At 29.2% G+C, this 144,179-nt stretch overlaps 10 protein-coding genes, 1 long non-coding RNA gene and 2 pseudogenes across 24 annotated transcripts; 9 read left to right on the forward strand and 4 right to left on the reverse strand.

The window, feature by feature from the left end:
• Nucleotides 1-9,267: 9,267 nt before the first annotated feature.
• On the reverse strand, nt 9,268-13,486 carry LOC114186134 (transcription factor MYB15-like). The gene is made up of 3 exons (XM_028074163.2): nt 13,274-13,486; nt 12,948-13,077; nt 9,268-9,995 (listed from the first exon to the last, which is right to left on the reverse strand). The coding sequence occupies exons 1-3, from the start codon at nt 13,404-13,406 to the stop codon at nt 9,524-9,526; spliced, it is 735 nt and encodes a 244-aa protein (XP_027929964.1). The 5' UTR covers nt 13,407-13,486; the 3' UTR covers nt 9,268-9,523.
• Nucleotides 13,487-32,124: 18,638 nt separating this feature from the next.
• On the forward strand, nt 32,125-39,421 carry LOC146886504 (uncharacterized). Its single transcript, XM_085673477.1, has 3 exons — nt 32,125-32,153; nt 38,605-38,842; nt 38,969-39,421. The coding sequence occupies exons 1-3, from the start codon at nt 32,125-32,127 to the stop codon at nt 39,419-39,421; spliced, it is 720 nt and encodes a 239-aa protein (XP_085529603.1).
• A 2,331-nt stretch (nt 39,422-41,752) lies between these two features.
• Nucleotides 41,753-42,776, forward strand: LOC146886505 (uncharacterized). Its single transcript, XM_085673068.1, has 2 exons — nt 41,753-42,184; nt 42,286-42,776. Exons 1-2 carry the CDS (start codon nt 41,915-41,917, stop codon nt 42,763-42,765), a joined length of 750 nt encoding a protein of 249 aa, XP_085529194.1. The 5' UTR covers nt 41,753-41,914; the 3' UTR covers nt 42,766-42,776.
• A 3,478-nt stretch (nt 42,777-46,254) lies between these two features.
• Nucleotides 46,255-48,890, reverse strand: LOC114183942 (F-box protein At2g05970). Of its 3 annotated transcripts, none has more exons than XM_028071145.2 (3): nt 48,809-48,890; nt 47,256-47,999; nt 46,255-47,117 (listed from the first exon to the last, which is right to left on the reverse strand). In XM_028071145.2, exons 2-3 carry the CDS (start codon nt 47,974-47,976, stop codon nt 46,552-46,554), a joined length of 1,287 nt encoding a protein of 428 aa, XP_027926946.1. In that variant the 5' UTR covers nt 47,977-47,999; nt 48,809-48,890; the 3' UTR covers nt 46,255-46,551. The 3 variants fall into 3 exon arrangements, with proteins under 3 accessions (XP_027926946.1, XP_027926945.1, XP_027926944.1); XM_028071144.2 differs by adding an exon at nt 48,429-48,501 and having other exon boundaries at nt 46,255-47,999; nt 48,809-48,862; XM_028071143.2 differs by having other exon boundaries at nt 46,255-47,999.
• Nucleotides 48,891-49,723: 833 nt separating this feature from the next.
• Nucleotides 49,724-52,356, forward strand: LOC114185135 (G-type lectin S-receptor-like serine/threonine-protein kinase At2g19130 pseudogene; annotated as a pseudogene).
• Nucleotides 52,357-53,990: 1,634 nt separating this feature from the next.
• On the reverse strand, nt 53,991-56,866 carry LOC114185134 (G-type lectin S-receptor-like serine/threonine-protein kinase At2g19130 pseudogene; annotated as a pseudogene).
• Nucleotides 56,867-59,311: 2,445 nt separating this feature from the next.
• Nucleotides 59,312-64,057, forward strand: LOC114185136 (PGR5-like protein 1A, chloroplastic). Of its 9 annotated transcripts, XM_085673027.1 has the most exons (12): nt 59,333-59,555; nt 59,676-59,764; nt 59,844-59,871; nt 60,053-60,171; nt 60,353-60,519; nt 61,173-61,518; nt 61,652-61,751; nt 62,344-62,420; nt 62,602-62,672; nt 63,096-63,437; nt 63,610-63,683; nt 63,819-64,057. In XM_085673027.1, the coding sequence occupies exons 6-12, from the start codon at nt 61,397-61,399 to the stop codon at nt 63,927-63,929; spliced, it is 897 nt and encodes a 298-aa protein (XP_085529153.1). In that variant the 5' UTR covers nt 59,333-59,555; nt 59,676-59,764; nt 59,844-59,871; nt 60,053-60,171; nt 60,353-60,519; nt 61,173-61,396; the 3' UTR covers nt 63,930-64,057. The 9 variants fall into 9 exon arrangements, with proteins under 9 accessions (XP_085529157.1, XP_085529158.1, XP_085529154.1 ...); XM_085673030.1 differs by lacking the exon at nt 59,844-59,871 and having other exon boundaries at nt 59,333-59,764; nt 61,173-61,374; nt 61,483-61,518; XM_085673024.1 differs by lacking the exon at nt 59,844-59,871 and having other exon boundaries at nt 59,660-59,764.
• Nucleotides 64,058-70,408: 6,351 nt separating this feature from the next.
• LOC114185138 (universal stress protein PHOS34) lies at nt 70,409-73,960 on the forward strand. The gene is made up of 3 exons (XM_028072680.2): nt 70,409-71,316; nt 72,953-73,000; nt 73,683-73,960. Exons 1-2 carry the CDS (start codon nt 70,626-70,628, stop codon nt 72,958-72,960), a joined length of 699 nt encoding a protein of 232 aa, XP_027928481.1. The 5' UTR covers nt 70,409-70,625; the 3' UTR covers nt 72,961-73,000; nt 73,683-73,960.
• A 10,773-nt stretch (nt 73,961-84,733) lies between these two features.
• Nucleotides 84,734-86,099, reverse strand: LOC114185139 (uncharacterized). Its single transcript, XM_028072681.2, has 2 exons — nt 85,449-86,099; nt 84,734-85,249 (listed from the first exon to the last, which is right to left on the reverse strand). Exons 1-2 carry the CDS (start codon nt 85,935-85,937, stop codon nt 85,070-85,072), a joined length of 669 nt encoding a protein of 222 aa, XP_027928482.1. The 5' UTR covers nt 85,938-86,099; the 3' UTR covers nt 84,734-85,069.
• Nucleotides 86,100-94,196: 8,097 nt separating this feature from the next.
• On the forward strand, nt 94,197-100,368 carry LOC146886506 (G-type lectin S-receptor-like serine/threonine-protein kinase At4g03230). Of its 2 annotated transcripts, none has more exons than XM_085674126.1 (8): nt 94,197-95,661; nt 95,796-96,257; nt 98,544-98,657; nt 98,751-98,953; nt 99,054-99,264; nt 99,378-99,615; nt 99,719-99,869; nt 99,956-100,368. In XM_085674126.1, exons 1-8 carry the CDS (start codon nt 94,371-94,373, stop codon nt 100,262-100,264), a joined length of 2,979 nt encoding a protein of 992 aa, XP_085530252.1. In that variant the 5' UTR covers nt 94,197-94,370; the 3' UTR covers nt 100,265-100,368. The 2 variants fall into 2 exon arrangements, with proteins under 2 accessions (XP_085530252.1, XP_085530251.1); XM_085674125.1 differs by having other exon boundaries at nt 94,199-95,661; nt 98,742-98,953.
• Nucleotides 100,369-104,137: 3,769 nt separating this feature from the next.
• Nucleotides 104,138-111,587, forward strand: LOC114184726 (G-type lectin S-receptor-like serine/threonine-protein kinase At4g03230). 2 transcript variants are annotated; one of them, XM_085672957.1, is made up of 8 exons: nt 104,138-105,615; nt 105,730-106,194; nt 109,760-109,876; nt 109,971-110,173; nt 110,274-110,484; nt 110,597-110,834; nt 110,938-111,088; nt 111,175-111,587. In XM_085672957.1, the coding sequence occupies exons 1-8, from the start codon at nt 104,337-104,339 to the stop codon at nt 111,481-111,483; spliced, it is 2,973 nt and encodes a 990-aa protein (XP_085529083.1). In that variant the 5' UTR covers nt 104,138-104,336; the 3' UTR covers nt 111,484-111,587. The 2 variants fall into 2 exon arrangements, with proteins under 2 accessions (XP_085529083.1, XP_027927838.2); XM_028072037.2 differs by having other exon boundaries at nt 104,139-105,615; nt 109,962-110,173.
• Nucleotides 111,588-124,549: 12,962 nt separating this feature from the next.
• Nucleotides 124,550-128,901, forward strand: LOC114185133 (G-type lectin S-receptor-like serine/threonine-protein kinase At4g03230). Of its 2 annotated transcripts, none has more exons than XM_028072667.2 (8): nt 124,550-126,067; nt 126,202-126,654; nt 126,956-127,072; nt 127,165-127,367; nt 127,458-127,668; nt 127,781-128,018; nt 128,128-128,278; nt 128,364-128,901. In XM_028072667.2, exons 1-8 carry the CDS (start codon nt 124,777-124,779, stop codon nt 128,664-128,666), a joined length of 2,967 nt encoding a protein of 988 aa, XP_027928468.2. In that variant the 5' UTR covers nt 124,550-124,776; the 3' UTR covers nt 128,667-128,901. The 2 variants fall into 2 exon arrangements, with proteins under 2 accessions (XP_027928468.2, XP_027928469.2); XM_028072668.2 differs by having other exon boundaries at nt 126,959-127,072.
• Nucleotides 128,902-136,055: 7,154 nt separating this feature from the next.
• Nucleotides 136,056-136,416, forward strand: LOC146886507 (uncharacterized). The gene is made up of 2 exons (XR_014995427.1): nt 136,056-136,094; nt 136,180-136,416. It is a non-coding gene; the product is annotated as an uncharacterized LOC146886507 (long non-coding RNA).
• The last annotated feature ends 7,763 nt before the right edge of the window (nt 136,417-144,179 follow it).

The raw sequence follows: 144,179 nt of genomic DNA on the forward strand, positions 1-144,179 counted from the left end.
CTTATTAAACACATTTATTTTATGCTAATGGCGAATTATATACACTGTCATCTATAAGAACATTTTTTTCTCTTAAGCTTAACCATTGCTTTTAGTTATATATCTGACAAAATATTCCAAAATCTATATAAAGTCCACTGATTGTAATTTGAATCCTCTGATTGTAATTTGAAACATACCAAATACAAAATGTTGTGGATCATAAATATTCTAGACCATAAATATCATTAGTAATACCAAAATGGAATCCAATACTCATATCATTAGTAATACCATTTTCATCAGTACAAACTAATTCCCCAGAAATACAATAACTAATTACAGTTTAACTTGAACAAAAACATAACCACAAATACAATTGAAAATGCCCACGACAGTACAAATAAAAGTTGCAGCAATTTCCCAAATGTTTTCTCTTTTTGCAATTTCCTTTTCAACTTCTCGTTTTTCTTAATCAAGTCCAGTATCAATTTCTCCTTTTCCAAACAAACTTCCTCTTCTTCAAATCGTTTTCCGGCGCCAGCTTCAAATTCCGATTCTCTACCTTCACCTTTACATTCCTCTTCATTAACCCATTCAAAATAATTACAATTTGAATTGGACTGCAAAAAAATTGAAACCATTACAACAGCCACCAAAGCAAGGTTGAGTAAAACAAATGCAATTTCTCACTTACCGCCCAATTTCGACATCTCCAAAATAACCTGCCCTTGTTCTTCACAGTACCTGCCTTTAGGAGCAACAATCGTTCCCCACACCCACACACTTTCGATGCTATTTCTGAACATGACATTGAGCTTTGAGAAATTTTCGAACCACTTTTCCTTTGCCTACATTCAATTCCGGAACTACCACTCTTCATCACCTACGTTTCCCCGCACCAAAGTGAACTGCTCAAGCTCCTCACCAACGATCCAATCTCACAATTCAAAATTTAGGGTTCCAAACATTACCCTCAGACCCTAAGACCCCTTTTAAAACACGTGGTTACTGTACCTGAGTGAAAGTGAAAAACGGGATCTTGACGTGGCACTCCGTCTGCCAGCTTTCTAATAAACTTAACGGAGTTAAAAAATGAGGACGAATTTCATGCGTTTCAGAACGTGAGGGACTTAAATAGCGCATCTTTTGAATGAGGGACGAAAACCAAAAATGGTCGATACTTGAGGGACCAAAAACATAATTAACCCTAAATTTTATTACGAAACAATGATATTTATTAGGGATGGCAATTAAGGCTTGGCCCGCGGGTCCGGCCCGCAGGCCCGTAGAAAAAAAACGCGGAGCGGGTCAGGATAGTGAACCCGTAGGCCCGCGTGGGCTCGACCCGCATAGGCCCGCGGTCCGCATGGGCTAGCCCACGCGGGCCGGCCCGCAAGCCGCATAAAATTAAAAAAAAAAACTTGCACTTGTGTATATTAATTATTTCTTTTATGAACTCTTGCATTAACATTTCAAATTTTTGTATAACTAGAAAAGACAAGTATTATGTAATTTTTAATGTGCTAAAATTTAAAGAATACATTGTGTATGTCATAATATGAATATGATGAAAATGTTGAATTATCAATTTATCTTCTAATTCCCCAAAGTCTTTACTTAATTTTGTGAACTTCTTAAAGTTTCCCAATTTTTAAACATTGAAAGTTTTATCATAAAAATTAAAAAAAATTAAAAAAAAAGCGGCCCGGCCCGTGGGCCAAGGAGTATGCGGGGCGGACCAGTATTTTCAGCCCGCATAAAGTATGCGGGGCGGGGCGGGCCAGCCCGTGTTGTGCGGGCCTTATGCGGGCCGGGCCTAAACGGGTCGGGCCGGCCCGCATTGCTACCCCTAATATTTATATGTTAAACATGTATGCAGATATTGAGGTACATGATTATTTGACACTAAAAGGTATATAAGATATTTCTTAATACTTACCACAATGAAATGTCTCATTAATAATCAATTTTAGTGGTCACAAGTTGTTAGTCACTAGTATAATCAATTTAGATATTAATTTACAAAATAAAAAATTATTAGTTATTAAAATAATCACTATATATTATAAATAAAAAATTATAATCGGTTTCTGAAGTTTAGTTACCAAAAAGAAGTGATCACTAAACATAAGCTACTATCGTTTTTCTTGAGAGGATTCACTTACCTGACCTATTATCAGGTTCTGAATTTAACACTAATGAGTCATGACCTCAACTCATTGATAAAATATTGACACCACTCTCAACCCAAAACTTTAAGGTAATGGATTGATGGATCTTTGTCCTTATATGATGCTCCATTTTCTCATTTCTATTAAATGTGAGACTTAGACTCACACTTGGATTTCCAACATTAATGACTTGTGTCTTAACCAACCAATTTTAGGAGAAAAATATGAGTCAAGAGGAATATATTCAAGAAAAAAGTGTGTAAATAATAGACTTAAAATATCATTTATTGACTTATCAATAGAAAATAAAATTAAAATAATTTAAAATGTATCATTTTAATTTTTAAAAAGGTCAAATAACTGTAAAAAAATTAATTAAAAAAAGTTGTCGTCAATTTTTTTCGAACGATTCAAAGTGAGTTATTTTTTTTCAAATTATTAGATTTTAAAAGCTGAAACATTAAAATAATAAATACCTGTTTTAAAAAGTACTTTCGAAGCAGCTTCATTTGGCATATAAATATGTAAATTTTGTTGCAACAAATTTAAAAATTTGAAATCAAGCTTACAAAAATGATAAATACGCTTAAAAAAGGTCATATAGGTCAGCACCAAAATAAGAGCTGGTTTTTCCTGCACCACCTTTTTGTTTTCCTGCACCCCATAAATTTCAATCTTCCGATTTTATCCTTTAGAAATATCTCATTAAAATTCCTAATTTCTCATTCTTTGTTTCTTCTTGCTCAGCTGAATCCCTTGCATCTCCCTCCATCATTTCCTTCGTTCTTCTTTCAAAATTTTAAAATTTTCAATTCAAAATATAATAGTATTTTTCTAGAATGAGTATTTAGGAAGCTTTTGAAATATCTTTCAAATTATTTAATTTAGAATATAAAAATAATTTTCAGATAGAATGTTTGGAAACGTTTCTGAATTCGGAAATACTTTTTGAAATATCCAATATAAAATGTAATTTTTTTTTCAGATTGAATATTTTTGAAGACATTTCAAAAAATACTTTCTAAAGCACTGAAAATAAAAAGAAAAAAGCAATATAATTTTAGTAAGGAATAATTTGGGTATTACAGGTTTTATGGGTGCCGAAAGAAAACTTGGAGTGCAGGAAGAAAATTCCTAAATAAGGTTCGGCTACTTAACCAACGTCTCAAATTCCCGGGTCTGAGAATCACGTCATGGAAAACAATCACCAAAAAAATAGTTGGTAATTTTTTGTAGAAAGTATAATAGTTAATATTACTGCACGTATTAACCGTAATCATAATATCTTAACTTATTATCTAGGTTTTTGTCCTTGTTTTTTTAAAAGGTGTCAAATTAGTTCTTCAATTTTTATTTTTATTTTTCAATTTAGTTTTGATTTTTCTAGAAGTAATTAAAGTTAGTTAATTTTTCACAAACGATGTTACATTAACAAAAAAAACTACAACTGACATTAACTTTAACACAGTTTTTGAAAAACCTAATGGCAAAAATCAAATTAAATCACTTTCAAAAAAATTAACCACAAATTAAAATGTGACACCGACTTTAACACAATTTGTGAAAAAGATTAATGGTAAGAATCAAATTGAATCACTTCCAAAAAAAATTAAGATCAAATTGGGATAAAAAAAATTCAAAAAACCAATTTGACCCTTCTTATAAAAAAATAAGGACCAAAAAAGTAATTTATCCTATTAACTATTATCTTAAGAATTATACAGCCTATATTATATCATCATTATCATCTAAGTATAGTTTTTCATTATCATCTCAATTTGAAGAGGGACCGTAACGTCCCATTTAAATATTTCGCGAAAATAAAGGAAACGTCACACAATAATAGTACTGAAGCGTAGTCCTGGGGTCTTTAACACAACCCCCACAACCTTGGGCACACCACGATGCCAACAGGAAACTAGATACAAGTCTAACAAAAGGGAAAAGAGTAGCACAACGTAAAACAATACATGGGCCATAGCCCTAACGAAAGCCATGCAGAAAAATAAAATCCAGACTTGAGAAAAAACTAAGCAGCGGAATCTCCACTTCCTTACTGACCACGAGAACCTCGCCCATCTGCTCCCATCAATTACATTGATGATCATCGCAAGAAAGAAGAGCCACATACAAGACAACCATACAATAAACAGGGTAAGCTAGAGCCAACAACATTCTCATCATACATTCAAACATAATTTCACCATCCAATATCCATACAACAACCAAACATGTTTTGACCCTTCAATCAATACACTACGACTCGACTCGACTCATCCGGATACGTATAACTTAGTCGGATTCAACGGATGCTTGCATTTGTGGTGGATACCTCTGCTCACCCCTGAGCTGCTCACCCCCGAGCTATGTGTTACAAGTGTTACGATGGATCAATTTTCCCTCACCACAAGGTTAGCCCTTAATGAATTTTAGGCCTCCTGCCACTCTCACCACAGGAGTCAGTCCGATCTAGGTGAGACTAACTGACTCCTCAGAGTGTCAGGATGCAACTTTACCTTGAATCCTTACCTAGTTATACAGATGGGGCACCACCATGGACACCCACTAACAGGGGCCATGGAATTACGTCCCGACCACTGAAGCGCGACCCTGAAAGTCTCACCTAGAGACCCCAAGGAATTATGCACTAACACAAACAAAAATACAATCATACAGTCAAAGAATATTCACCATGCAAAGGTACATTCATTACGTCAACCTTTAAAGTCGTTACCTTTCACATTTCCAGTTCCAATCCATTCAAACTCCTTATAATCCATTCATGCACATAGAATCCAACTCATCTAATTTTTATGCCACATTAATAACACCAATCTCATTTAGTTCACATGCCAAAACTCATACCAAACCCATCATTTGAATTTCATGAATCATGCTACGTATACATCATGCTTCATTATATACATGTCCCTCATCATAACATTCATACCCAACCAAAACAGATCATCCAGAAATAACAAAAATCCCAACACAGCATTGTCTCGCCCAACACCTCGCTCAGGCTGAGGGGCCTCGCTCAGGCGAGACGTGCTCGCTCAGGCGAGCTCCCCCTTCGCCTAGGCGAGGGCTCGAGAAAGGGAGCAGAAACACTCGCGGGATCTCGCTTAGGCGAGACCCCTCTCGCCTGGGCGAGATGCTCGTTCGCTCAAAACTCACAGTGGGTCGCCTGGGCGACCATTCGTGGGAAGAAGGCTTAGGCGAGCCTCTGTTAATCTCGCCTAGGCGAGACCAGCTCGCTTGGGCGAGTTTATCAGTGCCCGCCACTGTTTTCACCTGCAACAGACTCGAAGGCATATCTCAAGCAACAATCCCACCGTATCATACATCCATATCAACAGGCAAACACAAACAATCACCAACCACATAAATTAACAGACTCGCACCAAACAAACAGGAGGGTTCTAGCTTCTCTTACCTAGAAATAAGCTAGTAAAACGACCCGACACGCCCTCGATACCGAACGTACGAGCACAACAGCTCAAGGAACGAAAGAGATGGAGTAGGAAACAACTTCGAACTAGCTTGAAGACGGCAGGAACCTAACCCTAGCAGAACGTATTTTTGGCGCACGGGGAAAGATGACGACTACGTTTCTGAAAGTGAAAGAGAGTGTGGAATTAGGGCAACATGAAAGACTTTTATCCTATGGGCCGACCTTTAGGCCCATTACTGTAGGGCAACCCTTAAAAGGAAGCAGAAAAAAAAGGGGCCTTACAGGGACAAAATGTTCCATTTTAAAAAAAATTAGGACTAAATTGAACAAAAATAATGAATATTAGGACCAAATTTAATATAAAACATTGACTCTGACTCGTGACACAATCAGTGCTGAATTTACACATGGACAATTTTTAAAAAATTAAAAAAAAAACACGAAATGGTATGTGATAGTCATTGTTCATTACCGTTAATTATTTAAACGACGTTAGCAAAAAAAATGATCAAATTAAACAAAATTGACGAAAATTGAGACCTAGTTGAAAAAAAAAAAAAAATAATAATAATAATAATAGGACTAAAATATAAAACTGAACGAAAATTATGATTAAAAAGATATTTTAAGTTTTTTATTTTTATTAAGAAAGTAAGTTTAGATTACCCAAATAAATGGTATCCCTTTGGTAGGATGCTTGACATTGCCATATGAGATAAGGATGTGTATTTTTATTAAAGCAACATGAAACTCAATAAAAAAAATTTGTCAACTGATTTCTGGTGGGAAATTGCAAAACATGTTTGTCGAAGACTAAGATCGTTTAATAACATCACAGAAACCATTTCTGACTCTAAATATTCAATTGTCAAAATCTTTTTTCCCATTGTGAGCTCAATATTGAAATGATGATTGAGTTCAATATTCTAATACAACCATTTCAAATATGACAAAACAAATGATAGAGAAATTTGAAAGTCATCGGAGTGTTATCGAATGAAATTGAAGAATTTAGTTATTAAAACATAATATTTTGTCATCTTCAGATTCATTTTAAATCATTAAAACATGTTTTTCTTTCAATTTTTTATAATCAGCAAACATTAAATATAGAATTGAGAATTCATAAAAAGTTACTAACTAACTATAAATATTAATATATTTAAGTAACTTGCATAAATAGTATGAGTTCTATACTAATACATATCAATACCTCTATGATAATATGAAATCAACTAATGGAAATTTAATATTTGATAACTTGCTATAATTGTATTAGAATAACTAAAATAGATCTTGTAATTTCTCGAAGAGTTTGATATTTTAACCTTTTATTTTTCACTTTGGTCATAAACTTTTTTTTTTATTATTAACAATAAAAAACATATAGATAAAGAAGTACTTAGATTATTCTAACCCTTTTACATATAAAAAATAAAAAACATAAATAAATAAAACTAAAAAATAAAGTAACACTTATAACCTATTAAAAAAAAGATATAACATTATTCTACAAACAAAACATAACATAAACTTAAAAAATTCACTCAAATCATCGTCAACATCCTTTTCCACCACAAGCAATTTAAACCTATAAAAAAAAGTTTCGATTTTTTTTATTAATATTCTAAAATCAAATCATAGTACATTTCACAAACCCTACAAAATTTTAAATTACAATGAACATCATACAATTATAAAAATAGTATTATAGTGAGTCATCTTACACCTCAAATCTAAAATTGAAACAATTATCGGTATCTACCTAACTTTTTTTTTTCCTTCTCTGTATGTATGTAGATTAAACAAAAGTAAAATTATTCAAGGTTACAAAATTAATAGATGTTTTTATTTTTAAGAAATTTTAGTTATATTTAATTGTTTACTATTTAATATAATTTATTTATTTTTATATAATTATTATTTATAAAATTATAATTTGTTCCTTCCTTTGACATTTAATATTTGTTAATATCATTTTTTTATGATTTTTTTTATTTATAAAAATTATAAATTATTTATCTGATATTATAAATTACTTCAAATTGAAAACAATGAAACTCATATTCGTCTCACTCCTTTATCGTCCTTAATTATGAATAAAAAAACTAGAATATAATTACCAAAGTTTCTATATATAGTAGCATATAAACTAGAGAGTAGAAAGTTGTGGCGGATAAGGATGAAACGTACTCTTGTTGGATTGAAGAGAAAGGACAACAAGCCATGGAATACAGAACTCAAAGCTCTTATACATCTCTTTTATTCTCATTAGCTTCATGGCTACAATCACATTTCACAAATCAATGTCTGATTCCCATGCTAACTTCAACTGAATTTTCATTACCATTAAGAAAAGTTAATGTATACTTTAATTGAATCACAAGTTTTAAATATTAGTTTTATTATATTTGATTTTTATATTTAGATCTATAATTCACTTTGTTTTTTATATTTTTTTACTCAATTAAATTTTAATATTTATTAAATATAATTGATTTAATCTTTTAAGTTAAATTGACATTAATTTAGGTTTGAAATGTCAAATGTGTCAAAATATGATTTCATTTCTTATCTTACCGAATCCCTTTGATTTTATTTTTTGTGTTTTTTCTTCTTTTTCTACCTCCTGCGACTTTCAAAACATACATCTAATCCTTTTTATACCTAGTTAACTTTTATCTTATTGATATTTAATAATATCCTTATTCAATATTTGTATAATTATAATTTTTTTTATATTTGACATTGAAAAAATATGTATCTTAAAAAAATGAATCCTGTCACATTTATTATTTATAATATAATATTTCTTTTGTTATGATTTTTAATTTTTTATACAAAAAATTTAATTAATATTTAGAATAATAAACATACATATATATAGTGGTTATAGGATTTGATGAGACAAGAATTTCTTACTCATTAAAAATGTAAATAAATATTTCTTTAAAATAAATTTGAATTTTGTTGAGTTGTTTTATTGTCTTTATACGCTACAGTGTCTGTAAAATATATTTATTGACATTAATGATTTAAAATATATTAAAAAGAATTATAATATACAATAATTTTAATAATTTTAATGTTCAGCCCAAAAAAAAAAAATAGAAAATCTGGACAAATCAACACCCGTCTCATTTAATTTTCTTTCGTACTTCTATCTAACTAATGTAATTTAATCGATACTATTGATTGATCACGTGGATACGGTGCAAAATGTTAAAGGTATTAAATATATGTACTCTTGAAAAATTTTCATTATTTAATATACAAATATTAAATATTTTTAAATAAAATAAAATTTTCTATATAATTTATTTCGCTTATATAATATATAAGACAAAAAGTTGCTAACAAAATGATTTTGACTAGAACAACAAATCACTTAACTTTATTTGTAACAAATTTTAAAATGTGCAATCAATTTTCATGTTACAACATGTATAAACATTCACTTTATAATAGTAACACCATACATTCTTATTATTAATGCTCTAACTTGTATCTACTTTTAGATAAACTACTTTCTCATCAAAGTTTTTTTTTTCTCTCATTAATTTCTTCAAATCACATTAATATTGCAATTATGCATTGAATATTAAATAGATAACTTATCTCATATTACGTTTTCAATTATTTATTTAAGTTACTAATACTTGATAATAAAATTCAACTACAAATTAATAGTTAGAATAATTGTCACCCCTTCCATAATTTAAGATGTTAATAATTCTACAAATTTCTTATCCACATCGCACTTCATGCCACTAGTATTAATTAAGAAACACGAGAGACAACGACAACAGCGTACGTAGCAACCTTGAATTGAATCACTTTATTTTTCTCCGCCTTGAGACGGAAACTTTGATTTTTCAATGTTGGTCTCGTCATTCGTTAACTGTTTAGTATCTCCTCACGCATAGTATTCATTACTGTGACTCCAAAGTTCTATGTCAGAAACAGGGCTGAAGTAATCGGGTTCAGGCACCAAAATATCAGAAGAAAGGCACGATGTGTCAACCATATATGGTTCCAACAAGAAGCTTTCGTTCACAGGCTCTAGTTGGTATGCATCCACAAACGAAAAATCGTCATCCTCAGAAATTGTATCAAACTTTTTTTCTTTGGTACCAGTAGTTATAGAGAGTAGGGACGAGGATGTTGATGTTGATGTTGATGATGATGATGCTGTGCATGAATCGGTGGACTGAGAAGTTGGTGCAGTATTATTGCTAGGGTTTGGTACTTGTTCAGGTTGTGATTGATCCTTTGAGTGGGAAACTTGAGGTTTGAGAGGTTGATATCGTTTCTTGAGATTGGTGTGCCAATAATTCTTTATTTCATTGTCTGTTCTTCCTGGCAACTGAGCAGCTATGGCAGACCATCTGCATTAAGGAAGAAGGGAAATCAGACCTCAATAATCATCATCATCTATTCTAATGAATTAAAGGCTTCTATAACCTATCCTTCCTCTCCATGTTACAAAAATTATGTGTGATTAAAATTTTTAACAAATTTTTGTTCACAATTATTCTTCTAACAAAAATCATATAAACAAGACTTATTTCAAAATATTGTTCATGGAAATTATTTAAATTAGACAAGAATAATAAATTTTTGTTTTTAATTTTCAAATAATGTCATTTTAGGCATGATCATGCATTTTGAGATGTTAAACTGATATTTTAAAGTTCATCAATCATTTATTATTACAAAAAAATTATTAATATAAGCAAATTAATACATATTATGAAAATAATCTAAAGAAATAAAATAAAGTAAAATATTAAACCACTATATACTATTCTCTAAAAATCAAAATTAAATTACCTAACTTATTAACACAATGATCTCATTCACGAGAAACATGATAAATTTTAAATTGTATATGCTTATAAGGATACCAACACCGTATTATCTCCCTTCAAAAACTCTAAGAAACCATTCGTTGTTGATCCAAATAACTATTACAAGTCAAAAAAGAATCACTTTTGTTTTTAATTTGTATTGAAATATTTTTATTTTTCAATCAATATAAAAAACATCTTAGTGTCTCGTAAATAATATCAAGAAAAATGAAAAAAAGAGGAATTATAATAAAAAATATAATACAATAAGAACATAGATTAATACATGGTCTGTATTTTTCAAATTTGGAAGACTAATAAAATCATTTTGATTCCATAATTTATATTCCTTAAAAGATCAACCACAAATTTTAAAAAAAAGAGGGGCAAGAATATTAAAAAATATACCAAAATCTTTGTAAGAGAAGAGTACAATTATTCTAATATTTAAAATAAGAAATGAGAAATAAAATATTTATTGCTTCCACTCATCTCCTGGGTGTCTTTTGTTTGGAAGTAAAGTGCAATTAAAAAGTAATTGGTAGAGAAAAATTGAAAAAAAAATCTCTGTTTAGTAGAAAAATTGACAGAATAACGTATTTCAAATATTTAAATCAGGTCACTGTATACTTTATAAATCAATGAAATTTGGTCCTTCCTTAATGATTTATCCAACTTGGTACATCTAATATGTAGACATTTTGTTTTGTGATAACATCATGACATCAAAATATATTCAGCTTAATTATTACTTTTTTTTTTTTGTTTAGTTATTAACACAAATAGCTTACAAAAATGATATTGTATGACTAGACATTTTCATGACTTTAGAATTCCTTTTCTCGTTAGAGCCATGTCACTTCAATTCCTTTATATCACAATAATTTGTTTTCACTAAAACTAGTACGAGACTAGTGCTTAATCACTGGGCCGTTTTGTACTAAATAATTTTAATAAAAAAATTATTATTTAAATATAGGTGTTTTTTTAATATTTAATTTTAATTTTAATTTTATTGTGTATTCTAGATATAGAACATACTGTAGGTCAATTATGGTTAAGTTAACTTCCTTTTTTAAAATATGTTTTCATGGGATACTTAAAAATAAGGTTTTGTTTCATTTTTTGAATAAAAATATTTAAACGTATAATGTTTTGCATTTAAAAAAATATTTAAACTGTGAGTTAAAATAGATATAGAAATATTTCGATGAATATATAAAAGTTAGTAGCTTTAATAATAATTTCTACATATTGTTACGTTATAAATATATCAAAATTAAATATGAAAAGTGATTTAAAGTTATAATTTAGATTTTCTTAATATAAAATATAGTTTTGGATTTTTTCAATTTTATTATAGGTGTATATTAGTTGCTAGGACTAACTTTAATTAACTAGTAGTAGGACCATAGTCTATTGATTTGAATTCAAAAAGTTGATTTAAATGATTAGGACTCGGATATCAAATTTCCCATGTACTATAATATAGAAATAAACTATAATTAGGTAAAATAAATTATATACAAGTGATTTAACATTAGCTTAATTTCTATTAACATGTCATTTATCTATAAAACTTATATTAATAATTTGTAGCTTAACATTATGATCATTTAGACATTAATTGAGAATTATCTTAGCATAATGCATTTTTGGTACATTAAATATTAATATAATATAATATTACAGAAAACTTCCACTAAATATTGACACTTTATATTTTATTAGCTTCAATTCAAAAATTCTTCCCTAAACCCTAATCCATGACAATCTTTTAAACAGCTTTGCACATTTAAAAATATGACATAAACCTAAATAACTGATTATCGGGTATCAAAACTTCAAGAACTAATTATCTAACATCAATATTGGACCTAATTATTAATATAGCCAACACACGTGGAGAGTTTCTGTTGAATATATAATATCAATTACAGAATTTGAAATTAAATAGATGAGTGGAAAATTCTAAATTTAAAGCTCTTATGAATATTTTGGGCAACGTTTTGTGTGCAAGTTTTCTGTTTTATGTTTTTCACGTTCTCTGTGTAAAACAAGGGTTAATACTCCTGGGACCTTTATATGTATCATTGTCCTATTGCTGAAAAGAAAAGGTTCATATAGTAAGTTAAATGTGACTACTGTGGAAATGTACACGTGATGACAATTTATATTAAAGGAACAACATCTTAAAAATGCATGCAGAGAAGCATTTAATTGGCTGAAACTATAATCAGAGCTTCTTTTCAAGATGTTCTCAAAGTTGTACCGTGAATCCTCAATACACGTAACTCCAACCGTTATAGGGTAATTAAAGTCTGAGTTATGAAGTTGTTGTCGTTTCTTATAGTCCAAAATGGGACCCTCAAAATTTTGACGAGTTTGTGAAAGTAATAGAAACCATATATAAAAATTATATCGTTATTGCAATAATCTTCTGAAAAGAAAACCTGCATTTTATTTACTCCACTTCCCCAATTCATATACCTGTTACCGAGACTTTGGAGAAGTTTGATAATGGTTTCCTCTTCTTCTTTAGTGTAGTTTCCTCTTTTGATATTTGGTCTTAAGTAATTCAGCCACCTTAGCCTGCAACTTTTTCCACACCTCTCAAGACCTGAAAAATGAATCAAGTGACAGCACCAGATTCATTAGGTTTACATAGTCGACATTAATTAGGTTTGTGCAACATTACAGGGAATTTTGTTTGAAATGAAAATTTGATTCACTAGAAAACATATCGTAGTTTCTGATACGATGATGATGATGATGATTGAGAATGAAAAATAAAAGATTTAGAGATTTTGAGGTACCTGCAAACTGGGGGAGTAGGTTCCAATTCCAGTGACCGTATCTGGTAACATAAGCGATCAATTTTTTATCTTCCTCTGGGGTCCATGTTCCTTTCCTAAGGCCACTTTTTTCAGAATTAGTGTTTTTCACCATCTCTATAACTATGTATGATCGATCAGTGAAAATCTGATTGAGAAAAGAGTGATTGAGAAAAGAAGAGAACCAAGCCTGATTTTTCTTTGGCTATATCTCTACCAAAACTTTGCAGATACTGACCTATATATATACCAACGATTCATTCAAAATCAGGGTCCACGTAGATTTGATATCTTTCGAGATGATCACTGTTTTGTGACGTGAGTAATACAATGTTATATGAACCAATTTATACATACAAATTCAAATTTGTTCTCTCTATGCAAATTTATTTCATGTAAAATTTCTATTACACAACATTAAAATATTAATCACATGACTCATAGTTTCAGTTTCAGTTCATCACCATAGATCAGGATCGAAGCGGTGTATACCTGAAAAGAAAATTTTGTACCATGTACATAATTTAAATGCCTTTAAATATGATATCTTTTATAGAAATATAAATTAAACATTTTAACTAAAAATTACAGTACTTAATTTATTATCATAAAAATTAAAAATTGTATTTATGATTATCATAATTCTATCATCTTAGTTAAAAATATATATAAACCGTATTTAACCATCTTTCCTTGATTTGTGCTACTTTTATGGTATGAGAAAAACAAATTTTCGATTGATTAGCAAGTCCATAAATTTTACTGGTGATTATTCTTATTAAAAATTTAAGTGTGAGTCTAAGTTTCATATAATTTAGAAATAAGAAAGTAGAACACTATATAAAGATAAAGATTTATAAACTCATTATGTGGTTAGGCTTAGGTCTTATTGGTGTCTATCTTTCCAGTAAGACTTCCTCAAATTCATATAAAATATTATAATAATACTTTCAATTCAAAACTTTAAAACAATAAATTATGAGTGATCATTTTATTTATATATTATTCATGTTATTTATTTTTAAAATGATAGAGTTTCAACTTACTTGAATTTCTAACTCAAATTGATGTAAAGGAATTACTTTCAGTTTAGTAGTAAAATGTCCTGAAAGAAATGCGATGAGTAATTTCCGAATTCAAAGTTCCATAAATTATTGTCCATTTTTCATGTTCTTATGTCCTTCACTTATTATTAATTTGGGTTAGTGAGCTATAGTTTCCACTTGGAGAAACATGTTTTTACCGACAACGAGATTGCTCCTCTTTTCTTGGAAGGAGCAAGGACGTTTACTTTGTTTCCTAAAAGACAAAGAAAAGCTTCTCCTTAAGCTTATGCCAAGTACCTCAATATCCTTTCTTCACATCTTTCTATTTCCTTCACATAACTTTGTTAACCGTTATAATTAAACCTTTTTATTCTTATAATTGTAACAGATTTTATAAATGTTTTAACGTCCTTTAAATATTATTCTTGTAAACAAAAATACATCTCAAACTAATGTAATTAAATATAACACGTTAGTTAAGGTTATTATTAAGAAAATATCATTATATAAAATAAAATTTGCAAGATATAATTTTAAACTGTATAAAAGAAATTATAAATATATAATTTTTTTATCAGAAAATGTTAATCATTAGTTGTTATTAATCCACAATCTCTAAGTCACGAACTTTTTCTCTTTTTTTTTTCCCTTCCATCTAACTATTCTTTATTTCATCCTAAAGTGTATCTCTCTGGAAAAAATATATTTTTATATTTATTTATACTCCTTTTAGAAATCTGAGATCATAGGTTTCTTAATCTTTGAACATATTAAATGTTAGAGTAGGTAATAATTGATTGCTTAATATAGCCCCACCAGTAAGAATTTAGTGTCACAATTAAACTTTTTTTTTTCTTGGATTCTAATTAAGATAAAGTGTTTGGTATGACGGAAAGCGGGCTCATTATTTTTAGTCAATTTTTTCAACTAAAATAGAAAACTAATTTAAAGTATTAATTTTTTATTATTACATATTATCTAAAAATTATAAGTAATATTTAAGTTAAATTATTAAATTTATAAATAAATCTTTGACTGGAATAATTTAATATATAAATATAATAATTATATTAATTCATCCAACTAAAAATATTGATTAATCAGTTAAAAATTTAAAAAATAGGTATATAATTAAGTATATTTCTTAATATATATATATATATATATATAATAAAGTTTTAAAAAATACTTGTTCGTTAAGACTTTCAACTTGTTTAACTATATGACACAGATCAACTTATTTCGTCGTCCTATCTTTTTGTGGGATGGATGGTCTATTTTGCCATCCTAAGAGGTGTTAATAAGTCAAAACTTTTAAAATTCCAATAACTTAGTTTTGAATTGGGAATGTGTGTTCTTTTGTAGGAAGGGTGATAAATTACTCTAATAATTGAGATGCAATTCATTATTCATCTAACTTATGGTTCACGTGCAAGTTGTTGTGGTATTAATCTAAAGTGAGATTCTTATGTGTGTGACTTATATATATATATATATATATATATATATATATATATATATATATATATATATATATATATATATATATATATATATATATAATATATTATTTAGTTTTTTACTTTTGTAACACCTGAGTTTTATTTTAAGATAAACTCTAAATGAACAAAGAATAAAAAATTTATATTTTTTATTGAATTCAAATTACATATAATCTTGTTGAGGAACTTGCAGTTTAAGGATTTTTATATATTAATCAATTTTAAGGTTTGTGTAAGTGATTTTAATCCGTAATAAATTACTGTATTGTTTTCTTCTTACATTTGGTAGTTGGTTAGGAGGGAATGATGTTGGTGTAAGGTTTAAGCCTTGACTGAACAGCAATATTTTTGTTGTTGTGTTTTAAATGTTACGGGAAGCTTTTGAGCTAGTAAGCATGTTTCATTCAAGTAAGGGGAGTTGTTTGCATTTATTCATTCAATCGATTACTTAAATGTACGAAGAATATATCTTATGGTGTTAGATTGTTTATGTGTGTATAGAGGTTGACAAATGTATAACACTTGTGATTTCTAAAATAAAATTAGTATGTATGGTAATCATAATCCATTTGTAGATTATTTTCACTATAAACGATTATTCAAATGAGATTAAAGTGTTTTGCAATATTGATTTCATTGAAATTTTCTTTGTTTAGTCGAAAGTTGGTGCTTTCAAAACTTGATATCACTAAAGTTGTGGTTCACCGCTCAAGTAATGCCAAAATAGTGTGCAATCACTTGTAAAAAATGTGAATTACTATGTAGATAGATTACGATTATACAAAAAATCGTACTTTATGTTCAAGCGATGGCATTTTTGAAATTATTAATAAACAATAGACTAAATTTAAGTTAAAATTGTAGTTTGTTTCACTATAAACTATGGTAAGTGAACTGTATATTATAGTGAGATAAGCTATGGTTAAATCATCGTTATAAAATCAACTTTGATTATGTCCTTTTTCATTTTGTTTAACAACAGTTGGTTCTGATTTGTAGATTTTATTTTTTTACTTTTAACAATGGTTATAATTTGTAACTATTGTAATTTTCAATTTTTTAATGATGGTTTGAAACTGTCGTGAATTCTGCTGACTTTTGACAACAACTCATATAATAACGATGCAAAAGTCATCTTTATAACTTGAATTTAACTCTCATTAAAAGCAATTTGTACAATAGTGTATACATATCCTCCTTGTTCGCATCTTCATACCTGTTTCGATACATATCCCCACTTTCATCACATCTTCATACTTGTCTCAATACTTAAATTGCTAAATCATCCCATATATTAATCTCTTAGTATTTGGTATCGTATCCTTTTTCTTTTCTTTTACTACACATTTTTCTTCATCTCTTCTAATTGTTTTACTTTATTTATATCCACAAAATTCATTCACATTTATGTGGTACTTTTCCTATTATCACAATCATGATTACACTTTTTTTTTCTTTTTGTGTAATTATATTCAAATGGTGTATTATCAATTTTAGTTAATCAAATGGTGTATTTATCAATTTCTTTTTGTGGGTTGTCATACAAGTATGCAAAGCAGTTTTCTTTTTTTTTTTTATAGAGAAAGTTTGGATGCAGTGGGGTTATGATGATCGATGATTATAAAAAGTAAAAGAGGCTTCCTTTTTGATTTTGCACTTACGTATTTAGTATGAATTATAGGAAGTTTTCAATTGATATCATGATAATATATTACATATAGAAATATGTCTACATGGAAGGAATTAAAGTAATAAAATATTAGTATATTAAGTTAGTTACTGTTGGGTATTATTATATTGTAACATACATAGATTATTACCTAACTTTATATGGATATTATTTATATCTTGATTGATGATATTCTGTTTTGGTTTTTAGGTAATATTTATGATCTAAGGTTTTAACGTTCAAAGATTGTTAGTTATATTTTATAGGAATGAGTTGGATATAAAAGTTACTTGGGTTGAAAATTGGCAGAGTATCTTTTATTTTATTTTAACTGAAATGTTTAACGTTTTTAGATAATTGTTCGTTTTGTGGGTTTCTCTTCTTTTTCTTGTTAATGAGGGGTTCTTTTTGTAAGAATTGTGAATTTAAGATAAAAAGGAAGGGTCCTGTGATTGGAGTGAGAGGCTTGGTGTCGTGTTAAATTCCTTATTATGGTTGGCATTTAATAAATTTCTATTTATACTTTGTAAGTTTGGCAACTTCAGGGAAAGCTTTAAGTAGCGAAAATGTTTTCTTCGTATTGTATGTTAAACTTCCAAGTTGGAATAGATACATGGAATTAACTATATTCTCGATAATTAAAATACTTAACGTATTTAATGTGGCTTAGTTTCGTAACTTATCCTTCTCTTTATTTACTCGGCGGTAGAATAATCATAAATTTTGAATTTTGGAACTTGTGGCGCCGACGGCATGTTAAGACTGTTAGGCAGTGTATAGTACAATTTCGCTTGGTGGCGCTTAGACAGCGCCAGGTAATAGTGCAGGGGCAAGGGTCCATTGCAGATGGATTTGCATGGATGAGTTTGATGGCTTGGTCAGGGATATGCTGGATTAGTTACGAGCGGGGAGGTTCGTAACGGAGATTTGAGATGTGTGATTGATCAGGCGGGGAGGTCCGTATCTGTTGTACTCTTGTGTGGGGATACGAGCGGGGAGGTTTGTATGTTCCGTGCTCACACTTGAGGCTACTATGAGCGGGGAGGCTCATAGTAGGTGTTCACGCATGTTGGACTACGAACGGGCAGGTTCGTAGAGTTGGACTACGGGCGGGGAGGTCCGTAGAGTTGGACCACGAGCGGGTAGGTTCGTGGGAGCATGATAATCCCTAAGGACCAAGGTGTTGAATGGATCTTTCTCATATAGGTTATGAGATTGGGGTATAATGTTATAAAAATGTCAATAAACTAAAATTGACTAAGTTAGATTGGGTGAGGGTCAATTCTTATTATCTTATTATTTGTATAATTTTTCTTTCTCAGCTCACCCTTGCTTGTTTGTGTGTTTGTGTTTGGCGATGATCACGTGACTTGTTACGTGGGAGCAGACGTGAATTCAGGTGATCATGCTGATGCTTAGCAAGAGCGGGGCTACCGATGAGGGATTTTCTTTATGCTATGCTTTCCTACCTTTTGTAATAGACATTATGATGTTTTATCCATTATGAACTTGTAATAAAGATGAGACAGTACGAATGGATTATAGCGAGACAAGTTTGAAATTTCCCGCGTTTGAGAATTTATTGTAATGTTTGATTTTCTTAAAGTATATTTTGTGAAAAATCAGTTTTATCTAGTAATATCCATCTGGGGTGTTACAATTACACTTTTTTTTTTATTTTTGTGTAATTATATTCAAATAGTGTATTATCAATTTCAGTTAATCAAATGGTTTTTAGTACTAACATTTGATTATTTATACTGCTTTTAATTTTTTTTTACATGAGAATGTTTGACTTTCTCTATTTCAATTATTTAATCTTGGAAACCCTTCATTTACTAGGTGAATTTAAAAAGGGCTTATTTTTAATCATTTTGATCTTTAATTTTGTTTCATTTGTAAAAATTTTTGTTTTACTCAAATAATTTTTATTATCTTTCAATGGTTCGACTAGTTCAATAGTTGGGAGTTTTATAACATCTCCAAGGTAGTTTTTATCTTTTCATATCCATAATTGTATATGTTTTCTTCTTGTGCAATTTAATTCTATAGTATCATTTATAGGATACTCACATTTAATTATTTTTACATCTTTTTAATATTTTTATTTGTTATTTTTGTATCATGTAGAATATTGTTTTAATGATTTTTATATAATGATTTTTATTTTTTAACTCATCCTTATAAATTTAATTTTACTTTCGTAAATGTATAAAGACATCTCATTTTACTATAGTGTAATAATTCAATGTCATTATCATAATATTTAAAAGATGAAATATTTATGTCTAAATTTGTATTATACTTAGTTTAATTTTTTTATGTGTGATTTAATTTAAGTAGTGTATTATAATATTTATTAATATTAAAAAAAATATTCCATAATAATTTAAAGAAACGAAATATATAGATATTTGAAATATTTTTAAACTTGAATATTTATTTTTTTATAATTCTCTTAAAATATCTTTTAACTTTACAACTTTATTTCATTAACATTTTCAAAATTAATGTATATTTTTATTGTTATGAAATTTTATTTATGTTTAATTGCGTAATATTTTATATAATTCTAGTTATTTCATTTTAATTAAATGGTTATTTGGTATTTTTATTTTAAATTTATATAATTATTATTTATCTTTAAATATTTGACATTAAATATATTTTTTTAATATTAAATATTTTATAATATTATATTTTTTTTTTATTTTTTATAAAATTTAATTAATTAATATTAAAATAGGAAGAATACGGACGTAAACACCCATATGAATGTAATCATCCCGGGTAGAGACGAGGATGAAAATTTCTAACAAATTTTAGTTTGGAAATGGAAATAGAATGTTGAAACTCGTTTTATATATATATAAATTAACGTTTTTATTTTAGGTTGAACAGATATCTTATTAATATAAATAATGTGCTTAATTAATTATGGTAATTATTTTTATAGTGGACGTTGTAGGTACTGATTACACGTAATAAATTTCCGGGTTAAAAAAATCAAGGTTTGCAAAGCAAATTTTTTTGAATGTTTTTCTATTGTTTTCTTGGTAAATATTGATGCCGCTTGCCTTTTCGTTTTAGCCAACTTAACATGATCTTGATTGTTTGACATTTGTTTTTTTTTTTCTTTTATATGCAAAAAAATATATCCTCATAAAACATATGATTATTGAGGGATGAGACGTGGATGTCATTTTTTCGTAGTGATGCTAAATAGTAGTATATGTTTATTTGTATATTTTATTATTATGATTATTAATATTATTATCTTTGTTATTCAACTACTACTATTATTATTTTTATAAAATAATGTTATATAATTTGAAATTTTAGAATATGACAACGATGTGATGGAATGTACACAAGTTTCCTTATCTCATCTTCATTTTAATTTTGAAATTCATATAATTTATGTATATAATTTTTGTCTCATTTTAACTTTTATCAAATAATAGGTGTAGTTATATTATAGAAATTTTCTTACTATTTTAATATGAATTAACTAATTTTTACAATAAAAAAATCATAAAAAGGGAAATATAATATTATAAATATTCATCATAAAAAAATGTATTCAATATAAAATATTTAGACAGAAATGATAGCTGTATAAACTTTAAACTAAAATACTAAATAATGATTAGATAAAAAAATTATATAAAATATTAAAAAATTACACATAAATAAAAATTCATAATAATAAGAACATTGAATAATTTTGAAAACATTAATTAAACAAAATTGAAAAATATTTTAAAAAAATCAAATTTAAATATATTTCAAATATTTTTTAAATTATAATAAAATCTCTTTTTTATACGTTAACAAAACTTATAATATACTACATAAGGAAAATCACACGTAAAAAAAATTATTAAACTAATAATAACTGAAATTTAGATACAAACCTTTTATTTTTTAAATTTCATCACAATAATATTAAATTATTATATTATGATAAATGAAATGTCTTCGTAGAATTACGCAGTACAAATTACATTTATGATAATCAATTAAAAAATAAAATCATATAAAAAATCATTAAAATCATATTCTACATTATTAGAAGACAACAAATAAAAATATTAAAAAGAAATAAAAATTATCAAACATGTTTTCTAGAAACAATTTGATATATCATTAAATAAAATTGCACAAGTAAAAATGTATATGTATAATTAAGAATATGATAAGATAGCAAATATTTTAGAGATTTGAAAAAAAAAATCTCTAGATATTAAACTAGTTTAACTATTGAGACACAGTGAAAATTGTTCAAGCAAAACAAAAAATTATTCAAATGAAATAAAAATTAAGAATGAAAGAATAACAAATATTTTTCTATATTATATAATAAAAGAATGATTTATGCCATTAAACACTTGAAATCTTAAAATTAAGAGCACCAAACATTCTCATGTGACACAAATAAATAAAAATAAAAACTGAAAAGAGGTATAAATAATCAAATTACCTAAAAACTATTTTACTCACTATAATTTGATAACATATCATTTAAACATAACTACACAAAGCAAAAATGTGTAATTAAAATTGTGATAAGAAAATAAGTACCATAGAGATGTGAGTAAATTTTGTGGATATAGAACAAGACAAGCAATTAGAATAGAAGAAGAAAAAATGTGTAGCAAAAGAAAAAATGATTAAAAAACTAAATATTGAGAAAATTATAAATAAACGAGAACAATTATGTAAGTGGAAATAGATATTGAACCAGATATAGAAACGAGAATAAGACAAATGCATTATCACGCGTATCCAATCAATTTAAGATTCTCTATCAAAACATGAACGAGTTCAAACGATTCTATTTGCTGTCCCAATCTAGTTGGATATCTTTGAACCATTTAAGATATTAAACCATATAAAGTTGTTATATTTTGTATATAATTGAGTGGCAGTTAAACTAATAACAATGATCTGTATATCTTTTTTTCCGTTCATTTGTTTTTAAGGATAATTTAAGTTTTTTTTAAATAAGAAAATAAAAATTAAAAAAACTAATATTGTCTACAAATTTGAGAATAATAGATAAATAAAATAAAAATATTTAAAACAAATGTAATGTAATAGTTAAGAAACAAGAGAAAAATTCCATCATATATTACAAATTAATATAAATTATTAAAAATATAAAGTAGTATAAAAAAATTGCATAGTATAAGATTAAAAAAATTAAAATGCTAATAATAAAAATATAAACAGGAACCTTATAACTTGTTCAAGTCTTTACTAATTAAAAAATATTTTTATAAAAATAAAAAATACGCTAATTTCTTAAAGTAAACTATTTAAACTGTTTTAATTTTTAATCATCAATTTTAAAATTATTTAATTAGTTTTTTTCAACCACTTACGTAGTGAGTGGGATTATTTAAACTTAATCAGTACTTTTGTTGTAATAAATGACAACTTTCATCATGTATTGCAGAATGTTCTTTAATTTTAAGGGTTAAGCGGATAGGTAACCTGATACCGGTTCATCGTTTTAATTAAAGAGGTTGTTCTCTCTTTAAGTGGAAAGTGATTTTTGGAAACGAGAAGAGAGATAAAATATATAATTAAATAGAATAATGATATTTTAACTCACTTTTTTGGACCCACTTTTAACTCACCACTTTTATCATTTTTAGATTATGTTATTGGTCCCTTAAATTTTAGTGAATTTTGGAATTAGTTTATTTTTAAAATTTTATACCAATTTAGTTCTTTATTTTTAGAAATATGTGAATTTAGTCATTCTTACTAAATTTTGTTAGGTTTATTTGATATTTTAAACGCATTTTATAATAATATTTGAGTTAACATTGAAGTGAGAAAATATATTAAATGGTGTAAACAATTCAAATACTATGAAATGCGGTTGAAATGTCATATAAACTTAACAAAATTTGGTTAAAAGGACTAAATTCACACATTTTTAAAGATGAATGACTAAATTGATCAAAATTTTTGAAGATGGACTAATTCCAAATTTCACTGAATACAGAAAAAAACTCTATGGAAAAATGGTGGTTCAATTCTAAGTTACTTAATAGGAAGTTCGAATACAGGTGTTAATTAAGTAAATCAATGGAGAGTCTTGGTCCTATTAAGAATACCAGTTTAAGCGAAGAACCCAAAATTTTAACTGATATATATAAAAAATTTCAGAAGTGGATGATTGTGATAATTCTAGTTATAATTCTTTTGATTATTTAGTAGGTGTCGATAACATACAGAGTTTCCTATCTGATAAAACTTTTTTAGTTAGGAATAATAAGAAGAACAGTTATTCCAAAAGAAAAAAACGTATTTAACCCTAAAATATATAATTTGTTTTTTATATTTTACAAACTAGTTTGAAAAGTGGAATTTTAAATTATTCAATACACATTTATTTAAGATTGTAATTTAAATATATTAACATCGTAAAAAGTGTCGCTTACATATTGGAATCCATTTGTTACATAATTATTTTTAGAGATTAATGTATATATGTACACATATTATAATAATCATAAAATATATATATATATATATATATATATATATATATATATATATATTCAAAACTAAACTTTACATTCTTTTCAGTTTCTGTTTATTTTTTAAACTTAAACAACCGTTGATTTTTAAAAAGTTAAACAACCCCACAAACTAAAAAAAAGTTATTTTGGAGAAATAGATTTATTACAAAAAAAAAAGGTTATATAACAAATAGGTTTATTATAAAGAAATTAAAACTTAAGAACTTTGAAAAGATATTTTAAATAAACAAAATAATAAAATTTAAGATTCATTTCAAAATAAAATATTGATATTTCACATTTAGCCACTCTCTTTTTATACCTCTATATATATATATATTGTTAAATTTTATTTGAATATTTAAATTTAACTAATATTTATTTTTGTAAATTTTAATTTTAAAATATATATTTTTAAAATAGAATATATTTTATTTAAAGAAAAATATTTAGAAAAAAAAAATTAATTACAACCGCTTTAAATATTATGTAATTCAAAATTCAAAATTTATTGATATTTCTCGTTCAAATACAAGATAAAAGTTATTTATAAAGAGTTGTATTAAATATAATGGTAATTAGGGGTAACAAAAAGATCAACCTGACCGATTTGTGGCCCGGTCGCTCTTGACCTATAAGAGATTAGGTCGATGGACTGGCCTTCCAGTATATATTTTTTTATGTTTTATATATATATATATATATATATATATATATTTAAAATATATTTAATCATATAAATATTTTTTAAAATTTGAATTGATTAATTAATATTTTTAATTAACTAAATGAAAATAATTATTATATTTACATATTAAATTATTATATTATAATTTATATATTTACATATTTATAAAAATATAATTTTTTTAATCATTTGAATTTTAATTTTTAACTTAAAAGTAAAATGAATTAACAGATAAAAACACACTGATTCACTTTTGACTTATCAATTTAAGAAATTAGATAAATCAAACTAGAATAGATTAACGGATTAAAAATTATAACCTACCCATCCCATTTTAGCAGACCAACGAAGGATCACAATATATTTTAACATCCCTGATTGTAATTGATAAGATAGAACAGGATCAGAAGACATGCACACCAACCAAGAAGAAGGTCCAACAACAAAAGTTTCATGTTAAGGTCGTATACGTTCAAACAAAACGGAAGAAGCAAAATTCAGAGTTCTCTCATCTTAGTTAAAGATAAAAAGGTGTTTTAAAATTGGTTTAAGGTCCATTCAGAAAAGTATGGGGATGTATAACCCAGAAGTTATTGCTCACTGGTTTCTGCTTGACCAAGAAATCAAGAATGAAGGAAAAGATAATTAATTACAATTAAGGAAATGGGCCATGCTTTCTACAGTTTGCATGACAAAAAAACTCCCATCCCAACCATACTTAATATTAAGCATTCATTACGCCGGTAGAGTGAAAGAGACTGCAAAAATTGTAGGAACCTCTCCTTAATAAAATCGTACTTGATGCAGTTACGCATTACGTTATTCCTGCGGCTCAAAATATAATACATATTAATCCACCATAATACACGTGCTAAACATGTTCTGTCTAAAATGTACCAGTCCACTATAATACACGAAAACATGTTTTTGATTTTTTCGAGACACTCAGTAATGGACAGTTTTTGGGATCATGATACTGGAAGATGAACATGGACAACCTACGTCTAACCATACCATCTAATCAACAAAACTCTGTCACATACACGAAAATAAGGGCCATTGTCGTCTCTCCAAACACTTAATTTTAAATTGGGATGTGTTTTAAATGAAAATGTACAAAATTATCTCAAGTTTAAACACACGTTGTATCACTTGTAAGTTCGGCTAACATATGTTCAAGTTTACATAATTTAAATGCGTCTTCTCGCGTAAAAAATATTGTTTAAGAAGAAATATTTCTCATGATATCTATCCAACTTAAATAATTCAACATCACTTATCCATTTTACGTATATTTATCATAGGGTCCCTTGAAATCTTGTGTTCTTCATTAAAACTACATTGAAAATAAGTGAATAATAAAATAAAATTCTAACACGGCCTAAAAATATCAAACACATCATTAGAAACATACATCACTATTTTGTTTTTCAGTTTTAATCATAAGTACGAGCAAGAAAACATTACATGCATGCAAATAAACATAACAATTAATACACTAGAAAGAAATTCATTAAATATCAACCAATTTAAAAATATTAAATAAATATTAATTATATTGATTAAATTAGAGCTATTTCAATTATTACTTATCTTCTTCTGAATTGAATTTGAGATTTGGGAGTAGCCGTGGTCCATTCTTCAGGTCTTTTTTCTTTCTTTTCTATTCTCTTGGGTTATCCGACAGCTATTTTTCCTTTATTTTCTTCACTTCTTTGTCATTGTCTTCTAGCACCAATTTTTCGGTGAAATCGCCGATCAGTCACCGTCATTTCTGCTGAGCAATTTCTCCTAACAATATTGTTTTTGTGCTCAAGTTATCTTCCCACTTTACATTTCACCATTGCTTATTTCTCTTCTTTCCTCTCATATTTGTCTCAAATTTCAACTTGTAATATATATATATATATATATATATATATATATATATATATATATATATATATATATATATATATATATATATATATATATGATTTCTCTTTTTGTGTCCACATTTTAAAATATTAATTTTACCCTTTAAATATAATAATTTATTATTTTAAAATTAATTGTTACTTTTACAAGTTTTTTATAAAATTGGTTATTTGTGCTTCTTTTCTTCTTTTTTATTTATTAATGGTGATTCTTTCGTATGTTCTGATATATTTCACTTCATTTTTAATAAATATAATTTTAGTTTATATATTAACTTAATAACATTACAATATTATCACCTACTAATATAATATCATGCATATTTAAAAAATGCATACACACAGACATGATAGTACCTATATTTACGCTAATATATATATATATATATATATATATATATATATATATATATTCTCTTTCTATTTCTATTTTTAGAATTGACATGTTTAAACAATTTGGAAAATATATTTATGGGGGAAGGAATGTAGGTTTTAGGTAGCAAGTAGAATCCTATTCATTGTCTTTGCTTATGCATTGGAGATGACATTGCCATTGAATTACTCAATATTTGCGACATACCTTGATAACAAATATCCTTAGCAGACCTAGTACAATGCAGTGCACTGATGAAGGTATAGCTAATAGAGGAGTACCTATAAATTTTAGGCACATGAAAACTCAATGCGACACCCTATTAAAAATTGTTAATAGTAATAATACAGTTGTTGAAAAAAAAAATGATGGTTGTATAAAGTTTCGTTTAAATGAACTTTATTTTCAAAAACGTATACACAGTCATCTTTCCAATATTATCAAACATTGTAAGCATTTTTAATTTCTCCTTTCTTTTATGTAAATTATGTTTTCTTTTTTACTTCTTTTTACTTTTTCTAGTTGGGATGACTACTTGTATTAAAAATAGTGGACTTTAAGTCTAATTCAAACTTACACAACTGGTTTGTAAAATAAGGTTTATACCTACAACACACCCCTATACATATCGAGCGCGATACTAGACATTAATGGGTGGAACAATATGTTTAATAAACAACAAAATTTTTGATAGTAGGTAGCACAATATATAAGCCAAAAAAATTAAATTCTCACTAAGATAGATTCTAACTCATGACTCTAATACTATGTTAAAAATTGAACTTTAAACCTAATTTAACTTCACAAAGGTGAGTTTGCATGTACTTATATATTATGAAATGTTGGGAAATCACATACTAAAAATAATCTCTTCAAGCAAAAGCATTTTTAATGGACCAAAACTACAAACATTTCATAGTGCAATTTTTGTGGACCAAAACTTGCTTCATAGTGCAATTTTTTCAAACAAAAATTGCAAACCTTCAATGACACACAACTACCTTAGCCCCCATACATCCAAAAGACTTATTGAGTTAGGGTGACAATTCCAAAAACAACTCTTTACTTTTATAATACTTTTCTACTACTCTTTTCTTCTTACTATTCAATATGAGACTTTGGTGAATACTCACCTAAGAACCAACATGAAATCACCTTATCCTGTGAGACTCCTACCACAATTATATTAATTTCCGTCACCACTTATCTATATGCTTTCATTTAGATTTGGAAGTTTATAAGCATGTTATTATATTATTACAACGAGCTTACGTGATTTCAAATCCTACAAGGTAACTAAATCCTAACATGGTAACTATGAAACATCAAGATTTTGCAACAATTTGCTAACTTTGCTTTTGAATTATAACAATTCTTCAAAAAAACAACATAAGAAGTGTTATAAATTTGTGTTTTAAAGAACGATTTTGAAGAGCATTGAACTTCTGACCTTAACTTCTCAACTTACAATTCCTTTCCTGATGTAAGCTTCTTAAACTATAAAAATTAATGTATTAATGTGTATTTTATTGATCAAGAGTTTCTGGATATGTCCCATTCTCCCCTTATTTTCCATTAAAAACTCTACAAAATTCTTTTACGGTTGACTCAACTTTTAATTTGTGATTATAGTCTTCTAATGTTCAACTCTTTAACTTTATGCTCACACAACTCAATATATTATAAATTAAGTATATATAGTTTAAAAATAATATCAGTCCCAATTATCATTTTTTTTAAATTCCTTTCTATAAGATTCCTTTTATAATTAAATGATGCACTTTATTATGACAAAATATAGATATTCATCAAAGTAGAAGTTGGAATTATAATAGACTAATATAGAAGAAGATATAATGACGTAATTTTAAAAGGAATAGATGAGTCTGTGTCCTATGCATGTCAAGAAACCAATTTGTCAAATGAAAAAAATAAAGTATCTTTGTTTTAAGTAAAAAAATTTGAAATTATTCCTTTTTTAAGAAGTTAAAATTCATCTTTATAAAAATAGATTTATTCTTGAAATTGGTATTAGAATAGAGTTATGGAAAAAGTAATCCAAATATATGTGTAGATATTAGTCCTAAGATATTCAACACACAAGAGAGACACTCAATAGATTTGAGAACATTATTTATGATGTTGTTTGTCTAAAGTATGAAATGAATCATATCATTGGATGACTCTCCAATTATGGATTAGTCTCCAAATGTAAAACCCAAAAGTTTTATGAATTTTTAGCCCAAAAAACATCATGGCCCGATGTAATCATTACATTTAATTATTTTTTTGCTGTTAGATTTTTTATAATTATAATTAAATAAGAGAAAAAATGTCTCAAAAGATCATGTGATCAAATATTATAGCCTTATGAAAGAGACACATCCTATTGACAATCTTATTCCGACATATGTCTACACGGCTAAAAAATTGTGTCAAAACTTTTAATCACAAAGAAAAATACTTTTGTGGTGATCGTTGAACGTTATGTTACATTGATGAATATATGCAGTTAAAAGAATACAAATCTAGTCATAAATCATGTTTTCAAATACACAATAATAGTAGAGGTAAACACGATGAGGTTCGTGTGAAGAGAATGTATTATTTACCTATAATTCCTTAGCTTAAGAGATTATACATGTCCATGAGTTCTTAATCCACATATGAAGTGACATTTTGAAAGTAGCTTTTAATAATTCAACTTCACCTTATTCCTGTTGGTTGATAATTATCACTCCTTATAATCTTTTTCCATAATGATGCATGATTATCTTTTATATTATTGACATTGATTATTCCTAGCTCATATAATCCAAAAGGTAAAATAGAAGTGTTGTAACCAATGATTGATGATTTAAAATAATTATGGAACGAAGTGTTTACATATGATAACTGAAAACAAAAATATGATGAAAGTTACTAGTGATTTTCCTATGAATTATTCATTTAGAAGAAATAAGAATACATTTTATAAATATCGTATTGAAATGTCAACCTTCACATTTTTTTATTAGAGGGTGAATGATGTGAACAATTTTTTTTTTCCAAAAATAATTGAGGTTAGTCCTTGTACATGTGATGGGTATGGTGAGTCATATAAATGAACAAAATAAATGTTCTTTCGATAGTTTCCCTATTGAAAAAGCAATTTGATAAGAAATTAACTCAACGTAATGCATGTACAAAAAATATATGTCTCATACAATCTTTAACACACAATATGATACCAAAAATAAGACCAAAAATAATATTAAAATAAAAATAGATTTGAAAGGGTATTGTAAGTGAAAAAAATTAGAACTAGAAGTTCAACGAAGTGGAAAAGTCTAATAAAATCTAAAGCAAAGTTTGTTTTATACAATAAACAAGATAATATTGTTTACAAATGGAACATTGAGTTGAAAATGTCATATAAGTATACCTCAAATTTGTGTATGTGTCTAAATCTAGATTAAAAGAAGTTGTTTGGAATGAAAAGTTATAATTTTAGCTAAATTAAGTTTTTTAAGAATTTGTACCCACAATATTGCAAGTGGATGATTTGTTATTAGTGAACAAAACATAATCATTACAACATGCAAGTTAGAACAAATCTTTTTATTTTGAATTTTTCAATCCTATGGTATTTACCTATTCATTTACCTTATGAAGTAAGAGTAGGAGATCATCTACAATAGATGTATCCATGTGAGAGGTAATTATTTATTTCATTTCATATACAAAACTTTATATCTTATTTATGAGTTTAGTAGTTGAATAGATACTTAAATAGGTTATAATGAATTATTAAAAACAAATCCAAAATAATCTAGTTCTAAGTACACTTAACTCGGAAACTTCTTATTTATGTTTTTATTATTTCAACCCCATGTTCAATAAATGAGAACTAAATTCATCGAAATAATTTTGAAGATCATAATTACACAAGTCAAAAGATTTTATGAGTTTTCAATGTTAGTAGTAAAATAGAAACTTATAAAAGTCATTATTTAAATAAAAAAGAATTAACTATTATATATTTACATATATATTATGTGAAGAATGCATATAAATGACACATACTTTCTATTATCTGGAATAAAGGTATCAAAACAGGTAATCCGACCCGACCCGATTCGATCCATCATGGGTTGATCACTTAGTGAGTCAACCCAATCCGGCTCACTAATTAGCGAGCCAACAAAATTTGAACCCGACCCAACCCACTATAGGTTGGTAGTAAACATGTTCATTCACGAGCTCACTTAATTAAAAAAAATACACTTTTTTATTTTTTTTATTCAAAACTAGATTATAATTCCAATTAAAATCTAAATAAACTTTAATAGAATCCAAATACAAACCAAAATTACAAAAATACAAATTATCTATGTGTTTACTAAAAAAAACAACCTAACATACCTAAATACAAAGTTCAACTTAACAAAAAAATACTTGTGTGACCTTTTATTTGCGGGTTTGTGAGCTAACCCGGCTCACCATGGGTTCAACCCGGGTGAGCCGGGTTCTAGGTGAGCCGGATCAAAAATCAACCCGTATTGAAATTTGTAAAAAAATTTCAACCCAACCCAGTCCAAATCTGTAATGAGCCGGGTTGACTCGTAGATTTCAACTCATTTTAACATATCTAATTTGGAACCATCCAATTCAAATATAAAGTATAATTGGTATTGATACAAAGATTGTTTAAGAAAATCCATTTTTGTTTCCATACACATTAGATGGTGATCATCAATTTTCAACAACTAAAATAAATACCACAATAATTGTATCCTGCCAAAATTTTGGTATTAATTAATTTAAAATCCAATACCAATTTTATTATTTTGCGGAATTATAATTTGATTTCTAAAATAAAATTTTGCAGCAGTGAATTAAATCTTTAAGGACAATGATACTTTAATTTATTTTTTTAATCCACTATTTTTATCACCCTTAAATCATCACAACATATCATTATAAAAAATTAAAATAAATAATTTAAAAATGATAAAAATAATGAGTTAAAAATAGATAAAAAAATATGGATAAAAAATCATTATCCAATCCTTAACCACTAATAAACGCTTATTTATAGTAGCGACCCTTGTGGATGAGATGAGAGTGTGGGACCAGCAGGCTCTGAGGTTAGGTTTTAGTATTGACTAAAGTGTTACTGATTTGAGAAGTGATAGAATTGTGGCGTACCGATGTATGAGTACATACACACAAAATTTATCGCACTGTCCCTACATTTGACTTCCTCATGACATGCACGGAATCACCTGCCGTCACGGTTTCATTAACGTTTTTTTATTTCAAATATAAATTCAATGTATACATATTTTCATGAGTAGTTTTTTCTATTTGTTTTTTTTGCTCTGTTAAATATTAAAATAGATTCACGCTGTATATTATAATTTTTAGAATTAAATATGTTTTTATCATTTAAGTTTAAGTAAAATTTAGAATTAGTTTTTCTTCAAAATTTTATATTAATTTAATCATTTATTTTTAAAAATGCGTAAATTTAATCATTTTAATTAAATTTTGTTAAGTTTATCTGACGTTTCAAACGCATTTTATGATAATATTTTTCTTTTAACACCTTTTTATTTTAATATTAACTCAAATATTATTATGAAATGCGCTTGAAATGTCAGATAAGTTTAACAAAATTTGGTTAAAAAAACTAAATTCATACATTTTTAAATATAAAGAACTAAATTGGTATAAAATTTTAAAAATGGACTAATTTCAAATTTAAATTAACTTGAGGACAAAAACATATTTAACCATAATTTTTATAATACATTTTAAAATATTAAAATCAATAAATTATATTTTGAAGACATAGCAGCACCAAATTCTACTTTACATATGTTTTCACTAAATGGGCCCACCACCAACGTGAAGATTGTGATTTGTGTGTGGAGAAGGAGTGGTGAAGTGAAACTTTTGGTTGTTGAATGTGCTGTCAGCCAAAAGAAATAGAACTGAAACCGATACTGTTAACACATTATTGTATTGCTTACGTGGCGCTTCCGATCTGATCAGCAATAGAAACAAATTTTACATACAAATTAAGCAACTAACATTGACAGCTGTAAATTAAGAGTTTTTGGAATAAATTCATGTTTAAGATTGTAATTCAATTGATAAAAAGAAAATTAATTCTTCATTCATTTATATTTATTTTTATTTAAAAAATGTTAAGTTAGTCTTTTAATATTTTTTAGTTTTAATTTATTGTTGATTTATGAAAATTGATATAATTTAATCATAATTTTTAAAAAATCTATACAATTTGACTATTTTTACTAAATTTTCTAAAAATTGAATCATGAAATTTTCATCAAATTTGATATTTAGATTATATTAATTATATTAATAAAATAAATAATCTTTATTAACGGCTTCGATATTGGTGAAACTTTTTTATCTGTTTAGAAAAATTTAATAAAAAGATTAAATTGTATTAATTTTTTAAATCAAGATCAATTTACACAAATCAAATAACTAATTTAATATTTTTTAACGATTAACTGAATAATTAATCTTAAAAAACCAAAAATAATCTACTTGACATAGGAAATGAAATTTGAACTTCATTTGTTGATAATTTATTAGGTTATTCTTAGATAATTTATTATGTTCCTTGTTGTTGTAAGGTACAGGATTTGTTTCTAACTTCAAACGTGGAACACATACACATTTTTTTTTTCTTTGCTAGCTATTTAAACTGGAGTTTGAAAGTCTCTAGAGTCAACAATGATTATATTTGACACTGTTTTTTCCCAACTACCTAAAAGTGTTGTTTTAAGTTGAAAGCAAAAATTGACTTATAAGTGTTAGAGGAGTTTGGATAAATAAGTGTTCTTAAGAGATAATTTACAGAAAAAATTCAAGTTACTAGACTATTAAATATATTTTTTTTATTGATATACTTAAGAGATACACACATACACACACATAGTAATATTATATTTATATTCATAACTTTAGTTAATAAGCAGTAAAATTATGTATTAATTACATATGTGAAAGTTTTAACAATAAATTATATAATTTTATAAGATATTACACATAAAATGTGTAAAATAAATTTATATTTAAGCAAAACAAAACAAAAATTAATATATTAAATCATATTTGCTAATATTACGTGTTTCTTGATTCAAAAAGATAAATTAATACTCTTGATTTACATTAAAAAAATATAATTATTTAAATTGTTAACAAATAGAGAACCTTATTATCTACTAATAACCTAAACTTATTACTGTAAGGGATGGAAAGAAATTAGTATTGTTTACATTATTCTTTGTTTTCTAAACTATAATTGTAACTTTGCCGATTTGTTTTCATAAACTTTTGATTTATATATAAATCAGCCTTGAGAAAATTGTTTGAATGTATTTGAAATACATTTCAATTATCGTTTGCTAATTATTTTATCTTTACGATATTTATATTTATACAATTAAATAATTTTAAAATATTATACGTCATTTAAAAAAATTATTTTTATTCCAATTAAAATTAATGAATACTAATTTTAGTATATTATATTTAGTCGAATTAATGACTCCTAAATAGTAAAAAAAAATTATACAATTTTATAAGATGTATTTCTATTTAATAAATAAAAAATTATTTAAAAAACTATAATTTACTTCATACTCTGAAAACACATATGTTATGCTAGGATGTATGTCATTGAGTGAGTGAGTGTTTTTTTTATGAGCAATCTATCTTTCTATTTTTAGCTGAACGACCTGAAGATAATTCTTCATTTTTCTCCAATCTTCTACTTTTCACAAAAACAACTCATCAATAAACTAATTACATATATCTTAAAAAATAAATTTTAATCTGACATCTTTTCATACAAAATACATGATAAAAGATAAATAAAAATTTATAACAAACATGAAAAATAACAAACTATCATTATTATCCGTCAATTTTATGTTACATTATTTTATATCATTGTCTAAGGTAGGCCTTAGTGCGCTAATTTCAATAGTCTCATAAAATGAATTTATATATTTTTGTGTCATCCAAATTTTAAGATATTTAAATTTTGGAGAATAATAATATTGTTTATACTTTGTTGGAAAAATAGTTAAAATGTTTAAATGAGGGGAATTCACGTGAGAAGACATAGGATAACATGCACTTACATAAAGAAAATGTTTAAAAGAATTGAAACCAAGCTAATTTCTAAACAGAAGTAAAGTACTTATATATAGTTTTCCGCAAATGGCCCAACATGTCTTACCCTTTTATATAATTTTATTCAAGCATGTAAAATCCATTTTAATTAGGTTATATGGAAGTTTAAATGATGCAGAATAGTTATGAGAAAACCTAACCTTAACCTTAATCAACAGTGAAACTTAAATAATTGAAAATATGAACTTGATTACATAAAAAATGACATGGATGAATTAAAAAATACCTTGAAACAATAGAGTATTTGATTATAAAATTGCATAATAATTAAGAAAACATGAAGAACATAGTAGCAAAAATAAATTAGATTTATTTATGTGGATTTAATTTTATTAATCGTTATTCATATTGTAAGTTGTAATCAAAGTTGTCAGTTTATATAAATATATATAACATAAAAGCATGTTTCCTATAAAAAGCTTGCATTCATGGACTTTACTAAATAATAGTAAATAAATGGAAAAATTAACAATGTGTCGAATCACATGTTATTAAATTGAATGTGTGCTGAATTGGAATTTCGCTCGAAGGCAATTGATGAATGGATTTTAGATTTCATTTAAAAAAATTTATGATTTTATCGATAGTTAAATTCCTTAGTATATCTTTTAAATTATTAAATTTACTGGCAATTACAGCTATCGTTATATTAAATATAATTTTTTTAAATTATCTTAGCAATTGTTACAACTGTCATTAAATCTTTAAAATTATTAAATTTACTGGCGAGTTGTTAAAAATTAAATATAATATTTTAAAATTTACTTAACGGCAATTACACTCGTCATTAAATTTTTTAAATTATTGAAATTACTAGCAGTTACAATCGTTACTGATTATTAAGTATAATTTTTTTTTAACGGCAATTAAAATCAACTTTTATTTTAGTGACAATTATTTTGACAGTTATAAAAGACCAACATTATAGTGTTTTTGTTATGTGAAATTCTATGTTGGTTCACTAACTAAAAAAAATAGTTACGGTTCAAACCGCTTTTAAATTACATATTAAACTGATACTAAAATTTTAAAATTTAGTAGCGAGAAGTTACATCCATGCAAAACGGAAATAAAAGAAAATATAAAAAGGTTGATTATTTTGGAGACTTATATATTTTCATCTTTATCTTTTATATATATATATATATATATATATATATATATGATTTAATAATAAAATATTTATTCTTACTAATATTTCTAGCTCTTTGACAAGATAATTATTGACAACGATAACATTTATGTAGATAAAAATTTCATGTATACCAATATATTATAAATATTCTTTACAAAAATAGTATGTTAATAATAAGTCATGCTAAACCTACAAAAAATTAGTATAGAAAGTAACATGTTACACACGGGACCAAAATATATTTCACACATATATCATGGAAAGATAAATATTAGTATTGATTTAATTTAATATAAATATATTTAATGATAAATAACATTATGATACAGACATATTATTATATAAAGATAATTCTTTCTTTCATATTTTTTTCAATTTATCCTTTGATAACATTTTTTTAAAAATTTAAATAATTACTCGTAATAAAAATTTTATTTTTCATTTTTATCCTTTTCATAACTATTTTTTTAGATCAAAAAATTATTTATAATAATAAATTATTTATATTAGAAAAAGTTATATAAATTATTTATTTTTATAATTATTTTTAATAAAATCATTTTATAATTTAACAAAAAAAGACACACATGCGCATGTATTTTTACTGATTTTTTACTATACATTTCAAAAAACATTATTGTTTTTTATTATTTAATTATTTCATTAAATAGTATTATTTAATTATTACTAATCTAATCAATATTTTGTTTATAGCGCTGATATCAATAAATTAATTAGTTTGTCTACCTAATATAGTTTTGTTATATGATTAGTTATGTCTAACTTTTCTATCAGATGTTTCAAAAAAAAAGACATCATAACAATACTATATGAAACATTTTTTAAATTACTATACTACTAACTGGTAACACCAAGTATTCACACATTTATAGTTTCGTTTTGGCTTAAATATCTTTTTCGTCTTCATTTTTGTAGTGTTTGTTGCAGATAGTTTTCATTTTGGCAGAATGTTTAAAATAATCCTCATTTTTACCGAATGTTTAAAATGGTCCTCATTTTTGCAATTCATATTTTATTTGGTCCTTTTCTGTGACGTCGTCTAAATCAGTAACCTAACCATTTGTACAATATACGTAACACATCCCAATACAACATAATACAAACAGTGTCACCTATATACTAACTTCAAGGACATCACAGAAAAAGACCAAATAAAATACGAATAGCAAAATTGAGGATCATTTTAAACATTTGATACAAACAAGGATCATTTTAAATATTCTATCAAAATGAGGATCATCCACACTAAATACTACAAAAATGAGGACGAAAAATATATTTAATCCTTTAATTTTTGTCATCCCTTTCTTCGTGTCAACTCTCATGTCTAAAATTCCAAAATGATACATCTTATTCTCCATTCATACTCGTCTTGTTAAAAAAAAAGAATTATTCGAAACAAATTTCCCATCTCCATATGGGTCTTCACAATGTCTTTTATACAATTACTTATACAATGCTTGAAATTGGTCCAACCAGATATATAAACGGTTTTAATATATTCATTCATTAACGTGGTTCATGTTCAAAAGCCCATCCTTGTGCCAACACACCCATCCTTGTACGTAAAGGCCGATTTTAGTTCATTATGATTTTTTTTTTCTATGATACCATTGAATATCTTTCATAACATATAACCAGATACATCACCTTTTGTAAGTTACACTTAAAATCTATTTTTTATCGAAAAACAAAAGTCTAATTTAGCAAAAAAATTTGTTTATTAAATGTATTATTCCATAAACCATTTATTATTATTTATTCTCGTACTTAATATATATATATATATATATATATATATATATATATATATATATATATATATATATATTATAAATATAAAAGAGATATGTTAAAAGTTATATATTATTTAAAGAAAAAAACAATTTTATAGCAATTAATAGTTAATATCAATCTAACATTAAAAATTGAATTGGAAAATAGTATTATTGATTGTTTAAAGGAAAAGATAGTAGTATATTGATTAATGATAATTTATATTACATAAAAAAATTAAAAAGAAATCCAAAAATGAGAATCAAAGAATATTTTTTGAAAACAAATTTTATAAGGTTGAATTATTCTTAAAATCACTTTTCTTCGTTCTAAAAATATATTGACACCAAAATCCAAAACCCTCTCGTCAAATACAAAGTTTTCGTCTTTTTCCTTATGGTTTGACTCAATAATATAACTTATTATAGGTCCATTCACAACTCCCAAATACCTATTATTATTCATAGTTTGTGTCCTTTCTCTGCGTTAACCTGTTTCCCTCCCGTGGTTGATATAGATGCCATGCTCAAGTGTATAGCTGTTGTTGATCGCTCTGTTATTCCTGGTTTTCTATATATTCACATCGCAGATAAACATGGTATGAAAAACAATTCAGCCACCAAAGCTACGTTTTTGGACCATCTTCTAAAGCCCACGTTTTCTAAGGTGATTTAAGTTGCGGTGTTTGAAGCCGTGTTGCTTCTTATAAATCAACCTTACTTGGGTTTTTTAGATACTATATTCAGATAAAAAAGATATATGTTAACTGTCTTCAATATCTTTGCCTCACAGAATAGAAGAGCTCACAATAAAAACGGTCATGGCCAAAATCGTTTTGGATCAAAGCGTGGTTATTCGGTAGAACACGCAGGAAGTTCATCAACCGGTGATGAGAAAGAGGCTATTGTGGTCGCAGATTTTCAAGAATGGTCGTCGCCGATTACATGTTCAGACTCGTCCCTATCTGAATCAAATAGCATGTCAAAGTGTGAGTGCAGTGAAGACCAAGTAGAGAATCAAAAGAAAATTCAGTGCGTAGGAATATACTGGGTTCTTGTAACCTTAGCAATTACGGTGTTCTGGGGTAAGATTAGTGTTATTATTTTGATACCAATATTGTTGTGTTTTTTCCCTCTTTGGAATGCAAGCTGTTGCTGGATAAAATGGATTCCCAAGTTTTGCGACGCAGAATCCAAAGCAATGATACGAAAGATACTCGTTTTTGTGCTTGAGGGTTTTCTTTAAAAGTAATGGTTCCTTAAGCACAAAACCGAGACACACTATAGTTCTTTTTGCCACGTTAAACTTTTCTTGTTTAGCAAATATTCTGTAGTTGTGGAACCTGAAGCACTTGTTCGTGTTACTTTCCCCCTATGTATTTTTAACTTTGCTTTTGTGAATCCAATGTATTTCCGAGTTGTAGATTAATCACTAGTATTTGACAGATACTTTTTGTTACATGTATGTTTCAGTCTTAAATTATGAAGATTTTTTTTAGACGAACCCATTACTTGCATGAGACGCATTTATGGATCATAAGTTTCCTGAATTGTTTTTGTGCTTAATTTTATGTATAAAATGCTTCAAATAGACGCTTAATTCTTTATGTTATTATAGATTTTTATAAAAGTTTTCTATCCAGTTTCTTTACTTCATAAGTTACTGGATTTCTTCTAAGTTTCAAGAAGAACCTATAATGTTTTCATTTAACGACATTGATGGTATTCAATTATATCATTATAAATGGTAAAAATTATTCACTTTTATAACAACTGTATAGTATTTCTAATTATAAATTAAGTGTGAAAATTATATTAGACATAAATTAAGCCATAAAAACTAAAGCAATATTTCATATGTAGTAATTGTGCAGGTATAATAAATCAATAAAAATCAAGGTTCACGATTCAAATGCCTATTTTAAATATGATTTGTCAAAATAAAAATATAGCCACCCAATTTTAATTGGTCAAAATAAGACTTTGAATTATTTTATACCTTGAACCTATTGAAACAAGTTTAAAATATTTTATAGAAAATTAACAGTACAAGATATAACCCTGAAATAACAGCATACCGCTAGCGAAATAATGTCACAAATATCGGATATGTTACATCAATGCATATCAAAACAATATATATATATATATATATATATATATATATATATATGAATTTAAGATTCAAATCCTAAAACATGTTAGAAAAAAATTAGACCAAATTTTCTATTGATTTTTTGGATATTGTCCTCTACTAAGCATTAATAATACACTGTGTTGATATTTTAAATATCTTTTTAATATATTTTAAAATATCAAAATTAGTAATGTATTATGAATATACAGTAGTGGAACAGTAAAAAAAAATCCAAGAGAGAATCCGGATTAAAAAGATACAAGGAGGTTGCATCTCCTTTAATGCACAATTTTACAGTTATAATTAGGAATAATTCTCTTAGATTAAGAAAAAACAAATAAATGCGAGCTTAAGGAATAAATCTCTCAAAATTATTTTTTGAATGATTGAATCCCTCTTCACAATATACACAAGGTCTCTTATGGGCCATTTTATGGCATGGTTGCTGTCACAGCTAGTGACATAATTGTACTCTTCGATGAAATACAGTTCCATGTACACGAGGATTATGGTCAACGCTTGTGTTTTGGACATTTCCAGTGTTAGTATTTGGGTTTGGCATCTTTAAAAGTTTTTATTCAATAAAATGTTCTCAAGAATTTTTTTCTTATAACCTCTTATTTTATTTCATCCATCGTTTTCATATATATGTTCCTAAATTAAATTTCTATATTGTTAAAAGGAATTATCAATAGTTTAAAATATCTTTTATCGCATTTTATAAATTGTTTATTACAAACCAAAACTATGATATATACTAAATATATATATATATATATATATATATATATATATATATATATTTATTCTAAATTTTATTTATAGTATAGTATAATTGTGTAATCACTTAATTCATTGTAAACTACAGTTATATAAAACGAACATTTATTCTTAATATATTGGGGGAGACTAAAATACTAATAATTTCAATAAACAACAATGAGGACAGTATGAATAAACATAACGGAAAAGAACAAAAACAAAAGTGTCCATAGAAAACAAAATATAATCAAATCTAAAATTTCTAACATATCAGTTTAGTTTCGAGAAAACATTCCTTAACATTTATAAATTTTTTTATTGTTGCTACAGTTATGCATAAACACTTAAAAACAAAAATGATCATAAGTACTATCTACACAGAAAAAAAAATAATTAAAAAACGTATTGCTTTTATAATAAAAAACAAAACGTTTTTGAAGGTGAACCAATTAATGATGTTGGGTTTAAAAGCTCTGATTTTTCTTCCAAAAGTGGGAGTCATAATCACATCCTTGATAACATCTTCTTCTCAATACTCTAAAAATTGCCCTATTGTTTGTTCATCCCTCACTCTCTCACTCACCAAAACCTATGAAACCACCTTTGCTCATCACACTAAGCCAACTTCAAAGTGTTCTTTTCTGCAATTGTCCAAACTCACATTCATGTCATTGCAGGCTTTCAAGATTCTGTTCAACACAAAATCCAAAACCCTTTCGTCAAACGCAAAGTGCTCCTCTTTCTTTTCATCTTCTCCCTACGGTTTCACTCAATAATATAACTTATAATTCATTAACATCTCTCCTCATTCATCTCCTTTCTCTGCGTTACCAGAAAACCATGAGAAACGTTTCAAAGAAGAGATTTTTAACCTGTTTCCGTCCTGTGGATGATACGGATGCCACGCTTCAACCTAGGGCTGTCGTGGATCGCTCCTCTAGTCGTCGTTTCGCCTGCATCCCCGTCGCTGACGAACACTTCACCGGAATTTCAGCCGCCAAATCCACGTTTTCAGAGCAAGATTTGCCACGGAAGGTTGTTCCTCATCCTCCAAAACCAACGTTTTCTAAGGTGATTAAAGCCATGCTGATTGAAACCGTGTTGATTAGTGTACGTTTTAGTTTCTAACTTTCTATACATAAAACCTACATTTTTTTTTCTTTTGCAGTTATAGACATAATTATCATCTTGGATATCTTTTTTTCCTGCAGAATACAAAATCTCGCAAGAAAAATCTGGACAGCCAAACTTGTTTTGGATCAAAGCGTGGTTTTTCGGTATACACAGAAAGTTCATCGACCGGTGATGTGAAACATGTTTTTGTGGACAGTAAAATTCCGAAAACGAAGCCCTCTGAATGGTCTTCGACGATTTCATCTTCAAACTCACCGGTATCTGAATCAAAGAATATGTCCGAGATTGAGTCTGCTAAAGAGCTAGTACAGAAGCAAAAGAAGTTTCAGTGCGTAGGAATATACTGGGTTTTCGTAAGCTTAGTGGTTACGGTTTTTTGGGGTAAGGTTAACGTTATTATTTGGACATCGTTGTTGCTATGTTTTTTCTCTCTTTGGAACGCAAGTTGTTGTTGGCCAAAAGAGGTTCCCAAGTTGCGGAGCGTAGAATCCAAAGCCTACAAGAATAGCCGCAGAGAGCGTAGTGGAAGGAGTGGTCGGAATAAGGAACATTCGTAATGGGCACTGAATCTTTTACGTCAGAAGAAAAAAAACAATATTTTCTTAGTCATTAAAGAAAATAAATTGTTAGATACTTTAAAAATTTTGCATGTCCATATATTTAATCAATTTTTATATGACATGCATTATAATATTTACAGATAAAAATTAATAATATATCTTAATTGCATATTATACAAAAATAAATGCGAATCACAGTCAAAAGCTAGAATGTGTATTTTAATAATATGGACAACTTGTTTTTAATTTCTGTAGACCATTTTTTTTGTTAAAGTATATTTGTGTCGATATTTTAATAGTAAATTAGGAATTATGTTGTTATTAAAGTATAATATTATGAATCAATTTTGACATTTTTGTAGTTTTTTTTTCATTTATTTAATGAGAAAATTGATTGTCTAAAATAGTTAAGGATCAAATTAGGTAGAAACGTTACTTGTATTATACTCAATTTAAGTATCATAAACTTTCTGAATTACGTTAGATTTAATTTTGCATTTATGAACGTGGTTAATCAAATAGGAAAATGATCAAATGAATACTAATTTGTACTACTTTTCTTACCACTTTAAGTGTTCTGACACATTCTATTTTATTTTTCTTTTTGAATTTAATTAAAAGCTGAACAATGTCACAGATGAAAGTAGGAGCTCACTTGAGCGCATGGACTGAAAAATTCTCACTCTCTCACCTTATCCCATTCTTTGAAACATTTTGAAACAAAACCCTTTTCTTTTCACTCCGAAAAATTCACACTCTCTCATCCTTACTCCATTAACAGAACCCCTTTTCTCTTCACTCTAAAAAATTCCCAAACCTCTCATGTTTCCATTTAGGAACCCCACCCTCCATCCCATTTGTTATAAACCAAGTATTGGTTTCCATTGTGGAAACTACAATTGGAAAAAGAATTCTCTCCTAAACTTGGTGGACCTAGGCTCTGCACATTAATAACACATCTCATCCCATTTGTTATAAACCAAGTATTGGTTTCGTTGTGGGAAAATTTTCCTGACCCATATGGGTAATTAGCTTGCGATCCAAGACCAATTAAGTTGTAACCCACCAACGACTTTTTGGACAAAAGTAAAATAACAGATTTGGATAGTGCAGGTGTATACAGAATTCCCTCCCAAACTTGGTGGACGCTGTGCACACCAATCAAAAACCCCATCGCATTTGATCTAAACCAACTATTTGTGCATTTATGAATGAACTTCCCTCGCCCATTTTTAAATTTAACTTGCAACCTAATACCAATTAACTAGTAACCCAAAAGTCACCTTTCTGAACAAAACATAAAACAAATTTGGAAAGTGTAGTTGGATACAGAATTCCCTCACAAACTTGGTGGACCTTAGGCTATGCACACCCCGTTTGTTCTAAACCAACTATTTCTGCATTTGCGGGAAAACTTTCCTGACACATATTTTAAAAATTAACTTGGAACCTAAGACTAAATAAGGTGTAATCCACCAACGATTTTTTGGAAAATTAAAAAAAACAGATTTGAAAAGTGCAACTGCATACACAATTGTCTCCCAAACTTGCTGGAACACAACCTATGCACATCAATAATTCACCCATCAATGTGGTTGTAAACGAGGTTTAAGTTCATTTTGGAAAAAAATTTGCCTTTTAAGTTCATTTTTCCAACAGATTTGGAAAGTCCACCAAGTTTGGAAGGAAATTATTTTTCCAGCTGCAGTTTCTACAATGAAAACCAATACTTGGTTCACAACAAATAGAATGGGGGTGGGATTTCTAAATGGAAGCGTGAGAGGTTTGGGAATTTTTTAGAGTGAAGTGATAAAGGAGTTTTGTTAGAAAGAGAATGGGGTAAGGGTGAGAGAGTGGGAATTTTTCGGAAGAGTGGAAAAAAAAAAGATTTTGTTTCAAAATGTTTCAAAGAATGGGATAAGGTGAGAAAGTGAGAATTTTTCGGTCCACGCGCGAAAGTGAGCTCCCACTTTCATCTGTAACATTATTCAACTTTTAATTAAATTCTAAAATGAAAATAAAATGGAATGTGTTAGGACACGTAAAGTGGTAAGAAAAGTAGTAAAAATTAATAGTCATTTGATCATTTTCCAATCAAATAATACTCCACTTTAAACCCGTGGCATTTGCTTAAATTCGCTCACCAAAATATTTTAACTTTTTGTGATTTCTCTATTTTTTTATTAGTCTCTTAGGAGGCTGTGTTTAAAGGAAAAAAAACGTTGGAGGTGAAAATCATGTTTTTCCAAATAAAAATAAAAATTTATTAAAAAAAATTCTCTTATTAAATATTTTAATTTGATAACAAATTAAAAATTTTAATAAAATAATATAATAATGTTTTATTTTTCAAAAATGTATATAAATATTCTTGAATTTTTTTTATCAGTCAAACATATTTTATTCATTTCATGAAAAGATAAATTCCAAAATTTTCAATTACTAACGATCATGATTCACAATGATACCCATGAAATTATATAATGTGTTTACACTCATATTATAGTGTTATTATGTATAGGAAAACTGTTGAATTTTATATTAATTAATAAAAACTAATTTTTTAATCTATCAATAGTGTAATAAAGTTATATTAGAAAAGAAAAATTTAAGCTCTATATGTTAAAAAAATATTTAATGCTTGTACACAAATCATGAGCCAAAATAATTGCGTACAAATAAAACCCATATTATCAAATGCGTATTTTAAATATGATTTATAAAAGTAAAAACTTCAACCCCCAGACTTAATTCATTGAAATAAGCTTTTTTGCCAAATTTTATGCTTAAACATAATGAAACACGTCAAATAATTTATAGAAAAATTAAAAGTCACTTTCAAACTCTTGACCAATTTTTTAAATTTTTTATTATGTATTCTATAATTAATGTACCTAGTTCAGAATAAATTTTATCTTCGTTCGTCCTTAAGTACACGGTTGAGATTTTGGCCTCTTTTGGGTTCTTAGTTGAGTAAATATACTTGGAATATGTGCTCTCGTCTTAGTGACTCTCTTGATGTAAGTTGGAATCCAATGTGACACTTATAATTAATTTTTAATAAAGCTTAATTAATTCATAGCAGCAAAACAGAAAAAAAATGAAAAAAAATGAAAATATCAAGAAAAAATAAATTAAATATTGAAAAATAAACGTGTAAGAGAAAAGGTTAGCATGCCTCAAGTGGTTATAGTTCACCAAAGTATGCAAAACTAAGCCCAAAATACCGTCAAGCAGCCATTTTTATCGGTGAGTGGAGTTGGTTCATAAAGTGTCAATTTGACACCTCTAATAAATTAAAAAGAAAAAGGTAATAGAGTATCTTTGTTATATGCCAAATTTTACAATTATATTGCACATGCACGCAATATTTTCTTATTGTTTCCTAGATAGTTTCTTCCTGTAAGATACAAATTAACGACTCACAAAAAACAGGGCAAAATAAATATAATAATTCATGTCCTATCATCATATCAAATAACTAAATTTAACGAGACAAGATAAACCACCGCCAAATATCTCGTTAATAATTTTATGGGCGAGAGATTGAATGCACAAAACAGATACCAATTATACCTTAATGTCCTTTAAGGTTCTTTAATTGTGTAGAAAAATCCTTTAAGGTTCACCAAACACCTGCCTAGGTTTCGAACAACAACAAAAAAACAGAGATCTTCAACAATTCTCGAGCATTCTAAAACATCGAATACGATATGCACATGCAAAACACAGGCAAGTAGTCCACAACACATGTTTGCTTACTTGCAATATTCGGGATCGATATTAATTGCTTCGTATTGGAGGAATATTTCTATAGCACCACCATGAAGGAACAGTGAACCAGGTGTATGCCCAATTGATTATATCACCATGGAAGCAAAAGGGCTCACCATCCTCATTTCCAAGAGTGAAAATGCCCCAGTTGTTTACGTTGGTCTGGTTGAATCCTAAACGGCTCGATATACCTTTTAAATGATCAGAGTCCCATTCATTCCACCAAGGAATAGTTGGATCATTGCAGAAGTAAATGCTGTTTTTAATTCCAACTCCAAGTTCCTTCGCAGAGAAGGATGTTGAGCAACATTTCCCCAAAAATATCATTTGATCTCCCAAATCCTCGACCTTCTTCCATGATAACTGACAAAAGTCCAATGCAAATACCTCAAATTTTTGGGTCTCAATCACTGTATGTTGATTCGGACTAAAATATCTACAGACAAGCAAAAGCTCCCCACATGACTCCACAAGATACCTTAAAATTTGACTGGTATGACGATTATGCAATATTCCCCCTTCTTGTAACTCAAACATCTCAGGCCTTTTTACTTCATGAAAGCGTGTTTCTATCTCTGAAAGTGTTCCAAAATCATCATTACCTTTGTTAATGTTGGAGTAGATACTTTGAACATCAATTTGCCATACATTAAATCCATCTGCCAGGAGATAAAAACTTCCATTACAAAATACAGCATCCTCAAATGGCTCACCTGTTAATTTATTGTATTTACGCCATGAATTTGCTCCTGTGACCCAAAAGGTTAACTCACGGCATTGGCTGTGTAGAAGCATGCAGACAAAGTTATTCTCAGAGGGAAGCCCAGAGGGTACTATCTTGTGATAAAAGTTCCACACTGAAGGGAGACTAATTTGGCTTCCTGAAAACGGATTCAACAAGTTAATTTCAAGATAGAAATAGTCCAGATTTTTTACCATAATCAACCAACCACGAAATGATCCCCAACAATACATCCCATTTGCCTCTGCTAACTCCAACTCCCAAACCCGATTCTCCAATATACTGATACAAGTTCTGGTCTCTTTGTTCTGCTGACCTGACACCAAGAGACAAGGAAATCCATGCCTTTGCCAACTAGGAAGTTCTTCTCCAAGAATAGCATTCCAACTCATACACACTTTGCTGATCGATAAGCAATCGATAAAGGTCAGTTTTTCAGCAATCATCTCAAGTATACCGCGAGGGAGACTAGACCAATCTGCATAATATTCCTTCTCCAGTTCTCTTTTTCTTTTGCGTATTCTTTTACTGCATTTGGCACTATATCTTCTCCTGATAGTTTCCAACAACAATGAAGGGATACTTGGCAAATCTTCATAGCATTTCTTTGACAAGTGCCTTTTCTTATATCTTCTTTTCATCCTTTTGGCATAAATTTTTGTGATGGTAGCTTCCAACAGTAACGAGCGCATCTTGCTTGTTGTTTATTTGTGAACTAGACATCAAATATACAATGAAAAGATTAATAACAGACTAGTCAGGTGACAGGCCTATAACTCCAACTACGAAAGCAACACCATTCGGGCCCAACCACCTCAATAAAACTAAACACTCTCGTTGTCCTAGAAAACAAGGGGGCACGTTTCCTAAATATCACGTTAAATCTGATTTATTTGTCGACTAAAAGGATCTAAACATAAATATTGTTCAAGGTTAACAATTACGGCGCTAGACAACAGAAAAGGGGGAAAATTAAACAATCCTGACCAAGCCAATGCAAAGTCCAACCACAATGCAATCATCTCTAATTCCACCATACATTCACTCTAATGTGCCACAAATTGCATATAGAAGAGAAACAAGAATTTCATATGCTGACTTTCCTTAGAATTCATTGAAACCTTGAAAGTTGAAACCTACTCACCACTAGCATCATTAGGCTAAATTGCAGAGAGAATAGTACATGCTGCAATCCACAATGTGACATCATCCTCATTCTGCTAATGTTGAATCAACAAATCAAGAACCGCAAAGATTTTCAAAAAACAACAATGCAGTGCTCTGTTTAATGGTTGATAGAACTATGAAACATACTCTGACCTAGGAATCAAACAGGTTAATCACACAACCTAGGAATAGTCATATGGTTAAAATCCCCCATCAAATAATAGAGTAAAACTACATATAACATAGTTATCCAACCCCTAATAAAATAAAAATATACAATCCACAGTGAGAGCTCGAGATACAGACACAAGTGAGAGGGGAAGTCCAAATCCGTGAAAAAGTTGAATAATCACTAACCTGGTTTAGCAAGTTTACACGACGTTCCTCTTTAGCGCTATACTAAACCAGAGAGACAACTTGGAAACGAGGAAGCTGAAACAACTGACGTTAGTATAATAAAAAAAAAAATGCTGGGCTTAGTTCAAACAAAACTCATATTGAGGTCAGGCCCAAATTCATTATCAACCATTTTAGTGTCCGTTTGGCTAATTAATTCCTCCCCCTTTTATTTGTAAAATTTGTAATTTAGATTAATTTAAATAAATAGTTTAAGTATATTAAAATATTCATAACTATTTTTTTGACTTTATATTAAATTAAAAATTAATTTATATAAAAATGAATTTTAACTTTCTTACAAATTTATGAAAGTTTCTCATATAACCAATTACCACCAACAGTCTAATTTATATTTTTATCTACGTAATATATTATTAGCGAAAAGATATTTGCAAATGGACAATGCATGTCATATTTATTAAAATATCATGATTTAAAAAAGTAAAACTAAATAATGTTATAAAGATATAAAGATAAAAGTTGCAGAGTTATATGATTATTTTTGAATTGAAAATTTGGAAAATTACTTCGAAAAACTGTAAGATTGTATATTTTATTAAATTATAATTTTTCTAATTAAAAAATAATATAATATAATCATATCTTATTAAAAATAAATTAATCTACTTAACTACAAAATAAAACAATATAATTAAAAGATTACACCAAAAAGAAATATAAATAACTATAATTTTTTAAATAATAGCATAGATAACAGTGGTAAACTTAAATGTTAGTTAATGTATTTTATATTTTGTTCATGAAGATTTTTTTTAGAATATTATATATAAATTATTTAAAAAAACGGGTGGGTCGAACGCGTCATGAAGGACGACTGTTCTACGTATCATATTATTGAATAGTCAAACAAGAACAGTCTCATTCGTGTTTGAGTTTGTGTTTGTTCTTACGAGTCTCACTCGTTCCAACAAGAGTTGAAATTTCCTTCTATTATCATGATTTGTTTGTTTGCTCGCTGCAATTGCTCAGTGGGATTTACAGCATGACAAACCCAAGGTTCTGTCTTTCTATTCTGGTTCTGTTCTTTTCTCTGTACACTCATCCTTCTCTTGCTGCTCTCACCACCCTTTCAGCTGATAAAAAGCTCACTGGTGATCAAACTCTCGTCTCCGAAGGTGGGGTCTTTGAACTGGGTTTCTTCAAGCCAGGTAATTCCTCTAACTACTATATAGGCATATGGTACAAAAAGGTCACCCAAAAAACAATAGTTTGGGTTGCAAACAGAGACAACCATGTCCCTGATAAGAACACTGCCACGTTAACAATATCAGATAGTAATTTGGTTCTCTTAGATGGGTCTTCTAATCAAGTTTGGTCAACAAACACCAGTTCTCCTAGGTCAGGTTCTGTTGTGGAAGCTGTTTTACTAAATTCCGGGAATCTTGTGTTAAGAGACAGAGCTGATGATAATGCTTCGGAGCCTTCGTGGCAGAGTTTTGATCACCCCACGGACACGTTCCTTCCGGGTGGAAAAATTAAACTCGACCATAAAACAAAGAAACCACAATACCTTACTTCGTGGAAGAACACGGAAGATCCTGCTACGGGTCTCTTCTCTCTGGAACTAGACCCTGAAGGCTCCACTTCTTATTTGATTACTCGGAACAAGACTGAACAGTATTGGACAAGTGGCGCTTGGAATGGACATATTTTCAGTTTGGTTCCAGAGATGAGGTTGAATTATATCTTCAATTTCTCGTTTGTGTCAAACGAGAACGAGAGCTATTTCACCTACTCCTTGTATAACTCTTCCATTATATCTCGGTTATTGATAGATGTCACGGGACAGATCAAGCAAATGACGTGGTTGGAGAATGCTCAGCAGTGGAACTTGTTTTGGACACAGCCGAGAAAACAATGTGACGTATATGCCTTTTGCGGTGCGTTTGGGAGTTGCTCCGAGTTCTCAACGATGGGGCCTTGTAATTGCTTGAAGGGTTTTGAGCCAAAGTCACCGTCTGATTGGAATCTGGGGGATTACTCAGGAGGGTGCCAGAGGAAAGAAAAGCTGCAATGCGAGAATTCGAATGCCTCCAACAGAAATAAGGACGGGTTCCTAGCAATTCCCAACGTGGTATTACCTAAAGGTGCACAATCTGTGGGATTAGGGAATGCAGGAGAATGTGAATCAATCTGCTTGAGCATCTGTTCCTGTGCAGCTTATGCATATGACAGTAACGGGTGTTCAATTTGGGTCGGCAACCTTCTGAATGTGGAACAGTTGTCTTCAGATGATAGTAGCGGAGAAACTTTGTATCTCAAACTTGCAGCATCTGAGTTTCATCATGATGATAAAAGCAGCAAGGGGACGATTATCGGTGTGGTTGTGGGAGTGGTTGCTGGCATTGGGATTCTCTTGGCCATTCTTTGGCGAAGGAAGAGAATGGTGGCATCAAGAAAGGCTGCAAAGGGTTCGCTGGTGGCATATGGGTACAGAGATTTGCAAGCTGCAACGAGGAATTTCTCTGAGAAATTGGGAGGTGGAGGGTTTGGTTCTGTTTTCAAAGGAACGTTGGATGATTCCAGTGTGGTAGCAGTGAAAAAGTTGGAAAGTTTTGGCCAAAGAGAGAAACAGTTCCAGACAGAAGTTCGGACAATAGGGACAATACAACATGTTAATCTTGTCAGGCTCCATGGATTCTGCTCTGAAGGAACCAAAAGGCTGCTAGTTTATGAATACATGCCAAATGGCTCCTTGGATTTCCACTTGTTCCAAAACAAGAACTTCGTGGTATTGGACTGGAAAACGAGATACCAAATTGCTTTGGGAATAGCAAGGGGATTGGCATACCTTCATGAGAAATGCAGAGACTGTATTATACATTGTAACGTAAAGCCAGAAAACATTCTACTAGATGCTGGTTTTTGTCCCAAGATTGCAGACTTTGGCCTGGCTAAGCTTGTTGGAAGGGATTTCAGCAGGGTCCTGGCAACAATTAGAGGAACAAAAAACTATCTTTCTCCAGAATGGATTTCTGGGGTGCCTATCACTGCCAAAGCCGACGTGTACAGCTATGGAATGATGCTTTTTGAGCTTGTGTCAGGTAGGAGGAACTCTTATTATGAGTTATCTGATTCTGAAGATGGGAAATTTAGGTTCTTTCCAACCAAGGCAGCAAACATAGTTGCCCAAGGTGGCAATGTTCTTAGCCTTTTGGATCCTTGTTTGGAACAAAATGCTGACGCCGAGGAGGTTACTCGAATGGCAACCGTTGCTTCCTGGTGTATCCAAGATGATGAGACTCACCGGCCAACGATGGGTCAGGTTGTTCATATCCTTGATGGGATCTTGGACGTGAATTTACCTCCAATTCCAACATTTCCTCAAGTGTCTGTTGACTACTAAGAAATTTTGTTTAATTTCCTTCGCCAACTCAAGCTACCAATACAAAATCTGACATTTTTCTATTGTCACAAGTGTAGTTGTTGTCTTTCCATGTTGGTTTCATATTATTATTCAATGAAAGTAATCTCATTTCACATTAGCTTTGTTGGGACAATATCTCTGCAGTTAGGGATTGAACGTTGATTGTTAGGTTAATCACCACACCGCATTTAATATGTATATATGACAGCTGATTAAGTTACCTACACAAAAATATAAACAAGGCGTAGTGTTATAACGTAGCTCTGGAGAATTGGTCTAAAGTACCTGAAAATAATTAATAAAATGAAGCCAAACACAACTTTTTAGACATTTTGCTACAAGAGCAAGACTAAAATAGAAGCTGTAAAAAATCAATAGGGAAGACTTACACAATTTGATGTTATCAATAATGAAAAAGTAAACTCCGTTCTGTGTAAACTCATTCTCCTCTCCGTCGTCCGAAGGTGATTCTTTTTATTTAAACTTCGGTGTTAAGTTTCTTGATTCTTGATTATTTTCACGTCATGTATTCATTTTAACAGCAGAAAAGTTCTTGCCATGAACCATTCTTGATTATTTGGTACCTTTCATGCTATATTTTGTGCTCCTGATTCTATTCTCAGTTATTGCAGAGATTTTATCTCCCGCTATTTAAAAGACACTGGTGTTATTTACGTTTGGGATTTTAAATAGCAAAAGTGCTAGACTTTACCAAAACATTGTCAAAACCTTGATGATTGGTTTATCATCAAAAAATAAACTCTTTAATTATGATTTGAAAAATGGAAAAAACTTTAGAAAACCTTATGCTGGTTTACTGGTCTTATTAACCTTTATAATTATATATATATATACATATATATATATATACATATATACATATATATATATATATATATACATATATATATATATATATATATACATATATAAACCCTATATATATATATATATATATATATATGTATATATATATATAGTTGTCTAGCTATATAAAAAAACTTGTTTTACTTAGAAAATAAGGTGGTCAAATTTTATAACCAAACTTAATTAATTGGTTGTTACAGGAGCAATTAATCATAGAACACTTAAATTCTAGTCTTTATCTTTTGTTTCTGTCTGTGGCATATTATTTTTTCTGGTTTAATAATACAATGATAAATTTATACCTACAGTTTTTGCTTTATCTTCAATTATTTTAAAATACAGATTTGGTACAATAGTGAATTGGAGAAATCAAGCAAAAATTCTTATATGTGCTTAGGTAATAGAAAAGGAGAATGATTGGTTTTTATCTACTCATATCATTTTTCCCATAAAGATACAAATGGAGTCATATACAGAAAACTATTAATATCAAACCACCACCCAACGCATTTGTAACTTTCCATTTAACATATCAATGGGTTTGTTTAACTCCATCCTCGATTCATCATGAAGAATGTGAGAGTGATAGTTCAGGATTGTGGGAAGTTTCTTCCTTTGTTGGCGTGAGCGAGTTGGAAGATGTGGCAGTTGGCATAGAGCTGCAATGTGTTTGTCGGAGGATCTCAGCCGCCATGATTTTTAACAGACAACAGTGTTGTTATAACATTTGTTTAAATACAAAAATTATGAAGCCAGATAGAATACAACATGAAATTGTGATCATAAAAGCTTAAAACAAAAACAAAGTTAATGTTAATGAAAATTGCCTTTCATCTTTGTTGCATTCCAATAGGAAAAAACCAAATCAATGAGTACAGTAACAACTATGTCAAAGAACATATTGATTGAATATAAAACCAACATGGAAAAACAAATCTCATGATTACACCATACATTACAATTACATTAGTAAAAGCCAAAAAGTGGCATTAGTCACCTTTATTAACAAAGAGAAACCAATTTGTACTCTAATTTTCTCCTCCCGTGGACTTGGAGCTTGTTGAAGAGATGTTACTTCTGGCTTGAGAGGAGGTCATAGAAACGTTGCTCTTCTCCTGTGAACTGTGTGTGGAGTTTGAGTCGGTGTAGAAGACTAAACTCTTCTGGTTCTCAACAAACACTTGAAGGGATCTTGGAATCGGAGGCATGTTCACCTCTAAGATCCCCTCAAGGATTTGAACCACCTGAGCCATGCTTGGCCGGTGAGCCTCATTGTCTTGGACACACCATGAAGCAACTTTTATTATTCGAGTCACCTCCTCAGTCTCAGCATTGCCCTCCAAACCAGGGTCCAAAAGGCTAACAACAGGACCACCTTGGACAACAACATTTGCCGCAAAGGTTGGAAAGAAGGTAAATTGGCCATCTTCTGATGGCTCAGAGTTCCTCCTACCGGATACAAACTCAAAAAGCATCATTCCATAACTGTACACATCAGCTTTTGCAGTGATAGCCACCCCTGAAATCCACTCTGGAGCAAGATAACCTCTTGTTCCTCTCATGGTTGTGAGGACCCTGCTGAAATCCCTTCCAACAAGCTTAGCCAGGCCAAAGTCTGCAACCTTGGGACAAAATTCAGCATCTAGGAGAATGTTTTCTGGCTTCACATCACAATGTATGATACAATCTCTACACTTCTCGTGAAGGTAAGTTAGTCCCCTTGCTGTTCCCAACGCAATTTGGTACCTCATTTTCCAATCCAACAACACCTTACTGTTCTTGTTGTGGAACAAATGGAAATCCAAGGAGCCATTTGGCATGTAATCATAAACTAGCAGCTTTTTGGCACCTTCAGAGCAGAATCCACGCAGTCTAACAAGATTAACATGTTGCACTGTCCCTATTGTGCTAACTTCCGTCCGGAACTGTTTTTCTCCTTGGCTAATACTCTCCAACTTTTTCACTGCTACCACACTTGAATCTCCCAAAGTTCCTTTGAAAACAGAACCAAACCCTCCTCCTCCCAATTTCTCAGAGAAATTCCTCGTTGCATTCTGCAAATCTCGGTACCCAAATGCCACCAACGTACCCTCCACAGGCTTTCCTACTCCAACCATTCGCTTCCTTCGCCTAATCAAGAAAAACAAAAGAATGGCCAAGAGAACCCCAATGCCAACAACCAATCCCACAGCCACACCAATAACAGTTCCCTTGCTGCTTTTATCATCATGAAACTCAGATGCTGCAAGTTTGAGATACAAAGTTTCTCCGCTACTATCATCTAAAGATAGCTGCTGCAGATTCAAAAGGTTGCCAATCCAAATGAAACACCCCCTACTGTTATATGCATAAGCCGTGCAGGAACAGTTGTTTAAGCAAGTTGATTCACATTCCCCTGCCTTCCCTAATCCCACATATTGTGCATGTTCAGGCAACGCCTTGTTGAGAATCGCAAGAAACCTATCCTTATCCCCTTTAGAGGGATTCAAATTCTCACACTGCAACTTCGTTCTCCTTTCACACCCACCTGAGTGATCCTCCAGATTCCAATCAGACAGTGACTTTGGCTCAAAACCCGGCAAGCAATTACAATACGGCATGGAGTTCTCAGTGCAGCTCCCAAACGCACCACAAAACGCGTATACCTCACACTGTTGTCTCGGCTGTGACCAAAACAAGTTCCACTGCTGAGCATTCTCCAACCACGACAGTTGCTTGATCTGCCCCGAGACATCCATCACAAACCGAGATATAATTGAAGAGTTATACATGGAGTATGTGAAATAGCTCTCTTTGTCGTTCGACACAAACGTGAAATTGTAGAGAAAGTTCGCCCTCATCTCGGGTACTAAACTAAAAATGTGCCCATTCCAAGGACCACTATCCCAGTATTGTTCAGACTTGTTCCAAAGAATCAAATAAGAAGTGGTTCCTTTGGGGTCTAGTTCCAGAGAGAAAAGACCCGTCGCAGGATCTTCGTTGTTCTTCCATGAAGTGAGGTACTGAGGTTGCTTTGTTTTATTGTCCAGTTTGATTTTGCCACCCGGAAGCCACGTGTCGGTTGGGTGATCAAAACTCTGCCACAGAGGTTCTGAAGCAGAAGCACCGTTATGCCTTTCTCTTAACACAAGGTTCCCGGAATCGAGGAGAGTAGCTATTACAACCAAGTTTGAACTGGAAGAAGAACTCATGTTTGTCGACCAAACTTGTTTAGAAGATCCATCCAAGAGAACTAGATTGGCACCTGATATTGTTAACGTGGCAGTGTTCTTATCAGAGACAGGGTTGTCTCTATTTGCTACCCAAACTATTGTTTGTTTGGTGACCCTTTTGTACCATATGCCTATGTAGTAGTTAGAGGAATTACCCGGCTTGAAAAAACCCAGTTCGAAGATTTCACCTTCAGAGACGAGGGTTTGGTCCCCGGTGAGAGTTTGGTTTGCTGATACGGTTGTGAGAGCCGCAAGGGAATTGTGGGTGAAGAAAGAGAAGAATAGGGTGAGAAGAGAGATGCAGAAGAACCATGGGTTCTTCATGGTGTTTTAAGTTAGCAACTTGCTGTGAAAAATTAAAGGAGATATTGTACTTGGATTTCGGTGCAGTGGAACAGACATAGAACCCATGAATGAAGGAGCAACAATGTCTGGTTACTTAATGCGCAAATAGCGACTGTTGTGTTCATCCTGTTGTGTTCATCGGCGCATTTCGCTCTGACTAGTCTAACGAAACATGTGTTATGCGTCGTTGTCATGAGTTGTAAACTTCTTTTCGTAATAATCCATCAAGCCACTATGAATTGAAACCTTACATTATTTGAAAAATTAAAATAATATTTCTGTTTGTTATGGAGTGCAATGTAATATCTCCTGATTTTTTATACCAGAAGTATAGGAGCCGCTTTGCTTTCAATATCTAATTATAACAATAATTCGAATTCAGAAAAGTTCGTGAGAAATGTGAAGCAGTATTCTCTTCAGGCTAATGCTTAATCTTACGAGAACAATCATTTTATCAATAACCTAAACCTGACTAAACTTTAAAGCAAGACCATTAATAAAAGGAAATAACAACTCAAGATCGTCCTTACCTTAGCATCTTTGTTTAAGGAGACACCATAACAAAAAATATATCAATTCGCAAGAACATCACCTTTGGTCTTAAAATTTTAATGTAATCATTTATCAATTTTCTTTTTTATATAATAGTTAACTTTCCTATTTTCCTAAATGTCAGACTTTAAAATCACATTTAATCTCAAAAATATAATGTAATGTTAATTCACTTAAACTAAGATAAGGCTAAAGAAAAATATTGAAGTATTGTTATACATCATTTTCTCTTCCTTTAATGAAGATTAAGACCTTGGTGATCAAGTTGAGAGGGTAGTTGGAAAAAGAAGAGTGAATTAATGCGTATAATTGATGGAAAACAAGTTTAAGATTTTCACCATAGAATAAAATCTAAAATGAATACTGGGTGGTAAGTAAATTTGTACATGATGTTGACATGATCCTACCATAGCTCCATCGAATAACGGTGATGAGGGGGTGTTTTCCTGTCCTCGTGCTAAAGCGACGTAAAAGGTAGTGGTTCTTTTTCGAAGACTTTCACATTCATATTAGACACTACGATCATAAATATTTATGTAAATGTACATTTGATGAAGGGTATTTTTAGATTGTAAGTATGAGCTGCTGTTTTGTAAAACTAAAAAGTTTTCCAACATATAAATAACAAAAATTGAAAATTTTATTGTGTTTAAAGTTTTGACTGCGAGACAATTTAACTTCTCTTGTATTACTAGTTGGGAATTAATTAAGAAATGTGTTTTGATTAATTAGTTTTTAATAGATTTACGGTTGATAATGGATTTAAAATAAATTAAAATAATAGTTTCAATATCAAGTCCAAGTAATATTTTGTCAAGAGTCCATTATCATATTTGAGATATTATTTGTGTTTTTAAAATGCACCTTAGAAGGTTGAATGAGAAAGGTGTACTTAAATTGATTTGATGTACTAAAATAATCCTACTAATATACTTTTTGTTAAAGTTTCATATCAACTAGATATAAAACCAATTTCAAATATATAAGTATAACCCTCATCTTACATATCTTATAAGTTAATTTTGAGAAATTGAATTATTCTTAAAATATACTTTTTTTTTTACCGTTTTTGTTCTCACGTACAAAGATACTCTTCAGTTTTCTGTTGAGGTCTATCCTGTAGAGGTACTTCAATTGGATCAATGATCGATTTCTAGGTTTCACCGTAAACCTAGTTGATTACTTCCAATTACGTAAATCAATAGTTCAAACCGTACTCAAAGGTAGGGCATTTCTCATTCTGATAGGAACTTCTGTACCAGAAACAATGGTATCTCCAATTATAGTTTCTTTGGGGTGTAAAATATATTTTTTTCTCACCATCCCCATAGTGTATGAGACAAATGGATGCATTTCGATTAGGGTCATATTCTATGGTTACGATTCTACCATATATGTTTTTTTCATTTTGTTGAAAATCAATTTGACGGTATAGACGCTTATGACCTCCCCCTCCATGTCTTGTGGTAATTATTCCTCTGGCATTACAATCCTTACCACAACAATGTTGTCCATAGATCAAATGATTTCATGGATTGAATTTTACTTGACTGTCTACGATTCCATTATGTGTGCTTTGGGTTGAAGTTTTATATAAATCTACCGTCATGCTATTAAGTATTTTGATTTAAATTCTTTTCTTTCGAAGAGGTAGAATAAAATAACTCGGTTAAAACATAATGATGAGACTATTATGTATAAAAAACAAATAATATTTAACTAAAAACGGTACAAATCAAGTTAAACTTTTAATTTCAACTTGTAATTTTATTGATTCAACCATCTCTCCAATTTTGACAACATTGAATAGTAATGTTTTTATGCAAGTCCATAGTCCAGTCTAAAATATATGAAAACAAACACCTTTGAAAAATACCAAAATACCCCATTTTCAATAATTGACACGTGTCCATTTATCAGATTTTTTCGTCAATTAGTTCTGTTTTAGAAATGTTTTCTCCGGTCTTTCATGTGTGATCAGGAAAATACTATTTTAACCTTTCTGTCAACCTCTTTTTCATTTAAGCATTTGAGTTAAATAGTCATTTAGACTTTCCCGCTTCTGAAATTGGTGAAAGGAAAGAGTACTCTGAGTTGAGTTGATAGATTTACTTCAGTTGGACATGTGCACCAATTTTGGGCGCCGACCTTTATTTTGAAAGACCATATTTTAAATGACTGTGATGGAATAATTGTGGGAAAAATCATACCTTTCTGGTCAGCCAACCCACCAACATGAAGTGGGTCATTTCTATAATCCATACCTCTCAACGAATGAATCCCACTTTCCGACACCGAGAAAGTAACTAAACTTCATACAAGCATGTGAAGATCTTTCATGGTGGAGTAACTATGATGGATTTTCTTCTTCCTGTTAAGCTTTATTTTGTTTATAGGATTTTTAGGTTTTGTTTTCCTATATGAACTTATTTCATGGTGTTTTAGATTTTTTTTTTTGAAGAAGTTCTACGTATCAAAGAGAGTCGTGATATATAACGAGGACGACGACATGGATAGGCATTGGCTCCGATGATGGTGGTGTTCAGGATGGTACTATTATTTCTCTTCGTTAGTTTGTCTCTTCCTTTTAATCTTCTTTTGGTGGTTTTCAAATTTTTTTTTCTTCTAGGATTTTGTTGATACGTTGTTGATAAACGGTAAGTTCAGGATTTGTTTGGTTCTGTAAAGTTAATTTTACAGATTTAGTGGTATTTGAATATTGGTTTATGTGAGTTAATTTATTTTTCATTTTCTATTTTTCTCATTTAAAAGTTTTTACGAAAGAAAAGGATGTTGGAAATAGAAAAGTTTTTACCCACATTGTTTGTGTTTGATCAGGGTTCCAATGGCCAAATTGATTCTACGGGGTGTTGCAGATGATGGTATGGTAATGACTTTTGAAAATCTAGAACTTATAAAAGCAAGATGTGTTAAATCATTTGCACCGTTTCCAACTGGTATGTAAACATGATTTATCTTTACCTTCGCAATATCTAATTATGTAATTTACCAATTGGAAAAATTATAATCTACGAATGATTTTGTAATGTTAGAACATTGATTCTAAACTACTATTGAGGTTACATATTTTTGTCAATGTAATACACTTATAACACACAACTGTGGCTGAAATTGCAGGATGTATGTTTCATAGCAAACATGGTCTGCTAAACTTTAAACATCTAATGAGGAAGATGAAAGCAATGCCAATAATTGATAGCAAGGGGGTTATGTTTGGCCAACTTCAATGTTGACTCCCAACCAAAGATCCAAATGATGCCGCGTGTTGGAACTTGGATGAGAAGGTAACTAGACTACTTGGGACTAATAACAAACCAGGCTGCATTGTTAAACATGACCATGGTAGTTTCTTTCTAATATGAATAACATGAGATTTTAGTTTTTCACTTTGAAATTACCAGGCATGTATTTGCTTTCATTGTATGAATGTTTCTTCACAAAATGAAGTGGAGCCTTAGACTTTAAAAGTTGTATTGTATCTTCTATTCTTATTATGTGGTGAAGGAGCGAAAGTTTTCATGAAGGAAGAAAGCATTGGTTTGTTGGAAGCATTCCAGAATCATGTTGTGATTCATGACCCCAGATGACATAGAATCCCCCAACCATGCATTGCTTGGATCTGTTACTTTTTCTGAGGTTAAACGTAATGTATTTCCCCTTGATCTGTACGAATAAATAAAATAAGAAACGAGACATAAATGGTCACTTTTGCTTTTTTTGGATATAGTTGCTATTGTTCTTATTAATTGAAAAGTTTATCTTTAGAAGCATGAATAACAAAGTATGTGAATTGTTGAGAGTGGTGGTCCTCGGTTTTCACTCTTGCTTAGAATGGCTTAGTCATTGTTTTTAAATGCATGGTTGGGATGGTGAATCAGGTTAGTTGTGTTATCAGAAAATGTTGAACATTTTTTCTATTTAATTTCATCTTGACTAGGTGTTATCACAATTGCTAGAGGAGGGTTCTCAGAACAGTCGACCTTAAAGGATGTCCCTACACTTAATGCATCATTCTCAAATGATTTTGACTTGACCTCAATTTCGAGGATGTGTGCTTTACTGGTGTTAGATGACATGCATTGTTTTGGTCTGCCAAATAAGTTTGAAGGAGGAGGGTTGCACCTTTGGTTCTAGATATGGTGAGATTTTAGAATTTGGGACATGTGTGTTTGCGTTTCTTTTTTTTGTCACATTTTTTATGGTTTTTTGGGTTCTATAAAATTATTAGTGTACATTTCATTTTTAAGGTATAGGAATTACAGGGAAGAGAAAAAGAGAATGATGTAAGTGTTGTTTATAGAAGGGAAACTCTATTGCTGATGCTACCAAACTCTGTTAAATTACTCACAAAACAAAGTATATATGCTAACTCTAATTTTATGTTGCTTGTCTTGTGTATGACGAAATTCCATCTAGCTTCTATTGGATTGGCAGTTTCTGTTGTCTTGGTTCGAAGTCTGTTGTCAAGTATCCTAAGTGCAGTATCAGGAGGCAATCCACATTTGCTGATGCAAAGGTGATTTTATTTTCTTTTGTCACCTGTCTCTGATGGGTTGTGATCTCAAATCTTGGTCGCTAATTTTTTATCACACTCTCAGTAGTTTAGAATAAAGTGTTGTAGTATGTATTTGCAATTTTCTGCTTTCCTTCTGTTTTATACAAGGGAAAGAAAGTAAGGGAAGAGATTGGTTTGAAAATTGAATTGGATTGAAGATGGAAGGATAGAAAAATTAAGTCCTTGTCCGTTTACTATTTTAAAATTCTGTTGTCTGTTCTGTTCTTAAATTTGTTTGTATTTTGATTCATTGGAGTATGAATGTACTCTGTCTGAGTATATCTATGTTTTCTAAAAGTTGATCTCTTGTGCACTTGAAGAAAACAGAGGAAATGAATGAGCATCTCCCAGTTGTTTCTATAATGTAATTTTCATAACAGATTTCAAGGAGAAATTAATTGCTAGGCAATGCCGAGTTATGGTTGTGATTTTTTTTCTTAAATAAAAAATTGGAAGGGAATCAATCATTCTCTGAACATTGAACCTTAGACAGAGATCAGTTAAAAAGTTAGATATTTTAATTCCTTAATTACTAATTGGAATCATTTTACAGGTCTACAGTGACCTGTCTGTTGACTACTTGAAGATGTTCCTGCTGAACGCCCCAGCTACTGTGGTTGCACTTGGATTGTGAGTAACTCTCATTTTTTCTGTGTGTGAGAGCTTCATCCTGCTTAAGTTTTTGATTTGTTTTGGTTTCTTCCATTCTTTTCTTATATATATTGTTACACCTTCAATGATTTAGCTAATGTCGTGAATTGTTAAGTGTAGATTCCAAAGCCATATAGTTTTATTCTAACTTGGTTTGCAGCCATTCCCTTTATTTTGTGGCTGGCTCAATCAATTACAAGGGCAATTGTAAAAGACTTTTTTATTTTAAAGGTACAGTTTTTGTTGCACTATCTCTTTATTCTGCATAACACAAGTACTAACATAGTTTTTGTTGCACTATCTCTTTATTATGCCTTTCACTCTTATATAACAGAATCATTTAAGATAAATTTTAATAGTCATTGTTTAAAGAAATCTTTACGTATTGGTCACTGTGATTACTAAGTGTTATAATTAATAATATTAATAATAAGAAGAATTTGTTGGTAACTTATAAGATGACACACAAATAACTCCTACATTTAAAAAGATAATATTTAGTTTTTCTTTTCAACCAAATAAAAAAAAATGCATTGCTATTTGTCTCTTCTTCCTTTTCCTTTTCACTCATTCAAACATGTTACTAAGTGGCTCATGAATTTCTATTTGTGTGTGATATGATTGTTGTATTTCTATTCTATTGAATGTCTGTAGCTTGCTATATGTTTATCTGGCTAGAATGCATAGGGCTCCCTGCCTTGTGTTCCTTTCTTCTTGGTTTCTTCTCTACAATATTGAAAGATGTGGTCGTAGGGCAGGAAGATATTTCTATGGTTTTTGCTTTAGCAAGCACATGGGTCATGTTCCTTGCATTTGGCAGTTTAGCCTGTGTTGGGCCCATATCATACACTGTTGGCATGGCTTATCAAAATGCATTCGATTCAGGCGTATCACTTGGTAGCCAAACACTTGGAGTAGGGTTTCTGGCTTTGCTGAACAACTTTATTTTCCTTGGGCTGGGTGTTATCATCGGCTACCCTATTGCTTCAGCTTCAGGTAAAAACCCTTTTTTTCTGCTTTTTCCCTTCAATATCTTATGCTTTTTCCCTTCAATTATGAATTCCTTATAGGAAAATTTCATTGTATACCTCAAAATATTCAAATATTGATGATATTGTCAATTTGTCACTACTTCTACATCTGTATTCAATTAACTGTCCTTTCACAGTTAAGGTACTTCAAGGCCTGTGGAGGAATGATTTGGTGGCACTAAAAGGTGCGTGTCCAAATTGTGGCGAAGAGGTCAGTCACTATGATAACTGTCCATTGTTTCTTTTCCATTCTGTCCCTCAACTTATGTTGATAACTTGTGAGACACTGCACATATGTAAGGTTTAATTTCATTATCTGCATTGAGCTGGATTAATTTTCTTTCAGGTATTTGCATTTGTGAGAATGGACAGGAATATTGAGTCACCTCATAGAGCAGATTGTCATGTGTGTGAATGCGTATTAGAATTTCGCACAAAAGTAGAGGTAGCAAATTAGAGTTTTATTATATTTTTAATTGAAACTCTTGCAAATGCTGTTTAAAAAACTAAACTGTTACAATTGAGAATCGTTATGCAACAATTTGCAATGCATGTTATTAATGTGAATTTCTCTTCCATTTTTCATTCTCTTCCTCTGAAAGAAAATTCATCCACCAAAAATGATCCTGCAGTTTTCATGACACATGATTATACATGTAATTATTTAAATGCTAATAATAATATTAAAAATATTATTTATTTTATTATTTAAATATAATAATATAAATAAATAACTTATTCATATATAAAAATAACAATATTAATTTTCTTAATCTAAATTATAAAAAAAAATTGTATTATGTTTAACTTTTATTATAAATTCAATGTCTATGTTGATAACGATACCTACATGTATTTTTGTTTAAAATTTTTAACATCAATTCCAGGTTACTCTTACTTTTTTTAATAATGACCATATCATCTCACAATATATTTACATTTTTTCATTTTTTTAAGTTGACTCTTCATGTGTGGACAATATTTTTGCACGGGACCAAAGTTCATAATATACTCACATTTTATGCACATATAGATTTTATTTTAATATAATATTATAACTAATCACTCTGATCATAAAATATGTGCATACAAATCAAACAATTAACTTAGAGTCAATGTCTATATTGATAGCAATATCTTATGTATTTCTTTTTTAACTTTAACCTTGAATTCATGTTAAATTTTTAATAAGATTACATTTCACAGTATGTTTTTGCTTTATTCATATTTGAATGTTACTCTTTATTCAAAATAATTTAAGTTTAACTTCTTTTTTCTTATTCCATATGTCAAAACCTTCCAATATTATTATTGTTTTAATTTCACTATAACTAAATGTTCTTCTATTTAAAATTTTAACATTACATTAGCTTCCATGTACTCTTAATTAACTAATTATAAAAAATAATAGTAATTAATTATTTAATTTTTATTTTATTATTTAAATATCATATATGTAATTGTAATAATAAAATATAATAATATAAATAAATAATTTATTCAAATATAACAATAAAAATATTAATTTTTTAATCTAAATTATAAAAAAAAAACGACCTTTGCGTAAACACGAATCTCATACTAGTTAATTACTAAAACTATAAGTAAACAGTACCAACTAATTGATTGATTTGATTCACCGTTAATGAGTGTGAGACTAGAATGTCATATCAATGTGATAGAAAGTTAGAAATTAGATTTAAATGGACTCAAGCTCAGATAGTTGTATATGTTACAGAGGATAAGAATCCCACCGGTAATAACAAAAGCAATAAAAAATAAATAAAAAGAGAAAATAAGCTATAAAAAAATTTAATGTGATCTTACATACAAGGTATATATTTAATTGCATAATTATAAATATTATGGTGGGCATCTTGAATGGAAATTTATTGAAAGAAAAAAAGTAAAATAATATAAAACATCGGAGATCACACTAAATTTATTATAAAAATTATAATTCACGAAACATAAACAAATGATATCAATTAAGAAAAAAATTTAAATAAATATTTGGAAGTAAAAAATTAAACCACTTGTATTATTCTTTATAAATCAAAGTTAAATTAGCTAACTTATCAACACAATAATTGTCCTCAAGAAAAACATGAAAAATTTTGAACTATATATTTACAAAAATGCAAACATTGACGTCATCTCCTCCTAAGATTCCAAGGAATCACTTATTGATCCAAAAAACCATGACATACTGAAAAAAATTATTCTCCAACCAAAACCTCTAAAATCCTAAATCCTACATCCAAGCATGCTCCAAAACATAAATGTCCCCTATAAACTTAGTATAAATAAAAGTTCGCACCCCTATTAAAGTTAAAAAAAACACTAACATATTCACCTTTATTTTCTCTAAATGTATCAACACATTATCAACACATTAAGCTAAATCAGAACAATCATTTACTGTACCATTAATATTCACATTAAACCCATTAACATATAAAACTTTCCATGTTACATCCCTAACATTGTATTTGGATGGAGCATTTAAACAATGCTTAGAAATTGAAATGCTTTGTATTTGAATTGCCCTTAATTAAATTCCATTCATTTTTTAAATAACTTGTTTGGATAAGGAAATTAAAATACCTGAAATTTCAATTTCTTGTTTGGAAAAAAAATTGAATTTATTGTGAGATAAAATTTAATTTTAACAATATTTATTTTACGCTTAATTATGTTTTGAGTTCATGATAAATTTGGAAACATGCTCGACAACCCAGATGGGTCGGGCAGACCCAACTACGCAACCGGATTGGTTAGACCCGACAACCCACCCGAGTTGGACCGATTGGGAAGCCCAGACAGGCTCGGTGGCCCGATGATCTAGAGGCCTGACGGCCCATACTGCACGATTGTGCCATCAAGTTCGTCAATATGGCCCGGTCCAACCCGTTTAGGTCATTGGCCCAATGCTCCAGATGGGTCCAACGACCCGAACGGGCTCGACGATCAAGACGGGCCCGATGACCTGAACGAGCCCGACAATCCGGACGGGGCCGAATACCCAAACAGGTTCAACGACCCAGACGGGCCCGAAGACCTAGACGAGTCCAACAACTAGGATGGGCCCGAGGACCCGAACGGGCCCGACAACTCGAATGGGTCCGACGACCCAGACAAGCCCGACGACCTAGATGGGCCTGAGCCTCGAACGGGCCCGACAACACGTACGGGCCCCTTCAAACCGTCCGGGTTGTTGGGATCATCCAGATAGTCTGGTTCGTACGAGTCTTCGGGCCTGTTTGGATCGTCGAGATCGTTTGGGTCATCGGGCCCGTCTGGGTCATCGTTCCCGCCCGGGTCGTCGAGCTCGTTCGGTTTGTCGGGCCTGTCTGCGCTGTCCTGCACTTCCGGGTCGTCGGGCACGTCCGAGTCGTCGGGCTCGTCCGGGTTTTCGTGCTCAATGATTTGGAAGGACTAGTTTGGGTCGTCAGGCTCGTTTGGGTCGTCGGGTCCGCTTAGGTCGTCGGGCTCGTCCGGGTTGTATGGCCCGTCTAAGTCGGGCCCGTTTGGATCGTCGGTCCCGTTTGGGTCGTCAAACTTGTCTGGGTCATCGGGCCCGTCTGGGTCGTCGGGCATGTCCGGGTTGTCGGGCCCATCTGGGTCGTCAGGCTCGTCCGAGTCGTCGGGCCCATCCGGGTTGTCGGGCACGTTCGGGTCATCGAGCCCGTCCGGGTCGTCAGGTACGTCTGAATCGTCTAGAATGTGAGGTTGAGTGACAAAATTTTCAAATTTCACCTATTTTGAGGGTATTGAAATTTCTACTAATTTAGCTAATTGAAATCTTTCAAAAAAATGCTTGCATTTAAAATGCTTTTTAATTTCTCTATCCAAACAAAGCATTTCATTACAAAAAAATCTAAATTCTTAAAAAAATAATTGCTTCATTAAAATATTCTATCCAAACATTAACTAAATGAAATTATTCTACCCTCCCTACTTTAAATATTCAAAAATTGTAGTACAAAACAATCAAAGGCAAGTATTAAAGGAATATAGTTATATTGTCCGTTATAATCAAACAATTTAACAATTGTAATTTATTTATATTTAGAAAAAGTATGTCATGCTTTAATTTAATTTTATACTATAAAGTATTAGATATTTTCAAATTTTCATGAAAAATTTGTAAACCAAGCTCCAAAAGAGCTTTAAATTTTAAAGCTAATCTTCATAAATAAAACATATAAATAATTATTTAATAAAATAACTAACAATTACTCTAAGATGAATTTAACTAAACTGCCCATAACATTAAGCATCGATTGCCAAACAAAAAAAAACATATCGCGGAACGAAAGAGAAATCAACATGCGGAGAAAGAAGAAAAACAATTAAAAAAACCGTAAACGACTTTTTTATTTATGAATAATCTATAATATTAATTTTATTTTTAATTATTTTATAAATTAATTATTTTATAAATAATTTATTTTTAACTGTTATTTTAATTTTTTTTATTTTAAATTATTATTTTAAAATCTTTTTTATATATTTATTTTTTTCAATTTTATATTTAATAACTATTTTAAAAGTTAATTATATATGTGTAATTAATTTTAAATTAAATTTCTTAAAAATTAAAAAATATCAACACACAATCACTCGACGACTGTATGTTCGTTAATTATTTTTATGGGTTACTCAACCTGAAATTTATCTTTAAGAGTGAAATGAGGATTAAATCAATTCTTGAAAAAGCAGTGGTACGGTACCATTTTTTTAATATAATAACAGGAATTTTTTGGCAATAGATATTGTAACCATTTTTATGAAAAAATAAATTTGTTGTAATGGAGTAAGATTGTTATAAATAGTAAACCTTTTTTAGTATTTAATGTAATTGTAAATTTAACATGTTTATGAAGATCAGTTCCAGAAAGTTGTATACAAAACAAGTAATTCGACATTTTTTATTTGTGCGTCAAGCTTTGTTTAGTTTTAATTAGAAGTCATAACAAGCCCACCCAAAAGATTGGGATCATGACTAACGCTTTAATTGGGTATTTGACTTTCGAAGCCCAATATGTTTTTAAATGATTTTTAGTATTCTTTTGGTAATATAAACGTGAAATGGTACATAATTATTTATTTTCAGTAAGAAGTAAAAGTAGGTTTTACGTTAATAATTGTGTGGTGGCATAGGGTCCAAAACAGTGATAGAATTAACTTTATTATGTAAGACTACAAAAATGGCATCAATTCTCAATAGAATAAAATTAAAAGGTAAAATATATATTTTTCCTTAATTTTTACTTAAAAATAGAATTAGTTTATCTTTAAAATTTTAGTCCAATTTAATCTCCCAACTTAAAAAAATGTAGATTTAGTATTATTAATCAAATTTTGTTAAGTTTATTTGACGTTTTCAAACATGTTTCATTATAATATTTGAATTATTTATACCGTTTGACACATTTTCGCTTCAATGCTAATTGTGAGTTTGAAACGTCAAATCAACTTAAAAAAAAAAAACATATTAAAGGAAGTAAAAAACTGAAAAAAAGATATTCTCTACACTTTTTTTTTTCTTTTCTCATTATCATCTACACAAAAACATATCGAAGTCTTTAAAAGAAATACTAGATTCAAATGTTTCTAAAAATAAAATACTAAATTGATTTAAATTTTAAAAATAAACTAATTTCAATTTTAACCGAGAGTTAAAAGAAAAAAAAAACATATTTTATCTATAACTAAAAGTAATCATTTTAATTTGCTTAGTATATTTTAATCATAGGACCAAAAGTCTGAGTATTAAAATTTATCTTAATCTGAAATTTATAATTTGTTCACCCTATTGAATTATATTTAAGGTTTAATTCTTAATATAATATAAGTTAAATTTTATCCTAATCAAATTTACTATTTATTATTTGAATCGTTATCTCGTATTATCATATTATACATTAACATCCTATATACATATTTTGATGTGAAAGATATATTAATGATCTCCCGTACGTAACTTTATAAATTATTTTTGTAAAATTTGGTTAAATTTAAAATTAATTTCTTAGCCATATTTTTATTTTAATTTAAATATGTTTAAAAGCGGTAAAATCCAAAAGTCGGTTACGATAAAGCGTTTTCTTGAAGTGCCTGCATTGATTGGACAATGACTTCCCTGCTATAAATCCAAATCCAGCAAGGCTGAATCAATTAGCCATGGATGTAACAGAGAAGTCAGGTTCAATTAACACATCACAAAAACCAGCTGTTATTGAAAACATTTTGAAATTTAGCAACAGCGTTCATTTGCTGCACCACATGGCAACACACCATTCATTATGTTACAAGAATCGACCCCAAGACTTTGATGCACTGTGATTCTCTTCGTTTCTTCTCTTCTCACCTAAGCTGCCATTTATCATTTGCGATACCTCACTTTAATCAAATCCCTTCGACACGTCCCTGTTCAAAACTCTTTCCACTTTCTTACCCTTTTTCTCTTCATTTCTCCTCAACACAAACCTGGCTAAGGACAATTACCCTATCCTTAACACCCTTCTAACTACCCTCCTCAACTACCTCTTTTATAAATTAATTTTTCTCACTTAAAATAACCGTAAATTATTAATTACTTCCTCAACATAAATATCTATCAAAAATGTAATTCATTTTTTATAATTTAAAATGGATTTAAAAAATAAAAAATTATAAGAGAATTAAAAGAATATTACTTTATCTGACACTAAATACTAGTATACGATTTCTGTGTGTGGCAAAGAGCCAAGTTGAATGGTTTATAATTAATTGGTGAATATTGAAACATAGATTAGGCGGAATTAGCAGGTGAATTGATAACTAAGCATAATCTAATCACCAATTAGATAGGAAGAAATAGGGACGTAATCCAAAAAAGAACAATAAACGAATGTCAAAAGACCAACGCACCCTTTCACACACTAAAGTTTCCAGTTTCAAAGAACAGAGTGAGTTCTGCTGACGCTTGAAGACAGTGAGGGGAAAAATAACTAAGAAATTAAGAAATTCTAGAAACCTCTCATCAGAGAGTCTTTAAACCGTGAGGACCGTGAATAAATCAATTGTTCAAAATCAATTTCCCAAAGTTTCATAACTTTTGCATTGACCTTCAACTTTTCTTGTTCTCTGCGGTTATTCGCTCGCAATGAATCCACAATCACCGGACCCTCCGCTTCCGGCGTTCTCCCCACGGTTCGCGCTCATGACGGGTTCGCAACGGAAAATCGCGATCGCGGTGGATCTGAGCGACGAGAGTGCTTACGCGGTGCGGTGGGCGGTTCAGAACTACCTCCGACCGGGCGACGTGGTGATCCTTCTGCACGTGCGTCCCACGAGCGTACTGTACGGCGCGGACTGGGGCTCGGTGGATCTGAGCGTGGCGGAGGAGGGCGGCGCTGGCGGCGACGGCGGCGACGAGGAGTCGCGGCGGAAGCTGGAGGACGACTTCGACAACTTTACGTCGACGAAGGCGAGCGACGTGGCGCAGCCGCTGGTGGAGGCGCAGATACCGTTCAAGATCCACATTGTGAAGGACCACGACATGAAGGAGAGGCTGTGTTTGGAAGTGGAGCGCCTCGGGCTCAGCGCCGTCATCATGGGAAGCCGCGGCTTCGGCGCATCCAAGCGAGCCGCCAAAGGAAGGCTCGGCAGTGTCAGCGATTACTGCGTGCACCATTGCGTGTGTCCCGTTGTGGTCGTGCGTTACCCCGAGGAGAACGACAACGGTAGTGGCAACGGTAACGGCGGCGATGTTCTGGTTGGGGAACAGGCGGAGCTTCCGCCTGTGCCTGAGGAGGAGCACGAGGTGTATCATGATGCTTCCGATGAGCACAGAGGTTTGGTTTCATCCTATTATCCATTTGTTTCACCGTAACTATCATAATTTCGGTATTATGATGTAACATAGCATAGTGTATAGTTGGTTTGACTAATTATCTCACTCGTGTAGCATTGGTAACGGAGAGGATTAAGTATTGGATACTACTTAGATATGCATGCTACTTTCTTCAGTCAAATTTGGTATTTGTCTTAGTTATCATATTGACTAGAGATTAGTGAACATGTCAAAAGTAGCTATGATATTATGATTGTGATTGAGTAATATTCTTCATAATAACAACTTGTAAGAAGATAAAATGATTTGAGTTTCTCAGATAAACTATGATCAAGTTTGTCAACTTTGTAGGAGCATACATTTAACTTATCCAAGAACTGGAATACGTAGGTCGACTCTGGTTTATAAAAGAAGTTCAGTTCATTTAGTTTTTTTTTTTTTGGCCCTTATGAATACTTGTGGACAAATTATCAGGACTCATGTTTAGGTTCTATTATCGACGGAGCTCCCTGTCAAGGTTTTTTCTTGATACTCACACACGTTACAAACGTGAGAAACCTGGTCCATTTGTTTAAAAACATGGAAGCAATAACTTCTAGCTTCTTAAATGTGGGAAACCATGACCCAGATTTGTAATCAAAACATGGTAACTTCCGTGCTGAAGCAATAGAGGAGGAAATCTGAAACAGATATAGAGAACTGGCGTGCCGGTTGACACAACAGCAGAAATAAGAGAAAAGCTTTGTATGACCTTTAAAACCATTCCTTATCTAAATTTAAAGTGACTTGGGCAATAAGAAAATACAACTGTCTGTGAGACATCCTTATTTAAGGTTTTTAAGTTGCTACCTAGACTATGAGACAGTAGGAACCAGAAGTGGTTAAAATGACATGTGCAATAACTAAATAGAATTCGAAATATACACACTTTAGGAAGCTTTACAAATTCAAAATTGCTATACAGTTGTTTACCTAAGGAAGCTTTACAAATTCAAAATATAACTCGTTATATGTTGCCCTTAACCATTTATGTTAAAAACATATCCGTTAGGCTTATAACACTGCTCACCTATTTTCTTATGTATGAGTACTACAATTCAATTCTTCATGTTAAATGCTGAAGGTACTAAACCAATCCGAACATGATATGTTCCAAGTGGACTTTACAACTATCCACCATATGCTACCTACTTTTTTTCCCACAACGGTATTCAATTGGGAGATAACTTCCCATGACCTATAGGCCTAGGGAACACTCATATAGGCTGGCCATACCCTATATAGAACTTACAAATTTCACCAATACACACTAAGACTAATGTTATATTTGAGAGGCTTTAAAGGAAAGAGTTACTAAAGTAATATCTTGGCAAAAGGAAATACAAACCAAAATAAGGGTATTTATTTTTTTAATATAGCTTATTTTTGTCAAGGAGACTACTTATTCCTTTTTTAGTTCTAGATTAGCATAAAGAATAAAAAAAATCAATACTTTTTGCTGTTTAGAGACGCCATCAAATAATGAAATAACCTAATCCTTGTAGGATTTCACCTATTAACTTCAGTTGGGAGTATATTATTACAAGTTGATTAGTTTTTTTTCTTATTTATCCTGCTTATTTTTGGTGTATGTACAGATGCTTAAGGAGAGTATAGAGCAATGTTTATATCCCTACTAACTTCAGGTAATGCATGAATGCATCAGCAATTTATCAATTACCATTTTATCCTTACTCAAGTTTAAATACAAGTTGTTATTGATTGCGGTTGGATTAAATCCTATTGTAAATGAATAGTAACACCGATTGATAACTGTGAGTGGTATTCCCCGTTTTTTTTTTTTTCTGCATTATCTTCAAAGAAATGAATTGGTTGGAATATGAAAAACCTCAACCCCAATGTTATTCCAAGACTATAAGTTCATTAACTCTGAATCACGTTTTCTTTACAATCAAACTAGCAATTCAGTCTATGAAATTGACATCATTGGTCCTTTTAATCCTCAACCTTAAGAAAAGGCAAAGTTAGTTGTTGACTTTAATAATTACGGTCAATTTACTCTTGAATTTGGGAACTATAAGTTATTTTAGTGTTCCATTTTAGCAACTATAAGGCAATTTGATCTTGCCCAGTTTAGATTCTAACATTGGGAACCAAATTTGTAATGCCAAGGATAAAATTAACCAATGATGTCAATTTCATAATGTTGTATTGATTTTATTTCACTCATGCATGGCTACAGTGGATTTTTCATTTATGAAAAATTTCACTGAATAATAAATGATGGTTATTACCTTGTAGGCAGTTTTCTTTTTCGTAGCATATCCACTCAAATTTGCTGTCATTGATTTTTTTTTTTTTTTACAGGAACTGCTCACAGCAGCCAGGCTTGTGTCAAATGAAGAAGAATGTATTAAACTTGAAAAGTATCTTCTTTGGTTGAACAAACTATACACTGTAAATTGGATATTTGGTTGGTTAGCATGTGTATGTTTTTGTACAAGTTTGTTATTACATTGCTTCATACCCATTGGCAGGGTTGTGTATGCTACCTTTCTACTCTACATTTGATTTGGAGGCTCTTGATCCACTTCATGATTGGAACCCAATGATAGATCTAAGATGCAACAAAAAGTTTCATTTTATTATTGTCTTACTTTTGTCCGGTTACTCCAGTTCAATTATGTTGAAGAAAAGTTGGACATCCCCAAACTAAACAATATTTGCATTGATCACGCTGTGTTTGTGTTTTGATGTTCGTCTATAACTAAATCAAAATTAACATAATAAAGGGAAAACGGTTATTAATGTTGCAATAAAGTGTAGAGATCAAGCTGTGAGTAGTTATTTCACCACGTAAAGGAAACCTTAGTTTAGTGAAAGGGAAATTCTCGTGAACCGTAAACACAGTTTTGGGTCCTGTGGACTTGTCCATGCTTTGAATAATGATTCACAAAACAGGGTTGGATTGTAATCAAATTCTAAAAGCCGAAAACTTGACTTTATTTTCCAAAGCATCCTTCTGCTAAATTTACTGTCTGAATTGCTGGCAGCTGTGTTGCGCAAGTCCATTGTTCTTTCCCTTTGGTTTGCATATCCTGAATCATGATCAGGATGAATATGTGGGTGAGTTTAAGAAAGTGTGAGATTTTGTGTTTATTTGTTGACCATGATCAGAAACAGAAATTGGCAGAGGAATAATAGTATCACTGAGGCTGAGTATGTCTATTTCTTCTGCATCAAGTGACTTGGTCTAGACTTCTTACACATTATGAAGCACACGTTCCCACAGCTATTGGTGTGATTGAATTATAGTTAGAAAAATTAAGTTTGGTCGAATGAAATTGAAAATAGTTTTATGGTTTTGTTTTGAAAATAATTCACGTTTCGAATTTAACAAAAAATTGTCAAGCATCATTTGTGTCTTTCAATTGCAAAATAAATTTGGATTTGAGTTCCCAGACTAAAAATCAAACACATATTAAGTTACTATGTCACAACAAATATCCTATTTGTTTTGGCTACAAACCCAAGACTTCATACTTATGATATAGGATTGTTTCGGATTTAGGATGAAATTGGTATTCAAACGAAATTGGATATAAGTCCTAGAACAAAAATGATGAAAAAATTGGAGGACGACAATTTTGGGGATTTGCGTAATGGGAGGAAATCACACCCCTCCAAGATAAATAAGAAAGATAAGTCACTTTGAAGATAAGGATCGGTGGTTCTGAGAATAATTCCGAGACTTGAGAGAAAACTCATTGTTTCTTAAAACTCAAATCCTCCAAGTGGTTGATCCTCATCTTTAAATCTTCAATTCAAGATCGCAAATTTTCTTCACTTATTTTGGAACCTCCTCAAAGTAACGTGATTTTCTTTCATTTCTCAAATCCTCAGAATCAACGTTCTCCAATTTTTTTTCCCATTTTCATTCTAAGACTCATACCCAATTTTATTCAAGTCCCGATTTCATCTTGAATTTTAAATCCGAGACGATCCTACGTTACTTATGTGGTCACCAAAGCAATAAATGTTAAAGGAAAAAAATATCAAATGCCATATATCTTTACGGAAGTCCTTCCACAATCCCTTTCCAAAAAGTTCAATAACAAGTTGGATTCTTTAATTATATTTTTACCAACTCAAACAATATTAGCTAGTTAATCATCATTGTTTAATGTTAAGTTATTAATTAAGTTTTACTAACTATATTATTAATAATTATATGCCTTTTCTTTACACAGTTTTGTACAATAAAAATTTTAGTTTGTATAAAAAATATCAATTCCTCCTCCTTTTCATTATTTCTGTTTTTCTGCCTCTCTACTGTCCTTTCTTTATCATGGTCAGTTTCAGTAAACAAGAGACTAAGTTTGACACACTCTAATACAAGTAAGAACATGAAAATCTTATTAGTTTCCCTATCAATTAAAAAAAAAAAAAAACTTATCAATCACGAATAAGGTGCAGACTATCTATAATCCAACTAAACGATGTGTAAGTTCTCTGTCCCAGAAAAGCATATATAATGTTGTGGTCCCAAGCAATACCAATACTAAGTTTTGAGTAAAACATTCACTCATTTGAATAAAACAAAATCAATAAGCGACCAAATTAACTATTTTCTTATAACAAAATTAAATATTTTTTTTAAGAAAAAAGGCTCAATAGTGGAAAAGAAAGGGAATAATAAATTTACATAATTATTGTTAATACAAGCCATGCTATTTGCATAATTTCATATCATCTGCTCCTATAATAACTTTTTAAGAAAAGTAACACATTAGAGATTACTGAAATGATTTTTATATTTTAAATGGTTATATGATCATGCTTTTTCTAAATAATACGTCACTTACAGCATGTGAAGTATTCTAATTCTTCCATAAAATATTAATTTAATTTTATTCGGATACGAAACTTACAGAACTTGAAATCTAGTCTACATCGACACACTTAAATAGAGCAAGAAATTAAAAACTACAATCCTAATTACGTTGAGCTTAAACTCTTTTTCTCTTTTTATACATTGTTTTCTTCCAAATTTTCAACACCAAGTATATTGGTCTTTTTGATAAAAAAATTTACAATTTAGAAATAAAAGGTCATTTGACACTATTCTTCTAGCTCAATTATATTATATATTTCTGTTTGGTATAAACAGTAATGCTTGATAATAGACTAGGACGTACATTTTTTTTTCCTCCCAGAATAAATTGGGCCGGTCCAATTCATTGTGGTTGCTTAATTGGGCTTCTTGTTATGTACATGGACGACTAACATTATATTTGAAGGAGTATATCCAAACAGTTGAATTACACTGCCTTTTACAATAGGAATGACATTAAAGTGGGATGAACTTGACCTTGACAATTACTATTATTATTTTTAAAGTATAAATTCATGCATATTTATATCTGATAATGGGTATATATATATGCTGCTTCTTTATTATTTAAATTATTAATTAAATTTTTTTACAACAAAATATAAATGATAATGAACAAAAGATGTTATTATTTAGGATTCAATTTCATAATAACAAGCAATTTAAAAATTTACATGTTAGAATACTTGAAATTAAGAGTCAAATAGTTTCATGGAAATAAAATGTGTAATGAAAACAGTTGTGGATATTGTTTGGGAAGTCAAAATAATATACTCAAAGTTTATATATTAATATTAATGTCATTCATTCAATAAAATTGAATACATAATTCAGTATACTTATAACTGTAAAAGAAATTATACATATATAAAGGATTGTAATCATTTTTTTATATAATTGAATCATAACTAAATCTTTCAACTCTTTTTTTTCAATATAAATAATCATATTATCACATTTTATTAATGTATATAGATTGATTCAAAAGTTATTACAAGCATTCATTTCATTGTTAAGTAATGAACATGTATATTTTTCCGTTTTCATTTTTTGCTTATAGTTTCTCTTTTATCAATTTTTAAAAATAAATTTGAGAGACATGACTTTAAAAAAAAACTATGATAATCAAGTTACAATTAAAAACTATCTATGAAATAATGGATTTCTCTTTAACTTTTTTTCTTAAATAACAAAAGAAATAGATGAAAATGAAAAATGACTATAACATGTGAAAAACTCAAAAGACAATGGAAAGAGAAAATAAAAATTATCTTAATAATTTTTTTATATTTTATTTTATATTTTATTATTTGTTAACATTAAATATTGTATTATATAAAAAAATAAAAAATTACTTAACTTAATTTTCATTAATTTTTAATATATTACTATTTAATCTAAAAAGATAGATATAAGAATTTAAAAATATTTATAATTTTAGAAAATTATAGTTTAAAAAAATCTTTTATATATATATATATATATATATATATATATATATATATATATATATATATATATATATATATACTACACTTGAAGGAAATAATAGAAAATTGTGCAATAAAAAAAGCAATAAGAATTTTAAAATGAAATAACTTTTTCATTTTTTACTTTAATAAATTATGAGTGTTTTAAAAATTTAAAATAGAGACTAATATATGATCGGATGTAAGATTAAGGGTAAATTTATCAACGTTTCTTTAATACGTTTTATTATTTTTAAATTACACAAACTATTAAGTTTACGACTATAATGTTAAAAATAACCTTTGAAATAGCTTCCTAAATTTTAAATTGAATAATAAACTAAAAAATAAATCAGAGAGATATTGGACCGCTAAATGTAATAGTAATAATTAATTTAAAAATATGTGGAAAGTCTTTTTGGTAACGTCAAATCACGAAAAGATCTAACAAAATCAACACATTGAAGCTCATACCTATCACAACGGTGACATGCTTCAAAAACTTACATTCTATTAGTTATTCAATATTAGGAGTGCTCATAATCAACACTATCTTTATTCTCTTACTTCCTCTTAACACATTCATATATATAATAATAATAATAATTAATTCCATTTCGATAATGTTGTTAGGAGTATCAAATTATATTTTTTATACATAAATTAGTTTTTCTTAATTAAAAAAATATTATTTAATCTATTCAAAATAGATATACATGATAATAGAATTTAAAAAAATTATGATTATCATAAATATAAATATAATTTTAAGTTTAATATATAATAATAATAGTAAAATATAATTTAAAAGAATATATAAAATATAAAATGAGAACAGTTTGGGAACTCCTCTGTCAATTAAAATATCTAACTTCTACTAATATATTTAAAAAAATATATATACATTACATAATTTCAATAAATAAAATTAAGTATTAACTTATTTTACATTAATATAAATTTCTGTATATATTTATGTAAAGGAACTCTTAATTCCACCGTACAAATATAATATGATCAAAAGATATGGAATGATATAATTAATCTTTAATAAAAGTTATACAAATGTTTTGTAATGATTTTTCTTGGATGAGAAAAAAATGTTGGTCATAATCATACATAATTATCTTGGAACAAGTTGTGTATCTTTCTTATACAAACATGTAACCGTTGACAATACCAATTTTCTTGGGTCTCAAACCTAACTGGGACACAGTCTCACTGTTTTGGGAATGATTTTTTGAAACACTATTTTGTTACCAGCAAGCATTTGACCATAAAATCTAATATGAAGACATAAAGAAAATTAAAAAGAAATATATATTTTTAGTTCTTGAATTTTTATACAAAAATTAAATTTTATTTATATTCTAAACTTTCAATTAATTTCATCCCTGGATTTTATTAATAGATATAGCTAATCTTCATAATCAAACTACATTAAAAATTTAGTAACAAAAATGATTTGCCACATGTATATCCATTATCCATATATCCATGTTTTGACTCGTCTCTCTCACGTTGGACTTCTACAACTGACCTAAAACTCTCATTTATCTGCTGTATTGATTCTTCTTCATCATCGTACTGATTCGAAGGACGTTCTTCATAAATATGTGCTGATATTTTTAAATCATCAAACTGATTAAATTTACTATGATATAATTATTCAATTAAGCAAATTTGTTTTAATTATATTATTATAATAATTGCGGTATACATGAAGCACTAATTCCATACCTCACACAAATGAGGTATAAAATTAGTGAATAGTGAGTTTAATAATTCACGATTCTCCAAATCTCCCAGGCCTTTATCAGATTATTGGATGGATGAAAAGCATGTTTAAATATGCGTTTGGACGTATTAGAATAAAAATTTGACTTTTCAATGGCAGATGGAACATCGTCGTTGTTTCTAAAAAGATTAGTGATATTTGAGTAACTATCTTTCCAAACATGCACTAAATTCCTTTATTCCTGACCATGCATTCAATAACTTAAATCAAGGGATGAGTTCCAGCACCACAGATCAAATTTATAACATAATTAAGTGTACAAAACTATTTTGTAGCCACATCAAGGAAAAACGAGGAATTCTCAGTACAAATTAAATTAACGGCATAAATCATCATCAATTATCGAAAACTAAAGTGTAGGTATAGTTTTAATAATTAGGTTATAAATGATGTGTGTGGTGATTATTATATTTATTCAGATATTTGAAAAAAAAAAACACTTAAAAATGTTAGTGTAAGAAACAACAATTATGACGATATTGAAGGAGGAAAGGGGCATTGACGTGGTCGTGGTTGAATTGAAGGTTTCCAAAAGAAAGAAAGAAAGTAACTGTAGAGAGTGTGGTACAAATTGAAATAGTTGACGCTGGTAAAAATTCTGTTGTCGCTTTCGCGCCACGTGGTGAGCGGTGAGCGAAAGTTGGGATCGATGGTCAATGGCGTGAGTAGATAGTGGCAAAGGAAATCAAATAAAATGGAGTAGAAAGAAAGCGCAGAAGCAGCACCACACAACCCAACACTTGACACAACCAACAATTCTCCACCACAAGATGCATAACTCTGCCACTACCCACACACATACATAGACACATAACATATCTATCTAGCTATTATGAGTATTATTTTATTATTATTATTATTATATAGTTTTTGTTCCTTGTATAGAGAGAGAAGAGTAATTAAATGGTTTTATGATTTTTTTCCCATTTGTGGCTGCGGGTGACTTGATTACATCGCCCAAAATAAAATGACCAATTTAAGAGGCATAAGTTACGTTTGATTAGACTAGGTTGCTTCCTCTTTAGTCCTATGCTGCCTGCTTGTAAATTCGAATGGTTGGTGTGAGAACCTCCCTCAGCCACAACCTGTCTTGAGGCTATTAAAATACCCTTTTCTAGCTTCGTACCACTGTTACTACCACTGTTAACATTTTATTATTATTATTATTATTGAGTTACTTATCAGATTTTTGTATCTGGTTTCAATAAAGGTGAATTCCATGTAAAAAGCAGATTTGCCCCACTTGATGTGATTGCCGGCCGCGCCAGCCAACCATGCAAAGCGATTCAATGTTTAATAATTAATTAATGTTTATTGCATTTTAACAATGATGGTAGTGGTGATCCGGCCAACTAATCTCGCCCCGAGTAGACTAACTCCCAGATATTTGGCCACACATTTAATGAAAATAAATTAAAATATCTTTCTTAAAATAGTGTATGCATATCAAAATGTGGCTATGCAGTTACGACATTGACCATGTACGACTATCGGTTGGTGAGGGTAGATATTAACTACATCTCTCGCTAAATTACCAACACAGCTTCAGTTTGTGGAAAAGATTCGCCTTCTTACATTTTTTAATTGCGATTATTAAAAAACAGTGGTGCAACTCAGAAACGTGAGACATGAAGCATGGCTTATAATTTGGAATTGGAAGATTCTTATAAATTTATTCATCAATTGACGTGCTTCTTCATTGGTGGTAACGCATCAACAGAACCTGTACATTTCCTCCTCACACGCTTTTATTTTTGTCTTTCTCGCTTCATAACAAATTTCACTGCACTCCTCTTCAACCAAATCAGACTATACCACCTCATTCATACCATATTTTTCTCACAAAATTTATTTCAATGTTTATATTATATTATATTATATATATATATATATATTAAGACAATGATATTTTACCAATTTTTTTTATAATTTTAGATTATATTTTTTAACTAATTTTATGATGTAAATAAATGAGAAAATAAAAAGGCAAAAATTCACTTAGAAAATATTTTCTCAAATTATTAAAAGAAGTTGTCAAAATTTAATTATTAAAAAAGTTATTTATTTATTTATTTATATATAATATAATTATTCTGACTATAAAAAAAATACATTAAAAGAAGTATTTTTGTCACACCTGATAATTTCATTTAAGAAATCGAGATTTAAATACTTTTTTATTCGTACTATTTTTTAAGGACAAAACTAACTAAATAATTTATTAAAATAAAAATTTTCACTTACTCATTTTTTCTCACTGATATGGTCATTTCAAGAACTTCATCAAGTTTTTATCTTTAAAATATATAAGAAAGGAGAATGTGAAAACAAGCACTAAATGAAATTCCTGGACTAACAGGAGACTTTTTCAATGTATTGGAAACAAACTTTTAAGTTGAGAGAGGGGTAATAGTGGTAATATTTTTTACGTAAAATCTCCGTAATTAGATTCACCAAAATGAAAATTTGTTTGCGTTAATGTGGGTTAGATTAAGATAATTTTTTTGTTTTTATTATTTTTTTAATTTTGTGGAAATAAATAAAGATAAACAATCCATTTACTGTTAAATAAGTTATATCAAATATACATTTATATTTATGCACACAAAAAATAATTCTACAAATAATGTCTATTATAAAAGAGTTTTGTGTGTACCACTCTAACATTATCTTGTGTTTTAAAGAGTTTTGAATCTAACCCAATGTACTGATAAACACCAGTTTATAAAAATATTGATTGTATATTGATTGTATTTATTGTACATGCTCATTATTTATTCATTCAACGCCTTGGTTATATTTATTATCCAACCCTTTAATTATATTTTAGATTAAAATATTAATGAGATATGTAAAGTTATAGTTGTAAAAGAAATTACGTATCAGTTGAAAATAATGTTAATGCTTAAATTGGAATTGCTATAATTTAAAACTAACTAATATATTAAAACTTTACATTTAACATAAACAAATGTTAATATCAGGATCAAGCTTTAACGAGTATCAGTATTTGTTACCTAGTTTTTGTGATTGCTAACAATTGAAAATCTTTAGTTTGAGTTTGAAGAATTTTCGTACTAGTCATAAAATAGTGTGTGAAATACACTTAAAAGAGTAAGCACTAAAATGAAGAGCGTGTTTTATATTTAGATTATAAGAGTGAATGGAAAAATAATAATTTTTTTCGTCTGAATTTAAATATTAAAAATTTAAAATTTAAATATTAAAAATTTACATAATTGAAAAAAATAAACCTATTTTAAACTTACCAATTACAATTAGTCTGGTTCACATTTAAAATAAAAAATTAAATAATTTATCTCAAAACTAATTCAATAAAACCAAGGAGTACATTCTTATAAACTCGTTAATCGACGTTCTCGACAAATAAAATAATTTAATAGTTTATTTTCATAACAGACAAATAAATAAATAAATAAATATATATATATATATAGAGAGAGATATTTACTACCGATATTAGTATAATATATAGATGAGTTTTTTTTCTTCCCCAAATATTTAATATTTAATACAATTGCGCGTTCAGAACATACACTCAAATAGCAAGTTAAACAAAAATAACTTCACACCAACGAATCTAAGTGTTTGATTGTTCTTACTTATTTTTTTCAATGTGTTTCTAATCATACCCGGTTGAAAGTTAGCTTCATGTTTTGGTCTAAAATAATAAATAAAACTTATGTATTTTAATATAAGTTTACATTGAGCATCAAGTTACTTCAACCGGATCCAATTTCCTATTTTAGTTTAAAACATTGACTTCTTTAGATAATTATGTATTAATAATACAGCTACTTTATTTGATGGATAATATTTTTTTATACGACTTACTTTAAAATATATTATACATTATAATTTCGTTATTATTCTATACTCCTTTAATAATTTTTAAATTTTAAAATTATACTCTTCAATTCTCAAATCTTTTTATAAGAGAAAAAATAATTCATAACATTTTTCTATCTATGTATTAAATAATTAAGAATATTCTACTTAAAAAAAACTAATGTGACTAATTATAATGCACTGATATTTCAATTTAGATAACTTATCCATGTCTAACACATATTATGTATGATACTTTATAATATTTTATCAATACTTATTAATGAAATATATAATATATAAAATAATAATACTTTATGACAACAACAATTTATAATTTTTTATGTTAACAATTTTAATACATATGGTTTTAATTTGGATGAATATAATAACAATCATATATTTATCATATTTTTAAAAATTGTATATTTTTCAATATGCATGTACCCACCACGTATCATATCTTATTATTTTCAAAATAAACATATCAAATACATGTATCTCATACACATATCATATCCATGCATTATAGACTATTAACAATCGGAGAAAGTATTTTATAAAAGAAATATTTTATTTATAAATAAAAAGAATATTATTTATTTTTAATAATGTTATTAACCAATCAAATTAGCTTTTTCATCTCCCAAGTCTTAAATTAAATTAAAATTTGAATGAATGTAATTATTAATTTTTTAAAAATCGAATTGAGATACATATAATTGTGCTACTATATTCAACCCACCTAAATTCATTTACACCAAAAAGAATGTCGCAATTAAAAAAAAAAAAAAACGTGTCTCACGAAGTCTCTTAGTCAGTGGCTTAATAAATCAATTTACAAGTCAAAATAAAATATCTTAAAAAATTAACAGCTACAACAATTTCGGTCTAATTTTTACTTTAAGGCGCTAAAGTGCAGCCTTATTCATCTCTTACGTGTCAAAATTCAATGGTTCATGCACACATTATCTAATTAATTGACTTCCGAAACCAAAAGAACCACCTCAACTCAAAGATAATTGCATCTCATAATAAATAAATATAAATAAATAAAGAAATAAAAGATGAATGCATAGTTATCTCGTCTTATTGTTCTTTACGAAAAGAATCCCATTATTTTTAAACAATTCATTTATTTTTTCATGTTAACAAGTTAAATACTTTATCCCTCTAACATTTTAGATTCTTGCTTATACTTATATGAATGTTAAATAATCTAATAAAGAAATAATTGCTTACATAATCAACGTTCTTAAATATTAAACGATTCAAATTACATGTGGCAATAATGTTGAACATCTTCTGACATCGAGACTCCGTTACGGAGGGAATTGATAATTAATTGGTTTCCATAAACTAAAGAAACTATCTAAGAAAGATAAAAGCAGAGTTAGAGACATTGATGTATTGAATCAGGAATCACATTCCTGTGCTTCTGGTTTTTCCTATCTATTCATAACACAAATCATCCTCACCTACTTATAAACAGAAAAAAAAATGTTATTATTTTACAACAGTAAAATAGAAGTAAAAAGTTATAACACCTCCACAGCTCTGATCCTCAAAATATCGAAACGAAAAACAATAATAAAAAGAAAAAGAAAAAGTTTCATACACTTGAGAGTCATTATCAAAAACTTGAGTGCTGTTAGAGGGAAGTTAATAATCGAAGAGCCATAAATAATATCCAATGGTACGGCCCCGAAGATCACGCGGCTGAGATTCCCCGTGTCTCTTCGGATCAAACGTCTTCAGAGGCTCTATCATCATCACCGCAACCGTAGGGAGCCACCGCTCTACTACTCCGTCGCTCAACAGCAAGACCGTCATCTTCCGCGGCGGTTCGCCGCCGCAACCGAATCAACCAGCCTCCTCTCTCCACTTCGCTCAGTTGACATCCCCAATTGTTCGAATTCGAACACTGAAACAAAATTAATAAATTAATTATCTTATGTAAGAAGAAACTCCTTAGTACTTTGTTATCGCTAGAAGAAATTAGGAAATAAATAAATAATTTGACTCGGATTATGTGACATATAATTTACATGTTAGATTATAAAATCTGTATCTTTAGATTATGGATCTTAACGCACAAATTGAGGCATTAGTTTAATGCAAACCTCGAAATCATTGTCCTCACGACGTCGTTTCAATGTGGTCGAAACGTCCTCGTAGGCGTTGTTGCACCGGCACACCGACTCTTCGCTGCTGGAAGAGCTCGGGGCAGGTGGCGGCGGCGCGGAGGACCAGGGGACAACCTGGTTGTCTCCGTCTTCGTCGGCGGCGACCTCGTCGTCGGTCTCATCATCGTCGTCGTAGTCATCTTCGTCTGTTTCTAAGTCGTCGTCATTGCCTCCTTGGCTCTCCTGACCTTGTTCTGCGGTTCCGCCGGCGCACCTCTCGCAGAGGGAGACGGTGTTGCCGAGGGCGGCGCCGGAGGCCTTCCAGGGCGTGGGTGACTGGCAGGTGTGGCAGAGGAGCGTGCGCGTGTGTCTGGCGACGAGGAAGTTGGCACCGTGGACCTTGGCGTCGCAGTCCCAGCATAAGCTGGCCTGGTCCGACTCGCAGAAGGTCCGGGCCGGAACCTTGCACAGCTCGCAGTTCTTCATCTTTAAACCTATCAGTTACGATCCACACTCTTCAGCTTTTCCTCTCTCTCTCTTCTTCCACTTTGCTTTTTTTTGTCCCAAATTTTCTCTCTTCAGCTTTTCCTCTCTCTCTTTCTGCTGGTACGATATGGTTGAATGGGCGTGAGAAGGAAGAGAAGAGGAAAGAAATTGCAAGTTGCTGTGATATATATAAAAAAATATTAATCCTGTGTTTATAGTCAAAACCCCAAACTACCCTCACTCTATTTATTATTTAATACTCGGATAGTTTTCACTCCGATTCCCATTTGTAAATTTCAACAGCGCGTAATTCAATTATCAAAATCGTTTCCCCAGTTCTTTGGGTTTGGTTTCTTCCTTTTTGGATTATGCGTCGATTAGGAAATTTGACCAGTCTTTCTTTTGTCTACGTTTAATTTTCATATATTGAACCAAGCTGTGTTTTTTTCTTACCTGACCAATTAATGTTCAGGTTGTAACTTTTTATCTTGCATATCATAAGCAGTGTCAGCAATGCCAAACAGACTGGGAAGGGAGACGAAGAGTTAGTTAGTTATTTATCCTCATCTTCACAACAAAGTGGGAACACTCGAAGGGAATAGAGACATAACAAAACCCATTCTCTTTCCTCAAAATTCTTTCATGTGCTCACGCTATGGTTTGTTTCTTATTTTAATTAAAGTTGTTGTCAATTTTTGTGTACATTCCCGTTTTAATAGTGATATCTCTTTTCAGGGGAGATGATGTATAACGTGTTATTTTTATTTATGGTATAGTATTAGCTGTATGATCCTATTCCAAGTATAACTATTTTTTAATATAAAGAAAATAAAATATACGGGTACTTTTAACAAAAAAAAAAAAAGGACATACTATATTGACTTATTTCAATAAATTTTGCGACAATTATCCGAAGTATTTTTCTTTTGGATAAGAAAAAAAATAATTTATGTAAAGTAAAAACAAATGAAATGATAGGGCCATACCGGGTGGGTGCAATGTATGTGGACCTTACGTAAGGACAGTCTCATCACATCGAAAAATCCATTCTCCATGGCTACATTAACTCAACTGATTACAAGTGACGAATTTCAGTATTTAAATAGTTTATTTGTTAAAAAAGTGAAGAGAGTTTTGAGTGAGATTATTTGTATATAAGGTTGTTTTGAAATAGAAGATGAGAGTGTCTGGAGGTTAAGAAGAATGAAAAAAAGGAAGTGGGTTTGTGGTGTGCGGGGACGCCAGGTGTCTGCTGGGAAGGGAACAAGAGGGTTTCGGTTTTGTGTGGCGTTGGACCCATAGATGGTATTCGGTTTGGGTTTATTTATGATTGGATATTTTTCTTTGGCTGTGTTATGGAGAAAGAAAGAAGGTGGTTTTGTACGTGGCACATAGGCATGATGGAGATTCCGATTTGAATCACTGGGTCGAGAATCCGCCATCTGGATTTAGATGTGGTCATCCTTACTTCATTTGATCTTCCTTCTCTCTCCTATCAACACTCATCATTCATTCAACAACCCCATAACCTCTAATCCCATTTCCCTCGCCTGCGATTCACGCGCCACTTCACGGGCCCACACCCACGTGCCCTCTGCCACCTCGCCATTCCTTATTCAATTTTCCTTCGCCTCTTCACATTCTTCCAAACCCCAAACCGTGTACACTGTTTTAAATTTCGTTCCTGTGTGCGCTGACGTGACGACCACTGTCCACGACGCCGTTTCGTTATCGCTTTCTCCAGAGAAAGAAGGTTCATGCCTCTGGCTGGGTCAACATTGGCGGCTTCCTCATCCTGCTGGAGAATTTTTGTGTTTCATTCGCAATAAAATGTTTTCAAGAACAATAAGGTTTCTGCCTGTTAATTCTTGTTATTATGTTACAGGAAGACAGAAAATGTCTATATTGTGAGGCTCCACGAACTACATCTTCTGCAACAAAGATGTTAGGTCTCCCAGGTTTTTCACATTTAATGAAATTAATAATCAGTTAATGCGTTGTGAAAATATTTAATCATCAATTATGATGGCACATAAATTTCGAGTTTGTAACATGGTAAAGATTCCCTACATTTGCTCCAAATTTCTTAATATGGGATATCTATATATTTCCATTAAGTGGTTTAAGAAACAACATCACAGTTGACTCATTAAATTAGCGTTTTTTTTAGAAAATAGACGACTAATGAACTTTGCTGAAAATGAACACTTTGATAATAAGTTTATTCTTAAATTAATACAAGAGTGAAAGAATAGATTATGAAAATAGATAATTAGAGGAATTTCAAACTAAACAGTTGAGTGTGAGTATAACTCATTGTTTTGTATTAGAGTTTTATCAGTTAAATTTATCTTCTTCTTCTGGCGGGCCCATGTATTTATTGCGTGCAGTGTTTTCTTCACTGCTTTGCAGGGTTACAAATGGAAGCAGTCCAAAAATAGAGTTTATACAGTTTTTTTTTTTTTTAAGTAAATGGTTAGGAAGTGAGGATGGCGAGAATTTGTTGAAGGTGAAAGTAGGGTACTGCTATTGTGCTTAAGGTCAAAACAGTCCTCGTTGAATTTGGAATTTTTGTGTTTGTTGATGTGAATGTGTATTATTTAGAAACTGTTATCTTCCTTGTGCCACGTATATTCCAATTTCGGTGCTGTTCCTGCAATAGTTAGTTAGTGTTGATGAAAGGGAAATGAGTTTTGGAAATGTTAGTGTGCGTCAATTCTCGTTGTCGGGGATGAATATTTTCCAGAACCAGGAGTTGAAGAGGAGAGAATTAGAAAACAAAAATATTATGCTTTTGACGTCTAATGGCATGTAACAGGCCCAGATTATTGGGCTGAATAATAAAAGTTCTAAGGGGCTTCTCCCTACACCCTCAAAGATTTTTCTTTCTGTACCCCAAAAATAACATTATTGACCCTAATAATTTTTTACCTGTTTCGGTAGTTGGAATAATTAAAGTAAATTTACTGTGGTTGATATTTATTGCAGTGTTGCACCCCCAATTCCTCACATCCGTTTTCTTTTTTCTCCTTCCTCCGTTCTCGTTATTCTGTGTTGTCTGGAGTGGTCCCAACTTTCCATCTCTCTCATTTGAAAGTGCTATTTCCGGTGCTAGTGGTCCTTGCTTTTCTGAAGTTGTAACAGTGGTCCTGCTTTCTTTAGCTGCTCAAGGTCATCCACACGTGATCCGTTTCAAGAAAAAGTGAAATAGATTTCAAAATCCGTTTGGTATTTTTTAATTTTTTTTCCAGAAACGAAACTCGCGATCCGTTTCAGAAAAGTATGAAATGGATCTCGAAATCCGTTTCATAAGTTTCCATGTTTTTTTATGAAACAGATTCCAAAATCTATTTCATAGTTTTCTGAAATGGATTACGAATTCCGCTTCACAAATTTTAAATTTTTTTTCAAAAACGAAATTCGTGATCCGTTTCAGAAAAGTATGAAACGGATCTCGAAATCCGTTTCATAAGTTTCCATGTGTTTTTTTATGAAACGGATCCCAAAATTCGTTTCATAATTTTCTGAAACGGATTACGAATTCCGTTTCACAAATTTTAAAGAGTGAAAGTTTTGGTTTGGTGTGTGTGCTTTTTGTATGGCTTGAAATGACAATAAAAATCTGCAATCCCCGTCGTCCTTGTTCAGATTCCTATGTTTAATGAAAAAGAGCTCTGCAAAAGATTCTCTTCTCCCATCTCTTTTTTCTCTCTCTAACTCAAAATCAGTGCCCCAGAAGATCTTTGTCCCCAAATCAGAGCATGTAGCACAAAGAATGTTGTGAAAGCCATGGAAAAAAATTTAAAATTTGTGAAACGGAATTTAGGATCCATTTCATACTTTCCTTAAACGATCACGAATTTCGTTTCTGGAAAAAAATTTAAAATTTGTAAAACGGAATTCGTAATCCGTTTCAGAAAACTATGAAACGGATTTTGGGATCCGTTTCATAAAAAAAACATGGAAACTTATGAAACAGATTTTGAGATCTGTTTCATACTTTTCTGAAATGGATCACGAATTCTGTTTCTGGAAAAAAATTTAAAATTTGTGAAACGGAATTCGTAATCTGTTTCAAAAAACTATGAAACGAATTTTGGAATCTGTTTCATAAAAAAAACATGGAAACTTATGAAACAGATTTCAAGATCCGTTTCATATCGCGAATTTCGTTTCTGGAAAAAAAATTAAAAAATATCAAACGGATTTTGAAATCCATTTTGCTTTTTCTTGAAACAGATCACGTGTGGATGACCTTGGAGCAATGACTTAGGAGCAGCTGAAGGAAGCAGGACCACTGCTACAACTTCAAAAAAGCAAGGACCACTAGCACTGGAAATAACACTTTCAAATGAGAGAGATGGAAAGCTGGGACCACTCCAGACAACATAAAATAACGAGAACGGAGGAAGGAGAAGAAAGAAAACGGATGTGAGAAATTGGAGGTGCAACACTGCAATAAATATCAACCGCAATAAATTCACTTTAATTATCCCGACCACTGAGACAAATAAAAAATTATTAGGTCAATAATATCATTTTTGGGGGTACAAAAGAATCTTTGGAGGTGTAGCGAGAAGCCCCAAGTTCTAGACACTTGAAACTTGGCTCCTACTGTGTACACCCCCCGTTCCACTGCTTTTTCTATATACACACACTCCCTTTTTTGTTTCTTTTAAAATTTTATTAAATTAAATACGTTTTGTATCCAAAATACCCTCGTATTTACATATAAAATACCCTGGTATGTACGCATAAAAGAATAAACCTGTCATCTATATTATACTTTTATTGTTATTTAAATATTTTATTATCTATCTTTTCCCCTTTTTATGTTGTTAACCCAAGGTAGAATTTTATTATTAGAAAAATATAATTTAGTCACTGAAATTAATAAAAAAATAATTTAGTCACAAATTATGACTAAAATAGCCACTAAATCAATCTACACAAATATTTATTGTTATAACGATTTAAATAGTTACCAGAAATTTTTAGTCTCTAAATATAATTTTTGAGGCACCGATTTAACAATTGGAAAAAATTTATTTTATAAAATATATTTAATATGATAATTAGTCATTGAATAATTTTGGTCACTAAAACATTATTTAATATGTAATGTTTTAACCAATGATTTAGTGACAAAAAAAATATTATTTTAAAAATATATTTAATATGATAATCAATCATCAAATATTTTTTGGTCGTTAAAATATTATTCAATATGTAATTTTTTTAGTTACTAATTTAGCACCAAAATAAATATTATTTTATAAAATTTATTTAATATAATAACTAATAACCAAATATTTTTGGTAATTAAAACATTATTTATTTAATATAAATTATAATTAATTAAATTATTTATTTTTGTGGTTTGATGTCCCTTAAAGAAAAAATTTAAGCTTTTGCGGTCTGCATTAGTTCCTATTTCCTAAATTCGATTGAAAGATTCATAAAGTCCAAAATTTATATAGCTAAAAAATTGGTGGGATATGGATACGTGGGTGAAAGGTAATATTAGAGCTGTTAAAATGGATTGGAACTCACGAGTCAATCTGGTCCGTTATGGGTTCGGATTGGGTTGGGTTAAAATTTTTTTAACAAATTTTAATATGGGTTAACTTTTGATCCGGCTCACTAGGATTGACTCCGTGGAGAACCGTGTTGACTCACCAACCTGCAAATAAATGATCATACAAGTGTGATTTTTGTTAAGTTCGGTTTTGCATCAAGTTAGGTTAATTTTTAGTCAACACAAAGATAATTTATATATTTTTTTATTTTTGTTTGTATTTGGATTGTATTGAAGTTTATTTACATTTTAATTATAATTATAATTTGGTTTTGATTGTAAAAAAATAAAAATATTGTATTTTTTTAATTAAGTGAGCCCGTGAGTTAACCTGTTTAACACACCAATCCGTAATAGGTCAGATTAGATTTAAATTTGTTTGACTGGTTAATAAATAAGTCGAATTAGATTAACTCCTTAAATGATTAATCCGTAATGAATCAAACTAAGTCCGATCAAATTATCCGTTTTTTGAGCTTTAGGTAATGTATTTTATTCTTTGGGGTCGTTGATTTAAATAACTTAGATGTTGTAGTGATACATTCATATCGGGAGCTTTTATAGCTGAAAATTGAAGGGGACCCACTATGGCTGTGTCATACCAAGTTATCTTAGATTCATCTCACGATGCATATTAAGTGGTATCCAAATTGTGTCAAATTTTATGATTCTAATCGTAAATTTACAACTCTAATGACTATTATCTACCTATTTTCTAGTTAATAAACTTTATTTGTATTTTGAAAAAAAAAAATCAGTTCCAACATGATACTTAAAGTTTTTTTTTTTTTTATCAATTTACTGTTCCATTATTACTTGAGTTTTAAACTTTTCAATACATTGTGAAAATGTATTTTTTAGTGTTATGTTGCAATCTTCTAAGTGTTCTTTTTCTTTTTCTTCCTTTCCAATGAGATGTAGTTTAGATAATTAGAAAATCTTAGTAATAATTATTATAGTAACTGATTTCAACTTTACCATAGATTTGTAATAGGTTATACAATTTTCATTTATTCTTTTTTTTCCGGCAAAAAATCTGTGTTCCTCACCGTAAATAAAATGTAAGGAAAATTTATCTCGACCTTATTGAAATAAGTGATGTATGCATTAATTTTTTTTTTAATTTTGCGTATTTTAATCTTTTTGTTGTTTATCGTTTCGTCTCTGGAATCCTAAAATTTTGTTGTATTTGTTTTTCTCTATTTTGGTGATTTTACTATTCATTCATGCTATTTTGTAAAATCAATAAAATTAGAAAAGAAGAAGAAGCATATTTTAGATACTCATTTTTATAGATAATAACATAGTTGTACCGTCCGGAGAATGGTCGACCTCAACATGCTCATTTTGATTATGACTTAATAAATATTTATCATAAAACGATGAGTTCCAGTCGAGCCAAGGTGACGAGCAAGGAATCCGAGCAAGATTTGGACCGAGCAAGATTTGGGCTAAGCAGGATTTGGGTCGAGCAGGATTTGGTCCAAGCAGAATTTAGGCCGAACAGGATTTGGGCCAAGCAAGATTTGGGCCGAGCAAGATTTGGATCAAGCAGAATTTAAGCCGAGTAGGATTTGGGTCGAGTCGGATTTTGACCAAGCAGAATTTGGGTTGAGGTGGTTAGTTCATTCCTAAAAGGAAGGGATTTAATATCCAGCAGAAAAATAGAAATTGGTGGCTGATATTTTGTCACACAAACACGTCTTCCTACGAATCAGGTAGATATGAGACTTATATAAAAGAGAAGAGAGGAAGAGATAAACAGACCTTTTTTGGAACCAAAACTACTGAACTCCAGAAAAGAAAAATGCATGACTACTAGTGTAAGAATTAGAAAGGTAGTTTGTTCTTGATTTTCGTCTCTTAATATTCAAGAATGGAACGTAATAGATAGTAATTTTGTGCATAGTAGGGTTTTCTTCTTCTTCTTTATACTGTAATTCTTATAGCACTATATTTATATGTGAATTAATACTGGTATTTTTTTTTTCTATATTTTAGGTTTTGATTTAAGCCAAAATTAATACAAAAATGTACGTTGATCAATTTTTTTTGAAGTACATAAATTTACGTTAATTTACATTAGTTTAGTATTTTGTCTAACGTAAATCTTTATCAACTTAAGGATATAAATATTCAACATAAAATATATTGTATGGTAGTGCTAGTAAAAAAACAAAAAGAAAAATAACGTGAGAGTGAATGTTTTTAAATTCAAATTAGAATAATATTTCTGAATACGGCAAGCAAATTCCTAATAAAATGGTTAAAAGAACTGTAAAAACTAATTTCTCACCACGTTTGATAAAACAAATTTGATTTGAATTTATTTTATACTATAGAGGTTATACAACGCAAGTTTTTGTGTGTATTTTATGCATAATTATATCATATAATAAAAGGTTTACGAAAGAAACGAGCACAACAACTATGTAAAGGAAATGATACTGTACAAGATTACAATATTCCAAGACAAAGAGTAAACAGTAGGTTGATAAAGTGACGACGAAGGTGAATTGACAGAGGTAACGACCGCGAGGGTGCTGACAAATGGCGTAGACCTTGACGATGTACCAAGTCTTCACATCAATAATCAATAATAAGGACATTATTAACGTTTTTAGGATTTTAACACTGTAATCCACTATTTCCTTCAACATTTTTATCTCATCACTATCCCACTCAAGAGAACCCACTTGAATTAGGACTATTGTACCCAAGGTAAGTCTATCTTATCACATTGGTGATCAACAATTAAGAACACCAAATTAACGTGTGGTTCCAGTGCAAGTTGATACGATAGCATTGTATTTCAAATGTTTGTTTGAAGAGAGAAGAGAACACAGATATTAGCAATGAGAAGTGAAGAGGTTGTGTTGTCGTTCTCCTTTCTTTTTCTCTGGCTGTCGATATGCTTCGACATATGTTATGGAAGAGATACTCTGAAGGTTAACCAGAAGATAACCCAGGACTCCGAAGGAAACCTTTTTTCATCAAACGCCACATTTGAGCTGGGCTTCTTCTCTCCCGGTGAGGAAAGTGGAGAGAAAAGATACCTGGGGATATGGTATCACGGCTTGGAACCACAAACAGTGGTGTGGGTTGCCAACAGAGATCATCCCGTTGCAGATTCCAGTGGAGTTTTTCGAATTGCGGAGGATGGAAATCTCGTGGTAGAAGATGCATCATCCAAAACCCACTGGTCCTCCAAACTTGAAGCTAACTCGTCCGCCAACAAAACACTGAAGCTCCTAGATTCGGGGAATCTAGTACTAATACAGGATGACTCTGAAACCACATATCTGTGGCAAAGCTTCCAAAACCCAACAGACACGTTTCTTCCCGGCATGAAAATGGATGCGACTTTGTCGTTGACTTCTTGGAGAGACTCCGCTGACCCAGCACCTGGGAACTTCACTTTCAAAATGACTCAAAAGGCTGAGAAACAACGCTTCGTTGTGCAATATCATTCACACATCTACTGGGCACCTTATGAACTTGGCACAGAAGCGGCTTCCCAGAAGGTATTTGATTTGTTGCACAACACCACCTGGAATAGTACAACGTACAAATATTCTAACAAAACAGTCTTCGTATCAAAGCCTTACATGTACAATAAGTCAAGGCTGGTAATGAGTTATAGCGGGGAGATAGTGTTTCTGAAGTGGGACGAGAAACCATTACAATGGAATAAGAAATGGTTTGGACCAGAGGACAAGTGTGACATATATGATTATTGCGGGAGCTTCGGCATATGTAACAGAGATAACCTTCGGTGCAAATGTTTGCCAGGATTCAGTTCTGTTCAAGGTTTGCATTCTGATCGAGAATCGGAGTCCCAAGGATGTGAGAGAAAATCAAAGCCGTGTAACAGTACGAACGAGGACGTGTGGTTCCTGAACTTAACCAATATAAAAGTGGGGAACTCAGACCAAGAAATTTATACTCAAACAGAAGCAGAATGTCAATCGATGTGCATCAACATGTGTCCCGAACCACAGTGCCAGGCATATTCATTTAATACTTCTACGTATGGTGACCGTAGTTCATACTCCTGCTATATCTGGACGGAGCCTTTAACTTCTCTTGTTGAGAACAACCCGCGCGGTCGTGATCTTTCTATCTTGGTTAAGAAATCAGACATAGGTAATTTATATATTCTTAATTCAAATAATTGAAACTTCTATATCAAATTTATAGGTCTTATTGTATTGACTTGTGAGTTTATGGTAAACTCTGGAACATGATTTATGGGTGAATTATTAACTGTTATTATGTAGCACCAACTGCTAAATCCTGTGAACCTTGCGGCACATATGCGATTCCTTATCCCCTGAGCACTGGGCCAAACTGCGGCGACCCCATGTACCACAACTTCAATTGCAACAAATCCTCCGGCATAGTTAGCTTCATGATGCCCGGAGGAAAATCATACCCAGTTACTTGGATCGATGAAGCTACCAGAATGTTTTCCATTCAAACAGATTATTCATATTTCTGTGGTTCCAAAAATCAGAATAATACTCCTAAACCTCCATTCCGTTTAGCTGACTCAAAGTGTTCCAAAAATGTTGGAATGGTTAATATCAGTTGGGAAGCAGCACCAGAACCTCCCTGTGGGAAGCTCATAGACTGTGAGAACTGGCTCCATTCGACATGCACGGAAACAAGTGAAGGAGATCACAGGTGCCATTGCAATTCGCACTATAAGTGGGATACCTCAATTATGATGTGTGCCCAAGGTTAGCTTTTTATTATCCTAACTCTCTTCACAACTTCTATTTATTAATATATAGTCATTCAACAATTACTTATATTATTATTTTATTTCAAAATTTTATTCATATTTGTTATTAACATTTATATGTAATATTTTATTATTCAAATGTGTTGTCAAATGGTTCTTTTAATCTATTTAGAAACACTTTCATTTCATAAGTCTAAATAAAATATATTTATTTATAAAATCAAATTTGAATAGTTTTTTCATAATTAATGTTTATTTTACAAATAATTTTATTTCTAAAAAACATTTACGTAAAAATCATTAATTAATATCATAACATTTCATAATCTCTAATACATATGTAAAAATTTATAAAACATAATAAATAAATAACTACATTTATTTAAATTCAAATTATATTTTTTAAATATTATCGAAATAAAAATTACATATAATTTTATAAATTATTTCAATTAAAATTAAAATTAAAAAATAGTTAAGATTCAAATTAAGTATAACCCAAAAAAGAAACTAAATTGATAACTTCATTTCTTTCAAATGCCTAAACTAAATTTCATTATATTGAAATTTTAGAAATTTGAAACCGAACACACTCTCTCAATTCTTAAATTATTCTTTTATTTTATTTTATTTTATTTTTATCTCAAACTTAGTTGAAACATTGTTAATTCCATTAAGGTTAAGGAATCTTAGGCTTAACATAATGTTTCAATTGATGACAATGCTTATTTCTTTCACATTAAAGTCTATCATGATAATTATTTTTGAATTGACATTAGTTTAGTTTGGACATTTTTTTTTCAACATCAATGGTGTTTTGAAACACAATCTCTTTTTTGTTAAGATAGAGCTATATTATTCTTTCTTGATGTCAATTAGTTAGAGTTATTTTCAATCATCATGGATCAAAGTATAAATTAAGATTATTTTTTTAATCAACATTAATAGGGTATTCTATACCAACATTAATCATGATTTTTTTCGTTTTCTTCACAATATGATATTTTAATAGATCCCAATTTATATTATTTTTTACCAACGTTAGAGACTCTATTTTTCAAGTGTAGTAAGTTTTCTAGTCAACGTTAATATATGTTATTTTTAATTAATTTTATTGAAATTATTTATTTTACTATATAGAGTAGAGTTATTTCTTGATTGATGTTAATTTACTTGACGAATGCTAGTAGGTTATTTTTTGTTGGATGTAAATTAAATTTTTTCCGTTGATTATTTTTCATCTATATCTATAAACATAAAGTAGTACTTTGTGGTAATTAAAATAATTTATTTAGAAAAGAAAATTAAAATGTAATAAATTTGTATTGCATTATCAAAATAAAATATTTAAGAAGTTAGAAGATCAGAAACAAAAGTAAATTAAATTCAATGTATTCTGAATTTTCTAAATATGGGAAAATCCTCTGTCAAATTTCACATATGATGTGTTAAACTCTACAAAGGAACTATCTTGCTGCAAAATACGTACAAAATTCCAGTAGCAGCAAATAAAGCTAATAAATAACCAGTAACGACATTATATATTTTAATGTATGTGAATACGTGGTAATGTATTGTCTTGTGTCATTCTTTTTTTGCATGTTAGGCTGCCATCTGTGTTTCCTTCAGTAAAATTGTTGCATAAGTTTCACTCACTTTGTTTCTTCTGATACTTACAATTGAACACCCACCAACTGCTTGTTAATTTTCCTAAAAGCATCACCTCTCCCACCTTTCCTGCAGTTGTGGCTTTTTGCCATAACAAAAGGTTAATTGTGTGTTAACTATATCTTATTTCTAAACACACATGGATTTCTTCCATTCCAAATGACCCAAAATGCAGAAAACCACAAAAAAATCCCAAACAAAGTTCTTATTATTGTGAGAAAAGATTAACCCTTTAAACTGCACAAACTGTTAAATCACCTTGCATCAGTGCTTATATTCCCATCCAGTTCAAAACTGACTGTCAAAGTGCTGAAGATGCTTCACATTGTACAAAAATACGGTTTGATTTATCCTCATGCCTATCACATTGATTACACACCCTCTGTTTATATTGTCCATGTCCCTTTTTTTCAGTCATGCATGTTAGGATTTTTCTTCTTAATGTATGTAAGTTTCTTAAAATTCCCTGTGGAGCTGAGATTAGTAATGGTACTATATATTCCATACTTTTTTTTGTAACAATTTCATGACTAGAAGGTTAAATAAACTCCGGTGTAAATTCAATGTATTTTGCCTCTTACTTTTTGTGCATTTTATTTCTTTCCGTGGGCAGAAAAGCATTCAACCATCCCAAAGACGACTTTAGTAATTTTTACTATCATGGTGATTCTGGGATGTATAATAGCATTTCTCATTGTGTGGAGAAAGAGAAAAGCTCATAAGCTTGGTAATTAATTTTAGTTTTGGATGTAAAATTAAACTCTTTCATCTACCCTAATTTAATTGATTATATACACATATGTCTTATTAGATAGTGCAGATGAAGCAAGTAGTCGAATTCAGGAGAGCTTGCACGAGAGTGAAAGACATGTGAAAGGTTTGATTGGCTTAGGAAGTTTAGAAGAAAACGACATTGAAGGCATTGAAGTGCCCTGTTATACTTTTGCAAGCATTCTATCAGCTACAGATAATTTCTCAGATTCTAACAAGCTTGGAAGAGGAGGTTACGGACCTGTATACAAGGTGATTCATTAATTCCACATAAATTCACTACTCACCTAACAACGGCTCCATTCCCAAATTTCTCTTAATGTCTGCAATTTTATTTATTTTTTCAATCTAGGGAACGTTTTATGGAGGTCATGATATAGCTGTAAAGAGACTTTCAAATGTTTCCACTCAAGGGTTACAAGAATTCAAAAATGAGGTTATTCTGATTGCCAAACTTCAACACCGGAACCTTGTTAGACTAAGGGGCTATTGCATTAAAGGAGATGAAAAAATCTTACTTTATGAATACATGCCAAACAAGAGCTTGGACTCCTTCATATTTGGTTAGTTTGTCATATTTTATCATATAACTTCTCAGTAGCTCTCTTTAATTATTACAGTCATGAATTTACTAATCTTATTCTTTACATGAAATGTGAAATGCATATGTTGAAAGACCGAACACGAACTTTACTTCTGGATTGGCCAATGCGATTCAAGATAATTGTAGGCATTGCGCGAGGCATGCTCTATCTTCACCAAGACTCCAGATTGAGAGTGATTCACAGAGATTTAAAAACTAGCAACATTCTTCTAGACGAAGAGATGAATCCAAAGATTTCAGACTTTGGTCTAGCCAAAATATTTGGGGGAAAAGAAACTGAAGCAAGTACAGAGAGAGTAGTGGGAACCTAGTAAGTTCAACAAGTATATGTAATTGTGAATATATCTTTGTCAATTTACCGAATTTGATATTTTACACATGCTTGCTACGTCTTAACAATTATTTTTTGGCAGTGGATATATGGCTCCAGAGTATGCATTGGATGGACTTTTTTCAATCAAATCTGATGTTTTCAGTTTTGGAGTAATCCTTCTGGAGATCCTCAGTGGAAAAAGGAACACAGGATTTTATGAATCCAATCAAATTTCTAGCCTTTTGGGTTATGTATGTTTCTTGCTATGCAATTTTGTGCTGTGTATGTTTTTGTGAGTTTGTTGACTTACCAGTAATTTCTGTGGACATCATATCAGGCATGGAAGTTGTGGACAGAGAATAGGCTTCTGGATTTAATGGATTCATGCATTGGTGAAACATGCAACCAAAATCAATTCATCAAGTGTGCAATTATTGGGCTATTATGCATTCAAGATGAACCAATTGATCGACCCAATATGTCAAATGTTTTGTTCATGCTTGACAGAGATACAACAACTATGCCATTGCCAATTCCCACACAACCAACCTTTTTTGTCAACAAGCGTTATTCTAGCTCAGCTTCCTCTTCTAGTAAACCAGAGACAAGTATGCAGTTTGACACCAGTTATCAGCAAGGTAGATAGTAGGGTTTGACTCATTATAAATTGAGCTAAATAATGTCAGTTGAATCCGACTCACTTTTTTATAAACTAGAAATTTTACAATCTAACTTAATTCACTGCGAGTAGATGAGTTTGTGGGTTGACTCACTAATAAATATTTTTTTTTGCAATTTATTTTATATATTTTTTGTACTATGATGAAAGTGAATTGATTTAATTTATTTTTTATAATAGTGGAATCAAAATGTTCATTTAATTCTCAAAATATTATTATAAAAATAATAGTTAAAAATTAAAGTATCAATGTATATAACTTAACAAACAAATTAATTAAACATTTAAACTATTCAAATATTATTGAGCAATATTCTAACATTTAAAAATATGAAATTATGAACCTATATAATTAGAAGTGACAAATAATTATAACAATTTTTTTTTTAAATTGAAAAAAATATTAGTGACTTAAGTGGCTCAACTCACATATTCAACCTGGCTCAAACCTGTGATGAACTGGAATAAAACTCATCTTCACATTTCTAGTCGATTGTTAACGATGGAACCAACAATTTTTCATGGTGCTTTTATATTTCATGTTTAACTTGGAGTTTGAATTAGAATGAGTGTACATTTGTAACAAAATATAACTAACAAATTATTTATCTATTATTTAAATAACTTGAAATTATACAAAGTTATCAAAATGGTTAAAACCTAGGAGTTAATCCAACCTATCACGGATTTGAGTTGGTTTGGGTTAAAAGAAAGGAGAATGATATTTTGACAACTTAGAAGATCTCAGATTGAGAGAGTTGTCAAAATTTAGTTGTTAAAAATCGTTTTTCTAAACAAATTTTGTAAATTTCAGTACGGACCAAAAATAAACTCAAACCACTAAGAACCTGGGTTAACTCACCTCATTATTAATTTAACAGTCCAGCTCAAAATACAAACAACCTTTTTTGTTTTTAATTTTAGGGGAAAGAGAGACCCAAATTTGATATTATTTGGACTTTACTTAGAATTATGATTTAGTTATTTGGACAAATGATATCTTTATTGTCTAAAATGAGAAAAAAAAATTAAAATAGGTTTGGATGTTTTAGATTTGGATTACATGTTAAAAAGAATAGATTAAAGAAAAAAAGTTATAATTTTTTTAATTATGTGAGTCAATCCATTTAAATCACAAATTCGTGGTGGATCAAACTCAAATTTCTTGAGCTCATATATAAGTAAGTGAAGTTAGATTGATTTATTAAGTGATCGACCATGATATTAGTCCATTTTAATAAATGATTATAATTAAATTATAGTTTATTCTACAAACAGTCAATAACCAATTATATATATGTTGTACTAATTTTGATTATTTTTTCACTTCCAAAAACCTATTAATATATATCCATTTCATAGGCAACACTCATTCAATTTCCATACTCACTTTTATACTCATGACTTTTTCTTATTTTCTTAATGACTTAAGCCTAAAAATCTTTCACAATTGAAATCTTTCTTCACGAGTGAAGTTTCACTTCCTTAAACATTCTCTTTTCACCTTGAAAGATCAATTCTCTTTCCAATAAGAATAAGAGTAAATAAAAGATAATATTTTACACTTAATAAAACATTTTATGAATCATATAAAGACGATCAAAATTTAACCATGATTTTTTGTTATGTCTTTTTCTCTTTTGATTCATACATTTTCATAACTGGTAGATTGCATGTAAAATTAGCATCTGATTACTATCAATTGTGAATGTTTATGAAAATATAAAATTTGAAATAAAATCTTAAATAAACAAGTTTAAAATAAATATTTATCCTAACAAATTATGTGGGACAACTTAATTTATATATTTAAGTATTTAAATAACTCATAATGTTTGTAGCAGTAGGCTGGGGAGGTTCATGGGTTTGAGAGGGTAGAAGCAAATTTAAGAATGATGCATTTTACTTAAAATTTATTTTGAGTATTTTTTTAAGCAAAACTATTTATTAAATTGTCCAAATTAATTTAATTTAACTTTCACAATCAAACTCTTGTTCATTGCTTATTTAATTAGAGATTTCATCTCGATTATCCATATTAAACCTTAATTTAGTTAATAGTTATACAATTCAATCCAAGTAAAAATTTCACTTCTTCATCAAAATATATGAAAAAAAAGCTCTCGAAATCCATAAATTGAAAAGTACTGAAAAATAACATAAGACAAAAGAAACACATTTTTAATCCTAATACAAATTCAACTAATAGAATAAAAACAATAGCAATACAAATTCAAAATAAAAAAAATACTAATATATATGAGGATAAAAAGAGTCGATCCAAGAGGAATGTCAAGTCGAGCCTATCCCGACCAAAGATCAAGCCGAGCCTCTCCTGGCCAAAAGTCAAGTTGAGTCGACTCTAGCCAAGTGAGTCCTGACCGAAAGTTGAGCTAAGTCGGCCCAAGCTAAATATACAACAAGTTGGCTCAACTAAAGGTCTACCTATGCCTTTCCGGGTCGAAGGTCGAACCGAGTCAGTCAAGCTGAAGGTCAAGCTGACTCAGCCCAAGCCAAATGTCAAGCTGACTCAATCTGAGCTGAATATGGAGCTGAGTCAACTCGGGCCAAAGTCGAGACAAGTTATTTCTGATCGAAGGTCAAACTAACTCAATTCAGACTTAAGGATGAAGTTGAGTTTAAGGATGAAGTTGAATTTGACTTAAATAAAAATTAATTTATTTTATCGAATCAAGAAAGTTGAAATCTAAAATATTTTAATTACTCCGTCCAAAGAAATTCTTCTAGAAATGAAACTTCATGCATTTCTTTCCAACCATTATATTTCAGGTTTTTATATAATGATGAAATGGTGTTCGGAGATTAAATGTAATGAAAAATGAAGATGAGGATGAATTTAAGTGAAATTGCTTAAAGTAGAAATGGAAAACACAAGAATATAAACTGCATGAAACTAAATTGCCAAAAATAAAAGATAAAGTAGTAAAGGAAATATATGAGATCGATAACCCAAATTACAATAATTATAATTGAATTTATAATTTTTTCGTTCGCTACATTCTAATTGTTTAAATTATAGTCACAATTTATCACCACTTTTTTTTCTACGGGAAAACCTATTTATATTCTGCCTCCCACATTTTTTTACAATTAAGTCAAAATAAAATATAATTACGTAACATTTATCTAAATACAGCTACTTTTGCGTCAAATATGCGTACAAAGGGATGCTTTGCAACTCACTTTTCATAATTATATCATATATAATAAAAGAAAAGTATTTTTTTGACCAGGAATTTTTTATTTTTTTATAAATGTTACAAAAATAAAGTAATAAAATTTTAGAATTTTTTTAATCAAAAGTAATTGTTTGTCGAACAAAATTATATATATATATATATATATATATATATATATATAGATATATATATATAGATATATATATAAAATAAAACGTTTACGAAAGAAATGATCACAACAATTATGTAAATGATTGTAGAAATACATTTATGATTAGAATATTCCAAGACAAAAGAGTAAAGAATAGGTTGATAGAGTGAAGACGAAAGTGAATTGACAGAGGCAACGACGGCGAGAGTGCTGACAAATGGCGTAGACCTTGACGACGTACCAAGTCTTCGGTAATTGTTTGTTCAGATATATTTTTACTATTTAATTTTGATAATTTTTTTATTATATGATGTGTTATTTTTTTAAATGATTTTGAAATATTAAAAATAAAAAAATAAAAAAATATTTAAAATATGTCACTTAGTGAGAGAAAGTTGTAAAAAATTAATACTTAAAAAATTATTTTTCTAATAAAAAATAAGGACATTATTAATGTTGTTAGGATTTGAACACTTTAATCCACTCTTTCCTTCAACATTCTGTATTTCATCACAATCGCACTCAAGGTAAGTCCATCTTATCGCATTAGTGGTCAACAATTAAGAACACCCAAATTAACGTGTGGTTCCATTACAAGTTGATACGATAGCATAGCATTTCAAATGTTTGTTTGATATTATGATTATTATCAGAGATAACACATGTATTAAGAAGGTTTGTATTAGCAATGAGAAGTGAAGGGGTTGTGTTGCCGTTCTCCTTTCTTCTTCTGTGGCTGCCGCTATGGTTGGAAATATGTTTGGGTGGAGATACTCTGAAGGCTAAGCAGAACATAACTCAGGACTCCAAAGGAAACCTTGTTTCATCAAACGACACATTTGAGCTGGGCTTCTTTTCTCCCGGTGGGGAAAGTGGAGGGAAATATCTGGGGATATGGTATCACGGCTTGGAACCACAAACAGTGGTGTGGGTTGCCAACAGAGATCATCCCGTTGCAGATTCCAGTGGAGTTTTTCGAATTGCGGAGGATGGAAATCTCGTGGTAGAACATGCATCATCCAAAACCCACTGGTCCTCTGAACTTGGACCATCCTCATCCACAAACAGAACATTGAAGCTCCTAGATTCTGGGAATCTTGTACTAGTAGAGGATCACTCTGAAACGACTTACCTGTGGCAAAGCTTCCAAAACCCAACAGACACTTTTCTTCCCGGCATGAAAATGGATGCGACTTTGTCGTTGACTTCTTGGAGAGACTCCGCTAACCCAGCACCTGGGGACTTCACCTTCAAGCTGGATCCTAGTGGAACCTTGGTGGTGTTAAAACAATCGCAACTTTACTGGACAGAGTCACTTGATGGATCCGATACAAAGATCTATGATTTCTTGAGCTTGATGAACACTTCATGGACCAGGAATTCAAGCTTCTTGATGTTTCAACAAAAACCTCATCACATAAACAAAAAATCAAGGCTAATAATGAATTCTAACGGGGAGATACAGTTTATGAAGTGGGACGAGGACGACAGGCAATGGGATAAACGGTGGTGGGAACCAGATGGCGCGTGCGACGTATATGGCAATTGCGGGAGCTTCGGCATATGCAAAGAAAATAATTTGATTCCGAAGTATTGCAAATGTTTGCCAGGATTCAGACCCAGGGATGAAAAAAGCCCTGGCGAAGGGTGTATCAGAAAATCAACGTCTTGTAGTGACACGAATGTGACGTTCCTGAACTTAACCAACATAAAAGTGGGTGGGTCAGATGAACAGATTCATTCGGTAACAGAAGCAGAATGTGAATCCTTGTGCCGTAACCGTAGCATTAGCAAGTGTTCTCAGACCCAGTGCCAGGCATATTCATATTCATATTCATATAGTTCTGAAAGGGAGCTTGATGGAGATGGTTATTATAACTCCACATGCGAGATCTGGACGGGAAATTTATCAACTCGTGTAGGTGGTGGTCGCAATCTTTCTGTCCTGGTTAAGAGATCAGATATAGGTAATAATTTATATCTTCTTAACGAAATTGTTTCTTTATGTGTAATGTGACATGACGCTAAATCAGGTGTTTCTTTTGTTTGCCCCAAAACTGAATTAAAACGGTGTTGCGCAGAAGCAACTGCAAAATCGTGTGAACCTTGTGGTGCAAACGAGATTCCTTATCCGCTGAGCACTGGGCCAAACTGTGGAGACCCCACGTACAACAACTTCAGTTGTAATGAATCGACGGGCGACGTTAGCTTCAGGATGCCCGGAGGAAAATCATACCTAGTTACTTGGATCGATGAAGATACCAGAATGTTTTACATTGAAACAGATGATTCATATTCTTGTGGTTCCAGAAATCTAAATAACACTCTTAAATCTCCATTCAGTGTTGTAGCTGACTCAGAGTGTTCCATAAAAGATGGAGTGATTAAAATGAGTTGGGAAGCAGCACCAGAACCTCCCTGTAAGAAGCCCACAGACTGCGAGAACTGGCTCCATTCGACATGCACTGGAACAAGTAAAGGAGATCGCAGGTGCCATTGCAATCCTCACTATAGCTGGAATAACTCAATTATGATATGTGCCAAAGGTTAGCTTTTTTATTATTAGAACAACTTCTATATACTTCTATATTAAATTATAATCTTTTATGATTGAAATGCGTTATCAAATAACCCTTTTTAAAAAATTCATTTATTTAAAAAAAAAACTTTTATTTCATATATCTAAGTAGAAAAAAATTTTACCTATAAAATCAATTTTTGGATATTTTTCTCATAATTAATGTTTATTTTACAGATTGTTTTTTAAAAAATTAGATAAAAGTCACTAATATGATATATATATATATATATATATATATATATATATATATATATATATATATATATATAAGTAACATACCACAGTCTATGGTACATATTTAAAAATGTATAAAAATATAATAAACAAATAACTAAATTTCTTTAAATTCAAATTAAAATGTAATTTTTAAATATTATTGAAATAATAAATTACTAATCATTGTTATTATAAATTGTTTCTATTATGTACGTATAGGAAAACACTACCATCTCATATATAGGAAAAGAAATGCTATTATACATATTTTTATTTTTTTTTAGAATCGTGGTAATGTGTAGTTGAATATAATAAAGGATAAGTAATACATAAACATGAGAATGTAAAGAAACAATGCTACATCAAATAATAGGATATTGCATACACAAATATATCATTACATATGAAATCGAATATAGAAAATATGTAACGGAAAAAATAGAAAATCATTACACATTTTCTCGTAGAGGAGCATGATCTAGTATCCAGTCAAATATGTATAGTCTACCAGAGAGTACAGCAAGAAAGGTTATAGGCTTTATAACTATAGTTTGATTTTAATTTATTTTCAGAATTCTTTATTGGACACTTGACACCACTCTTTTTTTTACTATCATTTGATATTACTCTTTATTATTATTTAGGTTTAATTAATCGTATAGTACCTAGTTTGGGGTTAGTGTGTCAAATAGGTACCCAATTTTAAAAAAGTGTCAATTGCATCCCAACTTTTGAAAATTGCTTCAATTAGGTCCCTTTCAGACAGAGTTGACTAACGCCATTAGTCAACGTGCCACGTGTCAATCTGTGATTTTTTTGATTTTTTTTTTAATTTTTTTAATTTTTTTAATTTTTATTTTTTTTTTAAATTAAAAAAAATTAAAAATGTCACGTGTCAAGTTCCTGTGTGTGACACGTGACATTATCAGTCAGTGTCACTATTAGATGTTATTGTGTTGATTTCGATTTAGTCCCCACATATGTCTTTTTGTTTCAATTTAGTACCTAAGTAATTGTATCTGATTCAATTTTGTCCCAATTATTTTTTTTAATAATTAAAATATTTTTGTAATCCATTTTTTATAAGATTAAAAATAATTAAGTATAAATATTTTTACAAAATTAAGTACTAATATTTATAATGTTTCTCTCAAACTGGGTATTATACGATTAATTAAACCTATTATTTACTTTCTATTTCTTCTAAAAATATAAAAATTAATTTTTGTTAATACTATTTTACCCTTATACAAACTGTGAAATAATGTCAAATAATATTTTTCCTTCTTCATTAGAATTAAAAACTGAAAGATTTTTCCTCAATCTCTGATTTTCCTATTTATCCTCATGGCAAAAATTAGTTTAGTTCAAGTTCTTCTTAAACTTAGATAAGTCCCGTATATACATTCAAAGATTATCTTCTGTATTCACAATCTTAACCTCTCTTTAATGAAATTAATTTTAAACTAATGAAATAATTAATTTTTTTAAAATTAAAAAATTAATTTGAAATAAAAAATAAAAATTCATTCTAAAATTTAAAAATAATTAAGAATCAAATTAAATATAACCCAAAAATAAAGAACTAACTTGATAACTTAATATTTTTGAAAGCTAAACTAAATTTCATTACCCTTGAGTTTGGATAATAATTTTTGAAAAAATAAGTAATTTTTATAAAAAAGTTTAAGATGATTTATTACGAGATGTTTTGAGCAATAATTTTAAAATAAATTAAATTTTTTTAAGAATTTGAATTAAGAACACACACTCTCGTCTCTTAAATTTATGGTTTTTTATTCTTTTTTGGACTGGAATATTGACTTTAAGTATGACGATCTGAATTCAATTAAGGTCAAAGAATCTTTGACTTGCATAATTGAAAATATTAATATCAATGTATGTTTTTTTTTATGTTAAAGTCTATCATGATGATTATTATTTTTTTGGCTATTATCTTAAGATGTTATTGTTTTGTCATATATATATATATATATATATATATATATATATATATATATATATATATATATATATATATATATATATATATATATATATATATATATATATATATATAGTATGCTATTAGTTAGTTATATTAATTAAGACTCTTCTTTTTTTGTCAACTGGTGTTTTACAGTTTATTTGAAACATGATTTTATTTTTTCTTAACATCGAGATTATTCTTAATTGATGCCAATTAGAGTTATTTTCAACCACCATTGATAATAACATAAGTAAAGATTATTTTTTTATCAACATTAATTGAGGTTTCTTCTATCAACATTAATCATGGTTTTTTCATCAACATTGAAATATTATTGATCCCAATTAAGATTATTTTTTATCGAAGTTAATAAAACTATTTTTCAAGTGTAATAAGTCATTTATTTTAGTTGCTATTTTTTGGTTGATGTTATTGAGAATTTGCTTAACTAATATTAATGAGTTATGTTTGGATGGTGTGAACTAAGCTTTTTCGTTGAAGTCGTTATAACTATTTTTATCTGTATTTATATATAAAAGTAGTGACTTTTGTATTTAATGATAATTAAAATAATTTATTAAATAATAAAATTAAAATGTAATAAATTTGTGTTGCAATGTCAAAATAAAGTATTTAAAAAATTAAAGATTTGAAACAAAAGTAATTTAAATTCAGTGTATTCTAAAATTTATAAATATTGTAAAATCCTCTGTCAAATTTCATATATAATATGTCAGTCTACAAAAAACTGTCTAGCTGCAAAAAAACATCGTATACAAGCAGCAATATGTACAAAATTCCAGTAGCAACAAATCACTGACAACATTATATATTTACATCGTGGATACATCATAATGTACTGCCTTGTGTCATTCTTTTTTTTGCATGTTAGCCTAATATGTGTCTCCCTCAATAAAATTACTGCGTAAGTTTCGCTCACTTTGTTTCTTCTAATGCATATATTTCAACACCCACCAACTGCTTGTTAATTTTCCTGAAAGCATCACCCCTCCCATCGATCTGTTTTGCTGAACCAAAATGACCGTATCCCTTCACTGCATTTGTCCCATATAATTAAATACAGATTACAATTTGTTGACTCAAAATTACTAGAACCATATCTCACGAGCCACTTATCTCCACAAACAGATACCACCCATCCGGGAGAACCATGCTTGTTAAAAACTACTTGAAATAAGTACTGGTACTAGATATTCCAAACTTCTTTGGAAAAATTCCATGACTAGAAGATTAAATAAACTGCGGTGTAAGTTTAATGTATTTTGCCTCTTACTTTTTGCATTTTATTTTCGTCCTTGGACAGAAAAGCATTCAACAGACTCACTGGCGATCACTTTTGTAATTTTTACTATCATGGTGATTCTGGGATGTATAATAGCATTTCTCATTGTGTGGAGAAAGAGAAAAGCTCATAAGCTTGGTAAATAATTTTAGTTTTGGATGTGGAATTTAAACTCTTTTATCTACCCTAATTTAATTGATTATATACACATATGTCTTATTAGATAGTGCAGATGAAGCAAGTAGTCGAATTCAGGAGAGCTTGCACGAGAGTGAAAGACATGTGAAAGGTTTGATTGGCTTAGGAAGTTTAGAAGAAAACGACATTGAAGGCATTGAAGTGCCCTGTTATACTTTTGCAAGCATTCTATCAGCTACAGATAATTTCTCAGATTCTAACAAGCTTGGAAAAGGAGGTTACGGACCTGTATACAAGGTGATTCATTAATTTCAGATAAATTCACTACTCACCTAACAACGGCTCCATTCCCAAATTTCTCTTAATGTCTGCAATTTTATTTATTTTTTCAATCTAGGGAACGTTTTATGGAGGTCATGATATAGCTGTAAAGAGACTTTCAAATGTTTCCACTCAAGGGTTACAAGAATTCAAAAATGAGGTTATTCTGATTGCCAAACTTCAACACCGGAACCTTGTTAGACTAAGGGGCTATTGCATTAAAGGAGATGAAAAAATCTTACTTTATGAATACATGCCAAACAAGAGCTTGGACTCGTTCATATTTGGTTAGTTTGTCATATTTTATCATATAACTTCTCAGTAGCTCTCTTTAATTATTATATAATGAATTTACTAACCCTATTCTTTAAATGAAATGTGAAATACATATGTTGAAAGATCGAACACGAACTTTACTTCTGGATTGGCCAATGCGATTCAAGATAATTGTAGGCATAGCGCGAGGCATGCTCTATCTTCACCAAGACTCCAGATTGAGAGTGATTCACAGAGATTTAAAAACTAGCAACATTCTTTTAGATGAGGAGATGAATCCAAAGATATCAGACTTTGGTCTAGCCAAAATATTTGGGGAAAAAGAAACTGAAGCAAGTACAGAGAGAGTAGTGGGAACCTAGTAAGTTCAACAAGTATATGTAATTGTGAATATATCTTTGTCAATTTACCGAATTTGATATTTTACACATGCTTGCTACGTCTTAACAATTATTTTTTGGCAGTGGATATATGGCTCCAGAGTATGCATTGGATGGACTTTTTTCAATCAAATCTGATGTTTTCAGCTTTGGAGTAATCCTTCTAGAGATCCTCAGTGGAAAAAGAAACACAGGATTTTATGAATCCAATCAAATTTCTAGCCTTTTGGGTTATGTATGTTTCTTGCTATGCAATTTTGTGCTGTGTGTGTTTTTGTGAGTTTGTTGACTTACCAGTAATTTCTGTGGACATCATATCAGGCATGGAAGTTGTGGACAGAGAATAGGCTTCTGGATTTAATGGATTCATGCATTGGTGAAACATGCAACCAAAATCAATTCATCAAGTGTGCAATTATTGGGCTATTATGCATTCAAGATGAACCAATTGATCGACCCACTATGTCAAATGTTTTGTTCATGCTTGACAGAGATACAACAACCATGCCATTGCCAATTCCCACACAACCAACCTTTTTTGTCAACAAGCGTTTTTCTAGCTCAGCTTCCTCTTCTAGCAAACCAGAGATAGGTCTGCAATTTGACACCAGTTATCAACAAGGTCGATAGTGCACGATGGAGCCAACAATTTTCCATGGTGTATTTATACGAGGTTAAATATATTTTTGTTCCTTTCACTTTGAATTGAAAATTAAAATTTGTTCTTTTTCGAATTTTTGGTCTAATTTATTCTCTAATTTTAACAATACGTGAATTTAATCTTTTTAATCAAATTTTGTTAAATTTATTTAAAGTTTTAAAAACATATTATGACAGCATTAAAGTTATTTATACCATTTGACACATTTCTGTTTCAATACTATCTTAAATGCGATCATGAAATGTATTTCAAACGTAAAATAAATTTTAAAAAATTTGATTAGTATATATATATATATATATATATATATATATATATATATATATATATATATATATATATATATATATATATATATTTCTAAAAATGAAGGATGAAATCCAACCAAAATTTTAAGAAGAAACAAATTCAATTTTAATTAAAAGTTAAAGTTATTGATACCAAAAACATATATAATAATTTTATATTTCATTTTAAACCGGGAGTTTTAATAATGAAAACGAGTGTTCTACTTTTCTGTCTATAAGAAATTAGATACATTTGTAACAAAATATATCAAACAAATTATTTATTATTTAAATAATTTAGATATATATAAGAAATAATTGGTTATAATTGAATGATGGTATCTTCTGCGAGTAGTCAATAACTAATTATATATCATTTATTTTATTTTGACTATCTTTTCGATCTTTATTAAATGGACAAACAATCTATAAATAGATACCATTCTACAGTACTCGTTCATTTCTAATAATCACTTTTATACTCATAAGTTTTTTTTGTCTTCTTCTGGAAAATCTTCTGCAAATGAATTTATCTTCATAATTGAAATTTGATTTATTTAAAGATTATCTTTTCACATAGAAAGATAAACTCTTTTCTAATAAGAAAAAGGGTATAAAAATAGTAAGTGTTTTAACACCAAAAAAAAATCATTCGATAACTATAAATTTGTGGACTTATTTATTTTAGGTTTAATTAGTGTTTTATTATTTTAATTTGTTATTTTGGTTTTTTTTGTTATTTTTGAATTTAATTTGATATTTAATTTTAAAAAAATAATTTGGTTCTTTTTATTAATTTGAGTTAACGCATGTCAATTTATAAAATTTTTCATTTTTTTTTCAATTTTTTTTTACATTTTTGTAATTATTCAAAAGAAAAACATAAACTATCACGTGTTAGGTTATGGTCATGTTAAGTGTTAATATAGCCGTGGTTATTTTTAATTTAGTCACTCTATTTCAAATGATTTAATTTAATTTTCTTATTTTTTGAAAGATCTAATTTTCTAATTTGAGATCATATTAGTAATTAAATTTAATTAAAAGAGATGGTGAGTTTAGAAACGATGGTAGGGAGGTTGTAAGTTAAACTTTATTACTAATAGAAACTAGCAATTGTCGATATAAAAAATAAAAATAGAAGGAGAGTATTTTTGTAAAACAACTTTAGTCAAAATTATTAACAAGAATTACTTTCTCACAAAAATATCAAAAATAACTTTTTTTCATTACAAAAATATCAAAAATAACTTTTTTTCATTTAAAAAGAGATGTATGGACACCTTTAATTTTCCATCACTTAAAAAACTTTAATATATTTACTTTTCTATTTAATTATTACTAATTCATTTTATATTTGTGAATAAAAATATTTTATTAATGTTAAGTAGGTTAATTTTATTAATGTTAAGTAAGCGTAGAATAAAAAATGGAATATCCATATATCATTACCTATTAATTTCTGTAGTGAAGTGCTTTTGTGTCTCCATTTCCTTTTAGGGCATATTGTAAGTGTGTTCTCTTTTATGGAGATAAACGAAAAAGGCATAATTGGGATAATGTAATGTACTAAGGTTTTCAATACTGTACTAACTTTTTTTATACACAGGAATTTACATATGCTTATATACTTATTGTGTTGAACCTATTTTGAAACTTACATGACCAAGATCGATACGTTTGTTAAGTTTATATAAAATTGCAAGTATTTCAAATTATTCCAATCTTTACTTTATCAAAAATAAGTATTAGATATAAGTATGGTTGCTATTAAAAGATACATTTGTGACTAGGAATGATAACGGGTCGGGTCAGACACGGATAGTGCCTACCCGTAACTCGATCCGTAAAAAAAAAAATTCGCTTGCTACCCGTCGGGTATCTGCTTAAAAAATATCTGCGAATATTTTTAAAATCCGCGGGTACCCGTGGATACCTGATACATACAAATATTTTAAAAAAAAATATTTTATAAATTTTTTAATATAAAATTATAAAATTATAAAATAAAAATAAAAATTAAATTATAATTATAATTATCATTAAATTTGACATAATAAAATATAGTTAATTTTAATTTTAATTAAATTTAACTTAATAAAATATAAATTAAATTTTAATTTTAATTTTTTGCATGTAACGGGTATTCGCAGGTATGGATAATATGATACCCGTACCCGACTCGTTTATAAGCGAGTATTAAAATACCCGCTACCCGCAGGTAGTAACTATCCGTCGTGGATTTTATCTACGGATATCCGCAGGCGCGAATATTTTTATCATCTCTATTTGTAACAAAAGATATCTAACAAATTATTTATCGATTATTTAAGTAACTTGGATATATATATATATATATATATATATATATATATATATATATATATATATATATATATATATATATATATATATATATATAAAGAGATAATTGGTTAGAATCGAATAATTGTATATTCTAGAGATAGCCAATAACCATCTACATATGTTACTTTGATTATTTTTTCGGTCTTTATTGAAAGGTCACATATCCATTTCATAAGGAACACTGCTTCAATTTTCATACTCACTTTTATACACGTAAATTTTCTTATTTTTTATTCATTGAAGCCTAAAAATCTTTCACATATGTGAATCTTTCTTCATGAGTGAAGTTTCACTTCTTTAAAGATTCTTTTTTCACCTTGAAAGATCAATTATCTTTTCCTATAATAATAAGAGTAAATAAAAGTTAATATTTCTGCTTAATAGCACATTTTTATGAATCATATAAAGTCAATATATGATTTTTGTTCTGTCTTTTTCTATTTTGATTCATACATTTTCATAAGTGGTGCATTGCATGTAAAACAATTTGTATTTCTAAATAGAATTGTAGTTCTCACATAAAACAATTCCCTGTGAGAAAAATGCATTAAGAAAAAAGAACTCGAAGTGAAAGAAAGAGGCACGCACACCTATCACAAGGGAGGAAAATCTCGAGTTGATACTCTCTAACTTCGAAAAGTCTAATTTGGTCCAATTTTTTTTTTTATATTTTTAAATAATGGACACAATTTTCTATTCAGTTTTTTAATATTAATATGATTTTCAATATAAATTAAGAAATAGAAAACGTAATTGCACCGTATAAATTAAATGCCCTCTAACCTTTTAAGTTGCATGTAATTATTTTTCCACCTTTCGTTTTTTTTTTCTGGTGTGCAAGGAGGAGATGCACCACCTGACTTATGATTACTTGCTTTTTTTAAAGTTCTAATTTTAGTATTTTAGTTAATGTTTTGAAATTGAACTGTAATTAAATAAGAGAAAAATTAATTAGTAATTCAATTATATATTGTAATACTTTTAGTTAACAGTTGAATTGTAATCCAACTTGATAATAATTTTATATACATAAATAAATTAAGTTAATAATTTTTTTTGCTTTTCCAAAAACATTTTTTATTGTATTGAAAGGCTAAAAATCTGTAGGGACAATAACACTTGACAATAGGAGAAAGAAGACGACTAGGGGAGTACCGACAAAAGTGTAGACATTGACGTTGACTCTATCTCATTATTAAATATGAAAAAATAATAAAAAATTTAACATGTGAAATCAAAGTAAATATTAAAATATTTAATTAAGCTGTGATAAAGTGATTTAATAGTCGAAAAGAATCAGAGAGGAAAGGAAAGAAAAAAGGATCGTGGTTCAACTTTTTTATAAACAAAAATTAACAACTAATATTTTTTCATGAAAAATTTAATTAAAAATAATTATATAATTAGTCTATTTTTGTTTAGAACTATTTCCATCATCATATTTGCTTTTATAAATTTTATAGTAATGTTTTCATAAAATAAACTAAAATTTTATTTCAAAATTAATTAATTGAAAATAAATAAAATAAAGTAATAATAAAAAATTTAATTGTTTTTAATATAATTTTTATATTAAAATAAAATTTTAAAATAATAATAGATTAATTAAATTTCACACATTTAAATTGTAATATTTTATTGTTGTATTTGTTTTTATTAACTTTTCATGGTGTATTTATATCAGGTTAAATATATTTTGATCCTTTAATTTTAAATAAAAATAAAAATTATTTTTTTTTAAAAATTTTGATTAAATTTAGTCTCCAACTTTAGAAATATATGAATTTAGCTTTTTAATCAAATTTTATTAAATTTATTTGAGATTTTAAAAGTATATTATGATAATATTTGAGTTATTTATATTATTTGATACATTTAAGCTTTAATATTATTTTAAATATTATCATGAAATATATTTAAAAATAAAAAAAATTTAACAAATTTTTATATATATATATATATATATATATATATATATATATATATATTTTAAAGTCAAGGGACGAATTTAGTCAAAGTTGTAAAAAGAAACAAATTTCAATTTTAATTAAAAGTTAAAGTTTATGATACCAAAATCATGTATAACAATTTTATATTTTATTTTAAACTGGAAGTCTTAATAATGAAAATGAGTGTTGTTGTACTTTCCTGTCTATAAGAAACTGGAAGTTTATGTAACAAAGTATTTCTAACAAATTATTTATTTATTTATTATTTAAATAATTTAGATATATATAAGAAATAATTGGTTATAATTGAATAATGGTATCTTCTACTATTAGTCAATAACTAATTATATCTCATTTATTTTATTTTGACTATCTTTTCAATCTTTATTAAATGGACAAACAATCTATAAATAAATACCATTCAACAGTACTCGTTCATTTCTAATAATCATTTTTATACTCATAAGTTTTTTTTTGTCTTCTTTTGGACTTGAGAGAAAAATCTTCTGCAAATGAATTTATCTTCATAATTGAAATTTGATTTATTTAAAGATTATCTTTTCACATAGAAAGATAAACTCTTTTCTAATAAGAAAAAGGGTAAAAAAATAGTAAGTGATTTGACATCAATTGGATAACTATAAATTTATACACTTATTTATTTTAGGCTTAATTAGTAATTTATTGTTTTAATTTATTATTTTAGTTTTCTTGTTATTTTTATATTTAATTTGATCTTCAATTTGAAAAAAGTTAATTTGGTTCTTTTTTTAAGTTGTGTCAGGTGTCAATTTATAAATTTTTTTTTTTTTAATTTTTTTTATATTTGTATAATTGTTAAAAAGAAAAACATAAACTACCACGTTTTAGGTTATAGTCATGTTAAGTATCAATATAGTTGTGGTTATTTTTAATTTAGTCACTCTATTTCAAATGATTTAATTTAGTCTCCCTATTTTTTGAAAGATCTAATTTTCTAATTCGAGATTATATTAATAATTAAGTTTAATTACAACTTATATATATATATATATATATATATATATATATATATATATATATATTAAAATATTTTTTTTATAATTTTTACATTAAATCCTTCACGTAAATACTCAAATTATTTTACTTTTTATATTTTTTCACTTGTAATATTTTACACTTGAATTTTTTTACATTTGTAAAAAATAAAATAATTTGAGTATTTAAGTGGAGTAATTTAATGTATAAATTCTAAAAATTTATTTTAATATGTATATATAAGTTGTAATTAAGTTTAATTATTAATTTGTTTTGAAAAAAATTGAATCGTTAAAAAAAAAGGACTAAATTAAATCAAAATTTTACATAGAGAGACTAAATTAAAAACAACCAATGTTATACTTGTTATATTGACACGTGACACAATCATGATCTGACATGTGTTAGTTTATATTTTTCTTTTAAATTAAAAAATAAATATAAAAATTAAAACTTAATGAATTGACATTACTAAATTATTTTCTATCTTTTACTAGTGTTAAGTTTCATGAATAAAATCAATTTCTCCTTAACTTATGAGTGTGTATTTACACGTGCAGTGTTGCTAGAATCTAATGCAGACATCACCTTTACTTTATAGTGATGATAATCCATAGTAAACATAAGAGTACCAACATTGAAACATAAGTTGCACAAACGTAGAACACAAACATTGAAACATTTTTTTTTTAACAAAGAGGTAACTTTCTTATTTTTCTCCTATTTTGCAGTGGTATCAAAAGCCATTTCCTAGTGGTTTAATTATATTTTCCTATCACTCACTTCTAAATAAAAAAATATATTACCTATTCTACTATTACTATTTACTATCATTAATAATAAAATTATAATTTAATAATTAAACAAAATTCATAATATAACTAAATTTATATATTAATAATAAAAATTTAATAATTTTAATAATAATAATAATATAAATAAACTCATATCTTAATAATAACAAATTAATAATAATAATTTTTATCTAGGGATAATTTGGTCATCTTATAGTTTTATCTATGAAAATAATATTTTTTTATCATACACATCAATCAAATCACTAAACAACTTTCATAAACTTTTTTTTTCATTTTTTTTTCATTTCTTATCATCGTTCTCTGAATCCAAACAACCTCTCTTTTTCTTAAAATCCAATCCTCCAAATCCATATAAAAAATAAAAAAATAAAGACACCTTAGGTGTGCGTTCTTTTGTAGAGATTGATTTGAAAGAGATGACTGATGAATTTGAGGGTAAAATTTGTTTTATTTTTGTTAAGGGAATTGGAGGTAATGGTGAAGTCAATTTAGGAGTAAAGTTTATGAAAGTTTGTGAGAGAGTTAATTTATGTGACAAATTATTTCTTTCAATAAATTAGAAAGTAAAATTATCAAATTACCATTGATATTAAAAGTAATGTGAAATGATATTTAGATGAGTTAGAATTATTTTATATTTTTTTAATGAATAAAACTTAAAAAAAAAACATGACTCCATCTTGGTCACATGGAGTTGCTCGATCATATGGAGCTGCAAAACACGAGCCACCATTCCAACCTTCCTCTTACCACATTGTTTGCATTGTCCTTCCTAGTGTATCTTCCTGCATGGAAAGTTCAATTAGGAGAGATGACAAGTTTAGAAAGGAGAGTGAGAGAGGTTGTGAGTTAAACTCTATTACTAATAAAAACTAACAACTAACATTTGTTGATATAAAAAATAGAAATAAAAGGAGAGTATTTTTGTAAAACAACTTTTGTCACAATTATCAACAAGAATTACTTCATAAAAATATCGAAAATAGATTTTTTTTTCATTTAAAAAAAGGTCAGAAGCGGACCTATGAAGGGGGACATAGGGGGTCAACCCCCCAAATTTTTATATCTACATAATTTAATTAATATATAATTTTAAATATATATTTAAAAATTAATATTTTTAATATATTTAATATTTTAAAATTTTTTATATATCTATATTTAATATATTTCTATTCTTTTTTTTTTCACATTTTCAATTTTATCTTTTTAATATTTTTAAAAATAAAACTAATTATTTTATTAATATTATCTTTCAAGCGATCACTTATTTAATTTAATCATTTTTTTATTTAACTATTTTTATTTGAAACTTAACTATTATAAATTAAAATTAATTATAGTAAAATTATAAAAATTATGTGTATTTATTTTATAATTATAATGATAACAATAATTATAATTTTATTATTTTTTATTATCTTAAAAAAAGTAAATACAATGTTTTTACTAGTTTATATAAATATTTTAAAATTAATCTTTTAATTTTTATTTTTCGTTCAAAAGTGTGAAGTTAGTCCTCCAGTTTTTCTAGTTCCAATTTGATCTCGATTTTTGAAAAAATGATATAATTTGATCATTTTTCGTTAAATTTTATGAATCAGATCAAGATTTTTTAATTAAAATTGAAGTTGTGAATAAAGATGATTTGCTTTGTTTGTGTAATTGACTTAATCTTAGAGTCAGTCATGATAAAAAATCATTATTCTGCTTCAAGAAATTTAACAAAAATAATCAAATTGCATCAATTTTTAAAAAAATCGGACCAAATTAAAACTAAAAAAAATAGAAGACCAACTTGACATTTTTTAGCAAAAAATGGAACAAAAGAGTAATTCAACCAAAATTTTGACACCCTCCAAATATTGATCGAAGATTCGTCACTGAAAGAGTGTATGGACACCTTTAATTTTCCATCACTTAGAAAACTTTAATATATTTACTTTTCAATTTAATTATTACTAAATTATTTTATATTTGAGAATAAAAATATTTTATTAATGTTAAGTAGGTTAATTTTATTAATGTTAAGTAAGCGTAGAATAAAAAATGGAATATCCATATATCATTACCTATTAATTGTTGTAGTGAATTACTTTTGTGTCTCCATTTCCTTTTAGGGCATATTGTAAGTGTGTTCTCTTTTATGGAGATAGACGAAAAAGGCATAATTGAGATAATGTAATGTACTAAGGTTTTCAATACTGTACTAATTTTTTTTATACACAGGAATTTACATATGCTTATATACTTATTGTGTTGAACCTATTTTGAAACTTACATGACCAAGATCGATACGTTTGTTAAGTTTATATAAAATTGCAAGTATTTCAAATTATTCCAATCTTTACTTTATCAAAAAAAATAAGTATTAGATATAACTTATATCATATAAGTATGGTCGCTATTAAAAGATACATTTGTAACCAAATATGTCTAACAAATTATTTATCTATTATTTAAGTAACTTGGATATATATATATATATATATATATATATATATATATATATATATATATATATATAAAGAGATAATTGGTTACAATCGGTTATAATTGAATAATGGTATATTCTAAAGATAGCCAATAACCATCTACATAAGTTACTTTGATTATTTTTTCGGTCTTTATTGAAAGGTCACATATCCATTTCATAAGGAACATTGCTTCAATTTTCCTACTCACTTTTATATACGTAAATTTTCTTATTTTTCATTGAAGCCTAAAAATCTTTCACATGTGAATCTTTCTTCATGAGTGAAGTTTCACTTCCTTAAAGATTCTTTTTTCACCTTGAAAGATCAATTATCTTTTCCTATAATATTAAGAGTAAATAAAAGTTAATGTTTTCTGCTTAATAACACATTTTTATGAATCATATAAAGTCAATATACATTTAAACCATAAATTTTTGTTATGACTTTTTCTCTTTTGATTCATATATTTTCATAAGTGGTGCATTCATAAATTTGTGTTTCTAAATGGAATTGTATTTCTCACATAAAACAATTTCCTGTGAGAAAAATGAGTTCGGTTTGTCCGTTGCGTAAAATATGACCGAGTCTTTGCTAGTTTAATGTTATGGTGCTGTTTCAGCTTTTTAAATTTAATAAAAGTTATTTAGTTTAAACATTTATTTAAACACAACGTTTTGTTTTACTTTTTTTTTTAAATTGATGTATTTAAATGATAGTGTTTTACTTCTCTGTTTTCACTGCTGTAAAAAGCCCTATTCGAATGTACCAATGTCTCATGTTTAAAGTTTTGCATTCAAGGTTTCAGGTATTTTTTTTCCTTCTTTGTTTTTTTTTTTTCAGTACATTTAAATGTATAAATATATAATGATCACGTCGGTGCAATCATCACTTTTATCCAAACTTGGGGCATTTCACCGTCACTTTTATCCAAACTTGGGGCACTGTTAAATTTATATAGCGATGAATGTTTATACAACACATGTTGCAAAGTTGACCACACAAACACATCAAATTTCATAATAATAAAACATTCACTTAATCATATCATACAAACAACTAATCATGAGTTACCTCAATAAAGTTTTGGAATGATACAACATCTAAAGTAGTCTAACTAAATTCTACTTATTGCATCCATCTTGAACATCTTGAAACAAGCCATTTTGAAACAAGCCATCTTGAACATCCTAAAACAATAGAATAAGATGAATGTTAGTAACTTCAATAAAATATTTTGTTGTAAAGTATTGTTACATTCTTAAATAAGTGTACATACCATAAGCATGCTAGTGAAGCTCATTTGATAAGGTTGAGACAAATAAGGTATTGATTGTGATTCCAATGGAACTAAAGTTGATGACCCTATTAAAGGTTCACTTGAATGAAGTTGTGGAGGTTTTACTTTCTTCTTTTTGTTGTTGGAAAATATTGTAACAAGCTTCTAGCTTCACCATATGCCATATCTCTCCGTCTCTTTGAGTTCAAATAGTTCTTTACATCTTCTCTTGTATAGCCCAAATTCTCTCTACCTCCCACATATTTACTCATCAAATCAAATGATGCCTTTTGTTGAATCCCTGCCTGTTCTGCCATTTCAAGATCATATGCTTGACAATCTGTTATTTTTCGTTGAGAAGGTAATAGATGAACTGTTTCTGGTGGATGAAGTGGGTGATTATGATCATCAACAAAATCAACAACTCTATATCTTTCATTAACTCTTTTAACTTTCATTCTTGCAACACATCCTTGTCTCAGGTCGAGGATTATTTGTCTTAAAGTCTCTTTTATTTGGTTTTCTCATACCTTCCTTGCAACAAACATATATGTAAGAAGCATCTTTTTTATTCTTGTTAGGGTAGTGTTTTCTAACTTCAAAACCTTTACTTCCACCATAATTATCCCAAAATTTCCATGCATCTTCTAGGTTATCAAATTCAAGACCAAGTTTGAGACTCAAACTTGTATCCATCAAATACTCTTATAAAAAACATGAATAAAACTAAAATAATTTATCAAATACATCATAAAACATAAATGAATCATGGCAGAAATATATATTTATACATTTAAATGTATTGGGAAAAAAAAGCAAAGAAGAAGGAAAAAAAAACCCTGAAACCTTGAATGCAAAACTTTAAACATGAAGAGCAATTGCAAGACATTGGTACATTCAAATAGGACTTTTACAGTATTCGAATAGGACTTTTATAGTAGTGAAAACAGAAAAATAAAACACTGCCACTTAAATACATTAGTTTTTAAAAAAATAAACAAAACACTGTGTTTAAATAAATGTTTAAATTAAATAACTTTTATTAAATTCAAAAAATTGAAACGACACCATTGCACTAAACCGACATAGACTCAGTAATATTTCACATAACAGAGTAATATTTCACATAACAGGCCAACCGAACTCGAGAAAAATGCATTAAAAAACAAGAACTCGAAGTGAATGAAAGAGGCCCGCACACCTATCACAGGGGAGGAAAATCTCTGAGTTGATACTATCTAACTTTGAAAAGTCTAATTTGGTCCAATTTTTTATTTTTATATATTTTTAAATAATGGACACAATTTTCTATTCTGTTTTCTAATATTAATATGATTTTCAATATAAATTAAGAAATAGAAAACGTAATTGCACCGTATAAATTAAATGCCCTCTAACCTTTTAAGTTGCATGTAATTATTTTTCCACCTTTTGTTTTTATCTTCTGGTGTGCAAGGAGGAGATGCACCACCTGGCTTATGAGTACTTGCTTTTTTTAAAGTTCTAATATTAGTATTTTAGTTAATGGTTTGAAATTGAACTGTAATTAAATAAGAGAAAAATTAATTAGTAATTCAATTATATATATATATATATATTTTGTAATACTTTTAGTTAACAGTTGAATTGTAATCCAACTTGATAATAATTTTATATACATAAATAAATTAAGTTAATAAAATGTGTTTTTTTTTTCTTTCCAAAAACATTTTTTATTGTATTGAAAGGCTAAAAATCTGTAGGGACAATAACACTTGACAACAGCAGAAAGAAGACGACTAGGAGAGTACCGACAAAAGTGTAGACTTTGACGTTGACTCTATCTCATTATTAAATATGAAAAAAAAATAAAAAATGCGAAATCAAAGTAAATATTAAAATATTTAATTAAGCTGTGATTTAGTAGTTGAATAGAATCAGAGGAAAGGATAGAAAAAAAGGATCGTGGTTCAACTTTTTCATAAAAAAATTAACAACTAATACTTTTTCATAAAAAATTTAATTAAAAAATCAAGAAAAAAATACAACTCAAAATGGTAAAAATAATTATATAATTAGACTATTTTTGTTTAGAACTATTCCCATCATCATATTTGCTTTTATAAATTTTATATTATTTTTTTATAAAATAAACTAAAAATTTATTTCAAAATTAATTAATTGAAAATAAATAATATAAAGTAATAAGAAAAAAATTTAATTGTTTTTAATATACGTTTTATATTAAAATAATAGATTAATTTAATTTCACTCATTTAAATTATAATATTTTATTGTTTTATTTGTTTTTATTTTGAGATCGAAGTTTTATTTATAAATTAAATGATTTATATTTTTTATTTAAAATTTATTTGAATTCTAATATATATATATATATATATATATATATATGTAATTTTAATTTGTTTGAATATATTTTTATTTTGAGATATAATTTTTATATTTTAATTTAAATTGTATTTTAACTTTAGTGTATAATTTTATCTTACAATTTCATCCATTAAAATATTTTTTAATTTATTCATGACTCATAAACTTTTATTTCAAATTATCTTCCTTAAATCCAAACGATCTAAGTTTCAGTTCCTCAAATCCATTCTCAATTAAACATAACATTAGGGATGAAAAAAGAAAAGAAACTTCAAAAGTTAATTTTAGAATTTAAATTTAAATATGTTTTAAAAATAGTTTTAATTTTCTTTTCAATTAAATAAAAATTTTGCTTCTATATTTTGTTTTATTAATTTCTTCTTATTAGAAAAATGATTTTATATTAAAATTGTCTTGATATTAGTTATTGTAACACTAGTTCTGTCTTCTCTCCTCTTTGACCAGTGATGATTGCATTAGAATATCTTTGTTGGGCATGCCGAGTGAGACTTAAACATGCTTGTAATTTGTAGCTCTTTGAAAGATCAAGAAGTTCGTTTTTTTGTTTTCTGTTTCTGAGAAAGAAGGACAAACAATTAAGGAAATTAACAAGAGATTGAAATAGTAGTTGATTTTATAGAATTTGATGTCAAAATTTTGAGAAGAAGGATCAGAGAGACCGTAGAAGGTTGGTTTTAGAAATGAGAAGTGAAGAGGTTGTGTTGTCGTTCTCCTTTCTTTTTCTCTGGCTGTCGATATGCTTCGAAATATGTTATGGAAGAGATACTCTGAAGGTTAACCAGAAGATAACCCAGGACTCCGAAGGAAACCTTTTTTCATCAAACGCCACATTTGAGCTGGGCTTCTTCTCTCCCGGTGAGGAAAGTGGAGAGAAAAGATACCTGGGGATATGGTATCACGGCTTGGAACCACAAACAGTGGTGTGGGTTGCCAACAGAGATCATCCCGTTGCAGATTCCAGTGGAGTTTTTCGAATTGCGGAGGATGGAAATCTCGTGGTAGAAGATGCATCATCCAAAACCCACTGGTCCTCCAAACTTGAAGCTAACTCGTCCGCCAACAAAACACTGAAGCTCCTAGATTCGGGGAATCTAGTACTAATACAGGATGACTCTGAAACCACATATCTGTGGCAAAGCTTCCAAAACCCAACAGACACGTTTCTTCCCGGCATGAAAATGGATGCGACTTTGTCGTTGACTTCTTGGAGAGACTCCGCTGACCCAGCACCTGGGAACTTCACTTTCAAAATGACTCAAAAGGCTGAGAAACAACGCTTCGTTGTGCAATATCATTCACACATCTACTGGGCACCTTATGAACTTGGCACAGAAGCGGCTTCCCAGAAGGTATTTGATTTGTTGCACAACACCACCTGGAATAGTACAACGTACAAATATTCTAACAAAACAGTCTTCGTATCAAAGCCTTACATGTACAATAAGTCAAGGCTGGTAATGAGTTATAGCGGGGAGATAGTGTTTCTGAAGTGGGACGAGAAACCATTACAATGGAATAAGAAATGGTTTGGACCAGAGGACAAGTGTGACATATATGATTATTGCGGGAGCTTCGGCATATGTAACAGAGATAACCTTCGGTGCAAATGTTTGCCAGGATTCAGTTCTGTTCAAGGTTTGCATTCTGATCGAGAATCGGAGTCCCAAGGATGTGAGAGAAAATCAAAGCCGTGTAACAGTACGAACGAGGACGTGTGGTTCCTGAACTTAACCAATATAAAAGTGGGGAACTCAGACCAAGAAATTTATACTCAAACAGAAGCAGAATGTCAATCGATGTGCATCAACATGTGTCCCGAACCACAGTGCCAGGCATATTCATTTAATACTTCTACGTATGGTGACCGTAGTTCATACTCCTGCTATATCTGGACGGAGCCTTTAACTTCTCTTGTTGAGAACAACCCGCGCGGTCGTGATCTTTCTATCTTGGTTAAGAAATCAGACATAGGTAATTTATATATTCTTAATTCAAATAATTGAAACTTCTATATCAAATTTATAGGTCTTATTGTATTGACTTGTGAGTTTATGGTAAACTCTGGAACATGATTTATGGGTGAATTATTAACTGTTATTATGTAGCACCAACTGCTAAATCCTGTGAACCTTGCGGCACATATGCGATTCCTTATCCCCTGAGCATGGGGCCAAACTGCGGCGACCCCATGTACCACAACTTCAATTGCAACAAATCCTCCGGCATAGTTAGCTTCATGATGCCCGGAGGAAAATCATACCCAGTTACTTGGATTGATGAAGCTACCAGAATTTTTTCCATTCAAACAGGCGAATTCTATGCTTTTAATTCCATTTTCAGCAATCAAAATAGCACTGATTTTCCGTTTACTAGAACCGAGTTCTTTGAAGATACCGAAGTAATAATCACTTGGCTACCTCCGCGAGAACCGCCGTGTACTACGCTTATAGATTGCATGAATTGGCCACATTCGACATGCAGAACAGGGGAAGGTGCAAGTAGGTGCTATTGTGATTCAAACTATAATTGGAATAAAACAATTATGAGCTGCACCCGAGGTTAGCATTTTATTATTGGAATGATTAATTGATTTAATTTTATTGTGTTTCTTCTTTCTGCCAAGGATTGTTGATTAAATTCCTAAGTCCAATTGAGTACAAACTTTGAAGACATTTTATTCTGCGCGTTTCAGTGATTTTCTTGCTGGAATTACTCCTTGTGCTGAATTTTCCAAACTCCGTTTGAAACATTTTCTTGACTAGAATAGAACTGCGCTGCCAATTAAAGGTATTTTGGACGTACAATTATAATGGTTCTTTGTCCTCTTACTTTTTGCATTTTTTTTCCGTTCTGCGACAGAAGAACCATCAGGAAAAATGGAATTGATTCTTTTAGCTACTCTTTGTTCTCTGGCTGCTATGACATGCATCATAGCATTTGGCATTGTGTGGAGAAAGAAAAAAACCCGTAAACTTGGTAACAATTTGTAGTTTTGCATGTTGAATTAAAAGTATGTTATCTGACGCTCAGACTATGAAATGCTATATATTTCTTCTTACCAAGTTCAGATGGAGCAAGCACCCGAATTCAGGAGAGCTTGTATGAGAGTGAAAGACACGTGAAAGGTTTGATTGGCTTAGGAAGTTTAGAAGAAAAAGACATCGAAGGCATTGAAGTGCCTTTTTACACTTTTGCAAGCATTCTCGCAGCTACCGATAATTTCTCAGATTCTAACAAGCTTGGAAGAGGAGGTTACGGACCTGTTTATAAGGTGATTTGCTCAATTCATCAATCTTTATTACCTACGAAGCACTGAATCCATACAAAATCATCTCATGATATATGGAAACCTTTTATCCAGGGAACTTTTCCTGGAGGTCAAGAAATAGCTGTGAAGAGACTTTCAAGTGTTTCCACTCAAGGCCTGCAAGAATTCAAGAATGAGGTTATTTTGATTGCCAAACTTCAACATCGGAACCTTGTTAGACTGAGGGGCTACTGCATAAAAGGAGATGAAAAAATTTTACTCTATGAATACATGCCAAATAAGAGCTTGGACTCATTTATATTTGGTGAGACTCCATATTCCATCACACAACCTCCTTAAAGTATTCTCTAATTATTACAGCCATAACTTCACTAACCTTGTTCTTGATTTGAAATGTGAAATACATACGATGAAAGACCGTAGTCGAACTATACTCTTGGATTGGCCAATGCGGTTTGAGATAATTGTAGGCATTGCACGAGGCATGCTATACCTTCATCAAGACTCTAGATTGAGAGTGATTCATAGAGACCTGAAAACCAGCAACGTTCTCCTTGACGAGGAAATGAATCCAAAGATATCAGACTTTGGTCTTGCCAAAATATTTGGAGGAAAAGAAACCGAAGCAAGTACAGAGAGAGTGATGGGAACCTAGTAAGTTCACCAACTACTCTCACTGTATATGCCTTATTGTTAATTTTCTGAATGTGATGTTCCATCATGCGTTCTTGCGACGTTTAACATTGATTTTGTTGTTTTAAAGCGGATACATGGCTCCAGAGTATGCTTTGGATGGACTTTTTTCAGTGAAATCTGATGTTTTCAGCTTTGGGGTGGTTCTGTTGGAGATTCTTAGCGGAAAAAGGAACACAGGATTCTATGAGTCCAAACAAATTTCCAGCCTTTTGGGTTATGTATGTTTCTTGTGTTGCAGTGTTGTGTTGTTTTTATGACTTATATTGACTACTGAATAATTTTTCTTTACATTGTATCTATCAGGCATGGAAGTTATGGTCAGAGAAGAAGCTACTGGATTTAATGGATCCTAGCCTTGGTGAAACAGGCAACGAAAATCAATTCTTCAAGTGTGCAGTTGTTGGGCTACTATGCATACAAGATGAACCAAGTGATCGACCAACTATGTCAAATGTTTTGTACATGCTTGACACAGAGACAACAAGCATGCCAATTCCCACACAGCCAACATTTTTTATGAACAAGCGTTATTCTAGCTTAGCTTTGTCTTCTAGCAAACCAGCGACAAGTCTGCAATTTGACAGCAGTTATGATCATGGCCGATAAGTGATCAAAGCTTAAGATTTAATACATGAAAACTATATCTTTTTATTTTAGTTGTATTTTATCACGAATTAGGGTTATTGGTATCATGAAAACTATATCACGAATTAGGTGCAGAACAAGGATTACATTTAATATTCTCTTTTATTGGGACAGTGAATTTGAGGAAAATAATTTTGGGCTCCGAATATGGGCCTAAGTCTTTATAGATAGTTTTGATCCAAAGATTGAATGTAAATCTTCTATAAGGGTCTTTCTTCCTACACCTCCAAGTATTTCTTCTGCACCTCCAAAATTTTTTAAAATTCCCAAAATATCTTTTGACCATTTAAGAAAATTCACAGACATTACACTCTAAAAATACTTCCGGATGTCGACTTCCGGAAGTTAAAATATATGACTTCCAAAAATCAAAATATATCACCGAAAGTCGACTTCCGAAAATAAAAATATATTACCGGAAATCGACTTCCGAAAGTCAAAAATCATTGTTGACTTCCGAAAATCAAATAATATTCTCAAGTCAACTCCTGGAAGTTAAAATATATTTCCGAAAATCGACTTCCGGAAGTTAAAAAAAATTATGTCAATTTTAAATATTTTTAATTCTTTTTAAAATTTATATTTTCTAACTTTTATTTTGTTTTATATTTTAAAACTTTTTATTTTATTTTATATTTTAAAACTTATTTTATTTTATATTTTAAAATACATATTAAAAATTATAAAACATTAAATTTTAAAAAAATTACTTCAAAAAATAAAAAATAGGTAATAATAATACTATATAAATATTGATATATATATATATATATATATATATATATATATATATATATATATATATATATATATATATATATATATATATATATATATATATATATATATAAAACGGAAGTCAACTTCTGATATATATATATATATATATTTTCTGTTTTTAACTTAAAGTTATTATTTTAATTTAAATTGTTTTTTAATTTTATTTATTTTATTGATATTATTATAATTTTTGTTATTTGAACTTTTTAATTTTGTTTAAAATTTAAATATTTTATTTTAATCAAATTTTTAAAAATTTTCAATTATATATTTTTTAATATTTTTAAATTTAAATTTATTTTTATATAATTTATTAAAAATTTAATAAAAATAAAAAAAGAATTAAAAAAATCATATTTAAAATAATATATATAAATAATGAAATTTAAAATTAAAAGAAAACGAAAAGATATTTATATTTATTTTTCAGTTTATTAACATATATAATTTATATTTATATTTATTTTTCACTATATTAAATAAAAATAAAATTATATATATAGATATTAATATTTTTAAAAAAGTATATATTAAAAAATTTGAAAACATAAGAAATAAATAAAATAATAAACTAAAAAAATCATTAAAAGTTAAAAGATATAAATTTTAAAACGAATTTAAAATATTTAAAAGAAAATTTGATTTTTTACTTACAGAAGTCAACTTTCAGAGAATTTTTTTTTGACTTTCGAAAATATTTTTTGATTTTCGGAAGTCGACTTCCGAGAATATTTTTTGACTTTCGGAATTCGACTTCCAGTGATAATTTTTGACTTTCGGAAGTTGACTTAAGGTGATACTTTTTTATTTCAGAAGTCGACTTCCGGTGATATATTTTGATTTTCGGAAGTTGACTTCCGGTTATATATTTTGACTTCCGGAAGTTATATATTTTGACTTTCGAAAGTCGAAAAAATTTTGGGGGTGTGGTGTCTGCGGGTTCCTTAAATGGTCAAAGGGTTTTTTAGGAATTTAGAGAAAATTTGGAGGTGTAGAAGAAATTTTGGAGGTTTTCCCTTCAATTATTGAGAGATAGTTTTGCAAAAGATAAAGGAATTATATCTTTTATCTTACTGGTTTTTCAGAAGGTTACAGATATAAGATTTAAAGTATTTATAAGTATAAATAAGAAGATAGGTGATAGGTCTAAACATTTGTATTTTCCAACTTGAAGTACTGGTAGTTTTGAATTATAAATTATTTATTCATTCTTTATTCTATGGTTTAGAACCAAGTCTATACCAGAACAAGTCCCTTAAATGAAGCTAAACCGATTAAGCATAACCATCATCTTTATTCTATGGTTTATAACCAACTCTATGCCAGAACAAGTCTCTTAAATGGAATTGTATACTTTCTAAATAGAATTGTATCTGTTTGATTGCTAAATGTTGTTGAGTGGTGGTTGGTATCCGTTTGCAAGCTACAAAAAGGTTAGGAAAAGAAAGTTACTTTTGGTAATTAGTTATGAGGGTGAGTTTCACTTAGAATGTGAAAGGTCAGTGGTGGCTGAAGGCAAATACAAAGGCTAGAGGGGATTGTTTCACACGTTGTTCTATATTCTACAATGTTTGAGTTTGACTTCAATCATAATGTCTGACATATATGTAAACTCTGTAGTTCATAGAAAGATAATAAATCCTTTCGTTAATAACTTCCACAAGGCTAAAGAAAGATACATAACTTCTTTTATTTCATTTTAAAGATATCGGATAAGTCACACTCCCGTTGTCTCAGAAAAACGAACATAATCATGAATTCAAGACACGGATGCATATAACTTTGGAAACATGTTCTGCTGTCAACAAATCATGGGTTTAAAAGGGGTTAAATATGCTTTTGGTCTCTCAAGTTTTAATGAATTTTGGAATTAGTCATTCTTCAAAACTTGATATCAATTTAATCCCTTATATTTAGAAATGTGTAGATTTAGTTTTTATTACCAAATTTTATTAAGTTTATTTGACGTTTTAAGCGTATTTCATGATAGTATTTGAATTATTTATACTGTTTAACACACTTTTGTTTTCACACACTTTTTTTTGACAAACAATTATTTATGGTAAAAAAAACTATAAAACTTTATTAATATATTTTTGTAACTTCTATAAAAAAAATAAAAAATTACTCTATAGTAACTTTATCAACTAAATGTTTGTCAAAAAAATTATTTTTGGATTTAAAACCTCAGTTTCTTTCACTTTTTTCTTTTGGAGGATTAATACCCTCTTCGATTTGAAAATTATATTTTAGAGATTTTAACTTTTGTATTATTTATTTTGTGTTTACTGCTCTTCGTTATTTCTAGTATTTTAAAAATAATAATTTGTTTTTCAATTGTATTTCGAAAATTAGAAATCCAAGATTTATTCATTTAAAAAGATACCTAAACAAAAGCAATGATAATTTATAAAATACAATACCAAAAGCACTAAAATTTTGTAAACCAATTTGATACCAATTTACCATAAATAATTGTTTGTCAAAAAAAACTTTGTTAAATTATCATTTTCTTTTTAAATTTTTGAAATTAAATAATTGAAATTAAAGAAGATTTCAAATCTTCACTAATAAAAAATATTAAAACTCTAAAAAAAATTTTTACAATAAATCAGATATTAGAAGTCCTCGTAGACCTCCATAAAATAGGTTGTGGCAAACTTATATACAGTGGTTTAAAAAAGTCATACATTAATTTGCAGAGGTAAAAACTTCCCAGATTGAAATTAAAACCTCTTCATAATAGTTTTTTTGAGTGGATGGTATATTCTAGAAATAGTCAATAACCAACTATATGTTATACTGATTATTTTTTGTTCAAAAGCCGATAAATACATATCCATTTCACAGGGAGCACTTATTTAATTTTCATACTCACTTTTACACTCATAAATTTTCTTATTTTCTTATTCACTTAAACCTAAAAATCTTCCATAGATGAATTTTTTTATCCTGAGTGAAGTTTCACTCCCTTAAAGATTCTCTTTTCACCTTCAAAGATCAATTTTCTTTTCAAATAAAAATAAGAGTAAATAAAAGTAAATATTTTCTGCTTAATAACACATTTTTATGACTCATATAAAGTCAATATAAATTTAAACCATTATTTTTTATTCTTTCTTTTTCTGTTTTTATTCATACATTTTCGTGGTACATCTGATTATTATTCAATTGTGAATATTTATGAAAATATAAAATTTGAAATAAAATCTTAAATAAACAAGTTTAAAATAAATATTTATACTAAAAAGTTATTTGGAACACTTAATTGGTTAAGTATTTAAATAACTCATAATGTTTGTAGCAGGAGGCCTTATATATTTCCAACTTCAAAGCCATTAGGCCCTCCCTTCCTTTTCCTTTTTTTTTTCTTGATCTGATGGAAATGTTCCAAGGCTACAAGTATATATGTTATATTATTATAAATGTGTGATAAACCAGTTTGGAACAAAGGCAGTTTGGGAATTCTGCTATTAGTTCACCTTAGAAAAGGAATAATTGTTATTACTAAAAATTCTTTTATGAGATTTTTTTAAAATTTTTTATAAATATTTACAAGAAAATATTGTTTTTTGTTATTTTTTCTAAAAATTTTAATTGATAAGTAATTTTTTCGTAGATAATTATATTTATAAAATTATAAAATTTACAATTATTTTTTATAAAATTTATTATGAAAAATATTTTATACAAAATATTTTGTAAAAGTATTGACAGTAATTTTTTATAAATTATTTTTTGCAACAAAATTTATAAATATTTTTAAAAAGAAAATTCAAAACCAAATTACTGGGAAATATAATATTTTTTAGTGTTAGATGTCTCACTTAAACGTTGTCCAAGCAAATATCGAAAAATATTGCTTTCATGTTGTGATGGGTGACTTTGTCGCATGCAGATCAAAGTCAGGATGTTTCAGTGGCCGTTCTAGAAAAACCTCGAGATCCGACATTTATTTTCTACTGCATGTGATCACTAATCACTACAATTATTTTAGATATCGTTTTAATAACCTTAGTCATGTTTTTCAAAATACAAATAAAATTTGCAATTATATCTTTTTTTCTTTTTTTTCGTGCAAGACTAAAAAAAGTCACGAGTTTTGACTACAACTTTAAAATTAATCAATTCTTTTTTTAAAAAAATTGAAGCTTTAAACTAAACGTAACTAGTTTTCTAAATATCTTTAATGAAATTTTATTATTTTGTATTGTATGTGTTATCAAATATATTATAGGAACATCGTATAATATGTGATTGATCATTAAATCCATGATCAGTTTAAGAGTTTGATCAACATGATCAATTAAATTTATACTAGATATTATATTTGATGATAAAAGTATAAGTCTTAACTTAAAAATAAATCATCATAAATATATCCTTTAACAACAAAAACTCCTTGTCATCCAGAAATAATAACCCTATTATACAAAAAAATCACTTAATAATAAACAAAAAAAAAATTCTTTCATTTTTGGTATAAAAAAATATTTTTTTATTAGCATACACATGAACATTAGTCTTATAATCTATAAATCAATTATTTGAATTAAAAACATAATTTAACTCATAGTTAGTGACATGCCTTTTAGATGAGATTTCATATGCAAATCTATAATAATAGTATTAGCTTAAAGTTTGTAATTTGACCGAAAACAATGAACATGGTTTACAAATAAAAATGATGTTTTTCCTCAAATAAAGACACATAACCAAAACATCAAAAAATAATTTTTCAGACTTATGTTTTAAAACTTGAGTACAATTATACCTTGAAGGGGTAATCTTAAAACATAAAACTCATTGTCAAATAAAACAATTATAAATAAACAAAAGTTTTAAATTCATGAATATGAATATGTTTATTATTAATCATTTCAAATGCAATTATTTTTCGCAAGAATATTTACATTAAACTCTTCAAGAAACTCATATTTCAATTTAAGTGATTTCCATTACTTAACAACAATTTTAGTAGGACAATATATTTTATAAATATTATTAAACAAAACACTTAAAATATATCTATGATATCAAATATCTTTATAAAAAATATCATAACAACTGAATTAGTAGTTCTATATATCACAAAGAAGTATAACTATATTTCAATGAGAAAAACTTTATTTGTCGTAACTATCAGAAAGAGAAATTTTACCCATAAATTTTTTAGAAATACTTGAGAATTATTTAATTATATATATGAACAACATATTATATAACATCATTTTTGACTTTTGCAATAAAAGAAATAATGATAAGTAAAGTAAAATAAAAATATTTTTCTCTCTAAAAATGTTAGGAAAAGAATAAAAATAAACAATAATTATTATATAACAAAGATATAGATAATAGAATTTTCTTCGAGTCAAACAAATTATAACATAAATATGATACAATTATAATTGGAGAAAGATGTAGAAATAACTTGAGTTAAGACACGTTAAGCGTCGTCATAGAGAGAAAACGCCTTTACTCCACAAAATAAAATAAAATTATATGCACACGCGCTTATCTCGCAAGATGCAACAACCTGACACATCGATCGAGTGCAGTGAAACATCAATACTCATTATGAACACAAATATCTTAAAAGACAATATATTATTGGTATTTGTAAGTAGAAGAAGGAAGAAACTTAGTAATCAATTATAATAAATTTGATTTTAAAATAAAATAATTTGTGATCAATAAAATAAATGCAAAAAACCGTTTATCAATAAATAACATTTACATCTAAAATTAATATTACATAAAAACATTAGTAATGATAAAATTTTATTTAATTATAATATTTTATAAATTATGTTAAATATTTTCAACAATAAAAAAATCTCTTGATGGAACTAATTAAGTATAACTATTATATTAGTATTTGACCGACATTTGATTGCTTGATTATGTTAATACTATTGTTTACTTAAATAATCCGAAATTTTGTAGCTGATGGTATTCGAGTTGTGTGGGTGCTGAATGATATACTTTCTAAATAGAATTGTATTTCTCACATAAAATCATTCCATGCGAGAAATATGCATTAAGAAACAACATTTTCCAAAGTAAAAGAAAGACGCATGCACACACAAGGGAGGAAAATTTATGAGAGTTGATACTCCCTAACTTGTCGACCAAAACAAGTATATATATATATATATATATTTTATGGTTCCATTATCAGTTTTATAATAAATGTCAACATTCTGATCATCATAAATCTGAAATATTGTCTATTTTTTAATGTTTGTCTTGTCACATTTTTATTCTTAAAAAATACCTCAAAAAATATAAGAAAGAAAAAAAATATTTAAACTATCTTAAATATCGATTTTTAAACTATACAGGACAATTGGAACTTTAATAGGAACAACATGTAAATAAGAGAAAATATTAAGTAATAATTCATTGAAAAGCTAAAAATCTGCTTGGGCAATAACACTTGACAAAGAAAGAAGGACCAGAGGAGTACAGACAAATGCGTAGACTTGACCTTGACTTCTATCCCATTATTTCTCATTGTCTATAAGTGAATATAAATGAATAAGGCAAAGAAAAAAAAATCCAATATTTCTCTATGAGTCCAAACAAATTTCCAGCCTTTTGGGTTATGTATGTTTCTTGTGTTGCAGTGTTGTGTTGTTTTTATGACTTATATTGACTACTGAATAATTTTTCTTTACATTGTATCTATCAGGCATGGAAGTTATGGTCAGAGAAGAAGTTACTTGATTTAATGGATCCTAGCCTTGGTGAAACATGCAACGAAAATCAATTCTTCAAGTGTGCAGTTGTTGGGCTACTATGCATACAAGATGAACCAAGTGATCGACCAACTATGTCAAATGTTTTGTACATGCTTGACACAGAGACAACAAGCATGCCAATTCCCACACAGCCAACATTTTTTATGAACAAGCGTTATTCTAGCTTAGCTTTGTGTTCTAGCAAACCCGAGACAAGTCTGCAATTTGACAGCAGTTATGATCATGGCCGATAAGTGATCAAAGCTTAAGATTTAATACATGAAAACTATATCTTTTTATTTTAGTTGTATTTTATAACGAATTAGGGTTATTGGTATCATTTTCAAGGATTACTTTTAATATTCTCTTTTATTGGGACAGTGAATCTGTATAAATAGAGATGGTCGACCCAAGAATTTGAGGAAAATAATTTTAGGCTCTGAATGTGGGCCTAAGTCTTTACAGATAGTTTTGATCAAAGATTGAATGTAGGAGCTTCTCCCTGCACCCCAATCTTTCTCCTCTATCCCCGATAATTACATTTTTTGTCTCTGATTAATTTTACCTACTTTGGTGGTCGAAAGCAGCGAAAGCAAATTTATTGTGCTGCTACCGGTTCCCTTCTTTTTATTTCTGTGAGTGCCTGCACTCCCAACTTTCCTCCTATTCTGTTTTCTTCAATCTCTATTTCCTCTCAATGTTTGTGGTGCTTTGTGCTCTCTGAGTCTCTGTGCTTCAAGCTCCCACCAGTGGTCCCGGTGGTCCCCGCTTCAAGCTCTTTCTTCCATCCGTGCTTCAAACTCTTGAGCAGTGGTCCTGTTTCATCAAAGTGTTTTTCTTCCAAGTTAGTATTTACATTCCAATTGTAATCTTGTTTCTTATCACTGGAATCACTCGAATGTTGTTTGTTATCACTGATGTCCATTAAAATTTACTTGTGTTACTATTGTGGATGTCGACATCCACTTCAGAAAATTGTGTTGTGAATGTCAACATTCGTTTCGTAAATTTTTTGTTGTTTTTCTGTATTACGGATGTTGACATCTGTTTTAGACATTTGAGTTGTAGATGTCGACATCCGTTTCGTAATTTTATTTTGTTTTTTTTTTATATTATGGATGTCGACATCTGCTTCAAAAAATTGTGTTGCAGATCTTAACATCAGTTTCATAATTCTTTTTTGTTTTTTTGGTATTACGAATGTCGACATCCGCTTCAGACATTTGAGTTGCGGATGTCAACATCCGTTTCGTAATTTTTTTGTTTTTTTTTTGTATTATGAATGTCGACATTTACTTTTGAAAATTGTGGTGTAGATGTCGACAAATTTCATAATTTTTATTTTACTTTTTTGGGTATTATGGATGTTGACATCTGTTTCAGACATTTGAGTTATGGATATCGACATTCGTTTCATAATTCTTTTTATTTTTTTTATTACAGATATCAAACATCCGTTTCAGACATTTTAGTTATAGATATCGACATCCGTATTATTTTATATTAGGGATGTCAACCTCCGTTTCAACTTCAAATATTTGAGTTGCGGACTTCGTCCGTCTTTTTTTTTTTTTCTCCTATTTTAGTCCGATGGTGCATCTGCCATTAAAGTATCTCACCTGAAAATAACAATACCATATGAGGATTCCGAAAGAAGGTAACCCCTTTTTCAGCTTCTATCATTAATTTCTTCAACCCTAATTCTGTCTCATTGTTCCTCTAGGTCTGCATGATTCTTTCCTTCTTGGTTTCTTTTTCCCACGTTTCTGGGTTTTGGATACCGAATTTTTTTCCCTAAAGATTTTTATTTTGGTTCAGAATGCGAACAGGAGGATCAAAGATGTTGAAATTTGTGTCCCGATAGTGTATGGGACCATTGCATTCTATTTTGGTAGGAAGGCCAGTGAGTAAGTTGGGTCTTTGTTTGTTTTCTTTTTTGGGTCACTGGATTTGGCTAGAGTCTCTAATCCTTCACTGCTACCAGGTCTCAATCACACAAATGGACAATGTATGTACGCGGAGCTTCGAATGAAGATCTTGGGGTGGTGATTAAGCGGGTTGTGTTTCAATTACATCCTAGTTTTAATAACCCCACTAGAGTTGTGGAGTCGCCACCGTTTGAATTGTCAGAAAGCGGTTGGGGTGAATTTGAAATAGCAATCACTCTCTATTTCCACAGCGATGTCTGTGAAAAACAGTTGGATTTGTGAGTTTCAGTTGCTTCTTTTGAAGTCTTCATATTTTTCTGATTGAATAAACCAACCATCAATTTTGTTCTCGAACTATTTGAGTACATTTTAAGAATTAATTTGAAGGTTGTTTTAATATGTAAGATGCTATTTACCATGATTTCTGATACTTTTAGGGCTACTTGGAAATATTGGGGGTGCACTGCATGAGCAAACAGAAGAGAGAAGTAGTGGTTTCAAAATATTGGAGGTGCAGGAAGTGGGCTGTTCGAACAAATATAAAGAAAGAAAATTTACTCCTTAATATTTACTTTTTACTGGAGACAAAGCTGAAATTGAAAAGAGTTTGGAGATACAGGAGAAACTATCGGAGATGCAGGGAAAAGCCTCATGAATGTAAATCTTCTATAACTGAGAGATAGTTTTGCAAAAGATAAAGGAATTATATCTTTTATCTTACTGTTTTTCATAAGGTTACAGATATAAGATTTAAGGTCATAGGTCTAAACATTTGGATTTTCCAACTTAAAGTACTGGTAGTTTTGAATTATAAATTATTTATTCATTCTTTATTCTATGGTTTAGAACCAAGTCTATACCAGAACAAGTCCCTTAAATGAAGATAAACCGATTAAGCATAACCATCATCTTTATTCTATGGTTTATAACCAACTCTATGCCAGAACAAGTCTCTTAAATGGAATTGTATACTTTCTAAATAGAATTGTATTTCCCTGTGAGAAAAATGCATTAAGAAACAAGAACTCGAAGGGAGGAAAATCTTGAGTTGATACTTTCTAAGAAAAAATATACTGTCTAACTTCGAAAAGTATAATTCGGTCCAATTTTTTATTTTTTGATGTATTTTTAAATAATAGACACAATACACGTTTTTCTTTAATATTAATTTGATTTTCAATATCGGTGATGGGACGATGACAGTAATGCAAGGCTTCTTGGTTCTTTACTTTTCTGAGTGGGAAAGTTATATCAATCTTAAACATCGGTCCATAATCTGTATAATGGTTCTCCAACACTCGATCCTGTTGGTTAGAAATACATCCGGAAATGGAATATGTCTTCTAAAAAAATAAAAGAATATTTCAATTACAAAAATTAATAACAAAGATAGAAAAATTTCAAAAAAAAATAATTACATATCAGCAAACATGTGCAACATTAATCTATTACACATTAAAAAAAAATTATCAAAATTATTATATTACTCATTTTCTTCTTTTGAAAAAGTTAATTTTTTTCATCATTTTAAAACTTTAGTATAAAAGAACCTGAATTTAAATCTTATCAATTTGTTTTTATTTTTTCATTTATTTATGATTTCAACTATAATATAAATTATAAATAATATTATTATTTGTAATATTTTCACAAGTATTATTATTTGTAATTATTAATAATATTAATATATTATAAACAATATTTTTTCATAATTTTTCTTTTAAATAACTTATTATTTTAGTTCTTAAACAGTATCAATTATATTTAATACTTTAATTGAAATAATAATAATAATAATAATAATAATAAATATATTTAAAAATATGTGAAAATGAGCAATCAAATTGAGACACTTAAATAAAAATAACAAAATTCATAGTTATTTTTAATATTACAAATTTTAATTAAACAAAATAGTAATTACTCATACACGGATTAGACAAGTTTATTCACAAACTGATTAGATAAGTTTACCAATATATATTACACGAGTTTATTCATACACATTAGACAATTATATTCATGCTCTAATTGTAGAAGTCTTGCAATACACATAAGATGAGTCTGTCCATACATTGATTAAATAAGTTTAACAATACACATTTGGTAAATGTGTCCATATACTGACTAGATGAATCTAATAACACATATTAAACAAGTTTGTTGATACACAAATAATATGAGTTTGTCAATACATATTAGATTAGTCTCTTCATGCACTAAAAGGTAGTTTTAGTTGGTCTACTTTACATATCTATGCATAATCTATTCATTCTGTAATTTTAAAGAGTCTACTCTATATTTTTTACACATGATTTGTCATTTATATTTTTATAAAGTCTATTATTTACATTTTTTACACACATAATTTTTTGTGATGATTTTATTCATTACTTAATTATAAATTTAAAAATAGTTTATTATTTATTTTCTCGACCTTTAATTCTTCTTAATATAATATATATTAACTTCCATTAAAAAAACACAAAAATAAATATCATCTTGTGGGTAAGCACAAGTTTAAAACTAGTTTATGTTAATAAAACTAACTACATGATAAACTATGTTCGAATCTTGTGTCTAATCTTCTAAGTCAGTCTTTAGATGTCGACTATTTCTCCTTCCCTCTCCAACCATTTCTTTAGCACTCATAAATTTTAATAATTTAAATGGGGATGAGAATATGACGGAGACAAGTATTGTAACGAGTATGGAGAAAGGGACAAAACAAATATGTACATTCTCATCTCCATATCCAATTGAAAAATTCAAGTATTTGCATGAATTTCCCATCAAAATGGAGACAAATTCCTAAAATAACCATGTGGGTTATTTAGTATCTCTAGTCTCATTACACCTTTGAAAATAGGAAATAAAGTAGTGAAAAAAAAATGAAAAAAAGTTTGTTGGCTAATTCAAAGAGAAATCTGATTATATCATTAAAAAAATTACATTACAATGATTAATTACAGGAGAGGAATCAATAATAATTAAATTAAATTGATACCAATTAAGTTATTAATAATTAGTTTTGTTTTACATAAAATTACTAATAAGTAAATAATATAAAATAAAATATAAATTACACCTTTGAGAATAGGAAAGAAAGAAAAAAAAGGTTTGATGATTTATGTGTTTCTCACTTAAATGTCTCACACCCCAAGTCACTCATAGTTTTAACTAAGATAATATGTACGCAACATATTTATAGCATTATTATGAATCTCTTACTTAGTTGGATCAAGATTAAGTAGAGCCATATATTATACTATTTGATTAACATTTAATTACATAATTATGTTAATACTATTGTTTACGTGAATAAACCGAAATTCTGTAGGTCATATTGGACATGTTTGGGTGCCGAATGGTATACTTTATAAGTAGAAATGATTTTCTCACATAAAACCTTTCCCTGTGAGAAAAATGCATAAAGAAATAAGAACTCGAAGTGAAAGAAAAATCTCGAGTTATGTTTCCCACCAAAAAGAAAAGTATATGGTCTAACTTGTAAAAGTTGAATAGTCTAATTTGGCCCAGTTTATATTTTAGTGAAAGTTTCATGGAAATGGGTTACGTTCACAACTAAGTAAAAGTTTTCTTTATATACTCCTAAATTAAGAAATAGAAAATGTAATTGCACACTATAAATTAAAGGCCCTCTAAGCTCAACAATTTAAGTTGGTATGTAACAATTTTTCCACATTTCGTTTTTGTCAGGTGTGCACTATCTAACTCATGATTACTGGCTTTTTTAAAAGTATCTAATATTAATGCATTTAAAATTGAACTAATTAAATCAAAGAAAAGAACAGTTAATTGGTAATTTATTGATTACATAAGATTGAGGGTATAAAAGTAGAAATAAATTATTGAAAATATTGAGAGTCAATAAGACCAAAGAATAGTGGAGTAGGTCTCATACAATCGATAATACAATCGATAGAAGAAAAAATCTTATATCGTTTGATCGACAGATCAAAAGTCAAGCTTTATGAGAAAAACGAAAAACAAATGGCTATATTTTACGGTAATTGTGTAAGTGAAGGACACTAGCATGAGCATAAAACTTATTAGAAATCGATTATTTACTCCAATTTGACAATAAAAACAAGTTATTTACCCTTGTTCGAACATCGATGGAGAGAAAAAGAAAATCATAAAGTAATTGTCGAACGAAACTAAGAAGCAAATTAAGGATGAGAGCAAAATCATTATGAAAAAATTCGTAAAAATCAACGACTAAAGCTAAGGGTAATTTTAGGGTAGTTATATATTTAGCATGTAACTTGTTCAAATTCTGAATTTAAATCTCTTAACAGTTTAAGAAAGATTGAAAATATAAATATGTTTATTTTGTATTTTACAAAAATAACTACTTGTAAAACAATATACACAAGTGTCTTGTGAACAGAAAAAATAATTAATTTAATATTTATTACTGTGATATTAATTTATGTTACAAGTTCTTTTACATTTTCTTATTAATTTACTTTTTGCAATTTATGCTCTTGTCATTTTATTGCAACCTCTCTCACCGTCTATTACTTTGGCTTTTTACAATTTTTTTCTTTTCGCTTCATCAATTATCATTGTGTTTCCAATTTCATTGTTATTGAAAAACCAAAAGAAATAAAAATATAAACTTGTTATGCATGAACTTCTAATTGAAAGTTAAGAGATTAATATGTTAATTGTTTGAGTGAGTTTGGTTCATGAAATTAACAACATTTGCGTTAAACTAACTTTCTTCATGGATACTGAAACGTGAAACACTCCAATTAGATTAAAAGCCGAGTATTTGCTGATCATGTGAAAAAAAACTCACATTGAATGAAATCGAATATATATATATATATATATATATATATATATATATATATATATATATATATATATATATATATATATATAATATGTTTTTAAGTCACAGATGAATTGTAGTCCAACCAGATAATAATTTTATATACACAAGTTACATTAATAAAAATGCGTTATTTGGTATTTTAAAACAGTTTTTATAATAATGGAAAGGTTTAATTAATCGTAAGGTACCCAGTTTGGTACTAGAGTGTCAAATTGGTACCCGCTTTTAAAAAAGTGTCAATTGCATCACAACTTTTGAAAATTGCTTCAATTAGGTCCCTTTCAGACAGAGTTGACTAACGCCGTTAGTCAACGTGCCACGTGTCAATCTGTGGTTTTTTTTATTTTTTTTTAAAAAAAAATTAATTTTTTTTTAAATTTTTTTTAAAAAAAAATTAAAAATGCCACGTGTCAAGTCCCTGTGTGTGACACGTGGCATTGTCAGTGCCACGTGGCATTGTAATGCCACGTGTCAGTGTCACTATCAGATGTCATTGTGATGATTTCGATTTAGTCCCCATTTATGTTTTTTCGTTTCAATTTAGTACCTACTTATGTGTATTTGATTCAATTTTGACCTAATAATTTTTAATAATTAAAATATTTTTTAATAAAATTAAAAGTAGTTAAGTATAAAAGTTTAAAAAAAATTAAGTATTTGATATTTATATTAAAATTTAGTGGTAAAAGTCATTTCAGTACTTATAAATAGCATAACATTCATACAAATAATAAATTTGGTCTGAAATTGAGAGAAACATTATAAATATTAGTACTTAATTTTGTAAAAATATTTATACTTAATTATTTTTAATCTTATAAAAAATGATTACAAAAATATTTTAATTATTAAAAAAAAAAATTGGGACAAAATTGAATCAGATACACATACTTAGGTACTAAATTGAAACAAAAAGACATATGTGGGGACCAAATCGAAATCAACACAATGACATCTAATAGTGACACTGACACGTGGCATTATAATGCCACGTGGCACTGACAATGCCACGTGTCACACACAGGGACTTGACACGTGGCATTTTTATTTTTTTAAAAAAAATTTAAAATTAAAAAAGAATTTAAATTTTTTTTAAAAAAAAATTAAAAAAACCACAGATTGACACGTGACACGTTGACTAACGGCGTTAGTCAAC

The sequence above is a fragment of the Vigna unguiculata genome, chromosome 5, assembly GCF_037176805.1.
Source record: "Vigna unguiculata cultivar grain cowpea cultivar isolate G323 ecotype 2 chromosome 5, ASM3717680v1, whole genome shotgun sequence".
In the NCBI taxonomy this organism is placed as follows: Eukaryota; Viridiplantae; Streptophyta; class Magnoliopsida; order Fabales; family Fabaceae; genus Vigna; species Vigna unguiculata.

Bases quoted from the DNA above. Each gene is read 5' to 3' on its own strand.
- LOC114186134 (XM_028074163.2), bottom strand. From the start codon at position 13,406: ATGGTGAAAAACACTAATTCTGAAAAAAGTGGCCTTAGGAAAGGAACA. The intron at 13,078-13,273 runs GTACCTCAAAAT...TTCATTTTTCAG, and splicing joins CCTACTCCCCCAGTTTGCAG to GTCTTGAGAGGTGTGGAAAA. The intron at 9,996-12,947 runs GTATATGAATTG...TCCTTAATGCAG, and splicing joins CTCCAAAGTCTCGGTAACAG to ATGGTCTGCCATAGCTGCTC.
- LOC146886504 (XM_085673477.1), top strand. From the start codon at position 32,125: ATGAGAGTGTGGGACCAGCAGGCTCTGAG. The intron at 32,154-38,604 runs GTTAGGTTTTAG...AACTTATTATAG, and splicing joins TGGGACCAGCAGGCTCTGAG to GTCCATTCACAACTCCCAAA. The intron at 38,843-38,968 runs GTGATTTAAGTT...TTTGCCTCACAG, and splicing joins TAAAGCCCACGTTTTCTAAG to AATAGAAGAGCTCACAATAA.
- LOC146886505 (XM_085673068.1), top strand. From the start codon at position 41,915: ATGAGAAACGTTTCAAAGAAGAGATTTTTAACCTGTTTCCGTCCTGTG. The intron at 42,185-42,285 runs GTACGTTTTAGT...TTTTTCCTGCAG, and splicing joins TTGAAACCGTGTTGATTAGT to AATACAAAATCTCGCAAGAA.
- LOC114183942 (XM_028071143.2), bottom strand. From the start codon at position 47,976: ATGCGCTCGTTACTGTTGGAAGCTACCATCACAAAAATTTATGCCAAA.
- LOC114185136 (XM_085673024.1), top strand. From the start codon at position 61,397: ATGTGTGTTTGCGTTTCTTTTTTTTGTCACATTTTTTATGGTTTTTTG. The intron at 62,421-62,601 runs GTGAGTAACTCT...CTTGGTTTGCAG, and splicing joins ACTGTGGTTGCACTTGGATT to CCATTCCCTTTATTTTGTGG. The intron at 63,684-63,818 runs GTCAGTCACTAT...ATTTTCTTTCAG, and splicing joins GTCCAAATTGTGGCGAAGAG to GTATTTGCATTTGTGAGAAT.
- LOC114185138 (XM_028072680.2), top strand. From the start codon at position 70,626: ATGAATCCACAATCACCGGACCCTCCGCTTCCGGCGTTCTCCCCACGG.
- LOC114185139 (XM_028072681.2), bottom strand. From the start codon at position 85,937: ATGAAGAACTGCGAGCTGTGCAAGGTTCCGGCCCGGACCTTCTGCGAG. The intron at 85,250-85,448 runs GTTTGCATTAAA...ATTTTGTTTCAG, and splicing joins GTGAGGACAATGATTTCGAG to TGTTCGAATTCGAACAATTG.
- LOC146886506 (XM_085674125.1), top strand. From the start codon at position 94,371: ATGAGAAGTGAAGAGGTTGTGTTGTCGTTCTCCTTTCTTTTTCTCTGG. The intron at 95,662-95,795 runs GTAATTTATATA...GTTATTATGTAG, and splicing joins GGTTAAGAAATCAGACATAG to CACCAACTGCTAAATCCTGT. The intron at 96,258-98,543 runs GTTAGCTTTTTA...TTCCGTGGGCAG, and splicing joins AATTATGATGTGTGCCCAAG to AAAAGCATTCAACCATCCCA.
- LOC114184726 (XM_028072037.2), top strand. From the start codon at position 104,337: ATGAGAAGTGAAGGGGTTGTGTTGCCGTTCTCCTTTCTTCTTCTGTGG. The intron at 106,195-109,759 runs GTTAGCTTTTTT...GTCCTTGGACAG, and splicing joins AATTATGATATGTGCCAAAG to AAAAGCATTCAACAGACTCA. The intron at 110,174-110,273 runs GTGATTCATTAA...TTTTCAATCTAG, and splicing joins GTTACGGACCTGTATACAAG to GGAACGTTTTATGGAGGTCA.
- LOC114185133 (XM_028072667.2), top strand. From the start codon at position 124,777: ATGAGAAGTGAAGAGGTTGTGTTGTCGTTCTCCTTTCTTTTTCTCTGG. The intron at 127,073-127,164 runs GTAACAATTTGT...TACCAAGTTCAG, and splicing joins GAAAAAAACCCGTAAACTTG to ATGGAGCAAGCACCCGAATT. The intron at 127,368-127,457 runs GTGATTTGCTCA...CCTTTTATCCAG, and splicing joins GTTACGGACCTGTTTATAAG to GGAACTTTTCCTGGAGGTCA.